General features: G+C 48.2%; 2 protein-coding genes across 9 annotated transcripts in view; both read left to right on the top strand.

Moving 5' to 3' along the window:
• The window catches only part of pacsin3 (protein kinase C and casein kinase substrate in neurons 3), a 144,296-nt gene extending 109,574 nt beyond the window's left edge, over positions 1–34,722 (top strand). For 7 of the 8 annotated variants that reach the window (XM_038807242.1, XM_038807248.1, XM_038807244.1 and 4 more), the window contains 3 exons: positions 14,801–14,928; positions 21,364–21,524; positions 34,014–34,722. In XM_038807242.1, the coding sequence (XP_038663170.1) occupies positions 14,801–14,928; positions 21,364–21,524; positions 34,014–34,129 (405 nt within the window). In that variant the 3' untranslated portion in view covers positions 34,130–34,722. The remainder of the gene's footprint in view (positions 1–14,800; positions 14,929–21,363; positions 21,525–34,013) is intronic. The other variant, XM_038807249.1, reaches the window with a different exon arrangement.
• A 29,646-nt stretch (positions 34,723–64,368) lies between these two features.
• Positions 64,369–128,888, top strand: arfgap2 (ADP-ribosylation factor GTPase activating protein 2). The gene is made up of 16 exons (XM_038807240.1): positions 64,369–64,478; positions 65,061–65,179; positions 65,913–65,985; positions 66,737–66,868; positions 67,365–67,445; positions 67,524–67,635; positions 69,696–69,752; positions 87,620–87,672; positions 96,772–96,890; positions 99,608–99,739; positions 102,322–102,447; positions 113,127–113,267; positions 113,431–113,554; positions 115,147–115,237; positions 124,661–124,782; positions 126,715–128,888. The coding sequence occupies exons 1-16, from the start codon at positions 64,407–64,409 to the stop codon at positions 126,733–126,735; spliced, it is 1,575 nt and encodes a 524-aa protein (XP_038663168.1). The 5' UTR covers positions 64,369–64,406; the 3' UTR covers positions 126,736–128,888.
• The last annotated feature ends 15,291 nt before the right edge of the window (positions 128,889–144,179 follow it).

The raw sequence follows: 144,179 nt of genomic DNA, 5'->3' as shown, positions 1-144,179 counted from the left end.
CTCCAAGGAAAGAAAGTCCCAGCCTCTCCTTATAACTCAGACCATCAAGTCCTGGTAGAATCCTCGTAAATCTTGTGCTCTTAAAAATCTTGAAACTGGCGTCATGGCTGATGAGGGAGAGAGAAGAGGTAGTCCATGGAGGCACTACTGAGGACTGGACATTGGCTGGGGTGGGGTGGCGTCGGGGGGTGGGGGCCCTTGCCAGGGCCAGAGGAGGAGTGGGGAGGTGGTGATGGGGGTAGAGTCCAGGCAAGGCAGCCATCTTGCTGCACACCCCACTGACCACCCACCTTAGCCCCAGGTTTTGCAGAGTGACACCAACCGTATGGGTGCCCCCACCCTCGGCCATACCCCACCCCCAACCAGCCACCACCTGCTGGCAGGACATCAGACTGCCCACCTCTCGGGGCCATGCAGTACTTTGCCGTCTCCTCAAGGAGAAAGTGTTTAATTTGGAGGCACCTGAGCTCCAGGCCTGTCGGCAGGTCCAAGTCCTCATCAATTCACCCAAGGTCACGAGTCTGTGTCCTATGTAAATCCCTGACTGCTAAGATCCCAGCGCCCCCCCCCCCCCCCCCCCCCCCCCAATCCTGTCTCCATTTTGTAAAGGCGGCGTCAACATAGCTGGTGGGAATTTGTGTTAGACCAAAATGTTGCCTCATTTGTTTCCATGTCTTCAGAGTGGCTGCCACCACTGGGCTGGATGTGCACTTTGTTTGTGAGGTGAAGGGAGTACTGCCATGGTGAGGGCTTGGAGGGTCATTCCCTTGCAAGAGGACTCCTCCAGCCTTACTCATTCCGTATTTGAATCTCGTATCCATCCCTTCACCCTCTAAGCTGTGGCTTCGATTGATTGCATGAATCCTCCTTTAATGTCTTTTAGAAATTTTAGAATACCACATTTACTGTTTCCCATTTATTTTCCCTGCCAGTTACATCCTTTACAAATTTCCCTTGTGAAATTATGTTGAATTTGTTTGATCATACAATGCTTTCTAAGCCCACTTCCTTAATAGATCCGGGTGCTCCGGTTCCCTCCCTCCAAAGATGTGCAGGTTAGATGGATTGGTCATGCTAAATTGCCACATCGTGTCCAGGGATGTGCAGGTTAGGTTACAGGCATAGGGCAGGGGATTGGACCTAGAAAGAGTATCCTTTCAGAGTGTTGGTGCAGACTCAATGGGCCGAATGGCCTCGTTCAGCCTTGTAGGAATGCTAATTCTATGAATCATGTCAGGCTCACTGGCCTGTTGTTTTCTATTTTCTCTCTCCCTCCTTTCTTGAACAGCGGAGTTAGATTTCACAGAATCACAGAAAAGTGCAGTGCAGAAACGGCCCTTCAGCCCATTGAGTCTGCGCTGCCACATGAAAGGTACCTAATCTCCCAATCCTAATCTCATTTGCCAGCACTTGGCCCATAACCTCGAATATTAAGACGTGCCCATCCAGGTACTTTGTAGAGGATGTGAGGCAACCCGCTCTACCACCCTCTCAGGCAGTGCATTCCAGTCATCACCCTCTTGATTAGAGGTTTTTCCTCAAATCCCCGTACCAGCCTCCCCGGACAGGCACCGGAATGTGGCGATTAGGGGCTTTTCACAGTAACATCATTGAAGCCTACTCGTGACAATAAGCAATTTTCATTTCATTTTTCATTTTCAAATCTCCCCTGAACCTCTTACCCCTCAGCTTGAATTTGTGTCCCCTCATAACTGACCCTTCAACTAAGTGTAAGAGCTGCTCCCTATCCACCCTGTGAATACCCCTCATAATGTTGTACACCTCAATCAGGTCACCTCTCAGTCTTCTCTGCTCCAGTGAAAACAACCCAAGCCTATCCAACCTCTCTTCAAAACTTAAATGTTCCACCCCAGGCAACATCCTGATGAATCACCTCTGCACCCTCTCCAGTGCAATCACGTCCTTCCTATAATGTGCCAACCAAAACTGAACACAGTACTCCAGCTGTGACCTCACCAATGTTCTGTGTAACTCCAACATGACCTCCCTGCTTTTGTAATCTATGCCTCGATTGATAAAGGAAGTGTGTGCCAGATGCCTTTGTCACCACCCTATTAACCTGCCGTTGTGCCTTCAGAGATGTATTTACAAACAGTTCAAGGTCTCTTTGTTCCTCAGGACTTCCTAGTGTGGTGCCATTCATTGAATATTTCCTTCCTTCCAAAGTGTAACACCTCACACTTTTCAGGATTAAATTCGATCTGCCATTTATCCGCCCATTTGACCATCCCGTCTATATCTTTCTGTAACCCAGGACTCTCAGCCTCACTGTTAACCACCCAGCCTATCTTTGTGTCATCCGCAAACTTACAGATCTTACCCCACACATAGTCATCCAAATCATTTATATAAATGACGAATAATAGGGAACCCACCACTGGACACTGACTTCCAGTCACTAAAGCAGCCGTTTGTCATCACCCTCTGAATCTTACAGCTCAGCCAGCTTTGAATCCACCTTATCAAGTTTCCCTGTATCCCATGTGCATTTGCCTTCTTTATAAGTCTCCCATGTGGGACATTGTCAAATGATTGTTGAAATCCATGTAAACTACATCAACTACACTACCCTCATCTACACACTTAGTCACATGCTAAAAAAATTTAATCAAATTTGTTAGGCATGATCTCCCTCTGACAAAGCCATGCTCACTATTCCTGATCAAACCTTGCTCTCCAAGTGGAGATAAATTCTCTCCTTCAGACTTTTCTCCATTAGTTTCCCCACCACCGACCTGAGACTCACTGGTCTGTAGTTTCCTGGCTTATCCTCCTGCCTTTCTTAGATCGGAAATTTGTTAGCTTCCAGTCTGGTGGGACCATTCTAGAATCTCGGGAATTTGGAGAAATCTTAGCCAGTGCATCCACTATCCCTGTAGCTTTCTCTTCTCAAACCCTAGGGTGCAGACCATCAGGGTCTGGATATTTGCCAGAATTTAGTCAACAAAAGAACAAAGAAAATTACAGCACAGGAACAGACCCTTCGGCCCTCCCAGCCTGCGCCGATACAGATCCTTTATCTAAACCTGTTGCCTATTTTCCAAGGATCTACTTCCCTCTGTTCCTTGCCCGTTCGTATATCTGTCCAGATGCATGCTGTATGCCTTCTTGACCACTCTATCGACCTGCGTTGTCACCTTCAAGGTACAATGGACCTGAAGTTTAAGGGAGATGTGCGTGGAAAGTTTTTTACGCAGAGGGTGGTGGGTGCCTGGAATGCTTTGCCAGCAGTGGTTGTAGAGGCGGGTACGATAGCATCATTTAAGATGCATCTGGACAGATATATGAACGGGTGTGGAACAGAGAGAAGTAGACCTTGGAAAATAGGGAACAGGTTTAGATAAAGGACCTGGATCGGCGCAGGCTGGGAGGGCCGAAGGGCTTGATCCTGTGCTGTAATTTTCTTTGTTCTTTGAACACCCAGATCTTTCTGCACATCAATTTTCCCCAGGACTCTTCCATTGACCATATAGTCCGCTCTTGAATTAGATCTTCCAAAATGCATCATCTCGCATTTGCCTGGATTGGACTCCATCTGCCATTTCTCTGCCCAATTCTCCAATCTATCTATATTTTGCTGTATTCTCTGACAGTCCTCCTTGCTATCTGCAACTCCACCAATCTTAGTATCATCTGCAAACTTGCTCATCAGACCACCTATACCTTATTCCAGATCATTTATGTATATCACAAACAACAGTGGTCCCAGCACAGATCCCTGTGGAACACCACTAGACACCTTTCTCCATTTTGAGACACTCCCTTCCACCACTGCTCTCTGTCTACTGTTGCCCAGCCAGTTCTTTATCCATCTAGCTAGTACACCCTGAACCCCATACAACTTCACTTATTCCATCAACCTGCCATGGAAAACTTTATCAAACGCCTTACTGAAGTCCATGTATATGACATCTACAGCCCTTCCCTCATCAATTAACTTTGTCACTTCCTCAAATAAATCTATTAGGTTTGTAAGACATGACCTTCCCTGCACAAAACCATGCTTGTTAAGTCCATCACTGATAAGTCTATTTTCTTCCAAATGTGAATAGATCCTGTCCCTCAGTACCTTCTCCAACAGTTTGCCTACCACTGACATCAAGCTCACAGGTCTATAATTCCCTGGATTATCCCTGCTATCCTTCTTAAACAAAGGGACAACATTAGCAATTCTCCAGTCCTCCGGGACCTCACCGTGCTCAAGGATGCTGCAAAGATATCTGTTGAGGCCCCAGCTATTTCGTCCCTCGTTTCCCTCAGTAACCTGGGATAATCCCATCGGGTCCTGGGAAATTGTCCACCTTAATGCCTTTTAGAATACCCAAAACCTCCCCCTTCCTTATGCCGACATTACCTAGAGTATTTAAACATCCATCCCTAGCCTCAACATCCGTCATGTCCCTCTCCTTGGTGAATACCGATGCACAGTACTCATTAAGAATCTCACTCATTTTCTCTGACTCCACGCATAAATTCCCTCTTTTGTCTTTGAGTGGGCCAATCCTTTCTCTAGTTACTCTCTTGCTTATATACGAATAAAAGGCTTTGGGATTTTCCTTAACCCTGTTAGCCAAAGATATTTCATGACCCCTTTTAGCCCTCTTTATTGCGCGTTTGAGATTTGTCCTACTTTCCCGATATTCCTCCAAAGCTTCATCAGTTTTGAGTCGCCTCGATCTTATGTATGCTTCCTTTTTAATCCTAGCTAGTCTCACAATTCCACCCGTCATCCATGGTTCCCTAATCTTGCCATTTCTATCCCTCATTTTCACAGGGACATGTCTGTCCTGCATTCTAATCAACCTTTCCTTAAAAGACTCCCACATTTCAAATGTGGATTTACCCTTAAACAGCTGCTCCCAATCCACATTCCCTAGCTCCTGCCGAATTTTGTTATACTTGGCCGTTCCCCAATTCAGCACTCTTCCTTTAGGACCACTCTCGTCTTTGTCCATGAGTATTCTAAAACTTTGGGAATTGTGATCGCTATTGCCAAAGTAATCACCGACTGAAACTTCAACCACCTAGCCGGGATCATTCCCCAATACCAGGTCCAGTATGGCCCCTTCCCGAGTTGGACTATTTACATACTGCTCTAAAAAAACTCTCCTGGATGCTCCTTACAAAATCTGCTCCATCTACACCTCCAACACTACATGAGTCCCATTCAATGTTGGGGAGTTAAAATCTCCCATTACGAACACCCTATTGCTCCAACATTTTTCTATAATCTGCCTACATATTTGTACCTCTACTTCACGCTCGCTTTTGGGAGGCCTGTAGTAAAGTCCCAACAATGTTACTGCACCCTTCTATTTCTTAGCTCTATCCATATTGCCTCAGTGCTCGAATCCTCCATTGTGCCCTCCTTAGACCCTGAAGTTTCCCCAACACTTTTTTCTTCTGCTGGTATTGATTACCTTGATTTCCTCATTTTTTTTTAAGTCCAACTTCACCGTCTATTTCTGGAATGTAAGGTGTGTCTTCTACTGTGAAGACAGACACAAAATATTTGGTCAATGTCTCTGCCATTTTCCCATGATAATTTCTCCTGTCTCTGCTTCCCAGAAACCAACACTTACTTTTGCTACTCTTTTTTTTATACTTCCAAGAGCTCTTACAATCTGTTTTTTATGTTTCTGACTAGTTTATATTCTATTTTTTCCCCCCTCATTATCATCTTTTTTGCTGGCCCTTTGTTGGTTTCTAAAACACTCCCAATCCTTAGACTTGACCTGATTAGTAAGTTTGTGGATGGCACCAAGGTTGGTGGAGTGGCAGATCGTATTGAGAATTGTCAGAGGCCACAGCAGGACATAGATAGGTTGGAGACTTGGGCAGAGAAATGGCAAATGGAGATGAATCCAGACAAATGTGAGGTAATGCATTTTGCTAGGTCTAACATAGAGAGGAAATGTACAGTAAATGACAAAAGTCAGAAATCAGCATACAGGTCCACAGATCTTTTAAAGTGGCAACACAAGTGGACAAGGTAGTCCAGAAAGCACATAGAATGCTTGCCTTCATTGGACTGGGCATCGAGTATAAAAATTGGCAAGTGGGGCTTCCGGTGTGCACCATGGAGTGAGTGGCCACACAAGGCAGGAGCCTAAGGTTACAGAAAAGAGCTCTTTTTTAATCAATACGGGATGGAATTTTGAGGAAAAGGCGTAGGTGAATGTTGGAGGAATACTTTCCCCCAGGAATGGTATGTTTCTTGGTTACCAGACCCGCAGAAACAGTGAAAGATTTGGCTGAAGCTGCAGCAAAGATAAAAGCCTCTTCCAGCATGCAGGTGGGGGAAGGGCGAGTTTAAAGGCTTCAAGCTGACCTGAGGGCCTTTATGAAAGCTGAATTCTAGCAGCAGAGGGAACAACTGTGAAAATATCTCACCAAGGCCATTGAAGAAGCAGGGACGGGACTTCCGGTTGCGGCTATGCTTCATAGGAAGGGGGTGAAGTTTGGCCTGTTACAGCCGGCTCGCCTCTGGGTCACTTACAAGGACCGCCAGCTCTACTTTGACTCTCCGGCGGAGGCCTGGGCTTTTGTCCAGGCAGAGAAATTGGACTCGAACTGATGACTGGGGGGCTGGGGAAAGATGTACATTGTTTGAGGCTCTGTCCTCCTTGGTATCCTTTTGCTTATATTGGCTGTGTTTGATGTTGCCTTTTCGTTGCTCTGAGTTTTCGTCTTTTGGGGCTGTTATTTATTTACTGTGGCGCTTTTTGGGGGTTTTTTTCCACTGGTGGGGGGTTGGGGAGCAGTTTGAGGTCCCTCTGGGTCATGTGGCCGTCTTTTTCCCGTGTGTTGGGTTGGGGGGCGGGGTTCGGGATGGTTCGCGGCTTTCTTCCCGCGCCGGAGGAGCTGGGGACGGGGCCGGCACTGGGAGGGGGGATTGGTGGTTGTGTTGCATTTGGGGGGGGTCATTGGTATGGCGGGAGTAGCCGGGGTCAGCAGGAGTCGGCTGACTTACAGAAGTACAATGTTAGGGGTAACGCAGCTAGGGGGGTCTAGCTTGGGGGGTGGGGGGGCTCGGGGGGAGGAAGAAGGGGGGGGTTACCGGGTTGCTGCTGTAGGGGCTGTGAGGAAACGGCTGGTGAAGGGGGGGGGGTTGGGAGGGGGGTCTGCCACCGGGGGGAACGGGCTTGGGGGGTTCCCTGGGCACGTGGTGGGTTGAGGGAGAGCTATGGCTGATCGGCGCGGAAGGAGGGGGTGGACCCCAGATTCGGCTGGTCACATGGAACGTGAGGGGGCTGAATGGTCCGGTGAAGCGGTCCCGGGTCTTGGCAAACTTGAGGGGGCTGGGAGCAGATGTGGCTATGCCCCTGGAGACGCACCTCAAGGTTACGGATCAGGTGAGGCTGAGAAGAGGCTGGGTGGGACAGGTGTTTCACTCGGGGCTCGATGCGAAGAACCGAGGGGTGGCAATCTTGGTCGGTAAGAGCCTGTCGTTCGTTGCGTCCAATGTGGTAGCGGACAGTGCAGGTATATATGTAATGGTGAGTGGTAGACTTCAAGGGGAGCGGGTGGTCCTGGTCAATGTGTACGCCCCCAACTGGGACGATGCGGGCTTCATGCGGTGAATGCTGGGCCTGATCCCGGACCTGGAGACGGGAGGTTTGATCCTGGGTGGAGACTTTAATACGGTGCTGGATCCGGCTCTGGATCGCTCGAAGTACGGGTAAGAGGCTGGCGGCGGCCTCGGTGCTGAGGGGGTTCATGGATCAGATGAGAGGGGTGGACCCTTGGAAGTTCTTGAAGCCGGGGAGTAGGGAGTTCTCCTTTTTCTCCCATGTTCACAAGGCTTACTCCCGGATTGACTTTTTTGCTCTCAGTAGGGCGCTAATCCCGAGAGTGGTGGGGGCGGAGTATTCGGCAATAGCCATATCTGACCATGCTTCACATTTGGTGGATCTGGAGCTGGGGGAGGGGAAGGATCAGCTCCCGCTGTGGAGGCTGGATGTGAGGCTTTTGGCAGAGGAGGAAGTGTGTGGGTGGGTCCGTAGGGGCATAGAGGGGTATCTGGAAGCCAACGACAACTGGGAGGTGCAAGTTGGGGTGGTTTGGGAAGCGCTGAAGGCAGTAGTCAGAGGGGAGCTGATATCCATTCGGGCGCACAGGGAGAGGGGGGACAGGGCCGAGAGGGAGAGGCTGGTGGAGGAAATGGTAAGGTGGATAGGAGATATGCAGATACCCTGGAGGAGGGGCTTTTGAGGAAGTGGCGCAATCTCCCAAGCGGAATTTGATATACTGACCACCCGGAAGGCGGAGGCGCAGTGGAGGAGGGCGCAGGGGGCGGTATATGAGTATGGGGAGAAGGCAAGTCGGATGCTGGCCCACCAGCTCCGGAAGCGGGAGGCAGCGAGAGAGATAGGGGGAGTCACGGATGCAGGAGAGAACTTGGTGCGGGGTGGCAAGGACATCAATGGGGTGTTCAGATCCTTTTATGAGGGGCTGTACCAGGCGGTGCCCCCTAGGGAGGCAGGAGGGATGGACCGCTTTCTGGAGAGGCTGGAGTTCCTAAGAGTAGGGGACGAGCGGGTGGAGGGTCTGGGGGCCCCAATCGAGCTGGAGGAACTGATGGAGGCGCTGGGAAGTATGCAGACAGGGAAAGCGCCGGGACCTGACGGGTTCCCGGTGGAATTTTACAAGAAGTTTTCGAATCTGCTCGGCCCGCTGCTGGTGAGGACCCTGAATGAGGCAAGGGAGGGGGGGGGGGGGGGGGGGGGGGCTCTGCCCCCGACGATGTCCAGGGCAATTATTTCTTTGATCCTGAAGCGGGACAAAGACCCCCTTCAGTGTGGGTCTTACAGGCCGATTTCGCTCCTTAATGTGGATGTAAAGTTGTTGGCAAAGGTGCTGTCCAGAAGGGTGGAAGATGTAGTCCCGACGGTTATCCATGAGGACCAAACGGGATTTGTAAAGGGGGGCAACTGAATGCCAACGTACGGCGGCTCTTTAATGTTATGATGATGGCGCCGGCGGCTGGGGAGGCAGAAATAGTAGCATCAATGGATGCGGAGAAAGCTTTTGACAGGGTGGAGTGGAGCTACCTGTGGGAAGTGCTGAGGAGGTTTGGGTTTGGTGAGGGGTTCATCAGCTGGGTGAGGTTGCTGTACAGCTCCCCGGTGGCGAGTGTGGTGACGAACGGGAGGAGGTCGGAGGACTTTCGGCTTTCCAGGGGGACGAGGCAGGGGTGCCCCTTGTCTCCCCTGCTCTTCGCGTTAGCGATTGAGCCCCTGGCCATGGCGCTGAGGGACTCGAAGAGTTGGAGGGGGATTGTGCGGGGGAGGGAGGAATACCGGCTGTTGTTGTATGCAGATGATCTACTGTTGTACGTCGCAGATCCGGCTGAGGGGATGCCAGAGGTGTTGAAGATACTTGAGGAGTTTGGGGACTTTTCTGGATACAAGCTCAATGTGGGGAAAAGTGAGCTGTTTGTCCTGCACCCAGGGGAGCAGGAGAGGGAGATAGGTCAGCTCCCGTTGAGGAGGGCTGAGAGGAGCTTTAGATATCTTGGGGTCCAGATAGCTAGGACCTGGGGGGGCCATGCACAGGCGTAACTTTTCGAGGCTGGTGGAGCAGATGGAGGAAGAGTTCAGGAGGTGGGACGCGCTGCCGCTCTCGTTGGCGGGCAGGGTCCAGTCGGTTAAGATGACGGTGCTCCTGAGGTTTTTGTTTCTTTTCCAGTGCCTCCCCATGTTGATCCCAAAGGCTTTTTTCAAAAGGGTGAATAAGTCTATTATCGGGTTCGTGTGGGCACGGAATGCCCCGAGGGTAAGGAGGGTATTCTTGGAGCGAAGAAGGGAGGTTGGAGGTTTGGCATTGCCCAACCTGTGTGGGTATTACTGGGCGGCGAATGTGGCAATGTTTCGCAGGTGGGTGACTGAGGGGGAGGGTGACGCATGGAAGAGATTGGAGGTGGCATCCTGTATGGGTACGAGTCTGGAGGCTTTGGTGACGGCCCCACTTCCACTCCCCCCGGCAAAGTACTCCATGAGTCCAGTAGTGGTGGCGTCCCTCAAACTCTGGGGGCAGTGGAGGCGGCATAAGGAGGAAGTGAAGGCCTCAGTCTGGGCCCCAATACGGGGCAATCACCGTTTTGCACAGGGGAGAATGGATGGTGGATTTGGGAGTTGGCACAGGGCAGGCATCAGACAGATTGGGGACCTCTTCCTTGATGGAAAGTTCACGACTCTGGAGGGGAAGTGGAACCTCCCCCCTGGGAATGCTTTCAGGTATATGCAGATCTGGGCATTTGTTAAGCGGCAGGTGGCGGAGTTTCCGCGGCTGCCGCCAAGGGGGGTGCAGGACAGGGTGCTTTCGGGGACGTGGGTCAGTGAAGGAAAGATCTCGGCTATTTACCAGCTGATGCAGGAGGAGGAGGAGGCCTCAGTAGAAGAGCTCAAAGCGAAGTGGGAGAAAGAGCTAGGGGAAGAGATTGAGGATGGGACGTGGTCAGACGCCCTGGAGACGGTGAACTCGTCCTCTTCTTGCGCACGGCTCAGCTTAATTCAGCTGAAGGTGCTGCATAGGGCGCACATGACAGGGGCCAGGATGAGCCGGTTCTTCGGAGGGGAAGACAGGTGCGGGAGGTGTTCGGGAGGCCCGGCAACCACACCCATATGTTTTGGGCATGTCCGGCTCTGGAGGGGTTTTGGAAGGGGGTGGCGGGGACTTTGTCTGAAGTGGTCGGGTCTAGGGTCTAGGGTCAGGCCGGGCTGGGGGCTCGCGATTTTTGGGGTAGCTTCGGAGCCGGGAGTGCAGGAGGCGAGAGAGGCCGGCATTCTGGCCTTTGCGTCTCTAGTAGCCCGGCGCAGGATTCTGTTACAGTGGAGGGATACGCGGCCCCCGAGTTCGGAGGCCTGGATCAACGACATGGCCGGGTTTATCAAGCTGGAGAAGGTTAAGTTTGCCCTGAGGGGTTCTTTCGGCGGTGGCAGCCCTTTCTTGATTTCCTGGCGAAGGGGTAGAGGGTGGTCAGTCTCAGCAGCAACCGGGGGGGGAGGGGAGGAGGGTTCGGGGCTGGTTAAGGGGGTTTGTTTTTGCGACGGTGGGCTTGTTATTTTCTTCTTTCTTGAATTGTTGTTTGTTATTATTTATTATTCTGTTTGGGGGGGGGGGGGGGGGGAGTTCTTTTCTTGTTTTGGTGTAGAACCACACACCTTGTCTAGGGAGAAAATTTGTTGTTGAAACACTTGAATAAAAATTATTTTAAAAAAAAAAAAATTGGCAAGTCATGCTCCAGTTGTATAGAAGCTTGGTACAGCCACACTTGGAATATTATGCACAATTCTGGTTGCCACACTACCAGAAGGATGTGGAGGCTTTGGAGAGGGTGCAGAGGAGATTTACCAGGATGTTGCCTGGTTAGGAGGGTGTTAGCTATTTGGAGAGGCTGAATATGACTGTTTTCATTAGAAAGATGGAGGTTGAGGGGTGACCTAATGGAGGTCGTCAATATTATGAGGGACATGGATAGAGTGAATGGGCAGGCACTCTTTCCCAGGGTGGAGGGGTCAGTCACCAGGGGGAATAGGTTTAAGGTCTATGGGGCAAAGGTTAAAGGAGATGTGTGAGGGAGGTTTTTTTACACAGAGGGTGGTGAATGCCTGGAACGCGTTGCCGGGGAGGTTGTGGAAGCAGATACATTAACTGCATTCAAAAGGCATCTTGACAAACACATTGGTATAGAGGGATACAGCATTAGGAAATACTGAGGGTTTTGGCCAAGGTTGGTATCATGACCGGTACAGGCTTGGAGGGCCGAAGGGCCTGTTCCTGTGCTAATTGTTCTTTGCTACTGTTCTTTGCAAAATTATAAACTTCTTTTGATCTAACACTATCCTTGCTTTCCCCAGTAAGACAGCGATGGATCTTGCTGATCAGCTATCTTGCTGATGGAATATATTTTTGTTGAACATTTTTTGAGTTGTTTCTTACTATTTCACCATTTTCCCCACTATTCTTTCCACATCAGTTTACCCAATTGACCATTGCCACTTCTCCCCACATTCCCCTCCTACCAATTTTTTAATTGACATCAGGTCTCTCGGGATTTTAGCAAAAGGGGCACTCCAAGGAGAGCTGACAGTCAATGTGATGTAATCCCTGGAGATTTGGAGTTCATCATCAGCAAGATACTGGTGGTAGTTTAAAGTGCTTCTGCCATAATTCATTTAAGGAACCTGTCAAACTGCTCCCTCGGAGCCCACCCTCGCTTCCCCGACCCCTCTTTATCGCACTCCCACATAGAACATACAGTGCAGAAGGAGGCCATTCGGCTCATTGAGTCTGCACCGAGCCACTTAAGCTCTCACTTCCACCCTATCCCCGTAACCCAATAGTCCCTCCTAACCTTTTTGGACACATAAGGGCAATTTAGCATGGCCAATCCACCTAACCTGCACGTCTTTGGACAGTGGGAGGAAACTGGTGCACCCGGGGGAAACCCATGCAGACACTGGGAGAGCGTGCAGACTCCACACAGACAGTGACCCAGCAGGGAATCGAACCTGGGACCCTGGTGCTGTGAAGCCACAGTGCTATCCACTTGTCCTACCGTGCTGCCCTGAAAACTGAAAGCCAGTACAAAAAACATAGTAAACATGGAAACTGCAGCCAGTACACAAGACAATAGGGTAATGATCTCCACAATAAGATCAAAAGAAATAAGGGCCCAAAAGTACACTCAGTGCTCCAGATGTGAATTCATCAGTGCCCTTTACAGATGGAGACAGAGTCAATACCGTCTCAATCTCTCAACATTGACCCTGTCTCCACCACACTCTCAGTATTGACCCCGTCTCCACCACACTCTCAGCATTGACCCCGTCTCCACCACACTCTCAGCATTGACCCTGTCTCCACCACACTCTCAGCATTGACCCTGTCTCCACCACACTCTCAGCATTGACCCCGTCTCCACCACACTCTCAGTATTGACCCTGTCTCCACCACACTCTCAGCATTGACCCTGTCTCCACCACACTCTCAGCATTGACCCCGTCTCCACCACACTCTCAGCATTGACCCCGTCTCCACCACACTCTCAGCATTGACCCTGTCCCCACCACACTCTCAGCATTGACCCCGTCTCCACCACACTCTCAGCATTGACCCAGTCCCCACCACACTCTCAGCATTGACCCCGTCTCCACCACACTCTCAGCATTGACCCCGTCTCCACCACACTCTCAGCATTGACCCTGTCTCCACCACACTCTCAGCATTGACCCTGTCTACACCACACTCTCAGCATCGACCCCGTCTCCACCACACTCTCAGCATTGACCCTGTCTCCACCACACTCTCAGCATTGACCCTGTCTCCACCACACTCTCAGCATTGACCCTGTCTCCACCACACTCTCGGCATTGACCCCGTCTCCACCACACTCTCGGCATTGACCCTGTCTCCACCACACTCTCAGCATTGACCCTGTCTCCACCACACACTCAGCATTGACCCCGTCTCCACCACACTCTCAACATTGACCCCGTCTCCACCACACGCTCAGCATTGACCCTGTCTCCACCACACTCTCAGCATTGACCCTGTCCCCACCACACTCTCAGCATTGACCCTGTCTCCACCACACTCTCAGCATTGACCCTGTCTCCACCACACTCTCAGCATCGACCCCATCTCCACCACACTCTCAGCATTGACCCTGTCTCCACCACACTCTCAGCATTGACCCTGTCTCCACCACACTCTCAGCATTGACCCCGTCTCCACCACACTCTCAGCATTGACCCCGTCTCCACCACACTCTCAGTATTGACCCCGTCTCCACCACACTCTCAGCATTGACCCTGTCTACACCACACTCTCAGCATTGACCCTGTCCCCACCACACTCAGCATTGACCCTGTCTCCACCACACTCTCGGCATTGACCCTGTCTCCACCACACTCTCAGCATTGACCCTGTCCCCACCACACTCTCAGCATTGACCCCGTCTCCACCACACTCTCAGCATTGACCCTGTCTCCATCACACTCTCAGCATTGACCCCGTCTCCACCACACTCTCAGCACTGACCCTGTCTCCACCAACTCTCTGCATTGACCCTGTCCCCACCACACTCTCAGCATTGACCCTGTCTCCACCACACTCTCAGCATCGACCCTGTCTCCATCACACTCTCAGCATTGACCCTGTCTCCATCACACTCTCAGCATTGACCCCGTCTCCACCACACTCTCAGCACTGACCCTGTCTCCACCAACTCTCTGCATTGACCCTGTCCCCACCACACTCTCAGCATTGACCCTGTCTCCACCACACTCTCAGCATTGACCCTGTCTCCACCACACTCTCAGTATTGACCCTGTCTCCTCCACACTCTCAGCGTTGACCCTGTCCCCACCACGCTCTCGGTATTGAACCCGTCTCCACTACACTCTCAGCATTGACCCTGTCCCCACCACACTCTCAGCATTGACCCTGTCCCCACCACGCTCTCAGTATTGACCCCGTCTCCACTACACTCCTGACACCCTGTCGCAAAATCCCCATCCTCCTACCTGATGCCACTTTTCCCTCCAGGACTATTCCCTGTCACTCCTTGGAATCCGCAAACCTCCTCCCAGAATCTGTGCCCCCACATCACAAACCCTTGTAACACCATCATCAACTCCCTATCTACCTAACCCAATCATGACCTCTGCTCACATGCCTTATCCATGCCCCCCACACCTACCCAATTCTGCCCAAACGACTCCTATTCTTGAACTCTGATCGCCCCACTGACTAGTTTCTTCATCTTTGACAGGAGTGGGCCCCCGAGGCAAACCGAGCCATTAACCGCAAGGAGAAGATCAGCCGAGGAACGGAGGAAGTGACTCTCACCAACATAATCCCTTCCACTGACATCGTGCCTCTCTCTGCCCCAGGAGACAGGTATGGTCCCCCCAATCCAAAACATTCTCCTGACTACTGACCAAGTGTCCCATCATCCACCCACCCCCACTGGACAGGTGTGGCGCCATGAGCTTAAACTTCGGACATGCAGGTGCCAGTTGCAAGTGTCGAGGGTACAGTTAAGATGGCGGAGGGGCCATGTGGTCCTTTGAGTTCACCCAGTCTGTTCTTCCCCTCTCCAGGGTGTGTGCTCCCTCTTTCCATGCTCTCTCTCACTCCGATGCAGCGGGATTACTCCTCCCCAATTCCCTACTCTCATCTCCTTGACGATTGTAGGACTCCCCAAGAAATAATCTTGTGGAGTGGGGGAGTGTGAGTATGTTGCATTGAGGAGGGGCTGGACTCCCCCCTCCCCAGTCAGCAGCCTGGCTGGTTAAGATCGTTATTACTTGTCCCATACCAACAATTACCATAATGATTCATGTAGGCCCTCTTTCCCCCCCCACCCAATTTATCTTCATTAGAAAACTGCAGCCAGTACACAAGACAATAGGGTAATGATCTCCACAATAAGATCACAAGCAATAAGAGCGCAAAACTGCTCACAGTGATCCAGATGTGGATTAATCATGCCCTGTACAGATGGAGACAGAGTCAATATTGTCTCAATCTGTCAGCATTGACCCTGTCTCCACCACACACTCAGCATTGACACTGTCTCCACCACACTCTCAGCATTGACCCTGTCTCCACCACACACTCAGCATTGACACTGTCTCCACCACACACTCAGCATTGACCCAGTCCCCACCACACTCTCAGCATTGACCCTGTCTCCACCACACACTCAGCATTGACACTGTCTCCACCACACTCTCAGCATTGACCCAGTCCCCACCACACTCTCAGCATTGACCCCGTCTCCACCACACTCAGCATTGACCCTGTCCCCACCACACTCTCAGTATTGACCCTGTCTCCACCACACTCTCAGCATTGACCCCGTCTCCACCACACACTCAGCATTGAACCTGTCTCCACCACACACTCAGCATTGACCCTGTCTCCACCACACTCTCAGCATTGACCCTGTCTCCACCACACTCTCAGCATTGACCCGGTCTCCTCCACACTCTCAGCATCGACCCTGTCTCCACCACACTCTCAGCATTGACCCTGTCTCCACCACACTCTCAGCATTGACCCCGTCTCCACCACACTCTCAGCATTGACCCTGTCTCCACCACACTCTCAGTATTGACCCCCGTCTCCACCACACTCTCAGCACTGACCCTGTCCCCACCACACTCTCAGCATTGACCCTGTCTCCACCACACACTCAGCATTGACCCTGTTTCCACCACACTCTCAGTATTGACCCCCGTCTCCACCACACTCTCAGCACTGACCCTGTCCCCACCACACTCTCAGCATTGACCCCGTCTCCACCACACTCTCAGCATTGACCCAGTCCCCACCACACTCTCAGCATTGACCCCGTCTCCACCACACTCTCAGCATTGACCCAGTCCCCACCACACTCTCAGCATTGACCCAGTCTCCACCACACTCTCAGCATTGACCCCGTCTCCACCACACTCTCAGTATTGACCCTGTCTCCACCACACACTCAGCATTGACCCTGTTTCCACCACACTCTCAGCATTGACCCTGTCTCCACCACACTCTCAGCATTGACCCCGTCTCCACCACACTCTCAGCATTGACCCTGTCTCCACCACACTCTCAGCATTGACCCTGTCTCCACCACACACTCAGTATTGACCCTGTCTCCACCACACACTCAGTATTGACCCTGTCTCCACCACACTCTCAGCATTGACCCCGTCTCCACCACACTCTCAGCATTGACCCTGTCTCCACCACACACTCAGTATTGACCCTGTCTCCACCACACTCTCAGCATTGACCCCGTCTCCACCGCACTCTCAGCATTGACCCTGTCTCCACCACACACTCAGCATTGACCCTGTTTCCACCACACTCTCAGTATTGACCCTGTCTCCACCACACTCTCAGCACTGACCCTGTCCCCACCACACTCTCAGCATTGACCCCGTCTCCACCACACTCTCAGCATTGACCCCGTCTCCACCACACTCTCAGCATTGACCCTGTTTCCACCACATCCTCAGCATTGACCCTGTCTCCACCACACTCTCAGCATTGACCCAGTCCCCACCACACTCTCAGCATTGACCCCGTCTCTACCACACTCTCAGCATTGACCCTGTCTCCACCGCACTCTCAGCATTGACCCTGTCTCCACCACACTCTCAGCATTGACCCCGTCTCCACCACACTCTCAGCATTGACCCTGTCTCCACCACACTCTCGGCATTGACCCTGTCTCCACCACACTCTCAGCATTGACCCAGTCCCCACCACACTCTCAGCATTGACCCAGTCTCCACCACACACTCAGCATTGAACCTGTCTCCACCACACTCTCAGCATTGACCCCGTCTCCACCACACTCTCAGCATTGACCCCGTCTCCACCACACTCTCAGCATTGACCCAGTCCCCACCACACTCTCAGCATTGACCCCGTCTCCACCACACCCTCAGCATTGACACTGTCTCCATCACACTCTCAGTATTGACCCTGTCTCCACCACACTCTCGGCATTGACCCCGTCTCCACCACACTCTCAGCATTGACCCAGTCCCCACCACACTCTCAGCATTGACCCCGTCTCCACCACACCCTCAGCATTGACACTGTCTCCATCACACTCTCAGTATTGACCCTGTCTCCACCACACTCTCGGCATTGACCCCGTCTCCACCACACGCTCAGCATTGACCCAGTCCCCACCACACTCTCAGCATTGACCCCGTCCCCACCACGCTCTCAGCATTGACCCTGTCTCCACCACATTCCCGGCACCCAGCCTGTCACCCCTATGACAGTGCAAAATGTCTCCCTAAAATGTTCCTTGAATCTGCAGGTTTAGAAGGGAGACGCCGACAGGCTTGTACAAAACCCTACCCAACGGACAGCAACAAATGTTAGTAACCACTCACTCACTCCATCCCCCGCTGCTCACCCCACTTCATACAATCGATGAGAATAGATTAATGCGCAGCTCTGCAATAACAAGAGGCTTTTCAAATCATTTACTCCTAAAATGCAGTATTTAAAGAGCTCCAATACTGTCACTCAAAGAATGAGAAACAGGACAGAGACATAATTCTACAAGGCCTTTTGACAAAAAAGCTGTTAATTGAATGATGCTTTCTCACAAGTACAATGTTAGTGAAAGGGTACAAAAACAAAGCAAGCCGCATCAAAAGGGGCTCGATCAGTCAAGTTTGGGACTCGCTTGAGTTGCATTCGGAACTGGAGACGCAGGTTCAGAGCACTGGACTAATGGCCATGATAATAGGGAAGCCAAAGAATGTTAAAAACACAAAAGGGACTTGAGAGGAAGGGTAGGGCTGATTCGGAGATGTTCCTGTGGAGGCAGAGGGTGTGGGTGAGGGGGGAAATAAGTAATTTTACATCCGTCTTGCCTGTTTTAGAACGGGGTCAAGGGCTAAACTGTGTAACTGCTGGCTTGCCGATGGTGGGGAACATTTTCACGACATTCGTCTGGGATAAAATCAATTGGCATTTGGAAAACTGTGAGCTGATAAATGAAAGTCAGCATAGATTTGTTGAAAGCAAATCGTTTTGAGAGTCATAGAGATCTGCAGTACAGAAAAGGCCCTTTGGCCCATCGTGTCTGCACCAGTCACAAACAACCACAAGTATTCTCATCCTATTTTCCCATTTGAATAATTTAATTGAATATTTTGAAAACTTAAGATGGGTGGTCCATGGTGGTCAAAGGAGCTGTGTATATGGATTTCCAGAAGGCAGCTGACAGAATTCTTCAGAATAGACTTATGAGTGAAGTCAGAGTGCAGGGGATTAAAGTGACAATGACAGCGTCATTTTAAATAGAAATGAGTACAGGGGCAGACAGCAGCGAGAAGAGATGAAAGGTTATTTCTTTGGCTAGAGAGAAGTATAGAGTGGTGTTCCCCAGAGACTGGTAGAGGAGAACAGCTCATTTAGAGATTTACTACTGGCTTGGGTTGGTATACAGGACAGAATTTCATGAAGTCCCACACAGCAGACTTATCAGCAAAAACTAGGGCTCATGGGTAAACAGGACAGCAGTAACATGGGATTGAAACTGTCTGAACGGAGACGGGGTCAGTGATGAGAGTGTGGTGGAGACAGCGTCAATGCTGAGAGTGTGGTGGAGACAGGGTCAATGCTGAGAGTGTGGTGGAGACGGGGTCAATGCTGAGAGTGTGGTGGAGACAGGGTCAATGCTGAGAGTGTGGTGGAGACAGGGTCAATGCTGAGAGTGTGGTGGAGACGGGGTCAATGCCGAGAGTGTGGTGGAGACAGTGTCAATGCTGAGAGTGTGGTGGAGACAGGGTCAATGCTGAGAGTGTGGTGGAGACGGGGTCAATGCAGAGAGTGTGGTGGAGACAGGGACAATGCTGAGAGTGTGGTGGAGACGGGGTCAATGCAGAGAGTGTGGTGGAGACAGGGTCAATGCTGAGAGTGTGGTGGAGACAGGGTCAATGCTGAGAGTGTGGTGGAGACAGGGACAATGCTGAGAGTGTGGTGGAGACGGGGTCAATGCTGAGAGTGTGGTGGAGACAGTGTCAATGCTGAGAGTGTGGTGGAGACAGGGTCAATGCTGAGTATGGTGGAGACAGGGTCAATGCTGAGAGTTTGGTGGAGACAGGGTCAATGCTGAGAGTGTGGTGGAGACAGGGTCAATGCTGAGAGTGTGGTGGAGACAGGGTCAATGCTGAGAGTGTGGTGGAGACGGGGTCAATGCTGAGAGTGTGGTGGAGACGGTGGTCAATCAAGACATTGAAGAGGAAATTGGATTTTTACCTGAAAAGGAGGAATGTGCAGGCCTACAGGGGAAAAGGTTGGATGTGTGGCACTAAATTAAATTTGTGTGTCTCAACAGAGGTGATGGGCTGAATAGACTGCATATGATTCTAGCAACAAAGGAATGTAGTGAAGAATTTGGTTAGCAACTGAATTCAGGAGGACCTTAAAGGATGGTGAAATGAGTAGACTGGTGGCAGCCGCCATTTAACAGTGAAGCATGAAATAATACATTTTGATAGGAATGATGAGGAATATGGATCCAATATTAAAGGTTGTGCAAGAATAGTGAATCCTGGGGATGTACAGAAAGCGATGAAGGTCAGAGGAATGTTTGGGATGATTTTCGTTTAAAAGCCTATAGAATCCTTGGCTATTTTAATAAAGACATAGAATACTAAAGTAAGGAAGTTATCCTGAAGCTTTGTAAACCTGCTGGGCTAGTGTGGTCAATTCAGCATATTTTAGACATTGGAGAAGTTAGGAGAGATTATGGAGAATGGAGGATCAGTTCGATGGGAAGACTACAAGCTGGAGTTGTTCCCCGGACAGCAGAGAAAATTACAAGGAGATTTGTAAGAGCTGTTGAAAAGGGTTTTGATGAAACAAATAAGGAGATGTTTCATCAAGTCACCTCTTACTCTCTTCCATACAAACCTAATCTCTCCAACCTTTCATCATAACTCAACCTGCCCGTTCCTGGTATTTGTCCAGTGAATCTTCTCTGAACTGCTTCTGACACATTTACATCTTTCCTGAAATACGGAGATCAATACTGTACACAATACTCCAGATGTGATCACACCAATGCCCTGCACAACTGAAGCATAACCTCCCGACCTTTGTATTCAATCCCCCTCACAATCTGGTCAATTTTTCGCTTCCACAACCACATGTTTCTCAGCAGCGAGATGTTGCTGATAGCGGCACTCTCCGTTCCCTCCGCTGGCCAATGGGATTTCCCATTGTAGCCACCCCACGCTGCTGGGAAACTCGTGGACGGGGGTGCGCTGCCAGCAGAATGGAGAATCCCATTAATGGAGAATTCATCCCAATAAATGGTAACATTTTATTTGCTTTCTAATTACTTGCTGTACCTGTATACCAGCCTTTTGTGATTCATGCACTCGGACCCCCAGATTCCTCTGTAATGGACAATTTCACATTTTCCCACATTATACTTCATTTGCCAGATCTTTGCCCACTCACTAACCTATGTATGTCCCTTTTTTAGCCTCCTTATGTTCTCTTCACAATTTACTTTCTGACCTATCTTTGTGTCATCAGAAAATTTAGCAACCAAACCTTCAGTCCCTTCATTCAAGTCATTTAAAGAGGTTGTAAAAAATTGAGGCTCCAGCACTAATCCCTGTGGCAGCTCTGTGGGAGCCAGCACTGGTGCGATGGGCTGAATAGCTTCCTTCTGTACTGTATGGTACCTTGTGCCTCTGTATAACGTTTGCTCCCTTTCTCTTTCACTCTCTCTCTCTCTCTATTTCTCTCTATCTATGCATACCTTGCACTAATCTGTGTTTTGTCCCACAGTGGAGTTAAGGATTATTCGTCTGATTGGTCGGATGATGACAGCCCCAGGAAATTTGTGTTCACACTGAGCTCTGAGGATGATATGAAGGTAGCAATGGTCAGAGTGCGAGCACTGTATGATTATGCGGGGCAGGAGGCTGATGAGCTAAGCTTCTCGGCAGGTATTGACACACTAACATAGATCGGTCTTGTTCCGCAATGCTGCATGTGCAGGCTGTACGCGCTCTGCATGTTAAACCTCAGAATCCATCTCTCACCAACACGCATCCTCCTCAGCAAAGTATATTCTAAAGCCTCGCATGGCTTTGTATAATAATGGAATAGCTAAACAGCACGGTATACAATTGACCAGCTTACTTAGCCAAGCAGAGACCCTGGCCATCTGGCCCATTCGCTCCGCTGGGATTTGTCTGACCTTATTGTCCTGTACACATTGGAGTTTAGAAGAGTGAGAGGGAATTTCGTGGACACTTACAAAATTCTAACAGGATTGGACAGGGTAGATTCAGAAAGAACATTCCCGATGGTGGGTGAGTCCAGAACTCAAGGTCATAGTTTGTGGATAAGGGGTAAACCTTTGAGGACTGAGGTGAGGAGAAATTTCTTCACCCAGAAAGTGGTGAATCTGTGGAATTCACTACCACAGAGAGTAGTAGAGGCCAAAACATTGTGTAATTTCAAGAAGGAATTAGAGACAGCTCTTGGGGCTAAAGGGATATGGGGGGGAGGCAGGGTCAGGGTATTGAACTTGATGATCAGCCATGATCGTAATTAATGACAGAGCAGGCTCAAAGGGCTGAATGGACTCATCCTGCTTCTATTTTCTCTGTATGTTTCTATATTAGTATCCCGCCCAGTCTAAAAACCCTTGTTTCTAGTAGGGTTTTGTGACTAACAGTGCTCCTGTCTAATTGTGCGTGCACCTCTCGCTGCTCGTGAATGGGTGTGTAATGGATAAGTTTCATTATATTCATGTTTGCCACTGCTTGTTTGAAAATGGACTAATTTAGAGCAGTATCTTTGTAACAGTACTCACGTGTGCTTGTGTCCTGTTTTGATTTTAGGGAATGACCCTTGTTCAGATCCTGGACCAAATCCCAATGTTTGTTAGGATACCAGACAGACACGTTTTGTCAATTTTATGTTACGACACCCCTGGGCTTGTACACAGTCGATTCCAGCCCCACATCCCCCAGAGTCCCAACACAAATGAATTAACTAATAAGTCCTAGAAAACTCCTGAAATCTGTGGTCCTTTGCTGTCACCAGGTTTGTAAGTTGAAACACAATTACTGCTTATTTATAACTGAAATAAAGATGAAACATGCAGTAACTACAATGGAATAACGGCAAGCTAATCTGCCACCCCCCCTTTTTAACTGTCCCACCCTCTACCCACACGGATAAGACAACCAAACACAGAGGGGTGCAAAGGGTAAAAATAATATTTATTAAGGTAAAAAAAATAACAGTCCCTGTTTTCGATGTTGAATTCTTTGCAGCAGGCCAGTTCATGAGGGTCTTCTGGCAGTAACATTCATTCAGTACTCGCATGCAGTAGGATTTCCTCTGGAAAGACTCTTTAGCCTTTATTGAAACTAGGTCTTCAACTCAAAGGTCCACTTTTGAGACTACTTCTCTCATAAGACTCTTGGTCTCGCATCAACCCCAGCTCCCAGTCTAGGTTTATATCAATTTTTTGCAGTTTCATTAAAATGTCCCCCTGCCTTACTGGGGAAGGAAAAGAGTTCTTACATTGGATTTTTCAGAGCGATTTCATCATATCGGAGAGAGAAAAGTAAAAAAAAAAGCTTCTACTGCTTCTGAACTGAAAGGAAAACTATAACCCAGCCCTCCTGGGGAGAGAGACATTCCAGAGAAAACCGAACCAATCACCACAGCCCATTGGCAAAGCCCATCATCTCAAGCCTGTTCATTGGCCACCAGCCACGTCCATAAATCTGAGTCATCACTGATGTCAGTTCAATCATTCTGGAATCATGCCTCATGTTTTCTTAAAATCAAAACACTCCTGCTTGAGTTAAAGATACAAGTTGCCTTCAAGACACATGTCCATAAATCATTCCTGGGTAAAAATTGTAATAGCAAAATTAAAAGAAAGAGGAAAACAGGAAACAAACAGGGTTTAAACAGGAGGATCCTTACAATTTGTAAAACTGTGAGGAAAGAAAAATGACCTCCACAAGTGATTCCACTGACCAATTGGTATCTTTTAATCTTAACACAGGATTAAACACATTGACATCACAGAAAATGGCTTTTCAATCAACTAGCTGTTCGTAACAATAAAGGGAAACCCTTTTTATTACTAACTTATATCTTCTCAATCTCCAATTAAGCAAAGCCCATTACAGATAAAAAGCCACTTTAAAATAAAGTTAGCAAACGCAAATGCTGTACACTTAGATACAGAGAAGATAGGAACAGGAGGAGGCCTTTTGGCCCTTTGAGCCTGCTCCGCCATTTATCACGATCATGGCTGATCATCCAACTCAATAACCTTATCCTGCTTTCTCCCCATAGCCTTTGATCCCATTCTTCCCAAGTGCAATATCTAGCCGCCTCTTGAATATATTCAAAGTTTCAGCATCAACTACTTCCTGTGATAATGAATTCCACAGGTTCACCACTCTTTGTGTGAAGAAATGTCTCCTTATTTCTGTCTGAAATGGTTTACCCTGAATCCTCAGACTGTAACCTCTGGTTCTGGACACACCATCATTGGTAACATCTTCCCTGAACCTACCCTGTTGAGTCCTGTTAGAATTTTCTAAGTCTCTATGAGATCCCCCCTCATTCTTCTGAACTCGAGCGAGAATAATCCCAACCTCGTCAATCTCTCCTCCTGTGACAGTCCCGCCATCCCTGGAATCAGTCTGGTAAACCTTCGGTGCACTCCCTCGAGACCAAGAACATCCTTCCTCAGAGGAGACCAAAACTGTACACAATGCTCCAAGTGTGGCCTCACCAAGGCCCTGTACAATTGCAGCAACACAACCTTGCTTCTATACTCGGAACCTCTCGCAATGAAGGCCAACATACCATTAGCCTTCTTTACCGCCTACTGCACCTGCATGCTTACCTTCAGCGAATGGTGCACAAGTAAAGCGATTTCTTGGAAAGACTGTTTGGAGAGAGGAAACAGCCTGCCGATCCTTCTGTCTTTGTCAGACTACTGCTCAACCTGACAGTATTTGGCAAAAACGTCAACTCAAATTGAAAGCTCCTGGCAGACAGCCAAACCTATATCAACACACCCAGCTCCTCTGATTAATTACATCATCTTTATCCCACTTAAAACCAGTGACCTACTTGCCTAAATCGAAACACACTGTCTCAAGTTATCTACTCTCCAGGGAATCTCCAGCAATCATAACCAAATTCCATTTGTGTCTCTTTGTCAGCAAATACATGGTTGAAATGAATGATGACCTCACATTTATGACATCTTAATTTCACCTTTTGCAGACACACTTCTTGCCTGTGTTAAACCAGGATGTTTTTTTAATTACTCCCAACAGATATATACACAACATCTATGTATATATATCAATTTCTTACATTCAGCAAAACTCCCCCTTAAACAAAAATGTAACAGCAATATGTAAAGTCGCCAGCACCACAGATCATAGGCTGCTTTCCCCTTTGAGAGGGAGAGCTGACTGGTGATGATTTTAAAATAAATTTAGAGTACCCAATTCATTTTTCCCAATTAAGGGGCAATTTAGCGTGGCCAATCCACTTGTGCTGCACATCTTTGGGTTGTGGGGGCAAAACCCACGCAAACACGGTGAGAATGTGCAAACTCCACACGGATAGTGACCCAGGGTTGGGATCGAACCTGGGACCTCGGTGCCATGAGGCAGCAGTGCTAACCACTGTGCCACCGAGCTGCCCCTGACTGGTGATGATTTAACCTGAGGATCACCACACCTCAGGCGAGGGGCAAGGTTGAAAAGGCGGTGCATTCATCAATAACCTCAGTCAATACCGGGGTTGAACCTGTGCTGCTGGCCTCGATCTGCATCACAAACCAGCTGTCCTCCAACTGAGCTAAATGTGGCTTCATTTTCCAAGCCCTTTAAATTATTACTCATTACTAAACACCACAAATAGTCTGATTATATTTAGACATGAATATTTAAACATTGGAATAGTCCATTTCAGTCTTTTTTTTCCAACTTTGAAAGTTCCATCTTTCTTTCATCTCAGAATTGTGATAAAGCATCACAAACATATTTTCCCTTCCTGCTATGTGCATAATTCCTCAGTTTTTCAAAAATATTTTCATTGAAAACTTTTTCATTTCAACCAAATAGGATAACAGTACAATATAAAACAAATGCTTCAGTTTACAGTATAAAAATAACACAGTCAAGAACTCATCCAAACCTAACCCACCCAACAATAAACTAAAAAAATCCTAAACAACTCTTTGAAAAAGGAAATGAATGGCTCCCATCTCAGGTAGAACCTCTCTACCGACCCCCCAAATGGTGTAGCCGACCTTCTCCAAATGGAAAAATTCCTGCAGGTCGCCCAACCAGACTGAGGCACTGGGTAGATTAAGAGAGCTCCATCCATTCGGGCTCGTAATGAGGCAAGAACAAGGGCATCCGCCTTCGCCCCCGTCTGTAGCTCTGGCAAGTTCGATGCCCTGAAAATGGCCACCAAAATGGACAAGGTTTGACGTTAAGAATTTCTGACACGGTGTCAAAGAAGGAGACCCAAAAGCTTAACAACTTGGGACATCACCAAAACATATGAATATGATTAGCTGGTCACCGAGAACATCGCTCACTGCTGTCATCCATCCCTGAAAAAAAAACTCATCCTCGCATTGGTCAGATGAACCCTGTGCACCATCTTGAACTGGAAAAGACGGAAGAAAAGACGCTACCCAAAACTGGCAAACCTTCCCTCCGCAAATAAGTCTCCAAACCTCTCCAGCCCCTTCCCCTCCCATAACGCAAATGTCGAGTCCAACGGAGAAGACTTCGCTGATAGGATCTAGCCACAAATACCCAAAGTACTCCCCCCACCAGACCCGGTCAAAGATAAAATCCCCTTCAACAGGGGATCCTCTTCTTCAAAAAATCATGAATCTGGAAATATTTAAACAAATTGGTGCCAGGGAATTGAAATTTTATCGCTGGCTACCCAAAACTGGCAAACCTTCCCGCCGCAAATAAGTCTCCAAACCTCTCCAGACCCTTCCCCTCCCATAACGCAAATGTCGAGTCTAAACTCTCCGGCACAAAGAGATGATTACCACAGATAGAAGCTAGCAACAACATGGAGCTAAATATAAAATGTTGCCTGAATTGTTTCCAGATCCTCGGGGTGGATACCACCACCGTATTTGAAGAAAATCTTGCAGGAGAGAATGGAAGCAAGAAGTTATTAAGGCATCTAAACAAGAGCCCCTACAAGAACTTGCCTCCATTTTTTAGAAACATTTTTTTAGAAAATGTTTTTTTTTGAAGCATTTGTAATTTTCACAGTTTAACACATTAACATCTCTTAAACAACCGCGCGGGCCGACACATGTAAAGAAAGAAAAAACCTACAGAATAACACCCCCTACATCCCCCGCTCTATTCTCTAGCTGCCCATAAACTATATGCTCTGTCCCGTTGTAACATTGCCTTGCCTCCTATTTTCCTTCACCCCCACCCTTACTGCTGAAGTTCAATTTTCCTTGAAGTAGTCTATGAACGGCTGCCATCTCAGGGCAAACCCTTGAACTGATCCTCTCAAAGCTAATTTAATTTTCTCCAGACTGAGAAACCCTGCCATATCGCTGACCCACACTCCTGACTTCGGGGGCTCTGAGTCCCTCCATCCCAGCAAAATCCGTCTCTGGGCCACCAGGGAGGAGAAGGCCAGAACATCTGCCTCCCTCCCCCCCCCTTGACCTCCGGATCCTCCGATACCCCAAATATTGGCAATTCTGGACTCGGAGTTACCCTTCCTTCCAGGACCTCTGACATAACGTCCGCAAATCCCTGCCAGAATCCCCTCAATTTCGGACATGCCCAAAACATATATACATGGTTTGCTGGGCTACCCCCCACACCGCCACATCTGTCCTCCACCTTGTCAATGAACCTGCCCATCCAGGTTACCGTCATGTGGGCCCTGTGGACCACCTTGAACTGGATCAAGCTAAGCCTGGCACACGACGAGGATGAATTGACTCTTTTCAGCCTGGCAATTCAAACTCCTCCTCTAATGCCTCCGAGGTCGGGAAACCCTCCTGAATGAACAGGTACCCACATCTCTCAATCTCTGCCCACTGCCATCCTTATAGCCCCCGTCCAGCCTCTACCCCCCCCCCCCCCCCCCCCCCCCGGGCAAACAGGCCCCATATGAACAAGAACAAAGAAAAATACAGCACAGGAACAGGACCTTCAGCCCTCCAAGCCTGCGTCGACCATGTTGCCCGTCTGAACTAAAATCTTCTACACTTTCGGGGTCCGTATCCCTCTATTCCTACTCTATTCATGTATTTGTCAAGATGCCCCTACCATTCACTGTATTACTGCATTAGACCTTCCAAAATGCCTTACCTCACATTTGTCCAGATTAAACTCCATCTGCCATCTCCGCCCAGAATATGGGTTCTGATCACCAAGCCACCGCAGTACTTTCTCAATATTGGCAGCCCAATCATGAAATAACAAATTGGGTCAAGCAAAACCATCCGACTGTCTACCTCTCTGGAGAAACACCTGATCGATTATTGGGGTCTTGCCTGCCTAAATAAAAGAAGACACTAATTTGTTAACTCTAACAAAAAAGGATTTAGAGAGAAAAGTAGGGAGACACTGAAAATGAAATAAAAACCTCGGCAGACATTCATTTTAATAGTCTGAACCCTGCCCGCCAAGGACAGGGGGAGGTTATCCCATTTCTGCAAGTCAGATTTGACCCCATTCATTGGGCTAGGATCATTTAGTTTATGAAGCAAGATCTGATCATGGGCCACCCAGACACCCAGGTAACGAAAGCTAGATCTGACCAGACGAAAATGAAAGATTCCCAGATCGACTCCCCTCCCAGGGGGATAAAACAGAAAGTATTCGCTCTTATCCAGATTCAACTTGTACCCAGAGGTGGAGCCAAGATTCTTCATTATCACATCAATAGTGGAGACAGCGCCTGTGTTCTAAAGAAACAAATCATCTGTGTACAAGGACACCTTATGTTCCCTCCCTCCCCAGCTTATCCCCTTCTGCCTATCGGAAGACCTCAATACTATGGCCAGTAGTTCAATTGTCAAGTGGGCAAATGGGCAGCACGGTAGCATTGTGGATAGCACAATTGCTTCACAGCTCTAGGGTCCCAGGTTCGATTCCGGCTTGGGTCACTGTCTGTGCAGAGTCTGTACATCCTCCCCGTGTGTGAGATTCCTCCGGGTGCTCCGGTTTCCTCCCACAGTCCAAAAATGTGCAGTTTAGGTGGATTGACCATGATAAATTGCCTTTAGTGTCCAAAATTGCCCTTAGTGTTGGGTTGGGTTATGGGGATAGGGTGGAGGTGTTGACCTTTGGTAGGGTGCTCTTTCCAAGAGCCGGTGCAGACTTGATGGGCTGAATGGCCGCCTTCTGCACTGTAAATTCTCTGATTCTATGATTCTAATTGCTAAAGCAAATAGAAGTGAAAACAGTGGATATCCTTGTCTCAGACCCCTGTTCAACAAAAAATACCCCGAGGTTTAAGGCATTGGTGCGGACACTAGCCATGTGCCCCTTCTACAGTAACCAAAGCCAAGATAGGAATTTTTGCCCCAAACCCAACCTCCCAAGGATCTCAATGAGATACCCCCACTTCACCCTATGAGATGCTTTTTTGGCGTCCGTGGACACAATCACCTCTGGTTCGAGCACAGGAGAGGGGGAAAGGACAATATTTAACAGCCGACGTATATTGGCCAACGATTGCCAACTCTTAATGAAGTCTGTCTGGTCCTCCTCTGGGAGGCAGGACTCTAACCTCAGTGCCAACACCTTCGCAGGTAATTTAGCATCCGCGTTCAAAAGTGATCTTGGTCGAAACGACCCACATTCCATAGGGTCCTTTTCCTTCGTCATGGTCAGAGAAATATAAGCCTATCCAAGTGTAACGGGCAACAAACCCCGGTACAAGGAATCATTGAACATATCCAGAATAATCGGATCAACTGAACAACAAATTTCTTCTAAAACTCAATGGGGAATCCATCGGGGCCGGGAGCTTTAACCGTCTGCATTAAGCCAATGCATTTCATAATTTCCTCAGGGCCCAACGGGGATTCTAACTCCTCCCACCTTTCTCTCTCCACCAATGGGATGGACAACCCATCTAAAGGCTCTGCCATGACCAAACTCTCCTCTGGAGGCTCCAATCTAAAAAGATCCCTACAGAATGTTTTGGAAGCCACATTTTCTTTAGATGGGGCAGAAGCCAAACTGCCACTCTAGTCCCTTATCTGTAAAATCTCCCGGGAAGCCACCACCACCTCAGCTGATGAGCTGGACGGCCAAATGGCCTTCTCCCCATTTTGCTTCCTCCGAACTCCGCAGTGGACTCACCACCTAATCTGTTGATAGTACATTAGTTATTGGAATGGCCTGAGTCACAGGAGCAGCCTCCGCCACTTCCACCACCAAAAAGCCTCGAGAAGCTTTCAAATCTATCAACCAATTTCTATTGACAGTTTACTTTGTCCTCGTCTTTCTTGGAATTTCCCTTATGTGGGCACCTTATACCATCGATCTTTTGGAAGTATCAATACCTGAAAGAAAGAACCACCTCTCACAATCGCTGTCTTTAAATTCAATAATCTGCAACCAAACTAGGAATTATACTTTTTAATCCCGGTAATGGTGGTATAATGGTTAGCACTGCTGGCTGACAGCCCCAGGGACCCGGGTTCAATCCCTGTCTTGTCTGACTGACTATGTGGAGTTTGCACTTTCTCCCTGTGTCTGCGTGGGTTTCCTCCGAGTGCTCTGGTTACATTCCACAGTCCAAAGATGTGCAGGTTAGGTGGACTGGCCATGATAAAATTCCCTTTAGTGTCCAGGGATGTGCAGGTTAGGTGGGGTTATGGGGATAGGGCAGGGGAGTAGGCCTAGCTAGGGGACCGAATGGCCCCCTTTTGCACTGTAGGGATTCTAAAGAGCTGCCATTTTTTGTTAGGAAACCAGACCAAACCCCAACTTTTATCAAGATACCACACAAGAACCTCAAACAATTTTTCAATTTGTAAAATCGTGAGAGAAGGATACTAGGAGTGATGATTCTGACCAATTGGTATCTTTTGTGATGAAACACACTTTAATTTCAACAGAGAATTAACCACAGTAACATTAAAAAAAATAGCTTTACAATTATCAGGTAAAATAAAAGGGAAAACTTCAACTTAGTTTCCACAACTGCCACTAATTCCAATTAAGCAACCCAATACAGTTCAAATGCCACTTATAAATAAAGTTAACAAAAAAGATTTATTTATCCGTGTGGATTTTGGAGAGCAAGAGAAACCCTTTTCAGGAACAACCTGAAAATCTTTCAGTCTTGTCAGACTCACCTGCACAACCTAACAGCATTTGGAAAAACTACAAACGTCATTCAGACTTGGCTTCTCCCTTTAATTACATTATCTGTGCCCCACTAAAATGTCACCTGCTTAGCTAGGACTGAATATAATCCCTCAAATACTTGACTCTCCAGAGTATCTCCAGCAATCAAAACAATATCCCATTCGCCATCTCTCTGTATACAAGTAAATGGTTAGAATTGATCATGATCTCACCTTTTATGACTCCTTAATTACAGCTTTCTTAAACACACGGCCAGTATGTATTTTAAACCAAGGTTTTTAATAACATTGCTCCCAATAATATGAAACATAATATACACCAATGTATTACATTCATCTGTGTGTGTCTCATTGTAAGAACGTCTTTGTGTGTGTGTGTGTGTGGATTTCACTGTCCGAAGTTGTGTGTCTCACTGACTGAAAGTCTGTGTGTGTGTCTCACTTTTTAAAAAAAAATTTAGAATACCCAATTATTTTTTTTCCAATTTAAGGGGCAATTTAGCGTAGCCAATCCATCTACCCTGCACATCTTTGGGTTTTGGGGGTGAAACCCATGCAGACACTGGGAGAATGTGCAAACTCCAGGCGGACAGAGACCCAGAACTGGGATTCGAACCTGGGTCCTCAGCAATGGCTGCAATGGTAACCACTGTGCCACCGTGCCGCCCATGTGTCTCACTTGTCTGAAAGTCAGCGTGTGTCTCACTTGAAATGGAATGAAAATCGCTTATTGTCACAAGTAGGCTTCAAATGAAGTTACTGTGAAAAGCCCCTAGTCGCCACATTCCGGCGCCTGTTTGGGTCTGAAAGTCAGCGTGAGTCTCACTTGTCTGAAGGTCAGCGTGTGTGCGTGTCTCACTGTATCGTAGAATTATCATAGAATTTACAGTGCAGACGGAGGCAATTCGGCCAAACGGATTGGGTCTGCACCAGCCCTTGGAAGGAGCACCCCACCCAGCCCAAACCTCAACCCTCTGCCTACACCTTCACCATATACCTACACCTTCACTCTATCCCTGTCACCCCCACCAACCCATTTTTGGACACTAAGGGCAATTCATCATGGCCAATCCACCGAACCTCCACATCTTTGGACTTTGGGAGGAAACCGGAGCACCCGGAGGAAACCCACGCACACACGGGTAGAACGTGCAGATTCCACACAGACAGTGACCCAAGCCGAGAATCGAACCTGGGATTCTGGAGCTGTGAAGCAACTGTGCTAACCACTGTGCTATCTTGCTGCCCACTGTATGAATGTGTGTGTGTCTCGCTGTGAGAGTGCGTGTATCTCGCTGCGCGACAGTGAGCGCGTCTCGCTGCGTGACAGTGTGCGCGTCTCGCTGCGTGACAGTGTGCGCGTCTCGCTGCGTGACAGTGTGCGCGTCTCGCTGCGTGACAGTGTGCACGCGCGATGCAGAGCTGGGCTAGAAGTGGCAGATGGAGTTCAACTTAGATAAATGTGAAGTGATTCATTTTGGAAGGTGGAATTTGAATGCTGAATACAGGGTTAAAGGCAGGATTCTTGGAAATGTGGGGAAACAGAGGGATCTTGGGGTCCACGTACATAGAACCCTCAACGTTGCCATCCAGCTTGATAGGGTTGTTAAGAAGTGGTATGGTGTGTTGGCTTTCATTAACAGGGAAATTGAGTTTTAAGAGCCGCGAGGTTTTGTTGCAGCTTTATAAAACCATGGTTGGACCACACTTGGAATATTGTGAAGGATGTGGATGCTTTGGAGAGGGTACAGAGGAGATTTACCAGGATGCTGCCTGGACTGGAGGGCATGTCTTATGACGAAAGGTTGAGGGAGCTAGGTCTTTTCTCACTGGAGCGAAGAAGACAGAGAGGTGACTTGATAGAGGTGTACAAGGTGATGAGAGGCATGGAAAGAGTGGATAGCCAGAGACTTTTCCCCAGGGTGGAAATGTCTGTCACGAGGGGACATAGTTTTAAGGTGATTGGAGATAGGTGTAGGGGAGATGTCAGAGGTAGGTTCTTTAAACAGAGGGTGGTGGGTGCGTGAAATGCACTGCCAGCAGAGGTGGTGGAGTCAGAGTCATTAGGGACATTTAAGCGACTCTTAGACAGGTACATGGACAACAGTAAATTGAAGGGGTGTAGGTTAGGTTGATCTTAGATTAGGATAAATGGTTGGCACAACATCGTGGGCTGAAGGGCCTGTATTGTGCTGTACTGTTCTGTATTCTAAATCTGTGGGCTTCACAGGCCACAGTCACTCAGCCAGATTAAGAGATGGTCAGACACTGCTGTGTCTCGTACACAGTGTGCACTAAATTCACCATCAGAAACAACACAGAAACAGTAGCTTCATCAAATAATGGGCAAGGTGGCTAACATTGGGGGCAGTTTATTGTACCATTTGATGGTGAAGAGAAGGTCCAGGTGACTTTGGAATGTCTATAACCCACGCAGACACGGGTAGAACGTGCAGATTCCACACAGACAGTGACCCAAGCCGAGAATCGAACCTGGGGTTAGGTGGATTGGCCATGCTAAATTGCCCGTAGTGTCCTAATAAAAGTAAGGTTAAGGGGGGGGTTGTTGGGTTACGGGTATAGGGTGGATACGTGGGTTTGAGTAGGGTGATCATGGCTCGGCACAACATTGAGGGCCGAAGGGCCTGTTCTGTGCTGTACTGTTCTATGTTCTATGTTCTATAACATGTGGCGTTTGCATTTTCTCCCTCTGTCTGTGTGGGCTTCCTCTGGGTGCACCGGTTTCCTACAACAGTCCAAAAGATGTGCAGGTTAGGTGGGACTATGGGGAATAGAGCAGGGGAGTGGGTCTAGGTAGGTGCTCTTTCAGAGGGTCGGTGCAGGCTCGTTGGGCTATATGGCCTTGTTCTGCACTGTAGGACATCTATGATAATGCCAACAAGGCTGCATTTATTGAAGATTGTTACATTAGGATTGCACCACACGGATTGGGAATACTGAGGGTAGGGTTGATGCTTGCCACCATTCATGTGATTGCCAGCTCAGTTACTCTCTCTGTTCTTGTTGACTTTCCTTGTAGGTCAAGAGTTAATGAAGATTGGTGAAGAGGATGAACAGGGCTGGTGTAAGGGTCAACTGGACAATGGCCAATCAGGACTCTACCCTGCAAACTACGCAGTCCTCGTGAACTCCTGACGAATACTTTACAAACTTTCTCAGCACTGTACAACTCTCTACCCTCTCCACTCTTTCTGTCTGCTGCTGGTTTTTCTGCTTCATTTTTTTCCCCCTGCTCTTTTTCTGCTCTGAATGAAGGATTAGGAAGATACGAGACTTGAGCTCATTAATCATGGGGTTAATTCACTTTACTTGTATCGTCCTTGGTTAGGTTTTTTATTTTGCTGTCCTCTTGCCTGAACTCGAGGATAGATGCTTCTAGAATGAACTGGGCAGTATTTATCATTGATAGATGGTTCAGGAGGAGACTTTGATTTGTCTCTTGGTTTAGTGAAATAGTCTGAACCAGTTTTGGGACTAAGGCTCTGGATTTCTGAAAGGATTCTAGACCTGATTATTTCCTTGGACTGGACCATGTTTCATCTGTTAGTGGAGCATCCATCAAATGCAGTCACAACGCATCAGCTGTTGGGAATAGATGCAGCGATTATATTTGCCAAATGGAAAGCAGAAGATTTGACGAGCCTCATGTAGGAAGTGGCTGCATTTTAATTAATCTCATATGTATATGGCAGGAGAAGGTGTGAAATAAAAGGATATTACAGATCGCACACTGACTAGATTTGATTCATTCTGGCATCTGCAACTCCTGGCTTTGAGGTTTTTAACTTTCACCAGAGATTAAGATTTAGGATGCGCCCTATCATACGATCAACAACTTACCCTATACCTTGAACCCACACTTACAGTCAGAAACAGGGGAATGTGTAATAGGGGATAAAGAAAAGGATGTAACATTTACAATTCTTCAGTCCTCTGGCACCTTCCCTGAGTCTAGTGAAGACCGGAGGATTATGGTCAACACCCCTGCAATTTCTACTCTCACTTCCTTGGGTGTATTTTCTCCGGTCCCTGTGCCTTGTCGATTTTCAGTACCAACAGTCGATTCAACACTTCCTCCTTATCAATTTTTAACCCTTCTAGGAAGAGATTTTCCCATCTATCACCATGAACTGAATAGCATTTCTATCCCTGGTAAAGACAGATGTAAGGCATTCATTTAATACCTCGCCCATGCCACCGGCCTCAATATGTAAACTCCCTTTTTGGTCCCTAATCGGCACTGCTCCTTCATTTACCACCCTCTTACTATTTATATCGTTACAACACCCTGCACAGTCAATTCGAGCCCCATGTGTCCCAGAGTCAAAACACAAGTGAATTAACCAATAATTCTTATAAAAATACCCAAAGCTTTTGGCCCTTTTTTAGAACAGTACAGCACAGAACAGGCCCTTCGGCCCTCGATGTTGTGCTGAGCAATGATCACCCTACTCAAACCCACGTATCCACCCTATACCCGTAACCCAACAGCCCCCCCCTTAACCTTACTGTTATTAGGACACTATGGGCAATTTAGCATGGCCAATCCACCTAACTCGCACATCTTTGGACTGTGGGAGGAAACCGGAGCACCCGGAGGAAACCCACGCACACACGGGGAGGATGTGCAGACTCCACACAGACAGTGACCCAGCCGGGAATCGAACCTGAGACCCTGGAGCTGTGAAGCATTTATGCTAACCACCATGCTACCGTGCTCCCCTTGACTGCCTAATAATTAAATGCACCAGGTTTGTACGTTCAAACACAATTACTGTTTATTGATAACAAGAACTATAATGAACTATGCAGGAAATACAACTGGTAAACAACAAGCTCATAACTACTATCCACTTTAGCAGTCCCACCCTCTACCCACACACACAAGACAGACAAACACAGAGTGGGAGAAAGGGGTGAAAAATAATAAAGATGAAGGTCAAAAGATAAGGGTCTATGCTTCAGATGGTGATCCTTCAGTACACGTTCTTAACAGCGTGCTTGCTGATTAAGCTATTTGGTTTTCAGCCGGTGATGCTCTTCTTTGTAGATTCATTTATTCGGGGTCCCTGAAGTTTAGAAAATATAGTACTCACAGGCAGCAGGCTTTTTGGAGAGACAATGTATTTCTCATCAAATTAGCCTTCAGCTCATGGTTTGACTTCAGGCCTCTGCAGTCTCAAGAGACCAGCATCCAGAGGATTGCTGGAGAGAGACTTAGTCCTCACAGTGGCCTTCTGGAAAGAATTAGTTGGATCATTTTGGAGAGAGTTAGTTGGATCTCTTCATCGGGCTGCCAGAATCAAAATTGAAACCAAACGCAAGCCTTGAGAGTCCGAAAAATGTACCAGTAGCACAGATCTAATAACATAATAAGAACATAAGAACTAGGAGCAGGAGTAGGCCATCTGGCCCCTCGAGCCTGCTCCGCCATTCAATGAGATCATGGCTGATCTTTTGTGGACTCAGCTCCACTTTCCGGCCCGAACACCATAACCCTTAATCCCTTTATTCTTCAAAAAACTATCTATCTTTACCTTAAAAACATGTAATGAAGGAGCCTCAACTGCTTCACTGGGCAAGGAATTCCATAGATTCACAACCCTTTGGGTGAAGAAGTTCCTCCTAAACTCAGTTCTAAATCTACTTCCCCTTATTTTGAGGCTATGCCCCCTAGTTCTGCTGTCACCCGCCAGTGGAAACAACCTGCCCGCATCTATCCTATCTATTCCCTTCATAATTTTAAATGTTTCTATAAGATCCCCCCTCATCCTTCTAAATTCCAACGAGTACAGTCCCAGTCTACTCAACCTCTCCTCATAATCCAACCCCCTCAGCTCTGGGATTAACCTAGTGAATCTCCTCTGCACACCCTCCAGCGCCAGTACGTCCTTTCTCAAGTAAGGAGACCAAAACTGAACACAATACTCCAGGTGTGGCCGCACTAACACCTTATACAATTGCAACATAACCTCCCTAGTCTTAAACTCCATCCCTCTAGCAATGAAGGACAAAATTCCATTTGCCTTCTTAATCACCTGTTGCACTTGTAAACCAACCTTCTGTGACTCATGCACTAGCACACCCAAGTCTCTCTGAACAGGGGCATGCTTTAATATTTTATCGTTTAAATAATAATCCCGTTTGCTGTTATTCCTACCAAAATGGATAACCTCACATTTGTCAACATTGTATTCCATCTGCCAGACCCGAGCCCATTCACTTAACCTATCCAAATCCCTCTGCAGACTTCCAGTACTTTTCGCTTTACCACTCATCTTAGTGTCATCTGCAAACTTGGACACATTGCCCTTGGTCCCCAACTCCAAATCATCAATGTAAATTGTGAACAATTGTGGGCCCAACACGGATCCCTGAGGGACACCACTAGCTACTGATTGCCAACCAGAGAAACACCCATTTATCCCAACTCTTTGCTTTCTATTAATTAACCAATCCTCTATCCATGCTACTACTTTACCCTTAATGCCATGCATCTTTATCTTATGCAGCAACCTTTTGTGTGGCACCTTGTCAAAGGCTTTCTGGAAATCCAGATATACCACATCCATCGGCTCCCCGTTATCTACTGCACTGGTAATGTCCTCAAAAAATTCCACTAAATTAGTTAGGCACGACCTGCCTTTTACGAACCCATGCTGCGTCTGCCCAATGGACGCAATCGAGACTCCAGGATGGTATGTTGCCTCCCTGGTGCAAGGGTCAAGGATGTCTCGGAGCGGCTGCAGGACATTCTGGGGGGGGAGGGTGAACAGCCAGCTGTCGTGGTGCACATAGGCACCAACGATATAGGTAAAAAACGGGATGAGGTCCTACAAGCGGAATTCAGGGAGTTAGGAGTTAAACTAAAAAGTAGGACCTCAAAGGTAATAATCTCAGGATTGCTACCAGTGCCACGAGCTAGTCAGAGTAGGAATGTCAGGATAGATAGGATGAATGCGTGGCTCGAGAGATGGTGCAAGAGGGAGGGATTCAAATTCCTGGGGCATTGGGACCGGTTCTGGGGGAGGTGGGACCAGTACAAACCGGACGGTCTGCACTTGGGCAGGACTGGAACCGATGTCCTAGGGGGGGTGTTTTCTAGAGCTGTTGGGGAGGGTTTAAACTAATGTGGCAGGGGGATGGGAACCAATGCTGGAAGTTGGAAGGTAGTAAAACAGGGACAGAAACAAAAGGAAGTAAGGGGAAAAGTGCAAGGCAGAGAAGACATAGTCAGAAATCCATAAGGGCGACAGTACAAGGTACAGTGACTGAGGGGAGCACAGTGAATAGGCCCAGTAATAACAAAAGCTCTGGGATTAACCTAGTGAATCTCCTCTGCACACCCTCCAGTGCCAGTACGTCCTTTCTCAAGTAAGGAGACCAAAACTGAACACAATACTCCAGGTGTGGCCGCACTAACACCTTATACAATTGCAACATAACCTCCCTAGTCTTAAACTCCATCCCTCTAGCAATGAAGGACAAAATTCCATTTGCCTTCTTAATCACCTGTTGCACTTGTAAACCAACCTTCTGTGACTCATGCACTAGCACACCCAAGTCTCTCTGAACAGGGGCATGCTTTAATATTTTATCGTTTAAATAATAATCCCGTTTGCTGTTATTCCTACCAAAATGGATAACCTCACATTTGTCAACATTGTATTCCATCTGCCAGACCCGAGCCCATTCACTTAACCTATCCAAATCCCTCTGCAGACTTCCAGTACTTTTCGCTTTACCACTCATCTTAGTGTCATCTGCAAACTTGGACACATTGCCCTTGGTCCCCAACTCCAAATCATCAATGTAAATTGTGAACAATTGTGGGCCCAACACGGATCCCTGAGGGACACCACTAGCTACTGATTGCCAACCAGAAAAACACCCATTTATCCCAACTCTTTGCTTTCTATTAATTAACCAATCCTCTATCCATGCTACTACTTTACCCTTAATGCCATGCATCTTTATCTTATGCAGCAACCTTTTGTGTGGCACCTTGTCAAAGGCTTTCTGGAAATCCAGATATACCACATCCATCGGCTCCCCGTTATCTACTGCACTGGTAATGTCCTCAAAAAATTCCACTAAATTAGTTAGGCACGACCTGCCTTTTACGAACCCATGCTGCGTCTGCCCAATGGACGCAATCGAGACTCCAGGATGGTATGTTGCCTCCCTGGTGCAAGGGTCAAGGATGTCTCGGAGCGGCTGCAGGACATTCTGGGGGGGGAGGGTGAACAGCCAGCTGTCGTGGTGCACATAGGCACCAACGATATAGGTAAAAAACGGGATGAGGTCCTACAAGCGGAATTCAGGGAGTTAGGAGTTAAACTAAAAAGTAGGACCTCAAAGGTAATAATCTCAGGATTGCTACCAGTGCCACGAGCTAGTCAGAGTAGGAATGTCAGGATAGATAGGATGAATGCGTGGCTCGAGAGATGGTGCAAGAGGGAGGGATTCAAATTCCTGGGGCATTGGGACCGGTTCTGGGGGAGGTGGGACCAGTACAAACCGGACGGTCTGCACTTGGGCAGGACTGGAACCGATGTCCTAGGGGGGGTGTTTTCTAGAGCTGTTGGGGAGGGTTTAAACTAATGTGGCAGGGGGATGGGAACCAATGCTGGAAGTTGGAAGGTAGTAAAACAGGGACAGAAACAAAAGGAAGTAAGGGGAAAAGTGCAAGGCAGAGAAGACATAGTCAGAAATCCATAAGGGCGACAGTACAAGGTACAGTGACTGAGGGGAGCACAGTGAATAGGCCCAGTAATAACAAAAGGAATAAAACTGGAGATGTTAAGATTCAAAACAGAGGTAAAAAAAACCAACATAAGTGTACTTTACCTGAATGCTCGTAGTATTCGGAATAAAGTAAATGAGTTGGTGGCACAAATCATCGTAAATGACTATGATTTAGTGGCCATTACTGAAACATGGTTAAAGGATGGTCACGACTGGGAGTTAAATATCCGAGGGTTTCAAACTATTCGGAAGGACAGAGTGGATGGTAAGGAAGGTGGTGTTGCTCTGTTATTTAAGGATGACATCCGGGCAATAGTAAGGGATGACATCGGTGCTATGGAGGATAAGGTTGAATCCATTTGGGTGGAAATCAGGAATAGTAAGGCGAAAAAGTCACTGATAGGAGTAGTCTATCGGCCACCAAATAGTAACGAGATGGTGGGGCAGGCAATAAACAAAGAAATAACTGATGCATGTAGAAATGGTACAGCAGTTATCATGGGGGATTTTAATCTACATGTCGATTGGTTTAACCAGGTCGGTCAAGGCAACCGTGAGGAGGAGTTTATAGAATGTATCCGCGATAGTTTCCTAGAACAGTATGTAATGGAACCTACGAGGGAACAAGCGGTCCTAGATCTTGTCCTGTGTAATGAGACAGGATTGATTCATGATCTCATAGTTAGGGATCCTCTCGGAAGGAGCGATCACAATATGGTGGAATTTAAAATACAGATGGAGGGTGAGAAAGTAAAATCAAATACTAGTGTTTTGTGTTTAAACAAAGGAGATTACAAGGGGATGAGAGAAGAACTAGCTAAGGTAGACTGGGAGCTAAGACTTTATGGTGGAACAGTTGAGGAACAGTGGAGAACCTTCCAAGCGATTTTTCACAGTGCTCAGCAAAGGTTTATACCAACAAAAAGGAAGGACGGAAGAAAGAGAGAAAATCGACCATGGATATCTAAGGAAATAAGGGAGAGTATCAAATTGAAGGAAAAAGCATATAAAGTGGCAAAGATTACTGGGAGATTAGAGGACTGGGAAATCTTTAGGGGGCAACAGAAAGCTACTAAAAAAGCTATAAAGAAGAGTAAGATAGAGTATGAGAGTAAACTTGCTCAGAATATAAAAACAGACAGTAAAAGGTTTTACAAATATATAAGACAAAAAAGAGTGGCTAAGGTAAATATTGGTCCTTTAGAGGATGAGAAGGGAGTTTTAATAATGGGAAATGAGGAAATGGCTGAGGAACTGAACAGGTTTTTTGGGTCGGTCTTCACAGTGGAAGACACAAATACCATGCCAGTGACTGATAGAAATGAGGCTATGACAGGTGAGGACCTTGAGACGATTGTTATCACTAAGGAGGGAGTGATGGGCAAGCTAATGGGGCTAAAGGTAGACAAGTCTCCTGGCCCTGATGGAATGCATCCCAGAGTGCTAAAAGAGATGGCTAGGGAAATTGCAGATGCACTAGTGATAATTTACCGAAATTCACTAGACTCTGGGGTGGTCCCGGTGGATTGGAAATTAGCAAACGTGACGCCACTGTTTAAAAAAGGAGGTAGGCAGAAAGCAGGAAATTATAGGCCAGTGAGTTTAACTTCGGTAATAGGGAAGATGCTGGAATCTATCATCAAGGAAGAAATTGCGAGGCATCTGGATAGAAATTGTCCGATTGTAACTAGCTGTTACTAGGCAGATCACAGCATTTCATTGGTCACCCGCCAATCAATCAAACAGAGTCTTCACTGATGCCGGCCAGTCTGCAATCACCAGTTTAAACCAGCACAGCCACCCGGAATCTTATGCTTAAATTAAAGGTACAGGCTTCTTCCAGACTGCTTGGCTTAAAGACATATGTCCATTAATCATCCATTAATGCAGTGGCAAAATAAAAGGAATGGGAATTGTAGCCATCTGGGATGGCCACTTACAACCAAAAACAGAGAAACTCGCAAAGCCCGGCGGGTAAAATTAACAAAGCAAGTTTCAGGCAGGCTCAGCCTGAAATGAATATTTATCAGCAGGGAGTGCAGACGGTATCAAAACGCCATCCAATTAGCATTTGATGGGCCGATTAGCATTTGATGGCCCATCTCCGCCAAGACAAAGGATTGGTACACAAGCGACCGGGACAGTCCCAGACATTTCGGCGCCACTCCCTGTTCAGGGGAAACGCAAAAAATGGGGTCAGTGACTGCTTGGGATACGCCCAGCCATCCATATCCTCGCCCACTTATTGGTTAGAAATCGAACACAGTAATGGGGGAACACCCAATTAGTGGGGTCCAAACTGAAGGACCGCCCAAAAGAGCGAAAATCCCCAAGTATGAGAAGAGAGTCCGCCATATGTTAGACCATAAGACCATAAGACATAGGAGCGGAAGTAAGGCCATTCGGCCCATCGAGTCCACTCCACCATTCAATCATGGTTGATTTCAACTCCATTTACCCGCTCTCTCCCCATAGCCCTTAATTCCTCGAGAAATCAAGAATTTATCAATTTCTGTCTTAAAGACACTCAATGTCCCGGCCTCCACCGCCCTCTGTGGCAATGAATTCCACAGACCTACCACTCTCTGGCTGAAGAAATTTCTCCTCATCTCTGTTCTAAAGTGACTCCCTTTTATTCTAAGGCTGTGCCCCCGCGTCCTAGTCTCCCCTGCTAATGGAAACAACTTCCCTACGTCCATCCTATCCAAGCCATTCATTATCTTGTAAGTTTCTATTAGATCTCCCCTCAACCTCCTAAACTCCAATGAATATAATCCCACGATCCTCAGACGTTCATCGTATGTTAGGCCTACCATTCCTGGGATCATCCGTGTGAATCTCCGCTGGACCCGCTCCAGTGCCAGTATGTCCTTCCTGAGGTGTGGGGCCCAAAATTGCTCACAGTATTCTAAATGGGGCCTAACTAGTGCTTTATAAAGCCTCAGAAGTACATCCCTGCTTTTCGTCCTCTCTTGGACCTGGCACCCTGGCTACGTCTGCTTCCAAGTGCAGCACCACCAGAAGCAAGTCCACGTTCAACGCCCGCTACCAGACGGATGAGCCCAGCTGAGCAGCAGTTACTTCTACAGACCCGATAGATCCAGAATCAAACAACGGCCACTGTTCCTCTGACCTAAGCCGGGTGCCTGAAGTTAAGTACAGGTTGTCTTAGTTGATAGGTGTAGTTAACTAGTAGTGTTTATGTTGCATGACTAATTGTGTGTAAATAAAGTACCCTTAATTTTGAACTAACTAACTGATGTTTGACTCTTTGATCGATAGCTGGTTGAACCTTGTGGTGGTATCATTTGATACCTGGCTACTCTGAGCAATAGAATATAGATACCACAAGAAAGGAGGTCAAACCCATTGATTGCCATAGTTCGAGCAGAGCCACAGAAAAGGCAACAGAATAAAGAAAGAAACGGGATAAACAGGAAAGACCCTTAAAATATGCATTTAGAAGACGTTGGGGTTCATCTTTATGTTAACTAAAGTTTTTTCTCATAATCCCTCTTTGTTTCTCTAATGTGCTTTTTCACCTCCCCTCTGAAACCTCCTTATTGTTCTTGGTTCGCAATTGTATGTTCTACCTGACACCTGTCATAAGCACACTTTTTCATCTTTATTTTAATTTCAATCTCCTTTTTCATCCAGGGAGCTCTGGATTTGTATCCCTTTTAAGGGAATACACTGTGACTGTCGGAACTATTTCTGTTTTGAAGGTAACCCATTGTTCTGCTACAGTTTTCCCACCAACTGTTCATTCCAGTCGAACCGGCCAAGTTCCTTTGTTGTCCCATTGAAGTCGGCTCACCGTCAGTTCATTATTTTTACCCTGGATGGCAAATTTTCTTTTTCTATCATCCTAAACATTATGATCTAATGATCACTGTTTCCTAAATGTTCCCCTATTGACACTTGATCTACTTAGGCCACCTCATTTCCAAGAACCAGGTATAACAGTGCATCATTTTTTGTTGGACTGGACATATACTGCTGCAGAAAATTCTCCTGGAAACAATCCAGGAACGTTTCCCCTCTCTGCCCTTTACATGACCAATGTCCCAGTCAATATTTGGGTAATTAAAGTCCCCCATTATACCTACTCTATAATGTTTGAATCTCTCTGCAATTTCTCTGCATATTTGTTCTTCAACATAATTCTCACTGGTTGGTGGTCTACAGATTTACACCAAGCAAAGTAATTGCTCATTATTCCTTAGCTCGTCTGTAAAGGCCCTTTATCCCATTCTCTTGTATCCCATTTCTTTTACTTTGTGCTTATCATTTTGATCCATGGATATTTAATGGACATATACCTTTAGAATGAACAGAGGAAGTGAGGAACTCAAAAGGTGCAAAATGGTACACTTTGCTGTGAAGATTTAGCTTTGGAATAGAAGAACTCAGATTTTCTGGCACCTGAGAGATTTGAGGGATTTGGCTCGATTGGTTAATTGGTGACATGGAATGGCCATAGACTGTATTCTGCCTGGCAACAGACAGTGATTGTGTCCTGCCAGGTGGGTTGTTTTCAGTGAACCCAGAGAGAAAAGGTCCTGGTCGCTTGGAGGAGAGGCTGTGAGTTGCACCCTCTCTCTCTCTCTCTCTCTCTCTTCAAAAAAGGTTTCCTGCTTGCTGGTTTCTGAATCTGCAGAGAAGTTTTGAGAAATTGATGAATCTACAATGAAAACTATTTTGGAAAGAAAGCAAAACCATCCAACTAATGGCTTAGACTAAAAAAATACTAACTGGAAGATGTCCATCTGGAACTGAGACTTTTATCTTTTTACTTTTCGTATTATTCTTTTTGACACCCCTCTTTCCCCTCTGTGTTTGTTTGTCTTGTATGCCTGTAGAGGGTGGGGTGAGTTAAAGAAGGATGGTTTAGTAATTAAATAATAGTTAACCAGTTGTATTTGCTGCCTATTTAATCATAGTTATTGTCATTAATAAAAATTAATTGTTTAAATTTACAAATCTGGTGACTAATTATTGGCAGCCAGAGATGAAAGACTTTGGGTATTTTCTAAAAATTAATTGTTAATTTCAACTATGTTGTGACTCCAGGCCAAATGGGGCAGGAATTGACCACACACTAGCCCAAGGTGGCATAACACTAGCCAAATTGATTCTGTCCATGAATCCTCTGGGACATCCTTTTTCTCCAGCACTGCAATGCTTTCCTTAGTCAATACTGCCACCCCTCCCCTTTCCTCCCTTTCACTTTCTTGTCTGAACATATGCACCCAGGAATATTTAACACCCAGTCCTGCCCTTTCTTGAGCTAGCTTTCTGTTATTGCCATAACATCATATTTCCACAATTCAATCTGTGCCTGTAACTCCCCAAACGTATTTACTAAACTCGGTGATTCACATACATGCAAGATAACCCAGATTTTGACTTCTCTACTTTCCCCCTTACTCCCACTTCACATTTTTTTTTCTAAATTTAGAGTACCCAATTCATTTTTCCGTTTAAGGGGCAATTTAGCATGGCCAATCCACCTACCCTACACACTTTGGGGTTGTGGGGACGAAACCCACGCAAACACTGGGGGAATGTGCAAACTCCACACGAACAGTGACCCAGAGCCAGGATCGAACAGGAACCTTGGTGCCGTGAGGCAGCAATGCTAACCCACTGCGCCACCATGCTGCCCGCCCACTTCACATTTTAACTTGGTATTCTCTGAGCTACCACTCTGGTTCCAACCCCCTTCACAAGCTAATGTGGACCTTCCCCAACAGCACTAGCAAATCTTTCTGCCATGATATTAGTCTCAGTCCTGTTAAAGTGCAACCCATCCAACTTGCACAGGTCCCACCTAGCCCAGAGCCAATCCCAGTGCCTCAGAAATCTGATACTACACCAGTTCTCCAGCCAGGTTTTATTTTTTTTAATAATCGTTTTATTGAGGTATTTTCTTTGACATTTTAACAGCAACAAAATCAATAATATAAATGACAAGATAAATATATACATAGTGTAAATTCCGCCACCCTCTCACGCACGTCTTGCTATAACTTACCCCCCTAACCTAGGCTAACCTTATCGGCAAACCCCTGCCAAAATCCCCTCAGCCTTGGACATGCCCAGAACATGTGGACGTGGTTCGCTGCCCCCCCCCCCCCCCCCCCCCCCCCCCGCACACTTCGCACACCTGTCCTCCACCCCAAAGAATCTGCTCATCCGGGCCACCGTCATGTGAGAACATAAGAACATAAGAACTAGGAGCAGGAGTAGGCCATCTGGCCCCTCGAGCCTGCTCCGCCATTCAATTAGATCATGGCTGATCTTTTGTGGACTCAGCTCCACTTTCCGGCCCGAACACCATAACCCTTAATCCCTTTATTCTTCAAAAAACTATCTATCTTTACCTTAAAAACATGTAATGAAGGAGCCTCAACTGCTTCACTGGGCAAGGAATTCCATAGATACACAACCCTTTGGGTGAAGAAGTTCCTCCTAAACTCAGTCCTAAATCTACTTCCCCTTATTTTGAGGCTTTGTCCCCTAGTTCTGCTGTCACCCGCCAGTGGAAACAACCTGCCCGCATCTATCCTATCTATTCCCTTCATAATTTTAAATGTTTCTATAAGATCCCCCCTCATCCTTCTAAATTCCAACGAGTACAGTCCCAGTCTACTCAACCTCTCCTCATAATCCAATCCCTTCAGCTCTGGGATTAACCTAGTGAATCTCCTCTGCACACCCTCCAGCGCCAGTACGTCCTTTCTCAAGTAAGGAGACCAAAACTGAACACAATACTCCAGGTGTGGCCGCACTAACACCTTATACAATTGCAACATAACCTCCCTAGTCTTAAACTCCATCCCTCTAGCAATGAAGGACAAAATTCCATTTGCCTTCTTAATCACCTGTTGCACTTGTAAACCAACCTTCTGTGACTCATGCACTAGCACACCCAAGTCTCTCTGAACAGGGGCATGCTTTAATATTTTATCGTTTAAATAATAATCCCGTTTGCTGTTATTCCTACCAAAATGGATAACCTCACATTTGTCAACATTGTATTCCATCTGCCAGACCCGAGCCCATTCACTTAACCTATCCAAATCCCTCTGCAGACTTCCAGTATCCTCTGCACTTACCACTTACCACTCATCTTAGTGTCATCTGCAAACTTGGACACACTGCCCTTGGTCCCCAACTCCAAATCATCTATGTAAATTGTGAACAATTGTGGGCCCAACACGGATCCCTGAGGGACACCACTAGCTACTGATTGCCAACCAGAGAAACACCCATTTATTCCAACTCTTTGCTTTCTATTAATTAACCAATCCTCTATCCATGCTACTACTTTACCCTTAATGCCATGCATCTTTATCTTATGCAGCAACCTTTTGTGTGGCACCTTGTCAAAGGCTTTCTGGAAATCCAATATACCACATCCATCGGCTCCCCGTTATCTACTGCACTGGTAATGTCCTCAAAAAATTCCACTAAATTAGTTAGGCACGACCTGCCTTTTACGAACCCATGCTGCGTCTGCCCAATGGGACAATTTCTATCCAGATGCCTCGCAATTTCTTCCTTGATGATAGATTCCAGCATCTTCCCTATTACCGAAGTTAAGCTCACTGGCCTATAATTTCCTGCTTTCTGCCTACCTCCTTTTTTAAACAGTGGCGTCACGTTTGCTAATTTCCAATCCACCGGGACCACCCCAGAGTCTAGTGAATTTCGGTAAATTATCACTAGTGCATCTGCAATTTCCCTAGCCATCTCTTTTAGCACTCTGGGATGCATTCCATCAGGGCCAGGAGACTTGTCTACCTTTAGCCCCATTAGCTTGCCCATCACTCCCTCCTTAGTGATACAATCGTCTCAAGGTCCTCACCTGTCATAGCCTCATTTCTATCAGTCGCTGGCATGTTATTTGTGTCTTCCACTGTAAAGACCAACCCAAAAAACCTGTTCAGTTCCTCAGCCATTTCCTCATTTCCCATTATTAAAACTACCTTCTCATCCTCTAAAGGACCAATATTTACCTTAGCCACTCTGAGGCCGGTGAACAACCTTAAATTGGATCAGGCTGAGCCTGGCACATGTTGCGGTCGCGTTGACTCTTCCTTACGCGTCTGCCCAAAGGCCCTCCTCCATCTCTCCCTCTAGCTCCACCTCCTACTTAAGCTTCAGCTCCTCAGTCTGCATCTCCTCCGATCCCATAAGCTCTTTATATATGCCGGAGATGCTCCCCTCCCTTATCGATCCTCTGGAGACCACCCTGTCCTGAATCCCCCTTAACGGCAGGAGTGGGAAGGTTGATACCCACCTCCGCAAAAAGTCTCGTACCTGTAAAACCGGAGATCATTCCCTCCAGCCAGTGCAAACTTCTCATCCAGCACCCTCGTACTCGGGAAGCTACCTTCCAAGAACAAGTCCCCCATCCTCTCTATCCCCGCTCTCCGCCAAATATGGAACCCCCATCCATCCCCGAGGCAAACCTATGATTGTCGCAGATTGGGGACCACACTGATGCCCCCTCTGCTCCCACATGCATGCTCCACTGCCCCCAGACTCTCGGGGTCGCCACAACACCAGACTGGTGGAGTACTGCGCCGGCGGGAACAGCAGGGGCACCGTCACCAGTCCCCCTAAATTTGTGCCCTTACACGAAGCCGCCTCCATGCGCAGCCACGCCGGCTCCCCCCACCAGCCACCTCTTCACCATGGCTATGTTAGTCACCCAGTAATAATTACGGAAATTCGGCAGCGCCAGTCCACCATCTCCCCGATTCTGCTCGAGCATTGCCCTCTTCATGCGCGGGGGCTTACACAAAGCCCACAATAATCTTATTAATCCGCTTTAAAATAGGACCGCGGGATAAAAATGGGTAGGCACTGGAAAACTAAGAGAAACCTCGGGAGGACCAGAGACAATGGGAGCACATCTCATCTCCGGAAATCCTCCTTCATCTGGTCCACCAACCGGGCTAGGTTCAATTTGTGTAGCCCTATCCCAATCCCTCGCCACCTGAATACCCAAGTACCTAAAACCGTCCCCCTACCACTCTGAACGGAAGTTCCCCTAGTCGCCTCCCCTGACCTCTCGCCTGAACCACAAACATATTAAGCTTGTAACCCGAAAACCGGCTGAATTCCCCATGGATTCCCATAATTTCCCCCATCCCCTCCATTGGGTCGGAGACATACAGCAGCAAGTAATTTGCATACAACGAGACTCTGTGCTGCACCCCTCCCCCTTCCATCCCCTTGAGGCCCTCAGAGCAATTGCCAGCAGCTCTATCACCTGCGCAAACAGCAGTGGAAAGAGGGGACATCCCTGTATCGTCCCCCGGTGTAGTCTGAAATATTCCGACATCGTCCTATATGTCCGTACACTAGCTACCGGCGCCCGGTACAGCAGCCTAACCCAATCAACGAAGCCCCTCCCAAACCCGAACTACTCCAGCAACTCCGATAAGTAATCACACTCGACCCGGGCGATATGTTCCTGGAAGGGAGCTTTGCCTTTTATAATTTCCCTAGCTGTTCCCTCTTTCTGAGCTGCTATGCACGCAACCTACTGGCCTTTTCCCTGTGCTCGTACACCGCTCCCTTCACCTTCCTGAGCTGCTCCACTTTTTCCGCGCCCATCGCAACCACCACTTCAGCTTCCCTGCCTTCCGGGGGCATCATAATCATGTTGAGCAACCTTCTTACTTTGGCCCCCAGCTCCCTGTCTGGCCCTCCCCTATAACGTCCAGTACACAGTCCTCAATCCTAGAGGCCAGAATCTTGGCCAGGGGTTTGGCATCCATGTTTAAGAAGGATATCGGCCTATAAGAACCGCACAGCTCCGGGTCCTTGTCCCTTTTCAAAATGAGCAAGATCATGGCCTGTGACATTGTCTGGGGTAAAACCACTCTTTCCTTGGCCTCGTTAAAGAATTTCAGCAGTACTGGCCCCAATATTCTGGAGAACTTTTTATAGAACTCGACTGGGTACGTGTATGGCCCCGGGGCCTTCCCTGACTGCATGGCCTTCAAGCCCTCCACTATCTCGCCCAGCCCAACCGGGGCCCCCAGCCCTTCTACCAGCTCCCCATCCACCTTCGGGAAAGTCAGCCCATCCAAAAAATGCCTCAACCCCTCCGGCCCCTCAGGGGGTTCCGATCTATAAACCTGCTACAAAAGACCCGAAAGTTCTTGCTCACCCCCTCCGAGTCCCCAACTAAGTTTCCATCCCCGTCAACTTTCCAGGAGACTCATCCGGAGTGAGACTCATACAGAGTGGAGGATTGAAATTTGGTAATTTGGTGCAGTGAGGTAATTCGGGGCAGAGTGTGAGGAGGTGCTCTTTAACCCTGGTAAGTGACTGGTAAGTAGTCTCTCTTTTTCTTTTCATTGTCTAATTTATTTATTTCTATTTTGAAATTGTAGTTGTTTAAGTTTACCAAGGGTTTAAGACATGGCAGGAGATCCCAGACCCGTGTCATGCTCCTCGTGTGCGATGTGGGAGCTCAGGGACACGTCCACTGTCCCTGGCTCCTTCACGTGCAAGAAGTGTGTTCAGTTGCAGCTCTTGTTAGACCGCTTGACGGCTCTGGAGCTGCAGATGGACTCACTTTGGAGCATCCGCGATGCTGAGGAGGTCGTGGATAGCACGTTTAGCGAGTTGGTCACACCGCAGGTGAAGGTTACTGAGGGAGATAGAAAATGGGTGACCAAAAGAAAGAGCAAGAGTAGGAAGGTAGTGCAGGTGTCCCCTGCGGTCATCTCCCTGCAAAACAGATATACCGCTTTGGATACTGTTGAGGGAGATGGCTCACCAGGGGAAGGCAGCAGCAGCCAGGTTCATGGCACCGTGGCTGGCTCTGCTGCACAGCAGGGCAGGAAGAAAAATGGCAGGGCTATAGTGATAGGGGACTCGATCGTAAGGGGAATAGACAGGCGGTTCTGTGGACGCAATCGAGACTCCAGGATGGTATGTTGCCTCCCTGGTGCAAGGGTCAAGGATGTCTCGGAGCGGCTGCAGGACATTCTGGGGGGGGGAGGGTGAACAGCCAGCTGTCGTGGTGCACATAGGCACCAACGATATAGGTAAAAAACGGGATGAGGTCCTACAAGCGGAATTCAGGGAGTTAGGAGTTAAACTAAAAAGTAGGACCTCAAAGGTAGTAATCTCAGGATTGCTACCAGTGCCACGAGCTAGTCAGAGTAGGAATGTCAGGATAGATAGGATGAATGCGTGGCTCGAGAGATGGTGCAAGAGGGAGGGATTCAAATTCCTGGGGCATTGGGACCGGTTCTGGGGGAGGTGGGACCAGTACAAACCGGACGGTCTGCACTTGGGCAGGACTGGAACCGATGTCCTAGGGGGGGTGTTTTCTAGAGCTGTTGGGGAGGGTTTAAACTAATATGGCAGGGGGATGGGAACCAATGCTGGAAGTTGGAAGGTAGTAAAACAGGGACAGAAACAAAAGGAAGTAAGGGGAAAAGTGCAAGGCAGAGAAGACATAGTCAGAAATCCATAAGGGCGACAGTACAAGGTACAGTGACTGAGGGGAGCACAGTGAATAGGCCCAGTAATAACAAAAGGAATAAAACTGGAGATGTTAAGATTCAAAACAGAGGTAAAAAAACCAACATAAGTGTACTTTACCTGAATGCTCGTAGTATTCGGAATAAAGTAAATGAGTTGGTGGCACAAATCATCGTAAATGACTATGATTTAGTGGCCATTACTGAAACATGGTTAAAGGATGGTCACGACTGGGAGTTAAATATCCAAGGGTATCAAACTATTCGGAAGGACAGAGTGGATGGTAAGGGAGGTGGTGTTGCTCTGTTATTTAAGGATGACATCCGGGCAATAGTAAGGGATGACATCGGTGCTATGGAGGATAAGGTTGAATCCATTTGGGTGGAAATCAGGAATAGTAAGGCGAAAAAGTCATTGATAGGAGTAGTCTATCGGCCACCAAATAGTAACGAGATGGTGGGGCAGGCAATAAACAAAGAAATAACTGATGCATGTAGAAATGGTACAGCAGTTATCATGGGGGATTTTAATCTACATGTCGATTGGTTTAACCAGGTCGGTCAAGGCAACCGTGAGGAGGAGTTTATAGAATGTATCCGCGATAGTTTCCTAGAACAGTATGTAATGGAACCTACGAGGGAACAAGCGGTCCTAGATCTTGTCCTGTGTAATGAGACAGGATTGATTCATGATCTCATAGTTAGGGATCCTCTCGGAAGGAGCGATCACAATATGGTGGAATTTAAAATACAGATGGAGGGTGAGAAAGTAAAATCAAATACTAGTGTTTTGTGTTTAAACAAAGGAGATTACAAGGGGATGAGAGAAGAACTAGCTAAGGTAGACTGGGAGCTAAGATTTTATGGTGGAACAGTTGAGGAACAGTGGAGAACCTTCCAAGCGATTTTTCACAGTGCTCAGCAAAGGTTTATACCAACAAAAAGGAAGGACGGAAGAAAGAGGGAAAATCGACCGTGGATATCTAAGGAAATAAGGGAGAGTATCAAATTGAAGGAAAAAGCATATAAAGTGGCAAAGATTGCTGGGAGATTAGAGGACTGGGAAATCTTTAGGGGGCAACAGAAAGCTACTAAAAAAGCTATAAAGAAGAGTAAGATAGAGTATGAGAGTAAACTTGCTCAGAATATAAAAACAGACAGTAAAAGTTTTTACAAATATATAAGACAAAAAAGAGTGGCTAAAAGATTGGTCCTTTAGAGGATGAGAAGGGAGTTTTAATAATGGGAAATGAGGAAATGGCTGAGGAACTGAACAGGTTTTTTGGGTCGGTCTTCACAGTGGAAGACACAAATACCATGCCAGTGACTGATAGAAATGAGGCTATGACAGGTGAGGACCTTGAGACGATTGTTATCACTAAGGAGGGAGTGATGGGCAAGCTAATGGGTCCAGGTAGACAAGTCTCCTGGCCCTGATGGAATGCATCCCAGAGTGCTAAAAGAGATGGCTAGGGAAATTGCAGATGCACTAGTGATAATTTACCGAAATTCACTAGACTCTGGGGTGGTCCCGGTGGATTGGAAATTAGCAAACGTGACACCACTGTTTAAAAAAGGAGGTAGGCAGAAAGCAGGAAATTATAGGCCAGTGAGTTTAACTTCGGTAATAGGGAAGATGCTGGAATCTATCATCAAGGAAGAAATTGCGAGGCATCTGGATAGAAATTGTCCCATTGGGCAGACGCAGCATGGGTTCGTAAAAGGCAGGTCGTGCCTAACTAATTTAGTGGAATTTTTTGAGGACATTACCAGTGCAGTAGATAACGGGGAGCCGATGGATGTGGTATATCTGGATTTCCAGAAAGCCTTTGACAAGGTGCCACACAAAAGGTTGCTGCATAAGATAAAGATGCATGGCATTAAGGGTAAAGTAGTAGCATGGATAGAGGATTGGTTAATTAATAGAAAGCAAAGAGTTGGGATAAATGGGTGTTTCTCTGGTTGGCAATCAGTAGCTAGTGGTGTCCCTCAGGGATCCGTGTTGGGCCCACAATTGTTCACAATTTACATTGATGATTTGGAGTTGGGGACCAAGGGCAATGTGTCCAAGTTTGCAGATGACACTAAGATGAGTGGTAAAGCGAAAAGTGCAGAGGATACTGGAAGTCTGCAGAGGGATTTGGATAGGTTAAGTGAATGGGCTCGGGTCTGGCAGATGGAATACAATGTTGACAAATGTGAGGTTATCCATTTTGGTAGGAATAACAGCAAACGGGATTATTATTTAAACGATAAAATATTAAAGCATGCCGCTGTTCAGAGAGACTTGGGTGTGCTAGTGCATGAGTCACAGAAGGTTGGTTTACAAGTGCAACAGGTGATTAAGAAGGCAAATGGAATTTTGTCCTTCATTGCTAGAGGGATGGCGTTTAAGACTAGGGAGGTTATGTTGCAATTGTATAAGGTGTTAGTGCGGCCACACCTGGAGTATTGTGTTCAGTTTTGGTCTCCTTACTTGAGAAAGGACGTACTGGCGCTGGAGGATGTGCAGAGGAGATTCACTAGGTTAATCCCAGAGCTGAAGGGGTTGGATTATGAGGAGAGGTTGAGTAGACTGGGACTGTACTCGTTGGAATTTAGAAGGATGAGGGGGGATCTTATAGAAACATTTAAAATTATGAAGGGAATAGATAGGATAGATGCGGGCAGGTTGTTTCCACTGGCGGGTGACAGCAGAACTAGGGGGCATAGCCTCAAAATAAGGGGAAGTAGATTTAGAACTGAGTTTAGGAGGAACTTCTTCACCCAAAGGGTTGTGAATCTATGGAATTCCTTGCCCAGTGAAGCAGTTGAGGCTCCTTCATTACATGTTTTTAAGGTAAAGATAGATAGTTTTTTGAAGAATAAAGGAATTAAGGGTTATGGTGTTCGGGCCGGAAAGTGGAGCTGAGTCCACAAAAGATCAGCCATGATCTCATTGAATGGCGGAGCAGGCTCGAGGGGCCAGATGGCCTACTCCTGCTCCTGGTTCTCATGTTCTTATGTAACCACTTTCCCTATTTCCCTAGCTGTTCCCTCTTTCTGAGCTGCTGTGCACGCAACCTACTGGCCTTTTCCCTGTGCTCGTACACCGCTCCCTTCACCTTCCTGAGCTGCTCCACTGCCCCACCTGTAGTTGACAAACCAAATTCCGCCTGCAGCCTCCGATGTTCCCTCAATAGTTCTGCCTCTGGAGCCTCCGCGTAATTCCTATCCACTCATAGGATCTCCCTTACCAGTCGGTCCCTTTCTGCTCTATCCGTCCTGTCCCTGTGAGCCCGCTTCGAGATCAGCTCTCCTCTCACCACTGCCGTCAGTGCTTCCCAGACCACCGCTGCTGAGACCTCCCCAGTATCATTTACCTGCAGGTAGTTCAGCATGCACTTCCTCAGCCTGTCGCACACCGCTTCGTCCGCCAACAGCCCTACATCCAAACTCCATTGAGGGCGCTGCTTGCTATCCATACTGACCTGCAGGGCCACCCAGTGCGGAGCATGGTCCGATCCCGCAAAGAAGTCAATAAATGGTTGCCACCTTCGGGCGAACCCCTGTACAGATCCTCTCAAGGCGAACTTAATTTTTTCCATACCCAGGAAACTCGACATGTCCGCAAGCCACAACTCAGTCTTCGGGGGCTTTGAGTCCCTCCACGCCAATAGTATTCGTCACCGGGCTATCAGGGAAGCAAAGGCCAGGGCGGCACGGTGGCACAGTGGTTAGCATTGCTGCCTACGGCGCTGAGGACCCGGGTTCGAATCCCGGCCCTGGGTCACTGTCTGTGAGGAGTTTGCACATTCTCCCCGTGTCTGCGTGGGTTTCACCCCCACAACCCAAAGATGTGCAGGTTAGGTGGATTGGCCACGTTAAATTGCCCCTTAATTGGAAAAAATGAATTGGATATTCTAAATTTATAAAAAAAAAAAGGGAAGCAAAGGCCAAAACATCGGCCTCTTTCTCCCCCTGGACTCCCGGGTCTTCCGAAACCCCAAAAATTGCCACCCCTGGACCCATCGCCACCCTTGTTTTTAGCACCCGGTACATGATGTCCGCAAATCCCTCCCAGTACCCCCCTCAGCTTAGGGCATGCCCAAAACATGTGAACGTGGTTCGCTGGTCCTCCCGCACACCTAGCGCATTTGTCCTCTATCCCAAAGAATTTGCTAATCCGAGCCACCGTCATATGAGCTGTGCGGTTCTCATAGGCCGATATCCTTCTTAAACATGGATGCCAAACCCCTGGCCAAGATTCTGGCCTCTAGGATATAAGGTGAACGACCTTAAATTGAAATAGCCCGAGCCTGGCACATGTCGCGGTCGAATTTACACTACTCAGGGCCTCTGCCCACAGCCCATCCTCCATTTCCCCACTTAGCTCCTCCTCCCATTTAAGTTTCAGTTCCTCCGTCTGGGACCCTTCCTCCCTCATGAACACCTTATAAATACCCGAGACTCTACCCTCCCCTTCTTCCCCCTAGAGACTATTCTGTCTAGGATCCCCATTGGCGGGAGGCGTGGGAAAGTTGTGACCTGTCTACGAACAAAGTCCCGCAACTGTAGGTACCTAAAATAATTTCCCCTTACCAGCCCAAATTTCTCCTCCAAGCTCCTCAAACTCGCAAAGCTCCCTTCCAGGAACATATCGCCCACCCTTCCCACCCCCGCCCGCCGCCATACTCGAAACCCCCCATCCATACTCCCGGGGGCAAACCGATGGTTGTCGCAGATTGGCGCCCAAACCGACGCCCCCCGTCTCCCCTACATGCCACCTCCACTGGCCCCATATCCACAGGGTTGCCACCACTACCGGGCTGGTGGAGTACTTGGCCGGCGGCAGCGGTAGAGGAGCCGTGACCAGGGCTGCCAAGCTGGAGCCCCTTGTTGCACGTTTTACTTGAGTGTATTACGCGTTTTATTGGAGTGTATTAACACGCCTCCGTTTAAAGGCCGTGTGCTTAACACTACTACAGCTCTGTGTATGTAATTCTGCTCGGAGTCGCCAGGTGCCGTATTTAGACACCTCACAAGTATATCAAGGTCAGGTTCAAAGTAATAAATCTGTACACCGATTAGTAAGTTCAAACGATTGATATTTATTATAACAAATATAATAAATACACATGCATACGCTAAAGACTAAGTTACTTCTAAACTAAACGACTAAAATACTTATCTAAACAGGAACAGGCAAGGTCAGGGAGCGAGGCCTTCGTCCCGTTCTTGGTCTGCAACTCTCCGAAAGTTAGAGGTCGTCAGGGTCTAGCAAGTCTGGTTCACGTAGCGAGCGTCGTGGTGAAACTTACAGTTCGATGGCTGGTGGCTCAACGGCTGGTGATGGAACTGGAGTCAGGATGCGATGTATCAGCAAAGCGATGAAAACAGCAGAGAGCCGGAGCCAAAACAACAGAAAGCCGGAGCCAAACAACAGCAGAGCCGGAGCCAACAGAATGGACCATGTGCGGGGTCTACTTTTATAGGTCCCCCCCAAAGTCCGTGCCTCTTCGGGGCGGTCTCTACCTGCTGTATATCGATTGGGTCTTCTCCCAATCGATATTTTCCAAACCCCCCAATCTGAGGGTCGCTTCTCGATGGGTGGGGCGGTCTCTATGGTGCTTTGTGATGGATACTTATGGTGCCGTTTCGTCTGGGCGTCCACTCAAAGTATCCATTCAAACCTAAATGTTTCTATTGTGTGGGCCTAGATCTGGATCACCTCATTACTATGCAAATCGTTGTTGCCATTTACACCTTTAGCTGACACTCTGCACCTGGCCACAAACTGGTTTCTGTACGTGCAGAATGCTAATTAGCCTTCTGCAAACTGCTTGTCCTTGCTAAGACTGTTTTCTCCCTGCAGCCTTAGCAGTTCTCCATTTTGTAGCCCAGTGTCCATCTTAGGTGGCTACACCCTGCACGAAGCCGCCTCCACCCGCTCCCAGATAGACCCCGTACCCACCATCCACTTCCTTATCATAGCGATGTTGGCCGCCCAGTAATAATTAATCAGACTCGGCAAAGCCAGCCCTCCCTCACTGCGGTTCCTCTCCAACATCGTCTTCTTCACCCACGGGGATTTTCCCGCCAGACAAAGCTCATGATCAGCCTGTTAACTCTTTTGAAGAAGGACTGTGGAACAAAGATCAGGATGCATTGAAAAACAAACAGAAATCTAGGGAGGATTGTCATCTTTACTGTCTACACCCTCCCTCCCAGCGACAGCGGGAGTGCATCCCATCTCCGAAACTCTCCCTTCATTTGCTCCACCACCCTGGCCAAATTTAACTTGTGCAGCCTGCCCCAGTCTCGTGCCACCTGGATTCCCAAATACCGGAAATTTTCCTCAACCAGCCTAAACGGTAGCCCTCTCAATCTGTTCTCCTGGCCCCTTGCCTGTACCACAAACATTTCACTCTTGGCCGTATTTAATTTGTATCCTGAAAACTGGCCGAACTTCCTCAACATTCCCAGTATACTTCCCATCCCGGCCACTGGGTCCGACACGTACAGGAGCAGGTCGTCAGCGTAAAGAGAGACCCTATGTTCAACCCCTCCCCTCACCATCCCCTTCCATCCCTCTGCGGCTCTCAGCGCAATCGCCAGCGGCTCTATCTCCCCCTCCATTTTACACAGACAATCGGCGAACGGATTAGCAAAATTTTCCCGACCTGAATGCCTCGTTCAGTATGTGGACGACTTGCTCCTACAGACTGACACCAAGGAAGAGCACATTTCGCTTCTTGTTCTAAATGGAAAAAGAATCACAGGATGTGGCATATATGTAGAGGGCACGCAGGGAGGCGCTTTAGAGGAAATCTCATTAAAATTGCCTGGACATTTATGTTCGCAGGCAGCCGAGTTAGCAGCCATTGCTTACATTGTGTAGCACCCAGATTCGTTCCCGGCCCCAAAAGACATATATTCGGACAGTTTGTATGTCTGCAACAGCTTGACAGAATTCCTGCCCCTGTGGGAATCTAAAGGATTTATATCTACCGACGGAAAACCCCAACTAAAACACATTCTCCAGACAGCGAAAGATAGAAAATACAGAATCATAGAAGTTAGAAGCCATCACCGTTCCTCTCCACCCGGTAACGTGAAAGCAGATGCCCCAGCGAAAACAGGCTCACGACATGGCCACTTTTCACAACCCTCCGAGAGTGCCCCAGTACACGTGGTTCAGGTCTCACAGACCAACATTCAAGATTTAGCCCAGGCACAAAAAGACGATCCGCTAAAGGAAATTTTAAAAGGAGACTTCCCAGCTACCTATGATAAGTTTAAAGACATGTTAACGATTCATGAGGGAATCGTTTTAAAGGATGGTATTTATGTGGACCCCACCCAGGATAGGAACCAGATTATTTGCCAATTCCATGACTGACACGGACGCCAAGAGATAGAATCTACCCTTGCCCACCTCAGACCTCTCTGCTGGTGGCCCGATTTAAAAACCGACGTAACCCATTACATTGAGAATTGTTTGAGTTAAGCCCAGAACAACCCGGACAGATATGCAAAGAAAGGTCAGCTAAGGCTGACCCGCCCTGTTAATGGCCCATGGACGAACTTGCAGTTAGACTATACTGGTCCCCTCCCCCCCCTCCCCCCCCCCCCTGCAGAAATGGATACAAATATGCGTTGGTCGTCATCGACACATTCACAAAATGGGTAGAAGCATTCCCTTCAAGAACAAACACGGTCAAAGTCACAGCAAAAATTCTAACCAAGCACATTTTCACTAGATGGGGACTCCCCCGTAGTATTGAGTCAGACCAAGGTTCACACTTCACAGGCAGAGTCATGAAAAATGTCCTGACGATTTTTGGAATAAAACAGAAGTTTCACATTTCCTAACACCCGCAGTCCAGCAACATTGTGGAACACATGAATCGCACCCGACAGGCAACACTGAGGAAGATGGTACAGCAGCATAATACGACATGGGACACAGTTCTCCCATTCACACTGATGTCTATTAGAAACACGGTGTCGAGTTCGACAGGATAGACTCCCCCCCCCCCCCCCCCCAAACCCTCATGACCGGACGACCATGAAGGGTACCTAGTATTTATTTGGATTTGGATTTGGCCAGCTCTGCAGTCACCGCCCTTACCCACGAAAAAGCGGTCCAAAACATAATGGAGAATATTAAAGCAGCACAGCTCACTGCAGCTGTTCAACTAGGCACTCGGAAAAAGCAGAGTAGGGCCTGCTTTGATAAAACAGTACACCCGGTGGAGTATACAGTCGGACAGCATGTCATGATCTCGCTGTGCAATCCTAGTTCATTCCTCTCTCCCAAATTTGCAGGACCCTACTCAATTTATGATAAAGTGAGCCCCTCAGTTTATAGGATTATATATCCTAATGGAAAATCAGGATGGTTCCATATAAACCAGCTTAAGGTTTTTGGATCGCAGTGCTGCCACTCACACTACCTCTCACTGGCAATGGCAGACAACGAAGACCGCCCATTGACAACCCGATCCAGCCCTCCCCCAGCCAGGACAGCACGTCCACAGACACGACCTTGACTCCACCCCCAGTGACGTATTTCAAACTAACACTGGATAGCGACAGCGAAAGCACAACGGACGCACTTGATACTCCCGACCAATGGAAAAACAGACCGAGTGGCCTAATTCTGCTCCGATGAACAAAGAAAGATTACAGCACAGGAATAGGCCCTTTGGCATTTGTCATAGAATTTACAGTGCAGAAGGAGGCCATTCGCCCATCGAGTCTGCACTGGCTCTTGGAAAGAGCACCCTACCCAAGATCAACACCTCCACCCTATCCCCACAACCCAGTAACCCCACCCAACACTAAGGGCAATTTTGGACACTAAGGGCAATTTATCATGGCCAATCCACCTAACCTGCACATCTTTGGACTGTGGGAGGACACCGGAGGAAACCCACGCACACACGGGGAGGATGTGCAGACTCCGCACAGAGAGTGACCCAAGCCGGAATCGAACCTGGGACCCTGGAGCTGTGAAGCGTTTGTGCTATTCGCAATGCTACCGTGCTGCCATAGGAGCATGAAGGGTTAATAATCCCACAAGTAATGATAGATGGCAGAAATATTGAATGGTGGCTTTGCTTTGGTTTTTAGCAGGGTGATAGGATATATAAACATGACATTAAATGATAGGCTGAGAAATGAGATGAGTGCATTTAAAAATAAAGGCTGTTTTGAATAAATTTAAGAACCTCAAATTAATTATTCTCTAACCTCTGGATGGATTGTATCAATGTACATGAACAGAATCTGGGGAATCATGGGGCAGCACGGTAGCATAAGTCTTTAGTACTGTGGCTTCACAGCGCCAGGGTCCCAGGTTCCATTCCCTGCTGCGTCACTGTCTGTGCGGAGTCTGCACGTTCTCCCCATGTCTACGTGGGTTTCCTCCGGGTGCTCCGGTTTCCTCCCACAGTCTAAAGACGTGCAGGTAAGGTGGATTGGCCATGCTAAATTGCCCTTAGTGTCCAAAAAGGTTAGATGGGGCTATTGGGTTTATGGGGATAGGGTGGAAGTGAGGGCTTAAGTGGGTTGGTGCAAACTTGATGGGCCGAATGACCTCCTTCTGCACTGTATGTTCTATGTTCTAATTGGAATGTGTAACAAAGGCAATGTAATAATTGTGTGGGACTGTAATTTTCACTTGGACTGGACCAATTAGATTAATAAAGGTGGTGTGAAAGATGAGTTTTCCTGGCTTTCCTGGAATAATAAGTGATGCACCATCGATTGCACGCGAGGCGAGTGATTTACCAATGTCAGGCTTTAATTAACTAGAACACAGCCTGGCGATCGTCTACAGTGGAAAGGAACGATCGTCAGGCTTCTGAGCATTTATACCTCGTTGATAGAGGCGTGGTTAACTCAGCCTCTCGGCCAATCGGTCGAGAGGCACATGACCGACCAGGGCCAATGGTAAGCCGACGTTCTGGCCCAATGGCAGACGAGTATGCAGATCAGATCATCACATTCACCCCTTACGGAGAAGGAAGGCGGGGGGGGGAGGGGGGGGGGGGTGTGGACGAGACCCGGGGGGGGGGGGGGGGGGGGGGGGGAAGAACTGATGATATGAGTAGCCGTCGGGAGAATAATTTTCTCTCCGTACCCTTATCGAATTTGGGGGCTTGCCACTGGCCCAGACATAACAATATTTACAAAAGGAAGTCCATGGGACCGTAGAACTCTAGATGGATTCGATCAGTCGTTTGGTGGTCCTTGACGTCCTGGCCGAGCGCCGTAGTGGAGGAGGTGTCGTCGGATCGGCTGATGGTCCTGCTGATGTCCTGGAGTCCGGGAGCGATAGACCTCGAGTAGTCTCCGTCACCTGAGCTAGCCGCGGAGACGCCATGGATGAGGGATGGGGAAGCTGAGTGGGGTGCTGGGGTGAAAAGGGGGAGGGGGGGGTCTGTGGTGGGGGGGGGGGGCTGCACGCCGGCGGGTGCCAGGTCCCGGAGGGAGACCGTGTCCTGCCGACCGTCGATGTACTCCACATACGCATACTGCGGGTTAGCGTGGAGTAACTGGACATGCTCCACCAACGGATCGGACTTGTGCACCCGCACATGCTTCCGGAGCAAGATGGGTCCGGGGGTTACCAGCCACGTCGGGAGAGGGGATCCGGAGGACGACTTCCGTGTCAGGGTGAACGAAGCTTTCCGTGCTCCCCGAGTCCAGCAGGCAGTCCGTCTTGTGGCCGTTGAGGTGGATCAGCGTAGTCGTTTTGGCGAGCGTGCGTGGATGAGACTGGTCGAGTTGAACGGCCGCGAGCCGTGGAGAAAATCCGTCGTCGCTGTCCGATTCCATGCTGGAGGGACCTTGCGTGGCAGATGTGGAAGTCGGTGGCCAGGATCCATATGTGGGGTGAACGGCCGCGAGCCGTGGAGAAAATCCGTCGTCGCTGTCCGATTCCATGCTGGAGGGACCTTGCGTGGCAGATGTGGAAGCCGGTGGCCAGGATCCCCAGGTGAGGTCTGTTCCCCAAGATGGCGGCGCCCAGGACCCGCACGTGGGGTAGGGGCCCCAAGATGGCGGCGCCCAGGAAGCCCTCGTGGCCGCTGGAGGCGGAGCTAGCGTTGCCGGCGCTGTGAGCGGAGAGGCGCGCAGGCCGGCTCCAAGAGGTGAGTGACCGGCGTCAGCTGCGGGGATGCACAAGCCGGCTCCAGGACGCCGGCTAGGTGCATGAGCTGTGGGGATGCGGAAGCCGGCTCCAGGACGCCGGCTAGGTGCATCAGCTGTGGGCGGAGGTAAGGCGCGTGGGCCGGGGGCGGGGGGCTGGGGGCGGGGGGGAGCCGAGTCGCGCTGCGGGCAGGCAGGGACCGGGGGGCCCGGAGAGGCGAGCCGGTCGGGCGCCGGGGCCCGGGGGTGGGGGGAGCCGGGGTCCGGGAGCGAGGGAAGCAGGGCCGCTGCGGGCAGGCAGGGACCAGGGGGGCCCGGAGAGGCGAGCCGGTCGGGCGCCGGGGCCCGGGGGCGGGGGGGAGAAACGTGCGCGGCGGGCAGGCAGAGGCCTGGAGGGGCCGGGGAGGTGCGCATGTCGGCCGGCGGGGCGCGAGTCGGGAGCAGCTGGGGCGGCCCTGGGGGAGAGAGGGAGGCACACAGGCCGTTTGCAGAGGCATGGGGGAGGGGGGGGAAGAGTGCTGTGCAGCTTCCAGAAGCGCTGCAGCCAGCGATTTGGCCTGGCAGACCGTGGAGTAGTGGCCCTTCTTCCCGCAGCTCTTACAGAGGGCGGAGCGGGCTGGGCAGCGCGAGCGAGGGTGCTTAGCGTACCCACAAAAGTAGCAGCGGGGCCCCGCGGATTTATCGGGGCGCCCCGCGGCACAAGCCTGAGGGAGGCCGGGAGCGGTGGGTAGCTGGTGGGAAGCGTGCCAGGAGGCGGCCTGGCCAGGGTCATAGGTGCGAGCGCTTTGATCTGCGACCTCCAGGGAGGCGGAGAGAGTCAGTGTCTCCGTTAAACTGAGTTCGTCTCTTTCCAGCATCCGCTGGCGGATCACGGGGGACAGCATCCCAGCCACGTAAGCGTCTCTGACGAGTAGCTCCATGTGCTCTGTAGCGGACACCGCTTCACAGGCGCAACCTCTCCCCAGGGCACAGAGGGCCCGGGCGTATTGGTCTAGAGACTCACCGGGGACCTGCTTTCTGGTGGCCAGCAGATGTCGAGCGAATACCTTTCTGGTGGCCAGCAGATGTCGAGCGAATACCCTGTTGATCGGTTTGAGGAATTGTCCTTTTAGCTTCCGTATAGCGTCATCATAATCTGTTTCGTCTTCGATTATTGAGTAAGCGGCAATACCCACGCTGGAGTGGAGGACGTGCAGCTTCTGTGCCCCGGTGGGGGGGGGGGTGGTTGTAGATGCCAGGAACCCTTCGAGGCAAGTCAGCCAGAGTTTGAAAAGTTCTGTAGAGTTCGGAGTTTGCGGGCTGATGCGGAGGCATTCGGGCTTGATGCGGAACTCCATCTTCAAAGTTGTAGTTAATTAAATTGATGCACCATCGATTGCACGCGAGGCGAGTGATTTACCAATGTCAGGCTTTAATTAACTAGAACACAGCCTGGCGATCGTCTACAGTGGAAAGGAACGATCGTCAGGCTTCTGAGCATTTATACCTCGTTGAAAGAGGCGTGGTTAACTCAGCCTCTCGGCCAATCGGTCGAGAGGCACATGACCGACCAGGGCCAATGGTAAGCCGACGTTCTGGCCCAATGGCAGACGAGTATGCAGATCATATCATCACAATAAGTAGCAGAATCAACTCAGGATAAAGCAATTTTAGATTTAGTATTACGTATTGAGGCAGGGTGAATTAGTAATCTCATAGTAAAAGAGTGGGAAAGAGTGAGCATAGTACCATATCGAAATTTGACAAACTCACAAAGAAGCCAATAAACTAAAACCAAACTTGCAAAATGGAATGAAAGAGGGAATATAAATAGGGCAGTTACACGGATACACAGTATTTCTTTAATCAAGTTTGCTGATGTACAAAAATTCCATGGGAAAACCTCCTGACCTGATTTTTTTGGAAGGCGCTATATAAATGTAGGAATGGCTGCTGGGCTGCGCTGCGCGCGCACTCTGCTCCTCCGGCGGGGCGGGTGCGCTTGCCCGGTTTCCGGTTCCGGTGACATGGCGGACGGGCCGGGGAAAGCCGTTTATCAGGCTGTGTTCCGGCGTTTGCGGGCGGCACAGACCAACAAGGTCAGAGAGGCCGGAGGGGGAGGATGGGGGATTGCCGGCCAGACTTCCCGGACCTCGGGGAACAGATTCTGTGCCGGTCTTTTGGGGTTTGGGGGGGAGGGAGAGAGACAGGTTGCGCCCACGGACTGTAAGTCGAGCTGTCACCGGGATCCCCCCCCCCCCCCCCCCCCCCCGAAGTCCTGGTCGGTTGGTCCCGTCCTGGTTTCCTGATTGACCCGGACTGAGTCATTATTTACTGGTGGGGGTCATGGCGAATGTAGCCCTGCCCACAACAGGATGCCGCTGATTTGATGGTGTATCCATGGGCTGCGCTCCCTCCCTTGACTGACCCGCATCCTAATGACCCCCATCACTCCTCTACAGACCACCTCCGCACTGATCCCATCCACTGACCCCCATCATTCCCCTACTGACCACCACTACACTGACCTTTTCCCCCTACTGACTTCCCACTCCCACCACCATTGATGCGCTCCACTGACCACCCACACCTTACCATTGACCACCCTGACCCCCATCTCTGGTGGTGGATTGTGTTCCCTCTTTCTCTTCTCTCTGACCTGTTTTATACTTTTTGTGCAGAGCTGTTTTGATTGTGGTGCCAAGAATCCCAGCTGGGCCAGTGTTACCTATGGGATCTTCCTGTGCATTGACTGCTCTGGAATCCATCGCTCCCTGGGCGTTCACCTTAGCTTCATCAGGTAGGGATACATGCTAACCAGGCACGATCCTAGAGTCATTGTTGCTTATACCCTTCACTCCAGAAGCACACATTAACTACTGGTACTGCAGGGTTATCAATGGGTTCAGAAGCTGATTTTAGACCTTTTTAAAAAATCTTTATTGTCACAAGTAGACTTACATTAACACTGCAATGAAGTTATTGTGAAAAGCCCCTAGTTGCCACATTCTGCCACATGTTCGGGTATACAGAGGGAGAATTCAGAATGTCCAAAATTACCTAACAGCACGTCTTTTGGGACTTGTGGGAGGAAACCGGAGCACCCGGATGAAACCCACGCAGACACGGGAAGAATGTGCAGGCTCCACGCAGAGTGACCCAAGCTGGGAATCGAAGCCTGGGACCCTGAAGCTGTGAAGCAACCGTGCTAGCCACTGAGATACTGTGAGCCCATGTACTGTCTCCAGCCTGAGTGGAGTAAACTCATCGCTGGAGACACTGACAGGGCTTCTGCAATCAGCCTCACTGCTGAGTGAAACATGCCAGCATCGTTCAAGAATACAAGGGGCAGTACTGGGTTAACCCGGACTTGCATATGACACTGGTGGATGATTACCACAGTCGGGCCCTAACTTGCACTCATTGCGGTGGACGTACATTCCCTGACATAATGGGCCCGCGTTCCCTGACCTGTTCATATCCTTAGGTTTTTCCTGTAATTTTCATTCTGTACTCTGGTGCTTTTTCTGCAGATCTACTGAGCTCGATTCAAACTGGAGCTGGTTCCAGTTGCGGTGTATGCAGGTGGGAGGGAATGCGACTGCCGTAAGTGAGGCACCATTTTCAGGTTCACCAATCCTGCAATTGGAGTCCCTCAGCAGGAAGGGACTAGTTCTCCAGTACACTCTTGTTTTGCATATACACCACTGTGGACATTAAAGTACCATCACGCCTATGGCAGTTTGAGCCGTGTTAGATACAGAGTAAAGCTCCATCCATACTGTCCCCATCAGACACTCTCAGGAGATGTACAGCACAGGGTTAGTTATAGAGTAAAAGCTCCATCAACACTGTCCCCATCAAACACTCCCAGGAGTTGTACAGCACAGGGTTAGATACAGAATAAAGCTCCCTCAGCACTCTCCATCAAAGACTCCCAGGACAGGTACAGCACGGGCTTAGATACTGAGTGAAGCTCTGTCCACACTGTCCCCATCAAAGACTCCCAGGAGAGGTACAGCACGGGGTTAGATACAGAGTAAAGCTCCCTCTACACTGTCCCCATCAAACACTCTCAGGACAGGTACAGCACGGGGTTAGATACAGAGTAAAGGACCCTCCACACTGTCCCCATCAAACACTCCCAGGAGAGGTACAGCACTGGGTTATATGCAGTGATGGGTGGCATTCCCCCCCCCCCCAACCCATCTGACAAGGATACAGTTTGATACAGTGTTTTGTCAATCTGAACTGTGAGCCTTGCTGACACATGAGATCTAGCTATGTTGCTGCCTGTGTGTTTCTGTTGCGTTTGAATTCTGGATGTTGAATTATTATTTTTGACTTTGCCCTTCAGGCAGCCTTTTTCCACCTGCATGGCTGCATGACAAAGGATACAAACGCCAAGTACAACAGCCGAGCAGCTCAGCTGTACCGTGAGAAAGTCAAGACTGCAGCTACAGCTGCTGTGGAAAAATACGGCACAGAGGTAGGTCACTCAGTTTGTGCAATGGCAGTTTGTGGGGCAATGCATTGGGAAGGCACCAGATTGGATGGTGGTGGTGGGTTGGGCGCATGGGTTTTGAGTCAGGGGAATTTACAGTGCTGAAGGAGGCCATTTAGTCCATTGAGTCTTCACCGGCCCTTGGAAAGCACACCTCATGCCTCTGGGGGAATCAACAGGTCACTGGGTTTGGGGAAATCACATTGTCCTCGGTTGGGATCACAAGGTTAGTGTGCAGCACGCTGTGTCGGTGGTGGGGGTGGTCGGTGTCACAGTAGGTTGTTCAGTCACAGGAGGTTGTTCAGTCACTGGAGGGGGAGAGGGTTTGCTGTGTCTGTGTGTGTGGTGATGTCAGAGGGATAGGGAGGTGACTGGGCCTCTCCGGTACTCAATTACACAGTGTCTGATGCTGCTCACTGTGCCACCCATTGCTCTACATGTTTAACACTGTTTGACTTTGACCTTTGAATCATCCCGGCAGCTGTGGATTGACGGATGCGGCACTTCACCAAGCCCATCCCTGGGCCAAGATGAGAGTGATTTCTTTGTCAAGCTCTCGCAGGTAATTGTCCTCCTGACTGCAGTCTTTCCAGTTGGTTCACAGAGTAACACCTTTTGATTGTTGGTGTACTTCCTTCAGGCCTCTGCTGATTGGGAGAGCAGTATACATTCAGGAAACATCAGCAAGGAGCATTTAACAGAGCAAGTGGAGAGAGCCAAGACACAGAGCAAGGATGACAGTCAACAGTGTGGTAAGTACAGTAATAGCATGGTTCCAGCACCTAAGGAGCTGTTCTGCACATCCTGCCTGTGCTGGCCCGCTGCCTAACACTTTTCTGTTCCTTGCAACCCTCCACATTATTCCATTTCTGATAATCCAACTCCCTCTCGAATGTTGAATTGAGCCTGTCTTCACCACATTCTCAAGCAGTGCATCCAGATTCTAACAACTCGTAGTCTGAATGTCTTAGAACATAAGAACTAGGAGCAGGAGTAGGCCATCTGGCCCCTCGAGCCTGCTCCACCATTCAATTAGATCATGGCTGATCTTTTGTGGACTCAGCTCCACTTTCCGGCCCGAACACCATAACCCTTAATCCCTTTATTTTTCAAAAAACTATCTATCTTTACCTTAAAAACATGTAATGAAGGAGCCTCAACTGCTTCACTGGGCAAGGAATTCCATAGATACACAACCCTTTGGGTGAAGAAGTTCCTCCTAAACTCAGTCCTAAATCTACTTCCCCTTATTTTGAGGCTATGTCCCCTAGTTCTGCTGTCACCCGCCAGTGGAAACAACCTGCCCGCATCTATCCTATCTATTCCCTTCATAATTTTAAATGTTTCTATAAGATCCCCCCTCATCCTTCTAAATTCCAACGAGTACAGTCCCAGTCTACTCAACCTCTCCTCATAATCCAACCCCTTCAGCTCTGGGATTAACCTAGTGAATCTCCTCTGCACACCCTCCAGCGCCAGTACGTCCTTTCTCAAGTAAGGAGACCAAAACTGAACACAATACTCCAGGTGTGGCCGCACTAACACCTTATACAATTGCAACATAACCTCCCTAGTCTTAAACTCCATCCCTCTAGCAATGAAGGACAAAATTCCATTTGCCTTCTTAATCACCTGTTGCACTTGTAAACCAACCTTCTGTGACTCATGCACTAGCACACCCAAGTCTTTCTGAACAGCGGCATGCTTTAATATTTTATCGTTTAAATAATAATCCCGTTTGCTGTTATTCCTACCAAAATGGATAACCTCACATTTGTCAACATTGTATTCCATCTGCCAGACCCTAGCCCATTCACTTAACCTATCCAAATCCCTCTGCAGACTTCCAGTATCCTCTGCACTTTTCGCTTTACCACTCATCTTAGTGTCATCTGCAAACTTGGACACATTGCCCTTGGTCCCCAACTCCAAATCATCTATGTAAATTGTGAACAATTGTGGGCCCAACACGGATCCCTGAGGGACACCACTAGCTACTGATTGCCAACCAGAGAAACACCCATTTATCCCAACTCTTTGCTTTCTATTAATTAACCAATCCTCTATCCATGCTACTACTTTACCCTTAATGCCATGCATCTTTATCTTATGCAGCAACCTTTTGTGTGGCATCTTGTCAAAGGCTTTCTGGAAATCCAGATATACCACATCCATCGGCTCCCCGTTATCTACCGCTCTGGTAATGTCCTCAAAAAATTCCACAAAATTAGTTAGGCATGACCTGCCCTTTACGAACCCATGCTGCGTCTGCCCAATGGGACAATTTCTATCCAGATGCCTCGCAATTTCTTCCTTGATGATAGATTCCAGCATCTTCCCTACTACCGAAGTTAAGCTCACTGGCCTATATTTACCCACTTTCTGCCTACCTCCTTTTTTAAACAGTGGCGTCACGTTTGCTAATTTCCAGTGTCTCGGCAGAATTTTCATTTAGTTCATTGAATAAATCTGAAATTAAAGCTACTATTAGTAATGGTGAAAATATCAAAATTAATTCCACACAAATAGATGCCATTAGGGTCAGTGCTGCACTGTCAGAGGGTCAGTACTTGGGGGGTGGGGGAGTGGTATTCCGCCTGCCCTGCGGTGTATCATTGTCATTCCCCCCCATTCTGCCTGCCCCAGGTTTCCCCCAACATACAGCCCTTTGCTTCCAGTGTGTGGTAGTTACGTGTTGACAATATGAGTCCTTCTGTGATGATGGGGTGAGGTACGGACTGCACGATAATCACATATGATTTGGGGAGGATACTGGTTAAAACTAAAGCATTAACACATTCCTCTATTACAGAGTTGGAGCAAGGACCCAGCATAAAACCCTTCTCTGCTTCACCAATGACGATATCCGGTAAGGGCATCTGTTAGGTGGGTCTGTGCTTCACCCGCTTTATGATGAGGAATCATGTCAGACTGTTGATTACGTGGTGGGACAGTCTCCCAATTTTGCTGCAAGTTCTCAAAGTGCGAAGAGAAAGGAAAGAATAAATACAAACAAATGGGACTCCATGGGTGAATAAAGCTGTAAGGGAACTGTTGAGGGTTAGGAAAGAGGCAAACAGTACGTAGAAAGACAGCAATAAATTGTAAATAGGAGGGCATACAAAAAGATTAGGAAAGAAGTCGAAAAAAAGAGCAAAGAGGAACTATGAAACTTTGAACGTGAAACATAGTAATGAACTACTTTAGAGATGAATGGTAATAGGAGCAGGAAGGGTTAATAATCCCACAAGTAATGATAGATGGCAGAAATATTGAATAGCGACTTTGCTTTGGTTTTTAGCAGGGTGATAGGATACATAGTTTTTAGTAGTTGGGAAGTTAGTTCAGTGGGAATGGAGGCTAGGGCAGTTGAATGTTCCTCCTGCAGAATGTGGGAGGAAAGGGTCACCTAGAGTGTCCCTGCTGACTATATCTGCGGGAAGTGCACCCAACTCCAGCTCCTCGAGAACCGCATTAGGGACCTGGAGCTGGATAAACTTCGGATCATTCGGAAGGCGGAGGTGGTTATTGAGAGGAGTTATAGGGAGGTAGTCACACCTCAGGTAAAAGAAGAAGGTAGATGGGTTACCGTCAGGGGAGGGAGAGGGAACCAGCAGGCAGTGCAGGGATCCCCTGTGGTCATTCGCCTCTATAACAAGTATACCGTTTTGGATACTGTTGCGGGGGACGACTTACCAGGGGTAAGCAATGGGGCACAGGTCTCTGGCACAGAGTATGTCCCTGTTGCTCAGAAGGGAAGGGAGAAGAGGAACAGAGCACTTGTCATTGGGGACTCCATAGTTAGAGGAACAGACAGGAGGTTCTGTGGGAACGACTCACGGTTGGTGTGTTGCCTCCCGGGTGCCAGGGTTCGTGATGTCTCTGATCGTGTTTTTGGGATTCTTAAGGAGGGGGGTGAGCAGCCCCAAGTCGTGGTCCACATAGGTACCAACGACATAGGTAGGAAGAGAGATGGGGATTTGAGACAGAAATTCAGGGAGCTAGGGTGGAAGCTGAGAGCTAGAACAAACAGAGTTGTTATCTCTGGGTTGTTACCCGTGCCACGTGCTAGCGAAGTGAGAAATAAGGAGAGAGAGGAGTTGAACATGTGGCTACAGGGATGGTGCAGGAGGGAGGGTTTTGGTTTCCTGGATAATTGGGGCTCATTCTGGGGTAGGTGGGACCTCTACAAACAGGATGGTCTTCACCTGAACCAGAGGGGTACCAATATCCTGGGGGGGAGATTTGCTAGTGCTCTTCGGGGGGTTTAAACTAATTCAGCAGGGGGATGGGAACCTAAATTGTAGTCCCAGTGTACAGGATGTTGAGAGTAGTGAGGTCAGGGATAGGGTTAAAAGTTCGAAAGAGAGCACCGGCAAGCAAGACGCTGGTTTGAAGTGTGTCTACTTCAACGCCAGGAGCATCCGGAATAAGGTGGGTGAGCTTGCAGCATGGGTTGGTACCTGGGATCTCGATGTTGTGGCGATTTCTGAGACATGGGTAGAGCAGGGACAGGAATGGTTGTTGCAGGTTCCAGGATTTAGATGTTTCTGTAAGAACAGAGAAGATGGTAAAAGAGGGGGGGGGGTGGCATTGTTAATCAAGGAAAGTATTACGGCGGTAGAAAGGACGCTTGAGGACTCGTCTACTGAGGTAGTATGGGCCGAGGTTAGGAACAGGAGAGGAGAGGTCACCATGTTGGGAGTTGTCTATAGACCTCCGAATAGTTCCAAAGATGTAGAGGAAAGGATTGCAAAGATGATTCTCGACAGGAGCGAGAGTAACAGGGTAGTTGTTATGGGGGACTTTAACTTTCCAAATATTGACTGGAAATACTATAGTTCGAGTACTATAGATGGGTCAGTTTTTGTGCAGTGTGTGCAGGAGGGTTTTCTGACACAGTATGTAGACAGGCCAACAAGGGGCGAGGCCACATTGGATTTGGTACTGGGTAATGAACCCGGCCAGGTGTTAGATTTAGATGTAGGTGAGCACTTTGGTGATAGTGATCACAATTCGGTTATGTTTACTTTAGCAATGGGCAGGGATAGGTATATACAGCAAGGCAAGAATTATAGCTGGGGGAAAGGCAATTATGATGCTATTCGGCAAGATTTAGGATGTATAGTATGGGGAAGGAAACTGCAGGGGATGGGTACAATCGAAATGTGGAGCTTTTTCAAGGAACAGCTACTGCGTGTCCTTGATAAGTATGTACCTGTCAGGCAGGGAGGAAGTTGTCGAGCAAGGGAACCGTGGTTTACTAAGGAAGTTGAAGCACTTGTCAAGAGGAAGAAGAAGGCTTATGTTAGGATGAGACATGAAGGCTCAGTTAGGGGCACTTGAGAGTTACAAGTTAGCCAGGAAGGACCTAAAGGGAGAGTTAAGAAGAGCGAGGAGAAGACATGAAAAGTTGTTGGCGGATAGGATCAAGGAAAACCCTAAGGCTTTCTATAGGTATATCAGGAACAAAAGAATGACTAGAGTAAGATTAGGGCCAATCAAGGATAGTAGTGGAAAGTTGTGTGTGGAATCAGAGGAGATAGGGGAAGCGTTAAATGGATATTTTTCGTCAGTGTTTACACTGGAGAAAGGCAATGTTGTCGAGGAGAATACTCCGGTTCAGTCGACCAGGCTAGATGGAATTGTGGTTCACAAGGAGGAGGTGTGAGAAATTTTGGAAAGTGTAAAAATGGATAAGTCCCCTGGGCCAGATGGGATTTATCCTAGGATTCTCTGGGAAGCCAGGGAGGAGATTGCAGAGCCTTTGTCCTTGATCTTTATGTCGTCTTTGTCGACAGGAATAGTGCCGGAAGACTGGAGGATAGCAAATGTTGTCCCCTTGTTCAAGAAGGGGGGTAAAGACAACCCTGGTAATTATAGACCTCTGAGCCTTACTTAGGTTGTGGGTAAAATGTTGGAAAAGGTTATAAGAGATAGGGTTTATAATCATCTTGAAAAGAGCAAGTTGATTAGTGATAGTCAACACGGTTTTGTGAGGGTAGGTCATGCCTCACAAACCTTATTGAGTTTTTTGAGAAGGTGACCAAACAGGTGGATGAGGGTAAAGCGGTTGATGTGGTGTATATGGATTTCAGTAAGGCGTTTGATGAGGTTCCCCACGGTAGGCTATTGCAGAAAATACGGAAGTATGGGATTGAAGGTGATTTAGTGGTTTGGATCAGTAATTGGCTAGCTGAAAGAAGACAGAGGGTGGTGTTGATGGCAAATGTTCATCCTGGAGTTCAGTTACTAGTGGTGTACCGCAAGGATCTGTTTTGGGGCCACTGCTGTTTGTCATTTTTATAAATGACCTGGAAGAGGGTGTAGAAGGATGGGTTAGTAAATTTGCAGATGACACGGAGGTCGGTGGAGTTGTGGATAGTGCTGAAGGATGTTATAGGTTACAGAGGGACATGGATAAGCTGCAGAGCTGGGCTGAGAGGTGGCAGATGGAGTTTAATGCGGAAAAGTGTGAGGTGGTTCACTTTGGAAGGAGTAACAGGAATGCAGAGTACTGGGCTAATGGCAAGATTCTTGGTAGTGTAGATGAACAGAGAGATCTCGGCATACAGGTACATAAATCCCTGAAAGTTGCCACCCAGGTTAATAGGGCTGTTAAGAAGGCATATGGTGTGCTAGCCTTTCTCAGTAGGGGGATTGAGTTTCGGAGCCACAAGGTCATGCTGCAGCTTTACATAACTCTGGTGCGGCCGCTCCTGGAGTACTGCGTTCAGTTCTGGTCACCACATTATAGGAAGGATGTGGAAGCTTTGGAAAGGGTTCAGAGGAGATTTACTAGGATGTTGCCTTGTATGGAGGAAAGGTCTTATGAGGAAAGGCTCAGGGACTTGAGGTTGTTTTCGTTAGAGAGGAGAAGGCTGAGAGGTGACTTAATAGAGACATATAAGATAGACAGAGGGTTAGATAGGGTGGACAGTGAGAGTCTTTTTCCTCGGATGGTGATGACCAACACGAGGGGACATAGCTTTAAATTGAGGGGTGAGAGATATAGGACAGATGTCAGAGGCAGTTTCTTTACTCAGAGAGTAGTAGGGGTGTGGAACGCCCTGCCTGCAACAGTAGTAGACTCGCCAACTTTAAGGGCATTTAAGTGGTCACTGGATAGACATATGGATGAAAATGGAATAGTGTAGGTCAGATAGGCTTCAGATGGTTTCACGGGTCGGCGCAACATCGAGGGCCGAAGGGCCCGTACTGCGCTTCTATGTTCTATAATCATTTTTTTTTAAGTATAATTTTTATTGGAATTTTTTGCAGAAAATATAAAACATAACGATGAACAATGAAATGCAACAAAATAACCATAATAACTGTAACACCCCCAGACCGTATCGACGCATGTATCACATCCCCCACCCCCCCAACCCCAATGAACAACAAAAGAACTTAAAAATAAATTTAAATTAAATAAATAAACATAGTCATCGTCCGCTCCCCCCTCCCCTCCCCTCCCCTCCCCTCCCCACCTTTTCCCTCCCCCTCCCCCCCGGGTTGCTGCTGCTACTGTCCCCGTATCCTGTCGTTGAGCCAGAAAGTTTAGAAAAGGTTGCCACAGCCTAAAGAACCCTTGTACCGACCCTCTCAGGGCGAATTTGACCTTCTCTAGCTTAATGAACCCGCCATGTCATTGATCCAGGTCTCCACGCTTGGGGGCCTCGCATCCTTCCATTGTAGCAAGATCCTTCGCCGGGCTACTAGGGACGCAAAGGCCAGCACACCGGCCTCTTTCGCCTCCTGCACTCCCGGCTCCACCCCAACCCCAAAAATCGCGAGTCCCCATCCTGGCTTGACCCTGGATCCCACCACCCTCGACACTGTCCTCGCCACCCCCTTCCAGAACTCCTCCAGTGCCGGGCATGCCCAGAACATATGGGCATGGTTCGCTGGACTCCCCGAGCACCTGACACACCTGTCTTCACCCCCAAAGAACCTACTCATCCTCGTCCCAGTCATGTGGGCCCGGTGCAGCACCTTGAATTGAATGAGGCTAAGCCGCGCACACGAGGAGGAAGAATTAACCCTCTCCAGGGCATCAGCCCATGTCCCGTCTTCGATCTGTTCCCCCAGTTCTCCCTCCCACTTAGCTTTCAGCTCCTCTACTGACGCTTCCTCCGCCTCCTGCATAACCTTGTAGATATCAGATATCTTCCCCTCTCCGACCCAGACCCCCAAAAGCACCCTGTCGCTCACCCCCCTCGCAGGAAGCGAAGGGAATCCCTCCACCTGCCGCCGAGCAAATGCCTTTACCTGCAGATACCTGAACATGTTCCCCGGGGGGGAGCCCAAATTTCTCCTCCAACTCCCCCAGGCTCGCAAACCTCCCATCAATAAACAGGTCCCTCAACTGTCTGATGCCCGCTCTGTGCCAACCCTGAAATCCCCCATCAATGTTCCCCAGGACGAACCTATGGTTCCCCCTTAACGGAGCCTCCATCGAGCCCCCCACTTCTCCCCTATGTCGCCTCCACTGCCCCCAAATCTTGAGGGTAGCCGCCACCACCGGACCCGTGGTATACCTCGTAGGAGGGAGCGGCCACGGCGCCGTTACCAGGGCCCCCAGGCTTGTATCTCCACAGGACGCCCTCTCCATCCGTTTCCATGCTGCCCCCTCCCCCTCCATTACCCACTTGCGCACCATCGACACATTGGCCGCCCAATAATACCCCGAGAGATTGGGTAACGCCAGCCCCCCCCATCTCTACCCCTCTCCAAGAAGACCCTCTTCACCCTCGGGGTCCCATGCGCCCAAACAAAGCTCATGATGCTGCTAGTCACCCTTCTAAAAAAGGCCCTAGGGATAAAGATGGGCAAACACTGAAGAAGGAACAAGAACCTCGGGAGAACTGTCATTTTGACGGACTGCACTCTACCCGCCAACGATAGTGGCACCATGTCCCACCTTTTAAATTCCTCCTCCATCTGCTCCACCAGCCTGGTAAAATTAAGCTTATGGAGAGTCCCCCAACTCCTGGCCACCTGCACCCCCAGGTATCTGAAACTCTTCACTGCCCTCTTAAATGGGAGTCTTCCAATTCCCCCCTCCTGATCACCCGGGTGTACTACAAATACCTCGCTCTTGCCTAAATTTAACTTATAGCCCGAGAAGCCCCCAAATTCCGCTAACAGCTCCATCACCCCCGGCATTCCCCCTTCTGGATCCGCCACATACAACAGCAGGTCGTCCGCATACAGCGATACACGATGTTCCTCCCCACCCCGCACCAGACCCCTCCATCTCCCTGACTCCCTCAACGCCATAGCCAAAGGTTCAATCGCTAGTGCAAAGAGCAAGGGGGACAGGGGGCACCCCTGCCTGGTCCCACGGTAGAGCCTAAAGTACTCCGATCTCCTTCCATTGGTAACTACACTTGCCATCGGAGCCGCGTAGAGCAGCCTCACCCATTTGATGAATCCCTCCCCGAATCCGAACCACTCCAGCACCTCCCACAGGTACCCCCACTCAACCCTATCAAACGCTTTCTCCGCATCCAGCGCCACCACTATCTCCGCCTCCCCCTCCACTGCCGGCATCATAATAACATTTAGCAGTCTCCGCACATTCGTGTTGAGCTGCCGTCCCTTGACAAATCCTGTCTGATCCTCGTGTATCACCCCTGGCACACAGTCCTCTATCCTGGTGGCCAGGATCTTCGCCAGCAACTTAGCGTCAACATTGAGGAGCGAGATAGGCCTGTATGATCCACACTGCAAGGGATCCTTATCCCGCTTCAGGATCAGAGAGATCAGTGCCCGCGACATCGTCGGGGGCAAAGCCCCCCCCCTCCCATGCCTCATTGAAGGCTCGCACCAACAGGGGGCCCACCAGATCCGCATACTTTTTATAAAATTCCACCGGGAACCCGTGCGGCCCCGGCGCTTTACCTGACTGCATTTGTCCAATCCCCCTGACTAGCTCCTCCAACTCTATCGGCGCCCCCAGCCCCTCTACCAGCTCCTCTTGAACCCTTGGGAACCATAGCCTGTTCATGAAGCTCTCCATCCCCCCTCTCCCCATCGGAGGTTCTGACCGGTACAGTTCCTCGTAGAAGTCCCTAAAGACCCCATTTACTTCTGTCCCCTTCTGCACTACATTCCCACCCCAATCCGTCACTCCACCAATTTCCCTAGCCGCATCTCGCCTGCGGAGCTGATGCGCCAACATCCTGCTCGTCTTCTCCCCATACTCGTATACCGCGCCCTGCGACCTCCTCCACTGTGTCTCCGCCTTTCTGGTGGTCAACAAGTCAAATTTGGCCTGCAAACTACGCCGTTCCCCCAGCAACCCCTCCTCCGGTGCCTCCGCGTATCTCCTGTCCACATCCAGGAGCTCCCCCACCAGTCTCTCCCTCTCCTTCCTCTCCCTCCTTGCCCTATGGGCCCGGATGGAGATCAGCTCCCCCCGGATCACTGCTTTCAGAGCCTCCCAGACCATCCCCACCCGGACCTCCCCTGTGTCGTTGGTATCAAGATACCCCTCAATACTTCCCCGGACCCTCCTACACACCTCATCAGCCAGCATCCCCACATCCAAGCGCCAGAGCGGGCGCTGGTCCCGTGCCTCCCCCATCTCCAGATCAACCCACTGCGGAGCATGGTCTGAAATAGCTATGGCCGAATACTCTGCATCCTGCACCTTCGGGATCAATCCCCTGCTCAGGATGAAAAAATCTATTCGGGAATAGACCCTATGGACATGGGAGAAAAAGGAATACTCCCGCGCTCTCGGCCTCCCAAACCTCCAGGGATCCACCCCTTCCATCTGCTCCATAAACCCCCTCAGCACTTTGGCCGCCGCCGGTCTCCTACCCGTCCTTGAACTGGACCGGTCCAGTGGGGGATCCAGCACTGTGTTAAAGTCTCCCCCCATGATCAGGCCCCCTGCCTCCAGGTCCGGAATGCGGCCCAACAAGCGCCTCATGAAGCCGGCATCATCCCAATTCGGGGCATATACATTAACCAGCACCACCACCTCTCCCTGCAGCCTACCCTTCACCATAATATATCTGCCCTCCTTGTCCGACACCACCTCAGCCGCCTCGAACGCCACCCTCTTCCCCACCAGAATCGCCACCCCCGGTTCTTCGCGTCCAATCCTGAGTGAAAAACCTGCCCCACCCACCCCTTCCTCAGACGAACCTGGTCCGCCACCTTCAAGTGGGTCTCCTGGAGCATAGCCACGTCCGCCTTCAGCCCCTTCAGATGAGAAAATACCCTAGTTCTCTTAACCGGCCCATTCAGCCCCCTCACGTTCCAGGTAATCAGCCGGATCAGAGGGCAACCTGCCCCTCTCCCCCGCCGGCTAGCCATAGCTTATCGACTGCTCGCCCCAGGCCAGCTCGCCCTGCCTGACCCGTTCCCCATGGCGATAACGCCTCTCTTCTACCCACCCGGCCCACACCAGCTCCTTCCTGGCCATTCCAGCAGCAACCCGGTATCATCCCCCCCCCCCCCCCCCCCCCCCCCAGGCTAGGACCCCTCCTAGCCGCGACGCACCCTCCATGGTACTTCCGTGAGTCAGCTGACTTCTGCTGACCCGGCAGCTCCTGCCAAAACCCATCTCCTCCTGGCATAGGGTCATCCCCCTCTAGCCACACCTCCTTGGCACCGCTTCAGCGCGGGAAAGAAAACCAGTACAGGCCACGCTCCCACCTCCAGCTCCGCCCCCCCTGCCCCGCAGCGCGGACAACCAGAGGAAAGCCCGCGCTTTCACACTGCCACACCCCACCCTTCTGACACAGCTCCTCAAAATCCAGTTTCACCCCAACCCCCAGCCCCGTACAGAAGAGAACATATAAAGCACATACCCCCAACGTTCCCCACATACCCCACACCCATACCCAACAGACAAACCCACCCGGAAACAGAGCAAAAAGAAAACCAGCATAAAAAAACACGTGTCAAAATTGAAGAACAGCAACAGCGAAAACAGCAACGGCCATAGTGTGTCCCCAGACCCTAGTTCGAGTCCAGCTTCTCCGCCTGTACAAAGGCCCACGCCTCCTCCGGGGACTCGAAGTAGTGGTGCCGGTCCTTATATGTCACCCACAGACGCGCAGGCTGCAGCATTCCAAATCTGACCTGCTTGGCATGCAGCACCGCCTTCGTCCGGTTGAACCCGGCCCGCCTCTTTGCCACCTCCGCACTCCAGTCCTGGTAGATTCGCACTACCGAATTCTCCCACTTGCTGCTCCTCTCTTTCTTGGCCCAGCGCAGCACACACTCCCGGTCACTAAATCGATGGAACCGCACCAGCACCACCCGCGGGGGTTCATTTGCCTTAGGCCTCCTGGCCAGCACTCTGTGAGCTTCCTCAAGCTCCAGGGGCAAATGGAAGAACCCCGCTCCCATCAACGAGCTCAACATCGTGGTCACGTCCGAAGGGAGATCCGACCCCTCCGCCAGGCCCAGGATCCTCAAATTCTTTCACCTCGTGCGAACGTCCAGCTCCTCCAAGCGGTCTTACCACTTTTTGTGAAGTGCCTCGTGCAACTCCACTTTCCCCACGAGGACCACAGCCTCCTCCTCCCGCTCAGCGGCCTGCTGCTGCAACTCCCGAATGGACACCTCCTGGGCCGCCTGAGCCCCAAGCAGCTTGTTGGTAGTCGCATTCAGGGAGTCCAGCAACTCGGCCTTCAGCTCCGCAAAACAGCGCAGAAGAGAGGCCTGCTGCTCCTGCGCCCACTTCCACCAGTCCTCGGGTGTTCCGCCGGCCGCCATTTTGTCCTTCTTCCCCTGCTTTTCTTGGGGAGCTGCTGCAGCGTTTTCCTTTGCCCCACTCCGGGTGAGCACCATAAATTATGGGGAATGCTCCTCTAGACACCGTCCCCCACCGGGATTCGTCGAGACAGCGCCGTTTGGGGCCCTCAAATCGGCCCAAAAGTCCTTGAGTAGCGGGAGCTGCGGTGCGGCTTAGCTCCGCATAGCCGCAACTGGAAGTCTCCAAAGCCGATTTTCTGACCGCTCCACTCCTAGTCCAGGCCATCCACCGGTGGAGAATCTGAGAAGGAGTGTTCCCACACGGGGGAAAGTCCAAACAGCACCACTACGAGCCCTTAAAAGAGCCCCAAAGTCCGAAAATAGTGGGAGCCACTGAACGTACGGCTTAGCTCCGCATCACTGCTACCGGAAGTCCGTCTCCGCTTCTGCAATGGCCTTGGTGAGATCTTTTCACAGTTCTTCCCTCTGCTGCTAGAATTCAGCTTTCATAAAAGCCCTCAAGTCAGCTTGAGACCTCTAAGCTGGCCCTTCCCCCGCTTGCATGCTTGCAGAGGCTTTTGTTTGCTGCTGCTTCAGACAAATCTTGTCTGTTTCTGAGGGTCTGATAACCAAGAAACATACTATTCCTGGGGGAAAGTATTCCTCGAACATTCACCTACGCCTTTTCATCGAAATTCCAACCCGTGTTGCTTAAAAAAGAGCTCTTTTCTGTAACCTTAGGCAGGAGCTGCCTCTGTGTGATCACTCACTCCATGATGCACACCGGAAGTCCCTATGTTCTATAAACATGACATTAAATGATAGGCTGAGAAATTAGATGACTGCATTTAAAAATAAAGGATGTTTTGAATAAATTTAAGAACCTCAAATTAATTATTCTCTAACCTCTGGATGGATTGTATCAATGTACATGAAAAGGATCTGGGGAATCATGGGGCAGCACGGTAGCATAAGTGATTACTACTGTGGCTTCATAGCACCAGGGTCCCAGGTTCGATTCCCTGCTTCGTCACCGTCTGTGCGGAGTCTGCACGTTCTCCCCGTGTCTGCGTGGGTTTCCTCCGGGTGCTCCGGTTTCCTCCCACAGTCTAAAGACATGCAGGTTAGGTGGATTGGCCATGCTAAATTGCCCTTAGTGTCCAAAAAGGTTAGGTGGGGCTATTGGGTTTACGGGGATAGGGTGGAAGTGAGGGCTTAAGTGGGTCAGTGCAGACTTGATGGGCCGAATGGCCTCCTTCTGCACTGTATGTTCAATGTTCTAAGAGAAAGTTCTCCCTAGTTCGTTAGGGAAAGATGTGGTACCAGGGCACTGGCAGAAAGCGAATGCAATTCCTGTGTTGAAGAAGAGGGAAGTTCACCAACTCTGACCCTTGAATAAGATTAAATACATTTAATACATGCCAAATATTTCATAATCTACAGAAAATGCTTAATCGTTCATAAATAGAAGTATCAACTTTTTATGTTTTGATGGGACACCGAGGGAGCGCACAACTCTCACAGCCAGTGTTTTGAGCAATCAATATGCACCTCACACCAACTTGCCCTTGCTTTCGTGTATCTTTCCAGTCAGATTGGTAGGAATAAAACTATGTGATGGAAATAAACTAAATGTGGCAACCTTGTGCATGGACAACAGTCAACAAAATGTCTTGTGGGCCACATTCAGAATCCAGTTGGGCTGCATGTGGCACCGGGGTCGCAGGTTGCCCACCACTGATCTAGTCAACCACACTGCTGTGTGTTTAGAGTCACAGTTTGGCCAGACTAATGAGTGAACCAGGTGGGTTTTTACAACAATCCCATTAGTTTCATGCGGACCATTATTGAGGCCAGATTCTTATTCCCAATTTATTAATTCATGGAATGTAAATTCTCGCAGCCACTATGCTGAGACCTGAACTCGTATTCAGAGCATTGGTCCAGCCCTCTGGTCTAGTAACATGAGCATTGTACTACCATTTACAGTTCTGGTCTCCGTTTTATAAAAAGAATATAGAGACACCAGGGAAGGCCCAAAAAACAATTCGTACGGGTGATCTCAGAACTGAGATTATCAGGAAAGATTCTGAGGGACAATTAATTTCCAGTTGGGGAGGCAAGGATTAATCTTTTTTTTTATGTCTTTATTTGCTCATGGGATGTAGAGGAGCATTTATTGCCCATCCCTAATTGCCCTTGAGGGGGCAGTTAAGAGTCAACCACATTGCTTTGGGTCTGGAGTCACATGTAGGCCAGACCCAAGTAAGACAGCAAATTTCCTTCTCTAAAGGACATTAGTGAACCTGGTGGGTTTTATGATGATCAACAATGGTTTCATGGGGCTTCCGGTGTCGGCGATGACGTAGGAAGCCACACATTTGGGAGCTCCCGTTTTAAATGGACTTTTCGGCTCTTTTTAGAGCCCAAAATGGAAATTTTTCGACGTCTCCCGGTGGGAGAAGGTGTGCTGATCGACTTTCCCCGCAGTCCATGACTCGAACTCGGAATGGAAAGGGGGAAAAAAACGGCGGCAGCTCCCCAGAAAAAACGGGGGAAGGAATCCAAGATGGCGGCCGGCGGAGCTCCAGAGGACTGGAAGCAGTGGGCCCTGGAGCAACAAGCTGCTCTCCTGCGCTGTTTTGCAGACTTCAAGGCTGAGGTACTGAGCTCTCTGCAGGAAACGAACAGAAGGCTGTTGGAGATTTAGACGACCCAGGGTGCTGCCATCAAAGAGTTGCAGACGTAGGCCACTGAACGAGAGGAGGAGGCCGAGATCCTCGTGAGTAAGGTGGAGGGGCATGAGGCACTCCACAAGAAGTGGCAGGAACGCTTCGAGGAGCTTGATCACCGCATGAGGTGGAAAAATCTGCGGATCTTGGGCCTTGCGGAGGGGCTGGAGGGGTCGGACCTGACAACCTACGTGGCTACGATGCTGAACTCGCTAGTGGGGGCGGGTCTTTCCATCTGCACTTGGAGCTGGAGGGAGCACACAGAGTACTGGCCAGGAGGCCTAAGGAGAATGAACCCCCGCGTGCGGTGCTGATGAGGTTCCACCGGTTCAGTGATCGGGAATGTGTGCTGCGCTGGGCCAAGAAGGTGAAGAGCAGCAATTGGGAGAATGGGGTAGTACGGATCTACCAGGATTGGAGTGCGGAGGTGGCTAAGCGGCGGTCCGGATTTAATCGGACGAAAGAGGTGCTTTACAGGAAAAAGATAAAGTTCGGAATGTTGCAGCCCGTGCGCCTGTGGGTAACTTATTCGGACCGGCATTATTATTTTGATTCCCCGGAGGAGGCGTGGGCCTTCGTGCGGACAGAGAAACTGGACTTGAACTAGGGGTTGGGGGTTGCGTGGTCGGTTGTAATGCTTTATTGCTGGTTTCTGCTGTTGCTGTGTTCTCTTTTTTTTGTACTTTTGTGAGATTGGTCTTTTTGATCCACATTCCGTCCTTCTTAGGTATCAGCGGGATTGAGGCCTGTGCTAGCGTGGGTGGCAGTGTGCCCCTAGCTAGCGAGTCTGTGAACATCTCCCGCAGGTGCGGGGCCAGTGCTGGCGCGAATTTGTTTGTAGAAGTCCGCCGGGAATCCGTCCGGTCCCGGCACCTTCCCCACCTGCATGGAGCTAATGCTGTCCATGATTTCTCCCAGTGCTAGTGGTGCTTCCAGGTCCCGTTTCCTGCCCTCTCCCACGACTGGTATGTCCAGTCCATCAAGGAACCGTTTCATCCCGGACTCCCCCCTTGGGGGCTCTGAGGTGTACAGCCCTTGGTAAAAGGCCCTGAATGCTTTGTTGATCTTTTCTGGTTCCGTTTCTAATGTGCCCCGCGTGTCCCTGATTTGCGCAATTTCTCTGGTGGATGCCTGCTTTCTCAGCTGGTGTGCCAACAGGCGGCTGGCTTTGTCTCCGTGTTCGTACAGGGTCCCACGTGCCTGGCGGAGTTGATGCACTGCTTTCCTGGTGGAGAGCAGATCGAAGTCCCTTTGTAACTCTTTCCTCTCCGCCAGGAGCTCTACAGTCGGGGCCTCGGAGTATTTGCGGTCTACATCCAGTATAGAGTCTTTGTCGCCTTAAACATCATCCATTTGCTGATCAGTATTGCCAGCCCCCTGGCCCTCGTCCCGTAGCAGGAATGGTAGGTCTGTCCCACCCAGCCCTTTCTTACCTGCAGTCGGTCCTGCTCCGGTGCGTCTCTTGGAGGAAGATTATGTCGGCCTTCATATTTCTTAAGTGGGTGAGGACTCTGGATCTTTTCACTGGGCCGTTGAGTCCCCTTACGTTCCATGTGACTATCCTGGTGGGGGGGCTTCTGACCCCTCGCTCCTGTGGGATCAACCATATTTACCTGGTGGACGCGCCCCTGCCCTCCGGGATTCCCCTTTGTTAGGAGGCCGTCCAGGATGGCTGCTATCCCTGCTCTCTCCATGCGGTTGGGCCCCTGCGCTCTGGGGCCTCCCTTCGCCCAGCGACCGTACTGGGTGGATGCTTGCAGCGATTCCTTGTTCCGAGCCTCTATTGTGGCACTTTGTAGCCCTATTGTTCCTTTTCTAGCCTTGTTTGTCCCTCCGTCCCTGCGTTCCCCTCCCCCGGGTCCTTCCCTTCCTGTGCCCCCTCCTCCCCGGTCCCTCGCCTCCCCCCCGTATATCCCTCCTCTCCCCCCGTATATCCCTCCTTTGTCCCTCTTTCCCCTGCTCCTATCCCCGTTTGTTCTCCCGCCTCTGTTGAGTGGTCCCCCCCACTCCCTGCCTGGCGCCTTACCCCCTGTTGGGGGCGTGCTGCGGCCCTGCTTTGCTGCATGTCCCCAGCGCTAGCTTCCTTGCTAGTGCGGTGACCCCCCCTTTCGGGAATTTCTGTCTCGCTTCTCCTTTGCCCAGCCTCTGTGTTTTTTTTTTACACAGAATTTACAGTGCAGAAGGAGGCCATTCGGCCCATCGAGTCTGCACTGGCTCTTGGAAAGAGCACGCTACCCAAGGTCAACACCTCCACCCTATCCCCATAACCCAGTAACCCCTCCCAACACTAAGGGCAATTTTGGACACTAAGGGCAATTTAGCATGGCCAAACCACCTAACCTGCACATCTTTGGACTGTGGGAGGAAACCGGAGTACCCGGAGGAAACCCACGCACACACGGGGAGGATGTGCAGACTCCGCACAGACAGTGACCCAAGCCGGAATCAAACCTGGGACCCTGGAGCTGTGAAGCGATTGTGCTATCCACAATGCTACCGTGCTGCCCTGATAGGGGTTGGGGGGGGGGGCTTTTTCTGTCTGCTCTTCCCCCATCCTACCCTGCGCTTTCCTCGCTTGATCTCCCTTCTCCGCTGCTCTTGTTCCCTCGTGCTGGGGCCTGGTCTCCCACCTGTGGTGATCCCTCAGGTAGCAGTTTTCTCTTGACCAGGGTGCGCTCGCCCTGATAGGGGAGGGGGGTGGCGTTGCCTCACCCCTCCTCCCTCGGCATGCTGTTGCCCCTTGCCTGGGGCCCTGTATTTCTACCCTCGCTGCTGTTTATCCAGCCCGTGTTCCTCAATAAACTTGTTTGTTTCGGCGGGGGTTGTGAAGAAATATTCTCTGTTTTGGTATGTGACCCAGAGTTTCGCTGGGTACAGCATACTGAAATGCACTCTGCTCTTGTGAAGAGCTGCTTTCGCTCTATTAAATCCCCCCCCCCCCCCCCCCCTTATCAGGGCGAGGTCTGCCCCGAAAATCCTTGTAAATTCTAATGAAGTGTCCTTCCCATTTGCAATTTCTGTTCTCCCTGGCCCAGCGCAGGATTGTTTCCCTGTCTTGGTACCGGTGCAGTTTAGCTATAATTGCCATCGGGCGGTCCCCCATCTTGGGCTTCGGGCGTAGCGACCGGTGTGCTCTGTCCATTTCTGGTGGGTCGGGGAAAGTTTCACTCCCCACTAAGTTGCCCAGCATCTCAGCCACATAGGCAGTGGGGTTTCTACCCTCGATCCCCTCTGGTAGGCCCACTATCCTGACATGTTGTTGTCTTGAGCGGTTTTCCTGGTCGTCCACCCTGCCCTTCAGGCTCCCCTGCGTTGTGCCCAGTCTCGCCGCCTCTCTCTCCAGGGCCATCATCCGGTCGCTCATGTCAGTTGCGGCCTTTTCCAGTTCCTTAATGGTTGCCCCTTGGGCTTCCAGTTTCTTGTCTTGGGCTTCCAACTTTTTCTCCTGGGCTTCCAGTTTCTTCTCTGCTATGCCCAGGGCGAGCTGCATCTCTGCCAGGGCCTTGGCCATTGCTGCCTGTACTGTGGCCTCTACTTTGTTTCTCTGCTGATGTTCCCTCAGTGCCTCGGCAAAGGCTGCCTTCCAGTTCCCCTCTGGCCCAGGGGGGAAATACTCCTGCCTGACCAGGTCTTTTTGTTGTAGCATGACTTTGGTTCCCCCGCTTCGTGTGACAGTTGGCTCGTCTGAACGGGCTCGCATAGTATCGTTCCGTTTGCTTTTGGTGCCTCTTCTCCCTCTGCTCTGGCTCCCTTCTGGCATTTTCTTTAGGTAAGTTTTTTGTTAAGAAGGTTGGAGAAAAAAAAGTCGGGGGAAAAAAGGAGAAAAAGAATTCTTGTTTGTTTTTTTTTGGTTTTTTTCCCCCACTTCCTCCAGAGGTTTTCTTTCCAAAGTCTTTGATGTTTTGTTTTGTTTTTTGCTGGGGGAGGGGGGTGGGGGGGTCTTTTCCCTTTTCCTCTCCTCACTCACCAGGGTCGGGAGAGGGAGACGCAGTCCAGTAACTTAAATGCCAACACAGATTGTGGAAAATCCAGGCAGTGTTAACATAGACATAGAACAGTACAGCACAGAACAGGCCCTTCGGCCCTCAATGTTGTGCCGAGCCATGATCACCCCACTCAAACCCACATTTCCACCCTATACCCGTAACCCAACAACCCCCCCCTTAACCTTACTTTTATTAGGACACTACGGGCAATTTAGCATGGCCAATCCACCTAACCCGCACATCTTTGGACTGTGGGAGGAAACCGGAGCACCCGGAGGAAACCCACGCACACAGGGGGAGGACGTGCAGACTCCACACAGACAGTGACCCAGCCGGGAATCGAACCTGGGACCCTGGAGCTGTGAAGCATTTATGCTAACCACCATGCTACCCTGCTACCCCTGTTTGTGCAGCCTTCTGTATAGTCTGTAAAATTCCATTATATAGTCCTCAATAGAGATGTCCACTGTTTTCTGAAATCTATCGAGTTCTGACCAGGCTTCATAAGGATTTAACAAGTCATCCTTTTGATAAACCTTATCCATAAAACGTAATAGAGTCTCCAGACCTTCTTCTGAGTCTAACTCTTCCAATTCCAGTTCAGACAACACTTTTTGCTTTGGATTTTACTCTCATAAGGTAGAGAAAGAGCCAATGCCATACCTTGTTTCCTCTTTTCCAAGGCCTTAGTCCACATAACAACTGCACTTCCCCATTGGTCGTACGATCCCCTTTCAAAAATAATAGTCATATCCGGCCATCTTTATCCTAGGTTCAGGCAAATCTTTTTTTCCTTCTCACTCACTCCATGGTTGATGCAGAATTTTTTTTTTCTGGAAAAGTATCTTTCAACCCTTTTATATTTACACAGCAACCATCCTCTGCTACCACTGTTAGCTTCTGTTGTTGTTGAGTAAAGAGTCAAGAGTTCTGCTCCTTTTCCCAAGCACCTTATATTTTTCTTAGAACACACTCAGCACCAAACTCTATCATCACATCACATGCTCCAAAGACCACCTGTAGCCTCGTTACATATCAGTGCCAATTATTGGATCAATGAGACATCGAATTGGAATGTTTTTTAACCCATTCCTGAACATGTTATACAGTCTAATTGTCCCTCTCGCCCATTCAAGAGCTGTCTCTCCCCATCTCCTTGTCGTCTTGCAGCCAATTAGTCTGCATGAACTTTGAGGGGGAAGAGGGGACTGGGCAGGGCACAAAGTGCTGAGCAGTGAACACAACCCTGCTAACCCTCATTCTCTCTACCCCTTTTCTAATCCATGCTTCTTTTCCAGAGATGAAGCCCAGTATTATCGGGAAGAAAAAACCAACTACAGCCAGGAAGAAGGTGAGTGTAAGCAGATGATGAACTAACTCTTCACATAGACCAGTGCTGCTGCCTTCAGCCTGTTTCTCTCTCTCTGTACAGTGTCTACTGGAACCATGCAGAATAGTGGAGATAGCAGTGTCTGCTACAGCTTTCGTCAGGAGTCTAGAGAAGAGAGACCAAAGGGACTGAGTTAGGAAGAAAGGGTTTCACAATGACCATTCATTTAACTGGGGAACAGACTGGCAGATGGCGGATAAAATATATCTGTACAGAAAGAGGGCTATCTAATTTTCCCCACTCCTCCCTCATAGCATGTGGGAGGAGCACAGTGGTTAGCACAGTTGCTTCGTAGCTCCAGGGTCCCAGGTTCGATTACCGGCTTGTGTCACTGTTCTCCCCCTGTGTGGAGGTTAGGTGGATTGGCCATGCTAAATTGCCCTTAGTATCCAAAAAGGTTCGGTGGGGTTGCAGGGTTACAGGGAAAGGTTGGAAGTGTGGGCTTAAGTGCGGTGCTCTTTCCAAGGGCCGGTGCAGACTCGATGGGCCGAATGGCCTCCTCCTGCACTGTAAATTCTGTGGGGAAAAACCCTGAAAATCCCTCCTTTTCAACAACCTGCCAAATTTTCTTATGAAAGTTACTATTGAATCCGTGTTTCTCACTCATCGGTATCCCCTGGTTACTGACCTCCAGCGATGCAAAACATTGTTTCAAATTCCTATATTAAAATCAGCTCTAAATCTTCTCTGCTGTAAGGTGAGCCCACTCGGATCAGGTCTTGGATAAAGCAGAGGTAGCCATGGGCTCTGAAATAATACGTGGTGGGACATGGCTACACCAGGTGAAAGGGAAAAGATAGAGAGCAGAGTTAGTGACTGAAGCCAAGGGCATGTTAACATTCATGAGCAAGCTCTAGATAGGCGGGTAGGAGGTAAGGGGGGTGGGATTTGACATGCTGCTCTCTATAGAGTAAGCTCTCGTAAAGACTAGTAGGGTGATTATATCTATGTATTATAATTGAAGAATATCCACTTTCTAGAGCCACTTCCTTAAGAACTCTGGGAGTTGGATTATCAGGCCCTGGGGAGTTATCAGCCTTCAATCCCATCAACTTCACTAGCACCATGTTGCTACTAATATTGATCTCCATCAGTTCCTCCCTCACTAAACCCTGCATGCCCCAACATTTCTGGTATCTGATTTGTGTCCTCGCTTGTGAAGAGAGGAGTAAACCATTGTTGGAGTTCCCCCATACGCTCCTTGAATGTATGCCATTGCCTATCCCCTGTTATCCCTTAAAGTAACGTTCCCCAGTCGATCAAAGCAAACCCGGGGTGCGTTTACCATGACCACTGGCTGTTCACCCTCCCCGCTTCAGAATGTCCTGCAACTGCTTTGAGACATCCTTGACCCTAGCACCAGGGAGGCAACAAGCCATCTTGGAGTCTCGTTTGCAGTCACAGAAACACCTATCTTACAATTGAATCCCCTATAACTATTGCATTCCCACACTTTTTACTCCTCTCCTCTGCAGTAGAGCCAACTGTGGTGCAACAAATTTGGCTGTTGCTGCTTTCCCCTGAGAGGTCATTCCCCTCAACAGTATCCGTTTTGCAGGGGAATAGCCACAGGAGATTCCTGCACTGCCTGCCTAGCTCTCTTGCTCTGCCTCACAATCACCCATTCCCTGCCTGTTTCAGAGTCTGAACCTGCAGTGTGACCACCTCTATCTGTTCTATCCACAACACCCTCCGCCTCGCGGATGCTCCACAGTGTACCCAGCCGTTGCTTCAGCTCCGAAACCCAGGCTTGCAGGAGCTGTAGCTGGAGACATTTTCTGCACACATGCTGGTACTGGCACTGAATATGTTCCCGGCTTCCCACTGAAAATGTTCCCGGCTTCCCACATGGAACAAGAGGAGCAAACCATGGCTTTCTGCTCTCCTGCCATGACTTATCCTTTTGAATTAAACCTTTGGAAGATCCTTTATATTAGATTAAATCCAATTCTCTATGGCCCTTCTTTCCTTGTTACTTCCAATTATAGCCCTTCGTTTATAAACCACAAAAACCTATTTTCAACTATGTGATAAACATTGTAAAGACTTACAGCCTTGTCCACTACTTACCAATTAGCTTTGTTCCTTGTAGCCACAGCTGCAGCAGGGCAAGTCCACTCTCTGAAGATTTAAAAGTTACAAAGCAAGGTGAAAAAGCAAAGAGCACCTCTTCCCCCTCTGCAGCGAATCCCCGCGCTGCTTCAAATTCCCAAGTTTAAAACTGGCTGTACCTCACTCCGGATGTGGCCTCTCTCCCATTGCACGTGCGTAAAGCTCACTGAGTTGGTTTGAAGCCCTTTTTCTTAAATCGAGCTGAGATGACTCACACACCAGTTAAGCTTCAAAAGTAAGCGATCCACACCTCGACTCCTAATCAGGTGATGGAAAGATAACTGTTCCTTGGCTATCTAGGTGGGGCATCTCCTTATTAACTTTTTAACTGGACTACTACTGGACTAATAGTAGACACAGAACAAGATTCACAAGCCTTGTATAGGGTTGGAGTTTAGAGGAAATCTGTCCACTAACAGGTCAGACTGAGAAAAGAGCTGATTAACTAATAACCAGGTCAGAATGTGATTGACAATAGGAGCAGAGATGAGAATGAATTAGCACTGAGTTCTGACCTGAAGCACAGTGCCTCAAAAGTACCACATGCATAATCAATGGTATTGCAAAGAGAATTGAATTCAAAGTGTAAAGTAAATCTAAATGCTACGGCTCATGAAATAGCTTTGTCAGACAGCCGTGTTGAATGAGCACTCCTATGTGTAAGATTCTAGCAGAGAATCGGAGGCACGTGGGTGTTCCTGAGAGATGTTCCAATTTGGATCAGTGGGCCTTTCTTATGTGGTCATTTGTACTAGAGTCCCTCATGAGATCAAAATTGAAGCACAAGAATCTGTTGTGTCCTCCACTGTACATCTTAAACAGGATCTACTCCCTCACCTCAACTCTGGCTCATTCTTGCTGTGACAGGAATAGGGAAGAAAGAATAAGGGGCGATTCTCCCTTCTCGGGACGAAGTCCCCATGCCAGCGGGAAAATCGACGCCAACCACTCTGGCGTCAACAGCCCCTGAAAGTGAGAAATTCTCCAAACGTTCGAGGGCTAGGTTGCGCCAAAGGGCCAGCGCAAGTTCGTGTATGCGTGGAACGGCCAGCATGGTCCCGCGCATGCGCGGACCAATCGGTGTATTTCTGCGCAGACCGGCAGCCGTATTTCCGCGCATGCGCGGGGTTCTCTTCTCCGCGCCGGCCCCCGGGCAATATGACTGAGCCCTACAGGGGCCCGGCACGGAGGAAAGAAGGCCCCCACGGAAACAGCCTGCCCACAGGATCGGTAGGCCCCCCGTGGACCTCCCTGGCCAGGTCTCGCCCTGCGTGAGGTGAGTAATTCACGCCGGCGGGACTGGCCAAAACTGGACGGCCACTCGGCTAATCGGGGCCCAGAGAATCGTTGTGTGGGGGGGGGGGGGGGGGGTGGTGTCCCGCCTCTGCCCGAAAAACGGCGCCGGAGAATAGGGCAAACGGCAATGGGGCGGGATTTGCACCTCCCCCCGGGGATTCTCCGACCCGGTTGGGGGGGGGGGGGGCTGAGAATCCCGCCCAAGGTTCCAGAGCAAGCGTTCAAAAAATTGGCAGAGTAATAGCCACTTACAGCTTCTGAGCACTGACCAGAAAGGCAATCCCTGTCCCAGCTGGCCAGTGGAGGGGAGGGACGGTATGGTTGCTACATTTGCAAAGGTAGGTAAGAAAGTAAGTTATGAAGAGGAAATAAGATGGCTACAAAGTGATAAAGATAGGGTAAGTGAGTGGATAAAGGTCTGGTGAATGGCAGGAAAAATTAAAAAGAACTTTATTATCTGAAACATTGCAGAATTTTAAGATGCAGAGGGATCTGGGTCTCCTGGTGCATGAATTACAAAATATTTTTTTATTCATTCATGGGAGAGTGTTGCTGGTCAAACCAGCAGTTTGTTGCCTATTCCTAGTTGTCCTTGAGGGATTGGATTTTGTTTATTGTCACGTGTACCAAGTGAAAAGTGTTTTTCTGCGAGTAGCTCAACAGATCATTAAGTACATGAGAAGAAAAGGAAATAAAAGAAAATACATAACAGGGCGACACAAGGTGGTACTGAGCTGTAGTCAGTGTGATTTAGGTACACCCACAGTGCTATTGGGAGGGGAGTTATGGAGAGAGTTTTGACCCAGTAGCAATGGAAGAACAGGGATATATTTCCAAGTGAGTGGCACAGTGGTTAGCACTGCTCCCTCACAGCTCCAGCGACCCAGGCTCAATTCTGGCCTCGGGTGACTATCTGCGTGAAGTTTGCACTTTCAGTAACTGCGTGGGCTTCCTCCGGGTGCTCCGGTTTCCTTCTACAGTCCAAAGATGTGCAGTTTAGGTGGATTGGCCACAGTAAATTGCCCTTCAGTGACCAAAGAGATAGGTTGGGTTACGGGGATAGAGTAGAGGTGTGGGCTTAAGTAGGGTGCTCTTTCCAAGGGACGGTGCAGACTCGATGGGCAGAATGTCTCCTTCTGCACTGTAAATTCTATCATTGTAAGACAGGATATCAGGAGACTTAGAAGGAGAACGTCCAGGTGGTCGTGTTCCAATTTGTCTGCTTCCCTTGGCCTTCTAGAAGGCAGAGGTCATGGTTTTGAAGGTGCTTCTTAAGGAGCCTTGGAGAATTCTGTAGTGCATCTTGTATAGGTACACACGGCTGCCGCTAATTGTCGGTGGTGGAGGGAGTGAATGTGTGGAGGGAGTGAATGTTTGCGGAAGGAGTGAATGTTTGCGGAAGGAGTGCCAATCAAGCAGGCTGCTCTGTTGTAGATGAACTTCTTGGAGCTGCATTCATCCAGGCTGGAGGGGAATATTCCATCACACTCCTGACTTGTGGCTTGTAGACGGTGGACAGGCTTTGGGGAGTCCGGAGATGAGGTACCCGTCATAGGATTTCAAGTCTTTGATCTGCTCTTGTAGCCACAGTATTTATATGGCTAGTTCAGTTTCTGGTCAGTAGTAACCCCCAGGATGGGAGATTTAGTGATGGTAATGCCACTGAATGTTGATGGCTTAATTCTCTCTTATTGGTGATGGTCAGTGCCTGACATTTGTGTGGTGGGAATGTTACTTGCCACTTCAATGGAAGGACGGTCATTGATGAACAGGCTGAAATTAATTGTTTCAAGGACACTATTGAGGAACTCCTGCAGTGATGTCCACTTGGAGAGGTAATGTTTGATCAGGGACAGTCAGCATGACTTTGTCAGAGAAAGGTCATGCCTAACAAATTTGACTCAATTTTTTGAGGAGGTGATCGTGTGTGTCGATGAGGGTAATGCAGTTGATGTAGTTTATATGGATTTCAGCAAAGCCTTTGACAAGAGCCCACAGGGGAGACATAAAGAAGGCAAATGAACATGGGATGCAGGGGAATTTGATGAGGTGGATTCCAAATTGGCTTGAGACCGAGGGTGATGACAGATGGCTGCTTTAGTGACAGGAAGCCAGTGGCGCACCACAGAGATTTGTCATTTATATAAACCACATAAATGACCATGTGGAGGGGTTGGATCATTAAGTTTGCGGATGGCACAAAGATTGGCTGGGTGATTAACAGTGAAGTTGAGTGTCTTGGGTTATATGAAGATATAGACAGGGTGGTCATATGGGCAGATAAGTGACAGATGGAATTCAACTCTGAAAAGTGTCGGGTGATAACACTTTGGAAGAAGTATTTTGACGTCGGCGTATTCAATGAACGGCATAACATTGGGAAGTTCTGAGGAACAAAGTGATCTTGGAGGTTTGTCCATAGATCTCTGAAAACAGGAGGTGAAAAATGCCTATCCTTTCTCAGTCGAGGCATAGATTACAAAAGCAGGGAGGTCATGTTGGAGTTGTATAGAACTTTGGTGAGGCCACAGCTGGAGTACTGTGTGCAGTTCTGTTCTCCACATTCTGAAAAGGATGAGTTTTCACTGGAAGAGGTGCAGGGGCGTTTCGTCAGGATGCTGCCTGGGATGGAACATTTAAGTTATAAAGAGAGGTTGGATAGGCTTGGGTTGTTTTCTCTGGAGCAGAGAAGACTAGGGGGGGTGACCTGATCGAGGTGTACAAGATTAGGAGGAGCATGAACAGGGTGGATAGGCAACAGCTGTTCCCCTTAGTTAAAGGGTCAGTCACGAGGGGACAGAAGTTCAAGGTGAGGGGCAGGAGGTTTAGGGTGGATTTGAGGAAAAACCTTTTTACCCAGAGGGTGGTGACGGTCTGGAATGCACTGCCTAGGAGGGTGGTAGAGGTAGGTTGCCTCACATCCTTTTAACAAGTACCTAGATGAGCACTTGGCATGCCATAACATCCAAGGCACTGGGTCAAGTGCTGGTAAATGGGATTAGGTAGGTGGGTCAGGTGTTTTTCAAGTGGCGGTGCTGACTTGATGGGCTGAAGGGCCTCTTCTGTGTGAGTCTGTGACTGAGACGACTGACCAATAGCCACAACCAGTTTCCTTTGTACTAGGTATGACTCTAACCAGCAGAGAGTTTTCCCTCTGATTCTCATTGATTCCAGGTTAGCCAGGGCTCAAAAAAAAGAGTTAGTGCTCCTTGGTGGCATACTCTAGTGGTTCTGAAAGAGAATGCCATGAAGTCCTCCAAAGTGTGCCATGAAAAAATATTCAAACTGATTCAAAATTCATGTAATTAAACTAAAACCAACTTTTGTCTGTGGTTGGCATCTCCAAGACCTGATGAACCTTGGGCTGGAAAGAGCTGCACATGTGTGGTTGAGATTTTTTTATGTTGGTCAGGATTATGCACGTGACCAAAGGGATTTGGAGCTGAAGATAAAGGTCTTATGCACCTACTCAAAAAGGCCGCAAAAACCCTGTGAGAAGCGAGAGAGACATGGAGAATTTTAAAAAAACAGGAGAGATGACATGGAGAAGTTAGAAACAAAGTTCCCAATAAGAGAACAAGGCAGAGAAAATAGGAGGTGTCCATCAAAATCTTTTTGTAGTGTAGAGGTGTTGGGGCAGCACGGTAGCATTGTGGATAGCACAATCGCTTCACAGCTCCAGGGTCCCAGGTTCGATTCCGGCTTGGGTCACTGTCTGTGTCGTGTCTGCACATCCTCCCCGTGTGTGCGTGGGTTTCCTCCGGGTGCTCCGGTTTCCTCCCACAGTCCAAAGATGTGCAGGTTAGGTGGATTGGCCATGATAAATTGCCCTTAGTGTCCAAAATTGCCTTTAGTGTTGGGTGGGGTTACTGGGTTATGGGGATAGGGTGGAGTTGTTGACCTTGGGTAGGGTGCTCTTTCCAAGAGCCGGTGCAGACTCGATGGGCTGAATGGCCTCCTTCTGCACTGTAAATTCTATGTGCCATGACAAAATGTTGAGAACCACCGCCATACTCTATCATACTTGGCTGGCAAGGTAGCACAGTGATTAGCATTGTGGCTTCACAGCTCCAGGGTCCCAGGTTTGATTCCCGGCTTGGGCCATTATCTGTGTGGAGTCTGCACGTTCTCCCCGTGTCTGTGGGGTTTTGTCCAGGTACTCCGGTTTCCTCCCGTAGTCCAAAGATGTGCAGGTTAGGTGGATTGGCCATGATAAATTGCCCTTCGTGTCAAAAAAGGTTAGGAGAGGTTACTGTGTTACCGGGATGGGGTGGAGGTGTGGGCTTAGGTGGGGTGGTCTTTCCAAGGGCCGGTGCAGACTCGATGGGCTGAATGGCCTCCTTCTGCACTGTAAATTCTAAAATGTTCTATAAATGCTGCCTTGATGTCAAGGACAGTCACTGTCACCTCACCTCTGGCATTCAGCTCTTTTGTCCATGTTTGAACCAAGTATGCAGCTACAGCAAGTAATTCGGAAAGTTATTAGAATGATATTGTTTATTGTGAGAGGAATTGAATACAAGAGTAGGGAGGTTCTGCTTCAGTTGCACAGGACACTATTGAGACCACATGGAGTATTGTGGACAGTATTGATCTCCTTATTTAAGGAAGGATGGAAATATGTTGGAAGCAGTTCAGAGAAGGATTACTGTACTCATACCAGGAATGGGCAGGTTGGCTGATAAGGACAGGTTGGAAGGATTATACACTGGAATTTAGAAGAGTAAGAGGCCACTTGATTGAAACCTTTAAGATCCAGAGGGGTATTGACAGGGTGAATGTGGAGAGGATGTTTCCTCTTGTGGGAAAAACTAGAACTAGGGGTCACTGTTTAAAAATAAGGGGTCACCTATTTAAGACAGATGAGGAGAATTATTTTCTTCAGAGGGCGCTGAGTCTCTGGAACTCTCTTCCTCAAAAGGCAGTGGAAACAAAATCTTTGAATATTTTTGAGGCAGAGCTGGATAGATTCTTGATTAACAAGGGGGTAAGAGTTATTGGGGTGGGCAGGATTGAGGGGTTGAAGTTACAATCAGTCATGATATTGAATGGTGGAGCAGCGTTTTTGTTTCCAATTAAGGGGCGATTTAGCGTGGCCAATCCACCTACCCTGCACATCTTTGGGTTGTCGGGGTGAAACCCAAGCAGACATGGGAAGAATGTGCAAACTCTGGAGGGTCAGTCACCCAGGGCCAGGATCGAACCCAGGTCCTCGGTGTTGTGAGGCAGCAGTGCTAACCACTGTACCATGGTGCCACCCTAAATGGCAGTGCAACCTTGAGGGACCGAGTGGCCTGCTCCTAATGTGTATGTTTGTCTGTATTGCCTCTTCCTATCCCTTCTGCCAAGATGCATCACTTCATCCTTCTCTATTAATTCCATTTGCCCCTTATCTGCCTGTTTTGCTCGCGTGCGAATATCCTGTTGCAGTTGTCTGGCATTCATTCTCCTTAATGTCTACCGTACCTCCAAGCTTTGCCTCATCAGTAAATTTTGGAAATTTGCTCGGTATTCCAATATCCAAGTTATTTAAGTCTACATAATCATAAAAACCAGTGGTCCTAACGCTGGCCCTATGAGAACGCCACTGTTTACCATCCTCCAATCATACAGGCCATCGAGTCTTGAGCCAGTATTCTGCTCTGCTTCTAGCTGGGTGCTCAGAAGGTCAGCGGCCAGAGCTTCAATGAGATCGAGCGACAGGCACAGGTGGCAGAGAAAATGATGGAGCAGCAGACGGCCGAGGCCAGGAAATGGGATGAGGAGTCAATGTGAGTACTCCCCAGGACCAGAGCACAAATGGATTCCGTAATATTTTAGCCATGATGTAGAATGCCAGAGTTGGACTGGGGTGGGCACAGCAAGAAGTCTTACAACACCAGGTTAAAGTCCAACAGGTTTGTTTCAAATCACTAGCTTTTGGAGCACAGTACATTCACCTGAGGAAGGTGCTGCGCTCCGAAAGCTAGTCATTTGAAACAAACCTGTTGGACTTAAACTTGGTGTTGTAAGACTTCTTAATGTTTTTGGGCAGTCCCTGAATTGAGCTTTTCTGGGCTGTGCACGATTTTGAAAGAAACCTGATGAACCACAAGAATAAACCTGGAGTGATTTTCACTCTCTGGACTCTCACCACAATCCTCACCCAGCCCAATTTCCAACAACGTTTCTAATTGATATGAAAAATTCAGTAAGTTTGACAACAACTATGGAAAGAAACCGCAAACCGGATCTTCCACAAAGCGGCAAACTCCATTGGATTGCTTCGCCGACTGCACTTTTCTAGGCTCCAACACAGCACTGCGTTTCTGGCCAGCTCCTCTGAGCCTGGCTTCTGCAGAAATGTGGAACATACAATCCATCAGAGAACTCCATCGCACTGGAATAGCATTGGGGGAAGACTGGACATGTCCCTCTTTACGCTACCAACTGGTAAGTTTATATGTCTATGGTCAGTTTTAGTGAATGGGGAGCCTGTTGGGATGTATCAGGTGACAGGTCTAAAGGGATAGTCCAGTGGGGTCACAGGGTAGTCAGATGGTGGAGCCTGCGCGGGCCAAGAGGGGTGGTCAGGGTTACGTGGTTATGAAGGCTTATCGAGGGCAGCACAGTGGTGCAGTGGTTAGCACTGGGACTGCGGCACTGAGGACCCAGGTTCGAATCCCGGCCCTGGGTCACTGTCCGTGTGGAGTTTGCACATTCTCCCCGTGTCTGCGTGGGTTTCACTCCCACAACCCAAAAGATGTGCAGGTTAGATGGATTGGCCACGGTAAATTGCCCCTCAATTGGAAAAAAAAAAATTGGGTACTCTAATTTATTTAAAAAGAGGAAGGCTAGTCGGGGAAGGTGGTGGTCGGGGGGTAGTTTAGAGGTTCAAGTGGGAGTCGGGGAATCTGTGTGAATGACTGGCAGGGGTCAGTTCTGTAGTTACCCAGGAGTTGGACTAGGATTTTTCTGTCTAACATTTCTCGGGTACATTTGTCGGAACTGTCCAAAGTCTCCAACTCTAGCTCAGTTGGACACGTTCAGAGGGGGCGGGGGCCAACAATCCCGAGACAGGGAGATCAGGGTCACAGTTAAAATTTCAGATCGTGAACTTATATCAGAACTTTTCAAACTGGGTGTTTGTGGTGTTAGCCTCATTTCCAGTTATTTCTCATTCCCAGAGAGGTCAATGCGCTTTACTGAGGACACAGGAGAGAGATAAGAGGGTCAGTTTGTAAAATGCTTCATACAACCAATCACCTTAAATCCGTGTCCTTTGGTTACTGATCCTTCTGTTAGTGGGAAGCTTTTCTCCTTTTTAACTCTATGACAGCCTTCATTATTTTTTACACCTCAACGACCTCTCCCCTTAACCTTCTGTGCTCTTGAGGAGAGCCATCCCAGCTTCTCAGTCTCTCATAGAATCAAAGTATGGCCCATTGTATTGGTACCAGCTCTCTAAAAGATGCCTTCACCTTCCTCCACCACTCTCTCTGACAGTGCATTCCAGATCCTAACCACTTGCTGTGTCAACCTGCCTCCACCACACTCTCAGACACAACAGTCCAGATCCTAGCCACTAGCTGTGTCAACCTGCCTCCACCATACTCAGACAGTGCATTCCAGATCCTAACCACTCACTGAACCTGCCTCCACCACACTCTCAGACAGTGCATTCCAGATCCTAACCACTCACTGAACCTGCCTCCACCACACTGTCAGACGGAACATTCCAGATCCTAATCAATCGTTTGTGTGAAAAAAGTTTCCCCTCACGTCATTGCATCTCTCGCCAGGGGAGGCAGTGGCATCTGGTACTCATGCTGGACTAGTATTCCAGAGACCCAGGACAATGACCTGGTTTCGAATCGCACCAGAGCAGATATCTACTGACTACCATGAAGCGATTGTCAATTGTTGTAAAAACCCATATGGTTCACTAATGTCTTTTAGGGGAAGAAATTTGCTGTGTTTACCCAGTCTGGCCTAACTATGTCTTCAGCCCCACAGCAATGTGGTTGACTCTTAAATGCCTCTTAATGGGTGGGCAATAAATGCTGGCCCAGCGATATCTGCATCCCATGAACAAATGTATTGTAAAATTACTTTAAATCAGTGCCCTCTGGTTCTCGATCCTTGCACCAAAGGTTTTCTCCCTCTCTGTGCAAACCCCTCATGATATTGAAAATCTCGATCAAATCCCCACTGAACCTTCTCCTAGGAGAACAGTCCTAACTTCTCAAATCTATCCATATAACTGAAGCTCCTCAGCCTCATTGAATAAATCTCTTCAGCCACCTCGGCATGTCTGGACATCCCCCTTTAAAGTGTGCTGCCCAGAATTGGACCTGATATTTGGATGCTTGGCCAATCTGTAAATGTTACATTACAGCTGTCGTGCTCTATCATCATGTAGTACTTTTTAATGTTTGCCTCACTGTGGGGAGTCACTCCCCATCCTTCCATTATTTTCTCTCATATTTCTCTCTCACTTCTTACACAGTGTCACCTCCATGCGCCTGGCTTACCAAGAGCTTCAGATCGATCGTAAAATGGAGGAGAAGAGGCTGCAGAATCTGGAGGGTCAGAAACGACAGCAGGCGGAGCGACTTGGAATGGGCCTGGGTGGCAGGGGGTACGTGAATGTGTCTGGGTGAATTTTATCGGGGTTTTGCCAGGGTGGGATGGGACCCGGGGTGGGGGGGTTGAAGTGAAACTTGCCAGGAATTGGGGTGGGAGGGTAATGGCCATTAGCCGGGGCGGCTGGGAGGTGGTAATCGGACTTTACGGGGAGGGGAGAAATGCATCTTTGCGGGAGTGTGAAGAGGAGAACAGTCCTTTAACGGGGAATGTTAGAGCATTCCTTTACTGGAGAGTATGAGGAGGAGAACATTCCTTTACAGGGGAGGGTGAGGATTGTTACGACACCCTGGGCGAGTTTGTGGTTAATTCCAGTCCCACAAGGCCCGGAGTCCCAACATAAGTCAAATACCCAATAATTTGCATAAAGATTTTTGAGATATTTGGCCCTCAATAGCTCCAATGGCACGCAGACACCAGGTTTGTAAGTAAACCACAAAAGAACCGTTTCTTTACAATAACATGGGCAAATTTCTCCAACCCCCAGCTGGGAGGCCTCTCCCGCCGCCGAGTTTTGAACCACCTCTGGTGGCGGCGGGATCGGCGGCGCGACCGAGCCCCCAGGGTCCTGGAGGCGGGGGGGGGGGCGCGGGGCGATCGGACCCCGGGGGGTGCCCCCACGGTGGCCAGGCCCATGTTCGGGGGGCCCCCGATCGGCGGGCGGGCCAGTGCCTTGGGGGCACTCTTTCTCCTCCGCCTCCGCCATGGCGGAAGCGGAAGAGAATCCCCCAGCGCGCATGCGCCGGTGGCTGCCGCTGACGTCACCACTGGCGCATGCGCGAACCGGCGAAGGCCTTTCGGCCAGCCCGGGCGGCGGGCCTGAAAGGCCGCTGGTGCCGGATTTGGCGCCAGTCAGCATGGTGCCAACCGCTCAGGAGCGGGCCTAGCCCCCAAAGGTGCGGAGAATTCCGCACCTTTGGGGAGTCCCGATGCCGGAGTGGTTGGCGCCACTCCCCTACGCCGGGACCCCGTCCCCCGTCCCGCCGGGTAGGGGAGAATGCAGCCCCAGAAGAGATAAACATGTCATGCCGATAATTGAACAATGGTCTGCTGATATAATTATTTCCCCCCCCTTCACTGTCCCACCCTCTACCCACACACACAGTGGGAAGGGAAAGATTAAAATAATGGGATTAAATGATGAGAGATGTGTATTTTCGCTGCTGAGGTTGTAGTCTTGGCAGTTGACAATCTTCTCGGGATGCAAAGTGTTGAAACCAGCAGCTGGTTTGGATCGTCTACCTGAAACCTTCAAGCCTGATTCTCAAGCTTTGAGAAGTGTCTGGGGAGACACTTTAACTTGTGTTGACCTCGGCCTTACCACAGAAGATGCACTTCAGGTCCGTTCAGTTGCTTATCTGTTGTCAGCTTCAGCAGACTTGCCAACAGTTTGTCTCAGTTAAACAGAGTATCAGAGCAGCAGCTTTCACGAGGTCTTAGAGGGATCTGGTAACCTTACAGGGTTAGGAATCTGGAAAGTTCTCCCCCAGCTTCAGGCTTTAAATACTCACTGGCTGCTCTGTTTACCTGGAGTGAGTTCCAGCCAAGGTATCAGAGAGAGAGATTCACCCTTTCTGAGAGAGATATTTAATAGAGACCTGCTCAGCTCCTGCGTTCAGATCAAACTCAAACCCACGCAGACAAAGTCACACAGCAAGTAGCATTCCAGACCAATCCGCATCAATTATTTGCCAGGTCCAGGGATTTCAATGGAGCCGATTGGCTGCTGGCCAAGTCCATCACAATTGGACATCACTGGACCATGCAAAAACACATTGTACCCAGGGGGGAGGTGTTCATGAACTAGTCTAAATGCTGCATTCTACTGGGGACTTCTTGTTTAAAAAAACAAAGTTTGAGATACTGTAGAAGCCAGCAGAACAGAAAATAAAGAAATTACACCAAGAAAGCAAGGTTTAAACATGGGGATCCTTACAGGATGAGAACATCCCTTTACCGGGGAGTGTGAGGAGAAGGGGCAATGACTGGACATGTTCTTCCTTTATGCAGATGTCAGAGGCCTGTGTCTGAGTAGATAAATTAATAAATTCTCAAGTGTATGCAGCACATAGTGAGCCCAACTGATGATCTTTCTTTTAATAAATTTAGAATATCCAATTCATTTTTTTCCAATTAAGGGGCAATTCAGAGTGGCCAATCCACCTAACCTGCACATCTTTGGGTTGTGGGGTGAAACCCACTCAGACACTGAGAGAATGTGCAAACTCTACACAGACAGTGACCCAGACCCGGAATCGAACCTGTGACCCTGGCTCCCTGAAGCAGCAGTGCTAACCACTGTGCCGCCCCAACTGATAATCTTAAATGGGTTGGCAATGGAATTTTCGAGCATACCCCGGGTTGGTCAAGTGCTGTTCGGTTGTGGAAACACATCTAATGATAGAGATGATGGTCTGGGTTTTGCACGCACAGGCTGGTTGATTACGGTCAGTGGACTGCCATGTTCGAACCGGCCAAATGGATGTGCTATTTGGCATGGGATGTAGGGCCTATACAACCTGCATCAAGTGATTTGACTCATTCCAGTGAACAGTCTACATTTCCTTCTCTTTCCAGCCCAGTCGCCCACTCAGTCCTGACGGAAATGCAAACCATCGAACAGGAGAGCCCAGTGTTAGTCAAATCATCCCGCTCAAAACTCGACATGTTGGAGGAAGCTGCGTTTGCGTCTGGCCCACCAATGTACGTCCTGTTTATTAATGTCTTCACCTGTTGTAGAATACGCAAAGGTTCGATAGGTACTGTCAGTCCAACATCCCGTAATCTATCCATAATCTAAACATCCCAAACTCATTTTTTCATCTCTTGACTCCACACTCTCTCGTCTTGTCCAGTCACTTCCAGCTTCCGGCCCTAACCACCGCCTCTTTATCATGGATGTCCAATTCCTCTATACCTCCATTCTCCACCAGGATGGTCTGAGGGCTCTCCGCTTCTTCCTTGAATAGAGGCCTGAACAATACCCATTCATCAACACTCCTACATCTGGCTGAATTTACCCTCGCAATTTCTCCTTTTAACATGTCTCATTTCCTCCAAACCCACATGGGTCCCAGCTTTGGGGTATGTGGAAATTCCTTGTTCCAGTCCTACTCCGGCCCCGTCCTACAACTCTTTTATCGATACATCGACGGCTGAGTCAGTGCCGCTTCATGTTCCCGTCTGGACCTGGAAAAATCGATTAATTTTGCTTCCAATTTCCACCCCTCTATCACTGTCTCCAATGGTCCATCTCTGACACGTCCCTTCCCTTCCTTGACCTTTCTATTTCAATTTCTTGGGATAGACTGTCCACTAATATTCATTACAAACCCACTGACTCCCACAGCTACCTCAACTACAGCTCTTCACACCCACATCCTGTCAGGACTCCATCCCATTCTCTCAGTTCCTTTGTCTCCGTCGCATTTGTTCTGATGATACCACATAACAAAACAGTGCTACTGACATGTCTTAATTTTTCTTTAATCGTGGTTTCCCACCCACTGTGGTCGACAGGGCTCTCAACCGTGCCTGACCCATCTCCCGCACCTCTGCCTTCACCCCTCTGCTCTCTCTCAGAACCAGGCTGGGTCCCCATTGTCCTCACTTTTCACCTCACCAGCCTCCGCATTCAAAGAATTATCCTCCGCCAGTTCCACCAATTCCAGCATGATTTCACCACCAAACATATTTTCCCCTCACTCACCCTGTCAGCATTTCGCAGGGACCGTTCCCTCTGGGATACCCTGGTCCACTCCTCCACTACCACCAACACCTCGCCCTCTTTCCACGGCACCTTCGCATGCAATCGCAGAAGGTGTACCACCTGTCCCTTTACCTCCTCCCTGTTCACTATCTCAGACCCTAGAAACTTTTCAAGTGAGGCAGCGCTTCACATGCACCTCCTTCAATCTGGTGTATTGCATTCACTGCTCCCAATGCTATCTACTCTACATTGGAGAGACTAAACGCAGACCACTTTGCAGAACACCTTTGGTCTGTCAGCAAGCAGGACCCAGACCTTCCTGTTGCTGCCATTTCAACCCACCGTCCTGCTCTCACATCCACATGTCTGCCCTTGGCCTGCTGCAATATTCCAGTGAAGCCCAGCGCAAACTGAAGGAACAGCATCTCATCTTCTGATGAGGCACATTACAGCCTTCTGGACGTAGCATTGAATTGAACAACTTCATACTGTTATCTGTCTCCTCCACCTTCACCCCATTTTTAATTCTATCAATTTATTTTCATTTCCATCGATCCATTTTTCCCTCACAATTTTCCCTCCAGCCCCAACCCATCCCACCCCACTTGGGACAAATATTCCAAGTTGTCCTTTGACACACTGCTCACCTTTGTTCTGCCATTCACACATTCTAATCTCTTCAGTACTAATGTCAGTACCTTTCTTGGTCTTAATCACCTCATTTACATTACTTTTGTCATCTGTCCTCGACATCTTTGTCAATCTCCACCTATCGCTGGCTACCCTATCCAGCAGCCCCCCCACCCCCCAAACACACACAACAGTATAAATCTGACCCCATTTCCAGTTCTCTCCAGCTTTGACAAAGAGTCATCCAGACTCGAAACGTTAACTCCCTTCTCTCTCTCTCTCTCAGCAAATGCTGTCAGACCTGCTGATATTGTCCCGTATTTTCTGTTTTAGTTTCAGATTCCAGCATTTGCAGTCATTTGCTTTTATCATGTAATCTATACTGTTCCCATATATACTGTCAGTATACCACCCTGTCATCTATACTGTTCCCATATATACTGTCAGTATACCACCCTGTCATCTATACTGTTCCCATATATACTGTCAGTATACCACCCTGTCATCTATACTGTTCCCATATATACTGTCAATATACCACCCTGTCATCTATACTGTTCCCATATATACTGTCAATATACCACCCTGTCATCTATACTGTTCCCATATATACTGTCAATATACCACCCTGTCATCTATACTGTTCCCATATATACTGTCAGTATACCACCCTGTCATCTATACTGTTCCCATATATACTGTCAGTATACCACCCTGTCATCTATACTGTTCCCATATATACTGTCAGTATACCACTCTGTCATCTATACTGTTCCCATATATACTGTCAATATACCACCCTGTCGTCTATACTGTTCCCATATATACTGTCAATATACCACCCTGTCATCTATACTGTTCCCATATATACTGTCAGTATACCACCCTGTCATCTATACTGTTCCCATATATACTGTCAGTATACCACCCTGTCATCTATACTGTTCCCATATATACTGTCAGTATACCACCCTGTCATCTATACTGTTCCCATATATACTGTCAGTATACCACCCTGTCATCTATACTGTTCCCATATATACTGTCAATATACCACCCTGTCGTCTATACTGTTCCCATATATACTGTCAATATACCACCCTGTCATCTATACTGTTCCCATATATACTGTCAGTATACCACCCTGTCATCTATACTGTTCCCATATACACTGTCAGTATACCACCCTGTCATCTATACTGTTCCCATATATACTGTCAGTATACCACCCTGTCATCTATACTGTTCCCATATATACTGTCCGTATACCACCCTGTCATCTATACTGTTCCCATATATACTGTCCGTATACCACCCTGTCATCTATACTGTTCCCATATATACTGTCAATATACCACCCTGTCATCTATACTGTTCCCATATATACTGTCAGTATACCACCCTGTCATCTATACTGTTCCCATATATACTGTCAGTATACCACCCTGTCATCTATACTGTTCCCATATATACTGTTAGTATACCACCCTGTCATCTATACTGTTCCCATATATACTGTCAATATACCACCCAGTCATCTATACTGTTCCCATATATACTGTCAATATACCACCCTGTCATCTATACTGTTCCCATATATACTGTCAGTATACCACCCTGTCATCTATACTGTTCCCATATATACTGTCAGTATACCACCCTGTCATCTATACTGTTCCCATATATACTGTCAGTATACCACCCTGTCATCTATACTGTTCCCATATATACTGTTAGTATACCACCCTGTCATCTATACTGTTCCCATATATACTGTCAATATACCACCCTGTCATCTATACTGCTCCCATATATACTGTCAGTATACCACCCTGTCATCTATACTGTTCCCATATATACTGTCAATATACCACCCTGTCATCTATACTGTTCCCATATATACTGTCAGTATACCACCCTGTCATCTATACTGTTCCCATATATACTGTCAATATACCACCCTGTCATCTATACTGTTCCCATATATACTGTCAGTATACCACTCTGTCATCTATACTGTTCCCATATATACTGTCAATATACCACCCTGTCATCTATACTGTTCCCATATATACTGTCAGTATACAGCCCTGTCATCTATACTGTTCCCATATATACTGTTAGTACACCACCCTGTCATCTATACTGTTCCCATATATATTGTTAGTATACCACCTTGTCATCTATACTGTTCCCATATATACTGTCAGTATACCACCCTGTCATCTATACTGTTCCCATATATACTGTTAGTACACCACCCTGTCATCTATACTGTTCCCATATATACTGTCAGTATACCACCCTGTCATCTATACTGTTCCCATATATACTGTCAATATACCACCCTGTCATCTATACTGTTCCCATATATACTGTCAATATACCACCCTGTCATCTATACTGTTCCCATATATACTGTTAGTACACCACCCTGTCATCTATACTGTTCCCATATATACTGTCAGTATACCACCCTGTCATCTATACTGTTCCCATATATACTGTAAGAAGTCTTACAACACCAGGTTAAAGTCCAACAGGTTTGTTTCAAACACGAGCTTTCGGAGCACGGCTCCTTCTTCAGGTGAATACACCACCCTGTCATCTATACTGTTCCCATATATACTGTTAGTATACCACCCTGTCATCTACAGGAGTGTTTTAAAGTTTTTTCCCGGGACCCACTTTTGCCAACCGACCTGCCTTTGCAACCCCCACCGGCTGGCACAACACGCCAATCGACCTTTACGACACACCTTTAATGTGAAGGGGAAGCCTGCTTGGTCCTCGCAATCTCATTTGAATCAGATTCGAAGGAGCAGAGGGTAATTGTATATCGGATGCAGACTTCAGCCAGTTCCCTTGTGCCATCTGCATCTTTATGAAAACGGAAAATCCAACCTTCTACATGTAATTCGTCGTGAAGTGCAATAGCAACAGAATGCTTGTTTCACTCTGCACAGGATGCTCCTGAGAGATGCTACTCTAAAATGCTGACTGCCTCATGGGCTTTTGGCATGTTTTAGTGTGGTATCTTAGGTCAGGTACAGCAGTGTCGTCTTTTAATTTGGAGTCAGCTGTAAGTTAATAACTGATTCTGGGGTCTCAACCTCAAAAGAAATATTTCATCCATCACCTCTTTCAAAATCTGAATTTCTCCTCTCATTTGCCAGTACTTCGCTGCATATAACACACATGGGCTTGGCATCCTTATTTACATTGACACAATTGACAAAACCATAACTTAAAAAATAATTTTTATACTGCTTTGAGCTGGAGTTAAGTTTCTTCTTTGTAGGCTGTTAACCAGAGACCTTGTCACCTATACTGTTCCCATATTACTGTCAGTACAACATCCTGCCATCTATACGCCATTGCTATTGCCTCCTCAAACATCCCCACCATTAGTGGCGCCAACTTATCTTTAAATTTCTTGTAATACTCCGACAGGAACCCATCTGGCCCTGCTACCTTCCCTGACTGCAACCTCCCAATCACATCTTTTATCTCCTCCTCCGCTATCGCCCCATCCAATATGTTCGTATCCCCCACCCCCAACCTTCGGCATTCCAAACCATCCAGGAATTCCTGCCTCTCCCGATTTCTCCCCCCCCCCCGGTGGCTCTGACCTATACAATCTCTCATAAAACTCCTCTAACGCCCTATTAATCTGATCCAGAGCCACCACCAACTTCCCTGCCCTATCTCACGCCTGAACGAATTCCCTCCCCGCTGCCTCCCTCCGAAGCTGGCCTGCCAACATGCGCCCTTTCTCTCCATATTTGTAAACTGCTCCTCTTGCCCACCTCAATTGGCGCACCACCTTCCTTCTAGACAGCCGGTCAAAACTTGCCTGGAGCTCCTTCCTCTTTTCTGACTTCGCTGGATCCCCGTCTTCTGCATAAGTCCTGTCTACCTCCAGCATCTCGTGTATTAAACTTTGTGGCTCCACCCTCTCCTCCTTATCCACCTTTGGCTTAAACAAGATCACCTCACCCCTTTCCACTGCCTTTAGAGTATCCCAAACCACTGCCTGCGAAAATTCCCGCGTACAATTGAACCCCACATATTCCTCGATTGCTTTCCCAATCTTATCACAGAGCCCTTGGTCCCCCAACTGCCCCATATCTAATCTCCACCCGGCTTCTCCACTGCCCCCTCTCCAACACCATATCCACCCAATGCGGCGCATGTTCCGATATTGCAATTGCCGAGTATTCCGACCCCTTGACCCCTGCCAACTTTCCCACCACAAAAAAGTCAATTTGCGAATAAACCTTGTGAACCGAGGAGAAAAAAGAAAAGTACTCCCGCTCTCCCAGGTGCAGAAACCTCCAAGGGTCCACTCCTCCCATTTCTGCCATTACGGCTTGGCCCCACCCCCGACGGGACAAGCGAGCGCGGCCGTGCCCATTCCAATCTCAGCTCATGCACCATGTCCCAGTCCCCACCCACTATCAATTTGTGTGAATCCAAGTCGGGACCATACCACCTTCACAAATCCTACATCATCCCAGTTGGGACCATACACGCTTACCAGCGCATCCAGCTTCCCTTTCAATGCCCCTGTCGCAATCACATTCCTGACTCCCTGGTCTGCAACCGCTTTCTCCATCTGGAACCGTATTCTTGCTAACCAGGATCGCTACCCCTCAAACTCTACCATCAAATCCCGAATGAAACACCTGGCTGACCCAGCCCTTTCTAAGCCTCACCTGGTCCTTCACCCTCAAGTGAGTCTCCTGCAGCATCGCCACATCAGCCTTCAAACCTTTCAGATGCGCCACTACCCTTGATCTCTTGACTGGGCCACCAAACCCCTTCATCATCCATATAACTATCCTAACCAGAGGGTGTCTCCACCCCCCCCCCCCCGCCCCCTTTATCCACCATCATCATAACACTGCGACATGACCTACTCCACTCCCTTCATCCTCTCGCTCTGCGCCCTCACCTCAGCCGAGCTACTCTCACCGGGCAACTGCCACCTGCACCGTCTTCAAAGCCACCACATAGAACATAGAACATAGAACATAGAACGATACAGCGCAGTACAGGCCCTTCGGCCCTCGATGTTGCACCGACATGGAAAAAAAAAACTAAAGGCCATCTAACCTACACTATGCCCTTATCATCCATATGCTTGTCCAATAAATTTTTTAATGCCCTCAATGTTGGCGAGTTCACTACTGTTGCAGGTAGGGCATTCCACGGCCTCACCACTCTTTGCGTAAAAAACCCACCTCTGACCACTGTCCTATATCTATTACCCCTCAATTTAAGGCTATGTCCCCTCGTGCTAGCCACCTCCATCCGCGGGAGAAGGCTCTCGCTGTCCACCCTATCTAACCCTCTGATCATTTTGTATGCCTCTATTAAGTCACCTCTTAACCTTCTTCTCTCTAACGAAAACAACCTCAAGTCCATCAGCCTTTCCTCATAAGATTTTCCCTCCATACCAGGCAACATCCTGGTAAATCTCCTCTGCACCCGTTCCAAAGCTTCCACGTCCTTCCTATAATGAGGCGACCAGAACTGTACGCAATACTCCAAATGCGGCCGTACCAGAGTTTGGTACAGCTGCATCATGACCTCATGGCTCCGGAACTCAATCTCTCTACCAATAAAGGCCAACACACCATAGGCCTTCTTCACAACCCTATCAACCTGGGTGGCAACTTTCAGGACACATGTACATGGACACCGAGATCCCTCTGCTCATCCACGCTACCAAGAATTTTACCATTAGCCAAATATTCCGCATTCCTGTTATTCTTTCCAAAGTGAATCACCTCACACTTCTCCACATTAAACTCCATTTGCCACCTCTCAGCCCAGCTCTGCAGCTTATCTATGTCCCTCTGTAACCTGCAACATCCTTCCGCACTGTCTACAACTCCACCGACTTTAGTGTCGTCTGCAAATTTACTCACCCATACTTCTGCGCCCTCCTCTAGGTCATTTATAAAAATGACAAACAGCAACGGCCCCAGAACAGATCCTTGTGGTACGCCACTCGTAACTGCACTCCATTCTGAACATTTCCCATCAACTACCACTCTCTGTCTTCTTTCAACTAGCCAATTTCTGATCCACATCTCTAAATCACCCTCAATCCCCAGCCTCCGTATTTTCTGCAATAGCCGACCGTGGGGAACCTTATCAAACGCTTTACTGAAATCCATATACACCACATCAACTGCTCTACCCTCGTCTACCTGTTCAGTCACCTTCTCAAAGAACTCGATAATGTTTGTGAGGCATGACCTACCCTTCACAAAACCATGCTGACTATCCCTAATCATATTATTCCTATCTAGATGATTATAAATCGTATCTTTTATAATCCTCTCCAAGACTTTACCCACCACAGACGTTAGGCTCACCGGCCTATAGTTACCGGGGTTATCTCTACTCCCCTTCTTGAACAAAGGGACCACATTTGCTATCCTCCAGTCCTCTGGCACTATTCCTGTAGCCAATGATGACCTAAAAATCAAAGCCAAAGGCTCAGCAATCTCTTCCCTGGCTTCCCAGAGAATCCTAGGATAAATCCCATCCGGCCCCGGGGACTTATCTATTTTCACCTTGTCCAGAATTGCCAACACTTCTTCCCTACGCACCTCAATGCCATCTATTCTAATAGCCTGGGTCTCAGCATTCTCCTCCACAATATTATCTTTTTCTTGAGTGAATACTGACGAAAAGTATTCATTTAGTATCTCGCTTATCTCCTCAGCCTCCACACACAACTTCCCACCACTGTCCTTGACTGGCCCTACTCTTACCCTAGTCATTCTTTTATTCCTGACATACCTATAGAAAGCTTTTGGGTTTTCCTTGATCCTACCTGCCAAAGACTTCTCATATCCCCTCCTTGCTCGTCTCAGCTCTCTCTTTAGATCCTTCCTCGCTTCCTTGTAACTATCAAGCGCCCCAACTGAAACTTCACGCCTCATCTTCACATAGGCCTCCTTCTTCCTCTTAACAAGAGATTCCACTTCTTTGGTAAACCACGGTTCCCTCGCTCGACCCCTTCCTCCCTGCCTGACTGGTACGTACTTATCAAGAACATGCAATAGCTGTTCCTTGAACAAGCTCCACATATCCAGTGTGCCCAACCCTTGCAGCCTACTTCTCCAACCAACACATCCTAAGTCATGTCTAATGGCATCATAATTGCCCTTCCCCCAGCTATAACTCTTGCTCTGCGGGGTATACTTATCCCTTTCCATCACTAACGTAAAGGTCACCGAATTGTGGTCACTGTCTCCAAAGTGTTCACCTACCTCCAGATCTAACACCTGGCCTGGTTCATTACCCAAAACCAAATCCAAAGTGGCCTCACCTCTTGTTGGCCTGTCAACATATTGTGTCAGAAAACCCTCCTGCACACATTGTACAAAGAACGACCCATCCAATGTACTCGAACTATATCTTTTCCAGTCAATATTAGGAAAGTTAAAGTCTCCCATAACAACTACCCTGTTACTTTCGCTCTTTTCCAGAATCATCTTCGCCATCCTTTCCTCTACATCTCTAGAACTATTAGGTGGCCTATAGAAAACTCCCAACAGGGTGACCTCTCCTTTCCTGTTTCTAACCTCAGCCCATACTACCTCGGAAGAAGAGTCCCCATCTTGCATCCTTTCTACCACCGTAATACTGTCCTTGACTAGCAGCGCCACACCTCCCCCTCTTTTGCCCCCTTCTCTGACCTTACTAAAGCACCTAAACCCCGGAACCTGCAACAACCATTCCTGTCCCTGCTCTATCCATGTCTCTGAAATGGCCACAACATCGAAGTCCCAGGTACCAACCCATGCTGCCAGTTCCCCTACCTTATTTCGTATACTCCTGGCATTGAAATAGACACACTTCAAACCACAGACCTGAACACTGCCGCCCTCCTGCGAAGTCAAAACTGTGCTCCTGACCTCTCTACTCTCAATCTCTCGCACCCCAAAACTACAATCCAGGTTCCCATGCCCCTGCTGAATTAGTTTAAAACCCCCCCAAAGAGTACTAACAAATCTCCCCCCCAGGATATTGGTGCCCCTCAGGTTCAGATGTAGACCATCCTGTCTATAGAGGTCCCACCTTCCCCAGAAAGAGCCCCAGTTATCCAGAAATCTGAATCCCTCCCGCCTGCACCATCCCTGTAGCCACGTGTTTAATTGCTCTCTCTCCCTATTCCTCATCTCACTATCACGTGGCACGGGCAACAACCCAGAGATAACAACTCTGTTTGTTCTCGCTCTGAGCTTCCATCCTAGCTCCCTAAAGGCCTGCCTGACATCCTTGTCCCCTTTCCTACCTATGTCGTTAGTGCCAATGTGGACTACGACTTGGGGCTGCTCCCCCTCCCCCTCAACACCTACATGTGCTTCGCAAACTGCTTCTCCAGCTCCTCAGTCATCCTCTCTGCTGTGAACAGTGTGGCCCCACCCGGCAGCTCAGCCTCCGCCATCTTGCTAGCTCTCGGGCTGGCCCTTTCACTCGACAGTGAACACTCACTCCCACCCTTCACGGCTGTTTTTCTTAATCCTTTTGACATCCTTTGCCTTCCTTGTATATTCTTTCAATCAATCATTCACAAATTGCCCCCAGGACCAGACTTTAAATCTCCTAAAGGCACGCCTCAAGCAGTAGCCACCCAGCATGCGACTTCCCTGTACGTGCCGCCACTGGAAGTCTCAATCCTGGTCTTTATTAAGAGATGAGGAGAGCACAAAATAAAGGAAGTCATTTTCCCCCTTTGCAAAATATTTGTCAGGTCTCTGGTGATGTCCAATTCTGAGCACTAAATTTCAGAAAGGATTGTGTTTTTTAAAAATTTGTTCATGACATGTGTTTGTTGCTCATCCTTGATTACCATTGAGAGCAGTTAGGAGCCAACCACATTGCTGTGGGTCTGGAGTCACATGTCAACTGAGCTAAACCAGCCTCATGATTTTGGGACTAGTACACTACCAAATACCCTGTGTAAAAGGCAGCCTCGATGGACCGCCAAGCTGAGCAGTAACTGTGTTATCCACAGGTATAGGGATAACCCCTTTGCAGTGGGTGAGGGCTTTTGCTCACACTGGCAGATGGATAGTGGACATCGCTTGACACTAGAGAGGGAGCAGCCCAAGGAACTGGACATCAGCATTTCCAGCAGTCAGCCAGCAACTGAGCGGTCAGTTTTCTTACTCCTTTTTTCAGAATTCTGTAACCCTTGCCACTGCGCGTGCGTGTGTGAGAGATTATTTCAGAGTCCTCCACAACCATCCACCTGTGTTTGTGTGTTTATTATGAATGCTGCCCAAGCTCATTTTCTTAGATTGCCTTTTGGGTTTCAGGCCAGCAAGTCGACGGAAATTAGACGGTATTGTTCCTTCCGAATCAAAGGAGGCTCAGCAGAAATTTGCCAATGCCAAGGCCATTTCTTCCGACATGTTCTTGGGGAAAGAGGATTGGGCAGAGGTTAGTACTGGGCACAGCTGGTACAGCTCTCTAGGGTAAGGTACGAAGAGATGGCCTGCCCATCCACTAGGCATTAACCAGCCAGGTCCCTTTAACATAAGAACGTAAGAACTAGGAGCAGGAGTAGGCCATCTGGCCCCTCGAGCCTGCTCCGCCATTCAATTAGATCATGGCTGATCTTTTGTGGACTCAGCTCCACTTTCTGGCCCGAACACCATAACCCTTAATCCCTTTATTCTTGAAAAAGCTATCTATCTTTACCTTAAAAACATGTAATGAAGGAGCCTCAACTGCTTCACTGGGCAAGGAATTCCATAGATTCACAACCCTTTGGGTGAAGAAGTTCCTCCTAAACTCAGTCCTAAATCTACTTCCCCTTATTTTGAGGCTATGTCCCCTAGTTCTGCTGTCACCCGCCAGTGGAAACAACCTGCCCGCATCCATCCTATCTATTCCCTTCATAATTTTAAATGTTTCTATAAGATCCCCCCTCATCCTTCTAAATTCCAACGAGTACAATCCCAGTCTACTCAACCTCTCCTCATAATCCAACCTCTTCAGCTCTGGGATTAACCTAGTGAATCTCCTCTGCACACCCTCCAGTGCCAGTACGTCCTTTCTCAAGTAAGGAGACCAAAACTGAACACAATACTCCAGGTGTGGCCGCACTAACACCTTATACAATTGCAACATAACCTCCCTAGTCTTAAACTCCATCCCTCTAGCAATGAAGGACAAAATTCCATTTGCCGCCTTAATCACCTGTTGCACTTGTAAACCAACCTTCTGTGACTCGTGCACTAGCACACCCAAGTCTCTCTGAACAGCGGCATGCTTTAATATTTTATCGTTTAAATAATAATCCCGTTTGCTGTTATTCCTACCAAAATGGATAACCTCACATTTGTCAACATTGTATTCCATCTGCCAGACCCTAGCCCATTCATTTAACCTATCCAAATCCCTCTGCAGACTTCCAGTATCCTCTGCACTTTTCGCTTTACCACTCATCTTAGTGTCATCTGCAAACTTGGACACATTGCCCTTGGTCCCCAACTCCAAATCATCTATGTAAATTGTGAACAATTGTGGGCCCAACACGGATCCCTGAGGGACACCACTAGCTACTGATTGCCAACCAGAGAAACACCCATTTATCCCAACTCTTTGCTTTCTATTAATTAACCAATCCTCTATCCATGCTACTACTTTACCCTTAATGCCATGCATCTTTATCTTATGCAGCAACCTTTTGTGTGGCACCTTGTCAAAGGCTTTCTGGAAATCCAGATATACCACATCCATCGGCTGCCCGTTATCTACTGCACTGGTAATGTCCTCAAAAAATTCCACTAAATTAGTTAGGCATGACCTGCCCTTTACGAACCCATGCTGCGTCTGTCCAATGGGACAATTTCTATCCAGATGCCTCGCAATTTCTTCCTTGATGATAGATTCCAGCATCTTCCCTACTACCGAAGTTAAGCTCACTGGCCTATAATCCTTAACCCTTGTATCCTGATTGGTTGTTGCAATCTTTAATTTATTGCCGCCTGACCTCTGCTGTCTTCTCTTCCCATACTATGTCTTAGTATGAAGCTAGGGCCCGGCTGGATCGATTGTCCACAAACTCCTCCATCAGCTCTTCAGACCTCTTTGGTGATGGCAGAGTAAACTCAGCAGGTGAGTGTCCATATGGAACCAGTGGTAAGCCAGCTCACTGTTAAAGCACATTTCAAGGTGCCTTTTGGAGATTGAAGGAAAGCAGAGAGCCCAATGGAACGGCTCAAACGCAGACCCCAGAGCTGGGGTCTAACCAAGAAAGGCAGTTCCAGAAATTGACCTAGAGGCAATAGAAGCAAAGGATGTGCAAGAGGCCAGAATGAGAGGAATTAAGGGTTGGGCAGTCAGGGTTTAGGGTGACAATAATGGGTATTATAAAATATTGGCATTGCTGGACCAGGAGCCAAGAGTGATTAGGAATGGGAATTGGTGTGAGTTGGAACATGGGCAACAGCCTTTTGGAATTGATGTTTATGCTGGGTACAATGTGAGAGACTGACGAGGAGTGTTGCAATAGAGGAGTCTCGGGGTTACCAACATTTCAGATGTATTTTAGGCCAACGCTGCAATACGTAATATGGGGGTGGAAGTTAGCGGCTTTGCTGATGGAGCAGATATGTGGACAGAAGCTCATCTGACACAAAGGTTGCGAATAGTTTGATTCAGCTTCAGGCAGTAACCAGGATGTGGACGGCTAGTGGCGAGGGGATGGAGAGTGGGGTTTATACAAAATTGATACTTTAAGAATCCCAACAGTGCAGCAGGAGGCCATTTGGGCCATTGAGTGTGCACCGGCCCTCCGAAAGAGCACCCGACCGAAGCACACTTCCCCCATCTCCAGAACCCCAACTAACCTGCACATCTTTGGACACTAAAGGGCAATTTATCATGGCCAATCCACCTAACCTGCACATCTTTGGACTGTGGGAGGAAACTGGAGCACCCGGAGGAAACCCATGCAGACACGGGGAGAACGTGCAAACTCCAAATAGACAGTCGCCCAAGGCCAGCACTATTAGGCAGAGGTGCCAACCACTGAGCCATCTTTGATCTTTGCAATGTTGCTGAAGGAAATTAAGGCTTATCTGTGTGTCCTACAAGCCGTGTGGCAACATAGTTTAGAATTTAGAACAGTACAGCACAGAACAGACCCTTCGGCCCTCGCTGTTGTGCCGAGCAATGATCACCCTACTCAAACTCACGTATCCACCCTATACCTGTAACCCAAACTCCCCCTTAACCCTACTTCTTAGGACACTACGGGCAATTTAGCATGGCCAATCCACCTAACCCGCACATCTTTGGACTGTGGGAGGAAACCGGAGCACCCGGAGGAAACCCACGCACACACGGGGAGGACGCGCAGACTCCGCACAGACAGTGACCCAGCCGGGAACCGAACCTGGGACCCTGGAGCTATGAAGCATTGATGCTAACCACTATGCTACCGTGCTGCCCCAAGTGGCGTGCAAGAGTGGGAAGAGGACCTCATTCGTGTAGTTGTAAGTTCACGGATGATACATAAATTGGTGGGGTGGTAAATAGTGAGGAGGATAGCCTTTGATTCCAGGAGGATATAGACAGACTGCTCAGGTGGGCTGATCAGTGGCAAATGGAATTCAATCTGTATAAGTGTGAGGTGATGCCCTTGGGCAGGAGAAACAAGGCAAGGGAATACATGATAAACAGCATGACCCTGGGAAGCACCGGGGATCAGAGGGACCTTGTTGTACATGTATACTGGTCCCTTAAGGTAGCAAGGCAGGTGGATAAAGTCGTTAAGCAGGCATATGGTATACTTGCCTTTGCGAGCTGCGGCATAGAGTTTAAGAGCAGGGACGTTATGCTGCAACTGAACAAAATGTTGGTTAGAACATAGTACAGCACAGTACAGTACAGGCCCTTCAGCCCACGCTGTTGTGCCGAACTAGTCTGAAACTAAGATCAAATCAACTAATCCCAATCATTCTAGTGCACTCCATATGCCTGTCCAATAACCGCTTGAAAGTTCCTAAAGTGTCCGACTCCACTACCATAGCTGGGAGTATGTTCCACGCTCCAACCACTCTCTCAGTAAAGAACCTACCTCTGACATCTCTCCTATAGCTTCCACCATGGACCTTATAGTTATGCCCCCTTGTAACAGCTACATCCACCCGAGGAAAAAGTCGTTGAACGTCCACTCTATCTATCCCTCTCATCATCTTATACACCTCAATTAAGTAACCTCTCATCCTCCTTCGCTCCAATGAGAAAAGCCCTAGCTCCCTCAACCTTTCCTCATAAGACCTACCCTCCAATCCAGGCAAATCTCCTTTGCACCCTTTCCAATGCTTCCACATCCTTCCTATAATGAGGTGACCAGAACTGCACACAATACTCCAAATGTGGTCGAACCAAGGTCTTGTAGAGTTGCAGCATAACCTCACGGCTCTTAAACTCAATCCCCCTGTTGATAAATGCTAACACACTATAGGCTTTCTTCACGGCTCTATCCACTTGGGTGGCAACCTTCAGAGATCTATGGACATGAACTCCGAGATCTCTCTGCTCCTCCACATTCTTCAGAACCCTGCCGTTAACCCTGTAATCCACATTCAAATTTGTCCCACCAAAATGAATCACCTCACGCTAATCAGGGTTAAACTCCATCTGCCACTTTTCAGCCCAGCTCTGCATTATAGAATTTACAATGCAGAAGGAGGCCATTCGGCCCATCGAGTCTGCACTGGCTCTTGGAAAGAGCACCCTACCCAAGGTCAACACCTCTACCTTATCCCCATAACCCAGTAACCACACCCAACACGAAGGGCAATTTTGGACACTAAGGGCAATTTATCATGGCCAATCCACCTAACCTGCACATCTTTGGACTGTGGGAGGAAACCAGAGCTCCCGGAGGAAACCCATGCACACACTGGGAGGATGTGCAGAGACTCCGCACAGACAGTGACCCAAGCCGGAATTGAACCTGGGACCCTGGAGCTGTGAAACAATTGTGCTATCCAGAATGCTACCGTGCTGCATCCTATCAATGTCTCTTTGCAGCCTACAACATCCCTCCACATTATCCACTACTCCACCAATCTTGGTGTCATCAGCAAATTTACTAACCCAAACTTCAACTCCATCATCCAAGTCATTGATAAAAATCACAAATAGCAGAGGACCCAGCACTGATCCCTGTGGTACACTGCTGGTGACTGTGCTCCAGGATGAAAATTTACCATCTACCACCTGTCTTCTATGTGATAGCCAGTTACTGATTCAATCGGCCAAATTTCCCTCTATGCCATGCCTCCTTACTTTCTGCATGAGCCAACCATGGGGCACCTTATCAAATGCCTTACTAAAATCCATGTATATGACATCAACTGCTCTACCTTCATCTATCTACCTCCTCAAAGAATAAAATCAAACTTGAGGCAAGACTTACCCCTCACAAATCTGTGCTGACTATCCTAGATTAAGATGTATCTTTCCAAATGATCATAAATCCTTTCCTTCAAGACCCTTTCTAATAATTTACCTTTGACCGAAGTGAGACTAACCAGCCTATAATTCCCAGGGTTATACCTATTTCCTTTCTTGAACAAGGAGACGACATTCGCCTCTCTCCAGTCTTTTGGCACTATTCCTGTAGACAGTGAGGACATAAAGATCAAAGCCAAAGGCTCTGCAATCTCATCCATCGCCTCCCAAAGAATCCTGGGATATATCCCATCAGGCCCAGGGGACTTATCTCAGAATTTATAACATATCTTCCTTCTGAATATCTCCCTCCTACCAGCCTGCATCGTACCATCCTCCTCAACAACATGGCCCCTCTCCTTTGTGAACACTGAAGAAAAGTATTCATTTAGGGCCTCTCCTATATCTTCAGACTCCATGCACACGTTCCCACTACTGTCCTTGACCGACCATAACTTCACCTTGGTCATTCTTTTATTCCTCACGTAAGTGTAAAAAGCCTTCGGGTTTTCCTTGACCCTACCTGCCAAGGACTTCTCATACCCACTCCTAACTCGCCTAAGCCCTTTCTTGAGCTCCTTCCTAGCTATCTTGTATCCCTCAATGCCCTAACTGAACCTTGTTTCTCATCCTTACATAAGCCCACTTCTTCCTCTTGACAAGACATTCAACCTCTTTTGTAAACCATGGTTCCCTCACTCGACCATTTCCTCCCTGCCTGACAGGGACATACATATCAAGGACACGCAGTATTTGCTCCTTGAACAAGCTCCACATCTCAATTGTGCCTATCCCTGACAGTTCCTGTTTCCATCTTATGTTCCCCAATTCTTGCCTAATCGCATCATAATTACCCTTCCCCCAATAATAAACCTTGCCCTGCCGTATGTTCCTATCCCTCTCCATTGCTATAGTGAAAGTCACCAAATCGTGGTCACTATCTCCAAAGTGCTTTCCCACAACCAAATCTAACACTCGGCCTGGTTCATTACCCAGTACCAAATCCATTGTGGCCCCGCCTCTTGTCGGTCTATCCACATATTGTGTGAGGAAACCCTCCTGCACACACTGGATAAAATCAGCCCCATCCAAACTATTCGAATTATAGTGGTTCCAATCAATATTTAGAAAGTTAAAGTCACCCATGACAACTACCCTGTGACTACCGCACCTATCCAAAATCTGCATTGCAATCTTTTCCTCCATATCTCTGTTACTGTTTGGGGGCCTACAGAAAACTCACAAAGTGACTGCTCCTTTCCTGTTTTTAATTTCAGCCCACACTACCTCCGTAGACAGATCCTCCTCAAACTGCCTTTCTGCAGCCATTATACTATCCTTGGTTAACAATGCTACTCCTCCACCTCTTTTACCACCTTCCCTAATCTTACTGAAACATCTAAACCCCGGAACCTCCAACAACCATTCCTGCTCCTGTTCTATCCACGTCTCCGTAATGGCCACGACATTGTAGTCCCAGGTACCAATCCATGCTTCAAGCTCACCGACCTTATTCCTGATGCTCCTCGCATTGAAGTAGACAGACTTCAAACCACCTTCACGTCTGCAGGTCCACTCTTGTGACCGTGGTACCTTCCTCAGTACTGCACTACCTTCAACTTCCTGAATTCCAGCAACGCTATCTCCTGGACTACAATTCAGTTTCCCATCCCCCTGCCAACAGCTAGAGTATTGTATGCAGTTCAGGAATCCACATTTTAGGAGGGATGTGATAACACTGGACAGGGTACAGAGGAGATTTACCAGGATGTTGCCTGGGCTGGAGAGTTTTAGCTATGAAGAGAGATTGGATAGACTGGGGTGTTTCCTTGGAGCAGAGGAGACTGAGGGGGGACATGATTGACATTTCTAAAATTATGAGGGGCATGGATATAGACTGGGGGCACAGATTTACGGTAAGGGGGCAGGATGTTTAGAGGGGATGTGAGGGAAAGACTTTTCACCCAGAGGGTGATAGGAGTTTGGAACTCAGTATCTGAAAGATTGGTGGAGGCAGAGACCCTCCTAACATTTAAGAAGTATAAGGCTATGGGCCAACTGCTGAAAAATGGGATTAGACGAGTTAGGTTGTTTTTGACCTCAGATGCAATGGACCAAAGGGCCTTTTCTGTGCTGTACACCTCGGTGACTATATATGAAGTCAGAGATGAGTGGGTCACTTTTTTTAATGATGCCAAGACGAGCTAAACAGCCATCTCGACTGACGTATAAGGCACAGGAGCAGAATTGAGTCACTCGGCCCATCGAGTCTGCTCCGCCATTTTATTATTTTATAATCTTTATTGTCACAAGTAGATTTACATTAACACTGTAATGAAGTTACTGTGAAAAGCCCCTCGTCGCCACATTCCGGCGCCTGTTCGGGTACACGGGGCGAATTCAGAATGTCCAAATTACCTAACAACATGTCTTTTAGGACTTGTGGGAGGAAACCGGAGCACCTGGAGAAAACCCAGGCAGACACTGGGATAATTTGCAGACTCTGCACAGACAGTGACCCAAGCTGGGAATCGAACCTGGGACCGTGGCGCGGTGAAGCATGGCTGATATTTTTTGCGTCCCCATTCTCCTGCCTTCTCCCCATAACCCCTGATCTCCTTATTAATCAAAAACCTATCAATCTCTGTCTTAAAGACATTCAGTGAGTTGGCCTCCACAGCCTTCTGCGGCAAAGAGTTCCACAGATTCATTATCCTCTGGCTGAAGAAATTCCTCCTCATCTCTGTTTTAAAGGATCGTCTCTTTAATCTGATATTGTGTCCTCTGGTTCTAGTTTTTCCTAAAGTGGAAACTCTCCACGTCCTCTGTATCCAGGCCTCTCTGTAGCTGTCCCCTGTAAGTTTCAATAAGATTTACCCTCATCCTTCTAAACTCCGAGTACAGACCCAGAGTCCTCAACCGTTCCTCATACGACAAGCTCTTTATTACAGGGATCATTCTCGTGAACGTCCTCTCGACTTCGCTGGAAGACCGTGTCTGTGAATCCCTCAGTACAACACAATTGTGTCAGCTTAGACTGTATGCTTATGTCCCAGATACTCGGTTTGATGGAGCAAAAGAGAGAGGTTCCATCACCTTCACATTAAATTGTCTGAGGGTGATGTATGCAAAGAGAGGATCTTTTCAGAGGGTTTATTCGAGTAAACAGATGTTTCCATTTGTGGGGAAGAGTACAACTAGAGGGTAGACATCAATACAAGATATTGCTGAGCAGACATTGCCAGGCATCTGGCAAGAGGAAGAGTTACCTCAACACCATTCCTGGAGGCAGCAATTAGATAGAACCTCTGAGCTGGCCAGTGGTCAGGAGGATGTCTGCGAGCCGGGGCAGCAGGGGCTGGTTTAGCACAGGTGCTAAATCGCTGGCTTTTAAAGCAGAACAAGGCAGGCCAGCAGCACGGTTCAATTCCCGTACCAGCCTCCCCGAACAGGCGCCGGAATGTGGCGACTAGGGGCTTTTCACAGAAACTTAGTTGAAGCCTACTTGTGACAATAAGTGATTTTCATTTCATTTTCATAAGGAGCGATGTAATGTGGGCAATAGGTGGATTTTACAGGTCGTCATGGAGTGGCTAAGTGAGGTACAGCACAGATGGTTTTAATCCGCTTGTGGATGTTTGTCAGTCGGCGTGGATGTGGGGTTAGGTCCAGGGAAGGCAGGGGAGGGGTGTTGAGCAGAAAGTTCTACTTATAGTATGTATTGTTGCATTCAACCCAATGTAAACAAGATGTGTGTATAAAGACTGTTGCCAAACAGGAGTACGGTAAGTGTTTGGTTGCAAGAATCCAATGAGGCAGTGTGGCATGGTAACACAGTGTTTAGCACTGTTGCTTCACAGCGTCAGGGTTCCAGGTTCGATTCCCAGCTTGGGTCACTGTCTGTGAGGAGTCTGCATGTTCTCCCTGTGTATACGTGGGTTTCCTCCAGGTCTTCCGGTTTCCTCCCACAAATCCCAAAAGATGTGCTGTTTGGTGATTTGACATTCTGAATTCTCCCTCTGTGTATCCGTACAGGCGCCGTAATGTGGCGACTGAGGGCTTTTCACAGTAATTTCATTGCAGTGTTAATGTAAGCCTACTTGTGAGACTAAAGATTATTATTATTGTTATTAGTCCTTCGACATTAAGCTGTAAAATACAAGAGCACATGCCACTCTTTGCCATAAAGCCAGAGGGTGCTCAATGTTGAGATTGGTGTTTCTGGGAGGGACAGGGATTCTGCAAGGAATTTTTGGAGTCTTTTAATTTCCTCTTGAAATTCAGTATGCTAGTATTAGCGTCCCCAGGGGCGCCTGGGTGATGACGTGATGTACGACATGAATGCTGATCCATTGTTCCCTCAGTATATAAAAAGGAGTAGAGTAGCTAATGTAAATATTGGTGTACTAGGCCTTCTGCAATGCTCCTGTGATGCCCAATAGATGCTGGGAAGAATAATACCTCAGTCTTCTAGACTCAACATTTGAGTTCAACAATTTTAGACAGTAAACAACTGTCTCCATCTCCTGACAGCAGGAGGTGAAGGTACCTCTCACTTTTAAACTTACTCCCCCAAAGGGGTTAGAAAGAACAAGGTGCAGAACTTTTATCTGTGTCGAAAAAAGTCTTTGTCCTGCTCAGCTAACTGAACCTCTGACAATCGTATCGTCTCTCACCTTTCTGGAGGTGAACTTCTCAAATTAGGTCAGTCGTGTTTTCCACTCAGGGTTTGGAGACATGTTTTCTGCATTGGTTTGCCTTCAACCCCGCTGAAATGGGACTTGAATTGTCTTCAATGTCATCATTGATGTTGAAGTTTGAGATGTTAGCAAGACGAGAGTAAAGCGTTACCACCGATCCGTGACCACATAAATACTGCTCATTTAAAAGCAATTCCTGAAATTCACAATTAAAGTGTGCTTCTCTCATCACTATGCTTGCTTGATGGCATGGTTTAGAAGTGTTTCTAAAGTCTAAGAAGGTTTCAATTTTAATGGATGTGAATCATGAAACAGGAATTCAGAGTTAAATACATTGGTTTTATTTGGCAACCTCCTCCCCATTTCTATTGACATGCCGAGATCTTTGAGCCTATCCTCATCTGTAGAGAGGATGTTTCCTCTTGTGGGAGAATCTAGAACTAGGGTTCACTGTTTAAAAATAATTTAATATAGAGATGAGGAGAAATAGTTTCTCTCTGAGGGTTGAGAGTCTCTGGAACTGACTTCCCCAAAAAGCAGTGGAAGCAGAATCGTTCAATTCTTTTTAAGGCAGAGCTGCATAGATTCTTGATTAACAAGGGAGTGAAAGGTTGTCGGGGGTAGGCAGGAATGTGCGGTTGAGGTTCCAATCCGATCAGCTGTAACCTTATTGAATGACAAAACAGTCTTGAGAGGCCAAGTGGCCACCCCCTGCTACTAATTTGTATGTCTGTTGGTCTGTTCTTGCGTGTGTAAAGGAGTGCATTTTGGGATGTAGTGGATTGTGTGTGAGGGACCAGGAAGATGTGCACACACACACCAATGTGTGAGCTTCTGTCTGTGGGAAGGTGGATTGCGCTTGGCCAGCTCCACTCTCACTCTTGCATCTCTGTTCCCTGTGGGTTGACAAGTCAAGATGCTTGACTGAAGTAGATGATCAGCAGCTCTGATGCCCATGCTGTTCACCCAGCTATCCTGCCATACTTCCAGTAGCTGTGAGGGAGAATCATTTCCTCTATTTGTAAAACTTTTCTTTTGAGAAGAGGTAGATTGGACATTCTCCCTCATGTGGACAGTAGTTTGCATACTATGCTTATCTGGTATGGCCTGAGAGCTAACATGTATACCGGGGCACGGCTGCTGTGCACAAGAAGCTCCAGAGAGCCAGGTAGGAGTCAGGCACGAGGTGCAGTTATCCACCTAACTATGAAGTAAGCTGTGGCTACTTCTGAGAATGGACTCTCTGACGCACTAGTGACCATCAGCTCATAATCACAGAATGGTTATAACAAAGAAAGTGGCCATTGGGCCCATTGTTTTTGTGTTGACTTTGTGAAGCAGCATCCTCTAATAGGGTTTATCTGTCTTCCAGATAGTGTCGCAATGAGTAACGTGCTCTCATCCGGACCTGATATGACCCACTTCAAACAAGGGGTGAAAACAATGGCAGGAAAACTATCTGTGCTCGCCAATGGAGTTATGACAAGTATTCAGGTGAGGGGCAGTCTCTTCGGCTCACTATGTTTTGGGCAGAAACGGACACCTGGAGGCAGGAGGGAAAGTGGGCTGGGGCAGCAAAATGAGGATTGAGAGCTGGAATGTACCCCCACACACACTACCCAGCTACCACCCGCACGCAGTCCCATTACCGCCCGCATGCTCTCGGGTCTGTTTTTTTTTTTTAAACCCCCCCCACGCTCTTGGCCCCCTTGAATCCCTGCCCTGCCTGCACATGGCACAGTTAACCCCCTACTATCCTAGATAGGAGCTCATGCTGTTGGAGGTAATATTCTGGCATGGATAGAGGATTGATTAACTAACAGGAAGCAACGAGTAGCAATAAAGGGTCTTGGTTGGATGGCAGTAACCAGTGCTGGGACCGCAGGTCTAATGTGGAGATGCCGGCGTTGGACTGGGGTGAGCACAGTAAGAAGTCTGACAACACCAGGTTAAAGTCCAACAGGTTTGTTTCAAACACTAGCTTTTGGAGCACTGCTCCTTCCTGCTGCTCATTCACCTGAGGAAGGAGCAGTGCTCCGAAAGCTAGTGTTTGAAACAAACATGTTGGACTTTAACCTGGTGTTGTCAGACTTCTTACTGGGACCGCATGTCTTCACAATATAAATGATTTGGAAGAAAGGACAGAGTGTACTGTGGCCATGTTTGCGGATGACACTTAAGGTAGGAGGGAAGGCAGGTTGTACGGAGAATATAAATAGTTTACAGAGATATTGACAGGTTGTGAGTGGGCAGAAAACTGGCAAATGGAATTCAAGATGGGAAAATGTTAGATTGTTCATTTTGGAAGAAAGAATGAGAAGGCAGGTTATTATTTAAATGGAGAGAGGCTGCAGAAAGCTGTAGCACAAAGGGATTGGGATCCTTGTTCATGAAACCCAGGAAGCTAGCCAACAGTTGTAGAAAGTAATAAAAATGACAAATGGAATGCTGTCATTTCAAGGGGGCTGGAGCTAAAAAGTAAAGATGTGTTTCTGCAACTGCACATGAGGCGCCATTTCGATTACTGTGTACAGTTTTGGTCCCTTTATTTAAGGAAAGCTATATTATCATTGGAGTCAGCACAAAGGTTCACTAGGCTGATTCAGAGTATGGAGGGACTGCCATATGAAGAAAGATTAAACCGGTTGGGTCTGTACTCCTTGGAGTTCAGAGGAATGAGAGGTAATATTATTGAAATGTATAAGATTCTTAGGGGATTTAGACAGGGTAAATGTTGCAAGGATGTTTACACTCATTGAGAGTGTAGGACCAGAGGCATAGCTGCAGAATAAGGATTTGAGGAAGAATTTCTCCCATTGTAAATCTTTGGAATTCCTTGCCTCAGGAAGCTGTGGAGCCCAAGTCCTTAAATATTGAGATTGTTAGGTTTTTAATCAGTCGGGAAATTACAGGTTATGGAGAGAAGACAGGAAAGTGGACTTAGTGAATGTTAGGTCAGCCATGATCTTATATGGAAGATCTCCATATAAGGGCAGCACGGTAGCATTGTGGATAGCACAATCGCTTCACAGCTCCAGGGTCCCAGGTTCGATTCCGGCTTGGGTCACTGTCTGTGTCCTGTCTGCACATCCTCCCCGTGTGTGCGTGGGTTTCCCCCGGGTGCTCCGGTTTCCTCCCACAGTCCAAAGATGTGCAAGTTAGGTGCATTGGACATGATAAATTGCCCTTAGTGTCCAAAATTGCCCTTAGTGTTGGGTGGGGTTACTGGGTTATGGGGATGGGCCGAATGGCCTCCTTCTGCACTGTAAATTCTATGATCTAAATTCTATGAACTCGTGTGAAGGGCTGAATGGGCTACTCCTGTTCCTGTTTCTAATGGTCACACTCGGCCCCATTAACCCCCGACTGTGATATTGAGACTCCTGCCTCATCATGTTCTCACTTGTGGTTTCTCACCCTCGACAGGATCACTATGGTTCGTACTGAGACCAGAGCTGATGTGAGGAATGATTCCAATCCCGGAGATGATGTGAGGAATTATTCCAATCTGCACGAATTTATCACCTGTATTTTTCCAGAGATCAGTATTTGATTTTGAGTGGCTCTTGAAGCAACGTTTGGATTTATTTGTGATGTTGAAGTGGGGAAGTTGGCCTCTCCACAGCCAGTGATGTGATGTAGCAGGGCTGCTTCTAACCCTGTGCCCCTACACTCCGAGAATGAAACAGCACAAAGAGGCCATTCTGCCCATCTTGCCTCTGGCAGCTCCTTGCTCAAGCTATCCAATTCAGTCTCACTCCCATGCTCTTTCCTCAAAACCTGGAGAGCTTCTCCCTTTCTTATATTCAATTTTCTTTTGAAAGTTACGCTGACCTTTCAGGCAGCGGATCACAACTGCGTGTAAAAGAAAGTTACTGACTCTTCTCTCATTGGTAACACTTTCTACATCTTCCCTCTCAGAAACTCTCCTATGCAACCCTCGTCATTTTGAGTACCTCTGATTGATCTCTGTTAATCTTCTCTGCTCTAAGGAGAGCAATCCCAGCTTCTCCAGCCTCTCCACATTCACTGAAGTCTCTCACACCTGGTCCCATTCTAGTAAATCTCTGCACCCACTTAAAAGGCCTTGACATCCTTCCCAAAGTATGGTGCTCAGAATTGACCATAACACTCCAGCTGCGGCCGACTAGTGTTTTAGAAAGGTCTATAACTTCACCTGTTTTCCACTCCGTTAATAATACCAAGGATCCAGTATCCTAGAATTTACAATGCAGAAGGGGGCCATTTAGCCCATCGAGTCTGCACTGGCCCTTGGAAAGAGAACCCTACTTAAGTACCTACCTCCACTGTATCCCCATAACCCAGCAACCCCACCTATCCTTTTTGGACACAAAGGGCAATTTATCATGGCCAATCCATCTAACCTGCACATCTTTGGACTGTGGGAGGAAACCGGAGGAATTACACGGGGAGAACGTGCAGACTCCGCACAGACAGTGACCCAAGCCAGGAATTGAACCTGGGACGCTGGAGCTATGAAGCAACTGTGCTACCGTGCTGCCCTTATGTTTTTTAAACCAACTTCTCGACCTATCATGCCACCTTCAATGATTTCTGTACACACCGCTCCATTTTGGTCTTGTAGAAATGTGGTATTTTAACCCTCGTCGAACCTCGCCCACTGGCAATAAGTGGAGTGAGAGTTATAGGCATGTGGAGCGGGTGGTTCTACAGTAACTGCCAATCACTGTTTACCCAGATTTATGCCAAACTATTTTTCAACCTTGTTATTTAGGAGTTTGAGAATTGAAATGACAGGTAGCCCATGATGGCGGGAGCTCTGACCCACACGGGAGCAACTGGCTTGTGTATTGAAATATTGTGTTCATGAGAATTGTAGACACTGAGACAAAGGAACAAAATATTCCCCAGTGTGTGTGTGTGATTGCTGTTTGTTGACTGCTGTACCTGACTGTTACATGATCACTGTCGAGCTGCATGAATTAATTAATGCAGTAGTTTTCTCAGTTTTATTTATTTTAATCATTGGAAACGGAATTTGCCAGTTGGAATGTTGGATTATGTGCAGCATGCTCTGCTGAATTGCTGTGTTACAACAAACCCTTCTTCCACACTTACCCAGCCGTACCGCTTTGCTGAGGTGATGGCAGTTGGGAATCTGCAGTATTATGGATTGTTGCTTTTTTTCTCCTGCTTTCCCTGACTCTTTCCCATGGATACAGCGGTTTCTAGGCTAACGTCAATCCCTGCCCTAGTCCCTGAGGACCAGAGAGCACCGAGCCTAAACCCTGGAGTTGTCAGTTCCACTGTAGCCAGGCAAACCCTTACTTTGCCCAGAGCAGCAGTGAGTGATCACCAGAAATACACAGCAAGAGGAAGGCTGGTGTCACTCTTCGTCGCTTCGACCATCCATGGAAGCTGGAGGTGGGATGTTCAGTGAATCTCTCACTCCTCTGAGCGAATAACTAACAAGAGATTATTTGACGAGTAACCCCAATTCTTTAACCAGAACCTGACAGAAGCCTGCATCACTTTACACATTTCTAAAATTTTGTAAAAGCTGACGAATAAATGTCATTCTGAGAGCGCGGCTGCAGCTCGCTCTCGGTTTCAAAATTCTCTGTGTTTATCTTTATTCAGTAAGGGGACGCGTGGGGGGGGGGGGGTCAGGCGTGGGGGCGGGGGGTCATTCGCGGTGAGGGTCAGTCGGGGGCGGGGTCAGTGTCATTCGTGGTGAGGGGGCGGGGTCAGTCGGGGGTGGGATCAGGCGGGAGTGGGGTGGGTGGGGTTCAGTTGGGGACGGAGTCAGGCGGGACGGGGTCAGTCGTGGGTGGAAGGGGGGCGGGTGGGGACGGGGTCAATCGGGGGTGGTCAGTGTCGGACGGGGCGAGTCAGTCGTGGAGGGGGGGGCGAGTCAGTCGTGGAGGGGGGGGCGAGTCAGTCGTGGGGGGGGGGCGGGTCCGTCGTGGAGGGGGGGCGAGCATCGACTGTATAAGCATTGTGGGCCCCGGGAGGCAGAGTTCCCTTGGAAACAGTGAGAACCGGAATTGTGGGGTCACTGGGTTAGTGGTGAATCAGCCAGTTGATTTTGAGTTGGACTGTACCAGCTTGTAGGGCCATCGTGACGTTCACAGGCACTTTTCCTGTGCCAAAGGCAGTGTGGGAAACTGAAAAACCCCAAAGAAGAAGCAGGTGCTGTATTTCTGAAGCTCTCCTCAGAGTAGAGGAGCTGGAAATCCACAGAATCCCTACAGTGAAGAAGGAGGCCATTTGGCCCACTGAGTCTGCACTGACCCTCCAAAAGAGCACACTACCTAGGCCCACTCCCCCCCCCCCCCCCCCCCTGTAGCCACCTAAGATAGACACTGGGCTACAAAATGGAGAACTGCTAAGGCTGCAGGGAGAAAACAGTCTTAGCAAGGACAAGCAGTTTGCAGAAGACTAATTAGCATTCTGCACGTACAGAAACCAGTTTGTGGCCAGGTGCAGAGTGTCAGCCAAAGGTGTAAATGGCAACAAGATCTACATAGTAATGAGGTGATCCAGATCCAGGCCCGCACAATAGAAACATTTAAGTATGAATGGATACTTTTGAGTAGACACCCAGACAGAACGGCACCATAGTATCCAACACAAAGAACCATAGGGACAGCCCACCCATCGAGGGACGACCCTCAGATTGGGGGGTTTGGAAGATATCGATTGGGAAAAGGCCAAATCGATACATGGCAGGTAAAAGACCGCCCCGAAGGTGCACGGACTTTGGGGGACCTATAAAAGTAGACCCCGCACATGGTTCGGTCTGTTTTGGCTCCGGCTCTCTGCTGTTTTCATCGCTCCGGCTTCGCTTTGTTGATACATCGCATCCTGACTCCAGTTCCATCACCAGCCGTTGAGCCATCAGCCATCGAACTGTAAGTGCCACTACGACGATCACTACGGGATCCAGACTTTGCTAGACCCTGACAACTTTAAGTACCTGAGAGTTGCAGACCAAGGACGGGACGAAGGCCTTGCTCCCTGACCTTGCCTGTTCCTGTCTAGATAAGTATTTTAGTTGTTTAGTATTAGAAGTTAGTTAGTCTCTTTAGCGTATGCATGTGTATTTATTATATTTGTCATAATAAATATCAATCGTTTGGACTTACTAATCGGTGTACAGATTTATTACTTTGAACCTGACCTTGATATACTTGTGAGGTGTCTAAATACGGCACCTGGCGACTCCTGAGCATAATTACATACACAGAGCCATAGCAGTGTTAAGCACACGGCCTTTAAACGACTGGTGTTGGACTGAGAACTTTGAACTTGGAATTTGGCTGTAGCGTTTATGTTTTGCAAAAACGTTTTTTGTTTTTTTTCAGACATTATTTGTAATGCCTGCTGTATTGATCTGGGACCAGCTGCAGAGCTGAGTGAGGTAAAGTTTGTATTTGCACTGTTGGGGGATGGAGGTGTATTCATTCAGATGCTGGATCTTTTGCTTGACCTTTTCCTTTGTTTGAGTTCAACTAGGGTTTTTTTCATCTCTGTGGGACAATTGTGTTGGGATTGTTTTTCCTTTGAATATGTATGTATGAGCCGGTGGGGGGGTGGGGTGGACAATAGGTAGGAGATTGCGCCAGGGATGAGGGCCACCTAGCTAGCTGGGCGGGCTAGCTTACGGGAGCGTGGGGGGTGGGGGTGAACAAATGTTAGGCTCATCAAAGGGGTTGATTTATTTAGTGCTTGTTACTGGGGGGGGGGGGGGGAATGTTCTGCTGACGAGGGAGGGACTGTTGCTGAGGGACAAAGAGGAGGTCGGGGCGGAGGCTGCCTGGGGTTGGGCCGGTGGAGGCACACGGCGCGGGGTGGTGACTGGCCCAAGAGAGGGGGTGGCTGATTGGCAAAGAATGGGGGGTGATGTGCTCCCCAACTAGACTGATCACATGGAATGTAAGAGGGCTCAATTGGCCGTTCAAGAGGGCACGCATGTTTGCGCATTTGAGGGGACTGAAGGCGGACATGGTAATGCTGCAGGAGGCGCACCTTAGAGTAGCTGATCAGATTAGGTGAAGGAAAGGTTGGGTCGGACAGATTTTCCACTCGGGACTGGACTCAAAGACCAGAGGGGTCGCGGTCCTGATCAACAAGCGAATGGTGTTTGACGTGGGTAGAATAGTTTCAGATGGCGGACGCCGGTACATTATGGTCAGTGGGAGATTGGAGGGGGTGCAGGTGGTATTAGTAAATGTGTATGCGCCACACTGGGACGATATGGAGTTTATAAAGAGGATACTGGGGAAGATACCGAACCTGGATTCGCATAAGCTGGCCATGGGAGGGGACTTCAATACAGTTATTGACCCTGGTTTAGACCGGTCAAGCTCAAAAACTGGCAGGGTGCCAGCAATGGCTAAGGAGCTAAAAGGGATAATGGAGCAGATGGGGTGGACCCATGGAGATTTGGGCAGCCGAGGGTGAAGGAATTCTCCTTCTACTCATGTGCATCAAGTATATTCTCGGATCGATTTCTTCATTCTGAGCAGTGCTTTACTGACAGGGGTGGTGGACACGGGGTACTCGGCGATCACAATCTCAGACCATGCCCCGCACTGGGTTGACCTGCAGGTTAGTAAAGACCGCGCCAGTACTGGAGGTTAGACGTGGAGCTTTTAGCGGACGAGGAGGTGTGCGGGCGGTTGAGGAAATGTATTCAGAGATACCTGGAGGTCAATGACACGGGGGAAATTTCAGCAGCGGTGGTCTGGGAGGCATTGAACGCAGTGGTTAGAGGGGAGCTGATCTCAATATGGGCCCACAGGGAGAAGGCAGACAGGACAGAGATGGACCGACTGGTAAAGGAGATACTACAGATCGATAGGAGGTATGCGGAGATCCCAGAGGCAAGGCTTCTAAGGTAACGACGGAGGCTACAGGCAGAGTTCAGCTTGTTAACCATAAGGAGGGCCGTGGAGCAGCTGAGAAAGGTGAGGGTGGCGATTTATGAGCACGGAGAGAAGGCCAGCAGAATGCTTGCACAGCAGTTTAGAAAGAGGGAGGCAGCCAGGGAGATAGGGAAAGTAAAGGACGGCGACGGGAACCTGGTTGGAGACTCAGCAGGGGTGAATAAGGCGTTTAAGGAGTTTTATTGTCGACAATGATTTTCGGCGGGAGCAGTGTCCAGGGGCCTGTCGGGAAGGTAAGTTTATATATTTTTTTTAAATATAAATTTAGAGTACCCAATCATTTTTTTTTTCAATTGAGGGACAATTTAGCGTGGCCAATTCACCTACTCTGCACACCTTTTGTGTTGTGGGGGCAAAACCCACGCAAACACGGGGAGAATGTGCAAACTCCACACAGACAGTGACCCAGAGCCGGGATCGAACCTGGGACCTCGGCACCGTGAGGCAACAGGGCTAATTCATTGTGCCACCGTGCTGCCCGGGAAGGTAAGTTTAACTTTAAAAACTTACCTTGCAGGAGAAGCGACCTTCAGATTTTCGGCTGGAACAGTGTCCAGGGGCCTGTCGGGAAGATAAGTTTCCCTCTTTAAAAACTTATCTTTAGAGCTGCAGGAAGTCGGCCGTGGGGATTTCTGGGAAGATTTGTTAGTACCTGTATATAAGTTGGGCGGTTGCTAAACCCGAGACACCACACTTGTAGTGTCCCCCAATCTTCCCTAACCTAAGGGGTTGCGTGAATATCAGGTAAGCTCTTCCTTTCTTTTTCTTGTTTTATCTAAAGGGGATGGCAGGGAAAGCAGTGCAATGTTCCTCCTGCAGAATGTTTGAGGTGAGGGACGCAGTCAGTGTCCCTGCTGATTTCATCTGTGGGAAGTGCACCCATCTCCAGCTCCTCAGAAACTGTGTTAGGGAACTGGAGCTGGATGAACTTCGGATTATTCGGGAGGCAGAGGTGGTCATAGAAGCTTCAGGGATGTAGTTACTCCGAAGAATAAAGATAGATGGGTGACGGTGAGAGTGGCTGAGAGGAAGCAGTCAGTACAGGGATCCCCTGGGGTCGTTCCCCTTAGTAACAAGTATACCGCTTTGGATACTGTTGGGGGTGACGGCTTACCAGGGGTAAGCCATGGGGTACAGGTCTCTGGCACAGAGTCTGTCCCAGTTGCTCAGAAAGGAAGGGGGGAGAGGAGTAGAGCATTAGTCATTGGAGACTCCATAGTTAGGGGGATAGATAGGAGATTCTGTGGGAACGAGAGAGACCCGTGGTTGGTGTGTTGCCTCCCAGGTGCCAGGGTCCGCGATGTCTCGGATCGTGTTTTTGGAATCCTTAAGGGGGAGGGGGAGCAGCCTCAAGTCATGGTCCACAAAGGTACCAACGACATAGGTGGGAAAAGGGATAGGGATGTAAGGCAGGAATTCAGGGAGCGAGGGTGGAAACTTAGATCTAGAACAAACAGAGTTGTTATCTCTGGGTTGTTACCCGTGCCACGTGCTAGCGAGATGAGGAATAGGGAGAGAGAGCAGTTGAACACGTGGCGACAGGGATGGTGCAGGAGGGAGGGTTTCTATACCTGGATAATTGGGGCTCATTCTGGGGTAGGTGGGACCTCTACAAACGGGATGGTCTACACCTAGACCAGAGGGGTACCAATATCCTGGGGGGCGTGTCGCGTCTTTTCGTCCGACGTCACTTCGTCCAACGACACTTCGTCCACGTCTTTTGGTCCAACTTCTTTTTGTCCGCTCGTCTTTTGGTCCAACGTCACTTCGTCCAATTATCCAATTACAAATTAACTCCGTATAAAACCATTTAATTGATAAAATGCAAGTACAATACAGCAAGTGAATTTAGTTGCTAAAATGCAAGTAATTGATAAAATGCAAGTAAAATGCAAGTTGAAAAATGCAGTTTAAAAATCTAAAAATGCAGTTAAAAAATCTAAAAGTTTACTAATTACTTCAAATTCCCGAAATTACTTAAAATTGATGTAAATTGTAAGCAACATTCCTCAAGAAATCAATTTTTGTTGTAGAATCATATTCAACGACCAATCTTTTGAGGCGTTCAGTTATTTTCTTATATCGCGTACATGAAGTCGACTGATCTCCCCGAAGAATTTGAGCCTTTTTGCCTATTATGAACCCTTCCTCTTCCTTCAGAGTTTTGATTAACCTCCAGATATTCAAATGAGCTTCACCCGCCGAACGCTTTATGGCAGAATGAAACCCCTCAGCAGCATTATTTGTTCTCGGTAGATCTTGTAGAACACGCTGATTAACATTCCATACAGCTGTCGGGAATGTAGGTGTTTCACTCCTTCGTCTGGTACCACGTCCTCTCACAATGCCTATGTAAGTCAAGTTGAAGTAAACGATGAATTCAGCAGGTATTTCTTCATCGTCTATCAAATCTTCATAAGCCTCTTCGACATCTTCAACGGGGCGGAAAGCTAATGCTGAAAAACATCGAATTTTAAGACAGAATTCAGAGTCTGTATTGTATTTTTCTTTGAGGCCTAAATCGGTAATTTTTCGAAATACAGATTGGCTCAAATGAAACAAACATGCCACGACAGATGAATTAAGGAATGATGAATTAATTGCCTTGTGAACTGCAACTTCGAAATCTGCCATGATATCAATCGGATCTGCATTAGGTTGCATAATTTTCAATTGGTCAAAGAATAATTCATATGTCTGCTTTCTTTTATTCGGCAGTAATGCAAAGACCCGTGGAAAACTGCTTCCTTTAACTTGTACATGAATGCAGAACAGTTGAAACCACTGTTGTGGCACAATCTTGAATGTCCCATCGCATGCCCAATGACGATATGATGCTAAATTCTGAAGAGCACTTTCTGATGCGAATACTAGTAAGCGCTGTTGATCCTCGGCGCCCGAATCGTATCTCAGAAACTGTTCGCCATTGTCAAGTCTACAATAGTTGTCAGGTATTTCAAAACCGTGTCTAGCCGCTGGATTAGCGGGAAATCCAGAATTTTTTTGTCGGCACCTTTGAATAGTTCTTGAGACGACGGGCAACCTAGGGAGTTGAGAGCAGGTATTTTCTGATAGCTGCATAAACTTGGCCGCTAGTATGCAACGCGAACTTGCTACTATTTTTTCCACTGCTTCATGCTTTATTTCTGCAACTGCTTTTCTAGCATTTAACGAATCAACATCAGCTGGATGAAGGTGCTCATTAGAGAAATAAATAATTTTCGGCTCATTGTTTACCATTACCGTGTGAATCCGCACTGAACATAGCCTTCTTTTCTCACATCTCCAGTATTCTTTTCCTAGGTTTGGACTGCTCGAATAAAATTCGTAGATATAGTTATTTCCATCAGCTACTTTCCTTTTACTCTTCGTTGACACAATGAACTTTGCCATTTCGGGATGGGCGAATTAAGAAAGAGAACGATAATATCTATCCTTTAACGAGGCTCGTTAAAGGAAAGAGAACGATAATAACTATCCTTTAACGAGGTAATAAAAATCCTTTATTGCATAAAAAGTTAATGTGGGGAGTGGAGTGGAGTGCTACAAGTTACAAAAAGTCAAGTTACAAAAAGTCTTAGACAAAAAAAATTATTAGTAAACTTTTAGATTTTTTAACTGCATTTTTAGATTTTTAAACTGCATTTTTCAACTTGCATTTTACTTGCATTTTATCAATTACTTGCATTTTAGCAACTAAATTCACTTGCTGTATTGTACTTGCATTTTATCAATTGAATGGTTTTATACGGAGTTAATTTGTAATTGGATAATTGGACGAAGTGACGTTGGACCAAAAGACGGGCGGACAAAAAGACGTTGGACCAAAAGACTTGGACGAAGTGTCGTTGGACGAAATGACGTCGGACGAAAAGACATAGCACCCCTGGGGGGGGGGGAAATTTGCTAATGCTCTTCGGGAGGGTTTAAACTAATTCAGCAGGGGATTGGGAACCTGTATTGTAGCTCCAGTACACAGGAGGTTGAGAGTAGTGAGGTCATGAGTAAAGTTTCAAGGTTGCAGGAGTGTACCGGCAGGAAGGAAGGTGGTTTAAAGTGTATATACTTCAACGCCAGGAGCATCCGGAATAAGGTGGGTAAACTTGCAGCATGGGCTGGTACCTGGGACTTCAATGTTGTGGCCATTTCGGAGTCATGGCTACAGCAGGGACAGGAATGGTTGTTGCAGGTTCCGGGTTAAGATATTTCAGTAAGCTCAGGGAAGGTGGTAAAATAGGGGGAGGAGTGGCATTGTTAGTCAAGGACAGTATGACGGTGGCAGAAAGGATGTTTGATGAGGACTCGTCTACTGAGGTAGTATGGGCTGAGGTTAGAAACCAGAAAGGAGAGGTCACCCTGTTGGGAGTTTTCTATAGGCCTCCGAAAAGTTCCAGAGATGTAGAGGAAAGGATTGCAAAGATGATTCTGGATAGGAGCGAAAGTAACAGGGTAGTTGATATGGGGGACTTTAACTTTCCAAATATTGACTGGAAACGCTATAGTTTCAGTACTTTAGATGGGTCCGTTTTTGTCCAATGTGTGCAGGAGGGTTTCATGACACAGTATGTAGATAGGCCAACAAGAGGCGTGGCCATATTGGATTTGGTACTGGGTAATGAACCAGGACAAGTGCTAGATTTGGAGGTAGGTGAGCACTTTGATGATCGTGACCACAATTCAGTTACGTTTACTTTAGCGATGGAAAGGGATAGGTATATACCGCAGGGCAAGAGTTATAGCTGGGGGAAAGACAATTATGATGTGATGAGGCAAGACTTAGGATGCAGAGGGTGGTGAAGGAAACTGCAGGGGATGGGCACAATTGAAATGTGGAGCTCGTTCAAGGAACAGCTACTGCGTGTCCTTGATAGTATGTACCTGTCAGGCAGGGAGGAAGTGCTCGAGCGAGGGAACCGTGGTTTACTAAAGTAGTTGAATCACTTGTCAAGAGGAAGAAGGAGGCTTATGTAAAGATGAGACGTGAAGGTTCAGTTAGGGCGCTTGAGAGTTACAAGTTATCTACGAAGGACCTAAAGAGAGAGCTAAGAAGAGCCAGGAGGGGACATGAGAAGTCTTTGGCAGGTAGGATCAAGGTTTCTATAGGTATGTCAGGGATAAAAGAATGACTAGGGTAGGAGTAGGGCCAGTCAAGGACAGTAGTGGGAAGTTGTGGGTGGAGTCCGAGAAGATAGGAGAGGTGCTAAATTAATATTTTTGTCAGTATTCATGCAGGAAAAAGACAATGTTGTCGAGGAGAATACTGAGATACAGGCTACTAGACTAGAAGGGCTTGAGGTTCATAAGGAGGAGGTGTTAGCAATTGTGGAAAGTGTGAAAATAGATAAGTCCCCTGGCCCGGATGGGATTTATCCTAGGATTCTCTGGGAAGCTAGGGAGGAGATTGCTGATCCTTTGGCTTTGATCTTTATGTCGTCATTGTCTGCAGGAATAGTGCCAGAAGACTGGAGGATAGCAAATGTTGTCCCCCTTGTTCAAGAAGGGGAGTAGAGACAACCCCGGTAACTATAGACCAGTGAGCCTTACTTCTGTTGTGGGCAAAGCCTTGGAAAGGTTTATAAGAGATAGGATTTATAATCATCTAGAAAGGAATAATTTGATTAGGGATAGTCAACACGGTTTTGTGAAGGGTAGGTCGTGCCTCACAAACCTTATTGACTTCTTTGAGAAGGTGACCAAACAGGTGGACGAGGGTAAAGCAGTTGATGTGGTGTATATGGATTTCAGTAAAGCGTTTGATAAGGTTCCCCACGGTAGGCTATTGCAGAAAATACGGAGGCATGGGATTCAGGGTGATTTAGCAGTTTGGATCAGAAATTGGCTCGCTGTAAGAAGACAGAGGGTGGTGGTTGATGGGAAATGTTCAGCCTGGAGTTCAGTTACTAGTCGTGTACCACAAGGATCTGTTTTGGGGCCACTGCTGTTTGTCATTTTTATAAGTGACCTGGAGAAGGATGCGCGAGTAAATTTGCAGATCACACTAAAGTCGGTGGAGTTGTGGACAGTGCGGAAGGATGTTGCAGGTCATAGAGGGACATAGATAAGCTGCAGAGCTGGGCTGAGAGGTGGCAAGTGGAGTTTAATGCAGAAAAGTGTGAGGTGATTCATTTTGGAAGGAGTAACAGGAATACAGAGTACTGGGCTAATGGTAAGATTATTGGTAGCGTGGATGAGCAGAGATCTCAGTGTCCATGTACATAGATCCCTAAAAGTTGCCACCCAGGTTGATAGGGTTGTTAAGAAGGCGTACGGTGTGTTAGCTTTTATTGGTAGAGGGATTGAGTTTCGGAGCCATCAGATCATGTTGCAGCTGTACAAAACTCTGGTGCGGCCGCATTTGGAGTATCGCGTGCAGTTCTGGTCGCCGCATTATAGGAAGGATGTGGAAGCATTGGAAAGGGTACAGAGGAGATTTACCAGGATGTTGCCTGGTATGGAGGGAGGATCTTATGAGGAAAGGCTGAGGGACTTAAGGCTTTTCGTTAGATAGAAGGTTAAGAGGTGACTTAATTGAGGCATACAAGATGATCAGAGGATTAGGTAGGGTGGACAGTGAGAGCCTTTTTCCTCGGATGGTGATGGTTAGCACGAGGGGACACAGCTTTAAATTGAGAGGAGATAGATATAGGACAGAAGTCAGAGGTAGATTCTTTACTCAGATAGTAGGGGCATGGAATGGCCTACCTGCAACAGTAGTAGACTCGCCAACACTAAGGGTATTTAAATGATCATTGGATAAACATATGGATGACAAGGGAATAGTGGAGATGGGCTTTAGAGTGGTTTCACAGGTCGGCGCAACATCGAGGGCCGAAGGGCCTGTACTGCGCTGTAATGTTCTATGTCCAGCGTTTGTCAAGATTTGATCCAGATGTAAAGCTGCTCAAAATTGTTGCTCTAAGCTCAACCCCAGATCAGTCAGCAGAGTGGAAGACACAGTCTACATTGATGAAACATCATTGTATCTTGGAGTAATAACAGAGAAGAATAATTTTTTGGAGACATCAAAATATTCTCCTACACTTAAAAAATGCAAACTGATGCTCCAGGACAAATAGCTGCTACCACTTGAAGTAGACCAGAAGACACAAGAGCAGAATTAGGCCACTCGGCCCATCAAGCCTGCTCCCCATTCAATCATTCCTGATATTTTCTCTCCATAACCCCTGATCGCCATATTAATCAAGAACGAAATTATCTCTGTCTTAAAGCCACTCAGTAATTTGGCCTCCACAGCCTTTTCCTTAAGAGAATCATGAAGAAGGACTCCCAAGCCCCTTTGTGCTTCTGATTTCCTAAGCATTTCCCATTTAGAAAATTGTCTATGCCTCCATTCCTCGTTCGAAAGTGCATAACCTCACACTTTTTCACATGGTATTTCATCTGCCACTTCATTGCCCACTCTCCAAGCCAGTCCAAATCTTTCTGCATCCCCCCGCTTCCTCAATACTACCTCTACAGATCTTTGTATCATCTGCCAACTTAGCAATAGTGCCTTCAGTTCCTTCTTCCACATCATTAATGTATATTGTGAAAAGTTGTGGTCCCATCACAGACCCCTGAGGCACACCACTAGTCACCGGCTGCCATCCTGAAAAAGATCCCTTTATACCCACTCTCTGCCTTCTGCCAGTCAGCCACTCCTCTAGCCGTGCCAGGGATCCTACACTTAGCGCAAGAACCCTTTGGGCTTTTAACATATTTAAGACTCCTATGCAGCACCTTGTCAAAGGCCTTCCGGAAATCCAAATTACATCCACTGGTTCTCCTTTGTCCAATTTCCTTGTTACCTCCTCAAAGAACTCTAACAGTCAGACATGACCTCCCCTTGACAAAGCTGTGCTGACTCAGTACTATTTTATCATGCACTTCCAAGTACTCTGCGATCTCATCTTTAATAACGGACTCTAAAATTTTACCAATGACCGAAGTCAGGCTAACCGGCCTATAATTTCCCATCTTCTGCCTCCCTCCCTTCTTAAACAGCGGTGTTACATTAAAGGATTCCCAATCCTGTGGCTTCCCACTAATCCTTGCCACTTTGTATGCTTTTTCTTTTATTTTTATGCTGTCCTTGACTTCCCTTGTCAATCATTCTTTGTCCTCCCCTTAGCATTTTCCTCCTCCTTGGGATGAATTTCTGTTGTGAGCTGTACAATGGTCCAATTGAGGTTTGACACTGGTGCCATGACTGATTCAAAAAATGTAAAAATTCAGCCGATTAGAAGAAATCACAAAATATCTCCGAGAAATTATAATGGTTCAAACATTAAATGTTATGGTCCATGTGACTGGAGTGTGGTGGCGAAGAACACAGTTTATTCCGTCCCATTCTGTATTGTATCTGGGGGCTTGGATTCATTATTAGGTGATCAATCCTGTGAAGAATTCGGTCTAGTGCAGTTGGTATATAGCATCCACAAAGTATTGGATCAACACGCCTGACGATTCTGAGAACATTATCAGCAAATTCAGTGATGTGTTCACAGGTTTTGGTGCACTACCATTCACGTACAAGATACAACTTAAAGAGAATGCAAAACCTGTGATACAGGCACCAAGAAGAGTACCTGCACCTCTTTGGGATCACATCAAAAAGGTGCTAGACAGAATGACAAAATTAAAAGTAATCAGAAAGATAGAAGAACCTATCGACTGGGTCAATTGCATGGTTTGTGTAAAGAAAAAGAATGGCGATATTCGTATATGCATGGATCTTAACAGGAATACCAAATTATAAAGTGTGAGGAAATCACATCTGAGACAGCACAATTCTTTACAAAACTTGATGCATTTCAAGGTTTCCGGCAGCTAAAGTTAGAGAAACAAATGACCAAGTACTGCATTTTAATACGCCATTTGGACGATATTCATAGATCATAGAATTTACAGTGCAGAAGGAAGCCACTCAGCCCATCGGGTCTGCATGGGATCTTGGAAAGAGCACCCTACACAAGCCCCCCCCCCCCCCCCCCCCAACCAATCCCCGTAAACCAGTAACCCAATCCAACCCAACCTTTTTGGACACTAAAGACAATTTAGCATGACCAATCCACCTAACCTGCTCATCTTTGGACTGTGGGAGGAAACACATGCAGACACGGGGAGAACATGCAGACTCCGCACAGACAGTGACCCAAGCCGGGAATCGAACCTGGGACCCTGGAGCTGTGAAGCAACTGTGCTACCGTGCCCCCCCCCCCCCCCCCCCCCCCCGGCATTGAACCTGACAAGGACAAAATCCAAGCAATTCTCAACATGCCAAAACCACACAAGAAAGCCATCTTAAGAGTGATGGGTATGATCAATTTTATAGGGAAATTCATTCCAAACCTGTCAGCAAAAACACATCTACATGATCTCCTTTCACAAGACAACGGATTTCACTTGGACTAAGCAACATGATCAAGAAGAAGCTCAAGGCTTCACTGACCATCATGCCAGTTCTCACATTTCTTGACCCATCTAAGCAGATTAAAGTGTCAACAGACGGGACGAAAGATGGTCTGGGAGCAGTTCTTCTGCGACTCGAGCATGACGATTGGAAACCAGTCACTTATGCATAACGATCCATGATGGCAACAGAGCAGATGTACGCTCAAATCAAGAATGAATGCCTGGCTTTAGTTGTAGGCTTGGAGAAATTCCACGACCGCATCTATGGGCTTCCAACTTTAACAGTTGAGGCAGATCATTGTCCTTTGGTTAACATCAAGAAGAATCCCAGATGTCTCCACGCATTCAGAGGTTGGTGATGAAGTTTCAACACTATGACTTCAATCTCATCTACACGCTAAGCAAATATTTGTTTTTAGCAGATGCATTATTGAGTGCCGATACAAAATATTCGTGAAATTGCTGAAGATGTAGATCTGCATATCAGTCTTATTTCCACACTACTACCAGTATCAGCTACAAAACTACGTGAGATCTAAGAGACCAGGAAGGATCAAACTCTCCAAAAGGCGATGAGGAACATCAACTCACTGGCCCAGAGGTCAATGTGTGGAGTTCTACAATATCAAAGGCATCGAAGGTGTCAGTATCATTAATGGAGCGGTGCTTTGTTTGAACACTATAGTTATACCTCAATCTCTTCGCAAGGGTGTACTTAAGAGGACACATGAAGAGGGCAGCACGGTGGCCTAGTGGTTAACACAGCTGCCTCACGGCGCTGAGGTCCCAGGTTCGATCCCGGCTCTGGGTCACTGTCCGTGTGGAGTTTGCACATTCTCCCCGTGTCTGCGTGGGTTTCGCCCCCACAACCCAAAGATGTGCAGAGTAGGTGGATTGGCCACACTAAATTGCCCCTTAATTGGAAAAAATAATTGGGTACTCTAAATTTATAAAAAAAAAAGAGGACACATGAAGGACATCTCGGGATTGAGAAGTGTAAACGGAGAGACTCTGTTTACTGGCCAGGTATGAACCAGGATATTGACAGGATGGTCAGCTGATGTGACACATGACTAATGCCAGCGACTGATAGAAATGAGGCTATGACAGGTGAGGACCTTGAGAGGATTGTTATCACTAAGGAGGGAGTGATGGGCAAGCTAATGGGGCTAAAGGTAGACAAGTCTCCTGGCCCTGATGGAATGCATCCCAGAGTGCTAAAAGAGATGGCTAGGGAAATTGCAGATGCACTAGTGATAATTTACCGAAATTCACGAGACTCTGGGGTGGTCCCGGTGGATTGGAAATTAGCAAACGTGACGCCACTGTTTAAAAAAGGAGGTAGGCAGAAAGCAGGAAATTATAGGCCAGTGAGTTTAACTTCGGTAATAGGGAAGATGCTGGAATCTATCATCAAGGAAGAAATTGCGAGGCATCTGGATAGAAATTGTCCCATTGGGCAGACGCAGCATGGGTTCGTTAAAGGCAGGTCATGCCTAACTAATTTAGTGGAATTTTTTGAGGACATTACCAGTGCAGTAGATAACGGGGAGCCGATGGATGTGGTATATCTGGATTTCCAGAAAGCCTTTGACAAGGTGCCACACAAAAGGTTGCTGCATAAGATAAAGATGCATGGCATTAAGGGTAAAGTAGTAGCATGGATAGAGGATTGGTTAATTAATAGAAAGCAAAGAGTTGGGATAAATCCAGTTGATCCAGCAGAGGGCAGCAGAGCAGAGCTTCTGATTGGCTGTTCCGGGGAGATTTGCATACGTGCAGTGCGGTCAGCGTAAGTTGAAGGTGCACCTGCATCAGTGACCCGAGGAGTTTGACGGAAGGTGAGCATCCAGCAGAGGGCAGCAGAGCAGAGCTTCTGATTGGCTGTTCCGGGGAGATTTGCATACGTGCAGTGCGGTCAGCGTAAGTTGAAGGTGGTTTGTGAAGGGGCTGTTCTCGAGTGACAGCTTTACCCGAAACACTACTTACGTAGTGTCTCCCACCCATCCTCCTCCTCTAACCAAAAAAAGCTCTGTCCGTTGGATTGCTAAACTAACAAGCTTTTTATTTTTTTATTTTTCAGTAGTTGGGAAGTTAGTTCAGTGGGAATGGAGGCTAGGGCAGTTGAATGTTCCTCCTGCAGAATGTGGGAGGAAAGGGTCACCTCTCGTGTCCCTTCTGATTACATCTGCGGGAAGTGCACCCAACTCCAGCTCCTCGAGAGCCGCATTAGGGACCTGGAGCTGGAGCTGGATGAACTTCGGATCATTCGGGAGGCGGAGGAGGTTATTGAGAGGAGTTATAGGGAGGTAGTCACACCTCAGGTAAAAGAAGAAAGTAGATGGGTTACCGTCAGGGGAGGCAGAGGGAACCGGCAGGCAGTGCAGGGATCCCCTGTGGTCGTTCCCCTCTATAACAAGTATACCGTTTTGGATACTGTTGCGGGGGACGACTTACCAGGGGTAAGCAATAGGGCGCAGGTCTCTGGCACAGAGTCTGTCCCTGTTGCTCAGAAGGGAAGGGAGAAGAGGAACAGAGCACTTG

The sequence above is a fragment of the Scyliorhinus canicula genome, chromosome 9 (assembly GCF_902713615.1).
Source record: "Scyliorhinus canicula chromosome 9, sScyCan1.1, whole genome shotgun sequence".
In the NCBI taxonomy this organism is placed as follows: Eukaryota; Metazoa; Chordata; class Chondrichthyes; order Carcharhiniformes; family Scyliorhinidae; genus Scyliorhinus; species Scyliorhinus canicula.
Note: the sequence above shows the minus strand (reverse complement) of the source record. Positions and strands in the feature narration are given on the sequence as shown.

What these genes read in the sequence shown, in the direction of transcription:
- arfgap2 (XM_038807240.1), top strand. Translation starts at nt 64,407, where the DNA reads ATGGCGGACGGGCCGGGGAAAGCCGTTTATCAGGCTGTGTTCCGGCGT. An exon ending in TTTGCGTCTGGCCCACCAAT is followed by an intron (nt 102,448 to 113,126) that starts GTACGTCCTGTT and finishes TGTTATCCACAG; the next exon opens with GTATAGGGATAACCCCTTTG. An exon ending in AGTCAGCCAGCAACTGAGCG is followed by an intron (nt 113,268 to 113,430) that starts GTCAGTTTTCTT and finishes TTTGGGTTTCAG; the next exon opens with GCCAGCAAGTCGACGGAAAT.